The 144,179-nt window shown below is 45.0% G+C and overlaps 1 protein-coding gene across 6 annotated transcripts; it reads left to right on the top strand.

Annotated features, from left to right (window-relative positions):
- The first annotated feature begins 44,703 nt into the window (after positions 1-44,703).
- LOC116944115 (hepatocyte nuclear factor 4-gamma-like) lies at positions 44,704-135,805 on the top strand. 6 transcript variants are annotated; one of them, XM_076068312.1, is made up of 11 exons: positions 44,704-45,024; positions 61,784-61,885; positions 114,591-114,801; positions 121,079-121,173; positions 125,136-125,239; positions 126,010-126,165; positions 127,096-127,183; positions 128,385-128,537; positions 130,287-130,523; positions 130,821-130,949; positions 131,549-135,805. In XM_076068312.1, exons 1-11 carry the CDS (start codon positions 44,985-44,987, stop codon positions 131,722-131,724), a joined length of 1,491 nt encoding a protein of 496 aa, XP_075924427.1. In that variant the 5' UTR covers positions 44,704-44,984; the 3' UTR covers positions 131,725-135,805. The 6 variants fall into 6 exon arrangements, with proteins under 6 accessions (XP_075924427.1, XP_075924426.1, XP_032813437.1 ...); XM_076068311.1 differs by having other exon boundaries at positions 44,706-45,024; positions 125,133-125,239; XM_032957546.2 differs by lacking the exon at positions 61,784-61,885 and having other exon boundaries at positions 44,708-45,024; positions 125,133-125,239.
- The last annotated feature ends 8,374 nt before the right edge of the window (positions 135,806-144,179 follow it).

Genomic DNA, 144,179 nt, shown 5'->3' with positions numbered 1-144,179 from the left:
GGTTCACTAGATGCTGGGATGCCTTGAGGCTAGTTTTGGACTTAATGCGCATATTTGCAGGAATTAAACTCGGAGCTGGGACAAAAAGCATGGAAATTAATAGGTGGATCTGGGGTTTTTGTTGTTGTTAGTAATTTTTTGAGTTCTCAAGAATATGGCATTAGCACAATGAATTAGGAATGGCTTTAAATGCCATGTGCACATTCGTTTTTGTTTATAAGCAAGTGTCTGTGGAGACTAATTACGCTCATTCATTATAAAGAGGTCAAGAAATGGTGCTGTATTTTCCCACACGTGAAAATGGATAAATACAACTCTCCGTAAATTACATAATGGGTACTTTTAAATGCTTGTCAAATATCTCCAGACACTGGGGCAAAGGTTTTTATAGTTGTCACACAACTTTTAGTGGATTTACATATTTCAGTTTAAATATAAATTTGACAGTTTTCAACAAACCATTGTTCACAATTTACCTTTGCGAAATTTGCAACAGCACTGTTTGTGTGGAAAATTGCAAGCAAAGTTGGATTTTGTTTGCAAAGATAACCCAAAACGCGACCTAGCTTAAAAACTGAGTTAATAACACAATGACATCAGTGACCATAATACCGTATATTGTTTAACAGTTGTCGCAGCCAAATTCAATATCGTAATGCTCAAAAACATTTTAATCGTCGCTTAGTTTTTACATTACGTGTAGAGGTCTTCATGCAGTAGAGCAGGGATACAGCCACTGTGGGAGATGTGAGTATCCCGGATATCCAACAACATATTTAAATATGGCTCAGAGATACTTGCAACATTTTGGACAAGAATAATTTCTTATTTTGAGTCCTTGTTTGTCTCCTTTCGGGAACGGTGACAGTGATACCCGATGACGAAAATCTTTGTCTACACAATGCCGGTTTCCAGCGGTAACGAGTAAGTTGCCAATAGTTGTGGATATTTAATAATATTATCCCACCGGAATGTAATTCAGTTTAGTTAAACATGTGTAGTGATGTATATTGAGTCACTATGGCGTCTAGCACCAGCTACTGGAAGAAGAGTGGTCCTGTGCATGTTAGCGTCTCTCTCTGGCACTAGAGAGTGTATGGCATAGAAGCGGGCCTGAGGGGGAATGCTTCTGGTGACAGCCAGAGAGAGGGCACTGCAGGACATGACAGTCTGGGTGAACCCGAGAGGGCACATGACCAAGAGAGGGTAGCGAGGGGGGCCAAGGGGTGGCGAGAGGGACACGTGACATAAAGCCCAGAACCTTCTAGTAGGATCTAGAAGGGGGCGTGGCCTAGGGTGGAGCCAGGCCACGCCCAGGGGCATTAAAGGGAAGTCCCGAGCCCCGATCCGGGCTGTCTTCAGAAATCAACCCGCGGTGCTACGTCTCCTCGCTCTTCGGTCTTCGGTCATCACGTTTGGCATCGTGAGTCAGGCAGTACGTTACTGACCTGACTCAGATGAGTAGTTATCCCGTTGGGGTCTGAGTTAACCGTGGTAGTTACCACTTATATCGTTGTGTTATGTAGTACCGTGTTGGGGTGTAGTAGTAATAAACGTGTTGCCTCCAAGTTCAAGTGTGTGCCTCTGTAGAAATCTAAAACTGACAAGCTGATTCTCCTCGGCGAATTCAATGCTAGAGTTGGGAGAGACCATCAAATGTGGAACAGTGTAATTGGTAAAGAGGGAGTTGGAAAGTCCAACTTCAATGGTTACCTTCTTCTTACAACCAGTTCTGAGGACGACCTGACAATCACCAACACCCTATTCAGGCAGAAGAATAGCCTTAAGACCTCTGGTGCCACCCTCGATCACACCAATAACATTCACTGGACTACGTGATTGTTAGGAAGCTTGACAGCACAGACGTCCGCATCACTCGTACCATGATCACTGCAGACAATTCCTGGACTGACCACAGACTACTTCGATCAGTGATGACTAGCAAACTAAACCATAAACACATCAACCGACCAAAACTACAGAAGAAAAAAATCAATGTAACCAGACTAAAAGACCCAGCAGTACAGGCCCGACTGAAAGAACAACTAGCTCAAAGACTCGGCACCAACCAGGCTTCAGTAAATGTTAATAAGTACTGGACACAACTGCAGACGGCAGTTATAACCAGCTGTGAAAACACCATTGGCTACACAAGAAGGAAAAATTGTGACTGGTTTTATTAAAACGAAAAGGAAACCACAGGCTTCATTGACAAGAAGCGGAAAGCATTCATCGCCTAGCAACAACTTAAACAGTCTAGACAGAAAAAACAATCATATAAGGAGGCCAAATTGTAAGTACAATCTAAAATCCGGGAACTGAAGAACAATTGGTTCAGAAACAAAGCAGAAGAAATACAACATCTTGGAGATTCCAATAACCCACATAAATGTTTTAAAGCAACCAAAGTCTTATATGGACCATCAAAACAGGGGCTTGCACCACTTCAATCTAAGGATGGGACAGAAATCATCTCCCGCTGGCAGGAACACTTCAGCACTCTTTTCAACTGCAACGCTGTTGTAGATGCTTCTATATTCAGTGAGATCCCGCAACACTCTACCACTGAGGATTTAGCTGGAGAACCAACTATGCTTGAAGTGGCTAAAGCTGTCAAGCAGATGAAAGAGAACCAAGCTTAGTGGGCTAAACCAGATTCCTGCTGAGATTTAGAAACATGGAGGACAACGCCTACTGGAACACCTGCACTCCTTCGTGGCCAGGATCTGGAATGATGAAGACCTTCCCAACGAACTGAAAGATGCCATCATTGTCAGCGTCTTCAAAAAAGGTGACAAATCAGACTGTGACAACTACGGAGGAATCTCTCTTCTTGCCACTGCTGGAAGAATACTGGCAAGAATCCTACTAGACAGACTTCTACCCCTTGCTGAAAAACTCCTTCCTGAATCACAGAGTGGTTTTCGACCCGGCAGGGGAACCTCCGACATTGTCTTCTCAGCCCATCAACTCCAAGAGAAGTGCCAGGAGCACAGACAACCATTGTACATGGCCTTCTTTGATTTGACTAACAATTTTGATTCTGTTAATCGTGATGCCCTATGGAGAATCCTTCTGAGATATGGCTGCCCAACAAAATTTGTTAACGTCCTCCGTCTGTTGCATGACGGTATGAAGGTTGTCATCCTCTCTGATGGTGAAACCTCAGAGCCAATCGAAGTAAGGACCGGTCTGAAGCAAGGCTGCGTTATTGCACCAACTCTTTTCTCCATCTTCCCGGCCGGAATGCTTCATCTAACAGAGAACAGACTTCCCAGAAACATAAATATCACATATAGGACATACGGGAACATATTCAACATCAAACGTTTCAGAGCCAAGTCAAAAACATCAATCACATCCGTTATTGAATTACAATATGCTGATGATGCCCAAGTCAGTGCCTGCTCAGAAGCTGACCTTCAGGTCATCGTCAACATATTTACAGATGCTAACAGCAGGATGGGTCTAACATTGAATTTAGATTTAAAACTAAAGGCAACCGCCCACCATGGTTTGATCCTTTGATTACACAGCTCATGAAAACTAGGGACAAGGCTTGGGCATGTGCTCAGAAAAGTAATTTGGTCAGTGACTGGCTAGAATACAGGATTTTAAGGAATAGATGCGTCAAACAATACGGAATGCAAAAAATGCCTACTTTTCCTCCACTCTCCTGGAATCACATGGAAATGCCAGGATTTTCTGGAAAACAATGAAATGTATCGAAAAGGCATTCAAAACAGACAATCTTCCCGTTGAGCTTAACCGAAATGGGGAATATTTTTCAGATCCCCAAAAAATAGTTGACAATTTTAACCTTTATTTTTCTGAAGCTGGTAATATTTTTGATAATGTATTGGGAGTCACCCCTGCTCATGCAAATTCCTACACCCCTGTCCAAACATTAAACGAATTTAGTTTTCAGCCAATCCACGAAAGTAATGTTCTGAAACAACTGTCCTACCTCAAAGGGTCCTCCTCTACCGGAGCAGATAGTATTCCCATCTTTGCTCTACTAACTGTTGGTCACCTAATATCAAACATATAGCCCATATTTTCAACCTGTCCATCAAAGAAGCATCAGTTCCTCTAGAATGGAAACATTCCTATGTCCGTCCACTTCACAAAGGGAGCCCTAAAGATGATCCAAATAACTACCGACCTATCTCAATTTTGTCCCCGTTGATGAAAATTTTTGAAAAATTATTGACCTACCAAATTAGCAGTTTCCTGTCCACCAACAATCTACTACATCTAAAACAATCTGGGTTCCGAAAAAAATACAGCACCACATCTGCTGCATTAGACTCTCTGAATCACATTTACAGTAGCCTTGATAATAAGCAGTACTGTGCCTGTCTTTTTCTAGACCTGTCCAAAGCTTTTGATACAGTAGACCACAACACCCTGCTTAGTAAACTTAGTTGCCTCGGTTTTTCCGAAAACGCAGTAAAATGGTTACAAAATTAACTCTTTTCTCGCACCCAAACTGTATTCACAGATGGTTGGAGGTCAAACAGTGTTAAGATAACAAAAGGGGTTCCACAGGGTTCCATCCTCAGCCCCCTTTTGTTCTCTCTTCAGCTATTTGCTCTTAAACTAGTCCTGAATACCTCCAAAACCAAGGTGCTATGCTTCTCACCAGGACTAAAGCAGGAAGTTATTTTTCCCCAATTACATTCCTTAAATAATTATCATCCTGGATTCAAAACTGAATTTTGAAGATCACATTGATTATATTGGTAAAAAGACAAAAATAAAAATTGGTTTTCTGTATCGACACAAGCACTGCTTCCCCCCAATGTTCCGTTTGGAATTGATAAAAGCTACCATACTGCCTCTACTTGACTACTGTGACATCGTGTATAAATCAGCCCCAAGTACTGTACTGAAGAAGCTTGATTCCATCTATCACTCGGCCTTAAGATTTGCATTGAACTGCCCATATAGGACTCACCACTGTGATCTCTACATTGGGTCAAATTTAACATCTCTTAATGTTCGACGGCTTGTGCACCAGATCTTATTTATTCACGATGTACTTTCAAAAAAATCCGCAGACTACCTGCTGGATCTCCTCTCTGTTTCAAAGAACAAATTTGACCTCAGGTCTTCGCTCATTTACCAGCTTCACATTCCCTATTGCCGTACAAAAACTGGAGGAAGGGCCTTTGCTATTGATGCCCCCAGGGTCTGGAATGCTATTGCCAATAAACTGCAACTTGAATCGCTACCAATGAGATATTCTCTCAAAACTGCTCTAGAGGAGTTGTACACCCCTAGCTGCCACTGCTATTCATTGGAGTAAAATAAAATAAAATGTTTCGCTCCGGATGACGCTGCAAAGTATTATCTGTATTTTGATTTAGTGTGCTGATCTTAAAGGTGCATTGAAAAATATGCTACTCCAACTGATGCTTCTGTTGTTGTGGAGAAACTCATGCAGCCAGCTATGGCTCTAGGATTTGGTGTTACATGTTATTTATGTAGTTTATTGTAAAAAATTCGGTCACAGTCCTTGTGATCACAGTCACGTTGCAATTATGGCTTTATTTTTTGGTGATTTGGAAACGTTTTTTGGTTTGGACATGTTTGTTTTGTTGTAGTACGGAGTTAGACTAAGTTTTCTTGTGGTTGTTGTTGTTGTTTGACTTGCATCCCACTGGGATTTTTTGCACACAGCGTTGGTGGACGGTGCTTTTTTCAGGAATATTTTTGCTGTTTTTTTCCATGGATTTTTTGTTTGCACAGTCACATAGTCAATTTAAGATGTTTTTCTTGTTCGTGTTTTTTTTGTTTGTTGTGGTTGCACCCGATTCAAGAGCCGAATGGCTCACAGGGCTATACCAAAATAAACTGAACTGAAACTGAACTGAACTGAGCGGGGCCTTGGACTTATCTTGTCTTCACTCCGACAAATTCAATAGAGGCCGATCGGAATTCGGTTTCGGCGCCGAAAGTTGGCAAATAGCCTCTTTTGGCTGCGGCTGGTCCTTCAACTCAGACTCCAATGTCCAATGGCCGGCTGGTCAGCCCCCTTTGTCTTAGTCGGAGCAATCCTGTGGGCGAAAGGGAACCAGGCTCCCGAGGCGTGTCCGCTTGGGGCGGCGTGACAGGCTCATCGGACGCATCTGGTGCACCCTTGTCCAGCACTTACCCTTGCAGAAAGGCTTCGTTATGGACGCCGCCGATTGGTCAACCAATGGCCGTGCCATCGGCCACCGGGTGAGATTCCCGACCCCGACCAGCAAATATTTGTGCCCCCTCTGGGTAATGGGAAATGGGCCCAAAATGTCCAATGCCACCAATTCGTTGACCCAATAAAATTTTCTGGACTGCAGCGGCACCTTGTACATTTGCGCGGGCGCCTTCCGACGTGCACATTCAGGGCAAGCTTTAACGATCAAGTGCACATCATTGTCCATACCCGGCCAATAGAAATATCTCTTTAAAGTCAACGACGTTTTCTTTACTCCCAAATGCACCAATTTATCGTGCACCATGTGCACGTCTGCCTCGTAGGCTCGAAGGCACAACCATACATTTTTGAAGCTCGATGTCCAATCACAAGAGGAGTCCATCCGTGAGCCATAAAAAATGGGCGTTCAACTGACCTCGGCGTCCGGGCAGCCCAGCGCCGCAATCTCAACAGGGAGGAATCATCCACCTGTAGGCGTCCCCACTCACTGAGGTCGAGCCCCAAAATACGATCGTCCGGCGTGTGCATCTCACCCGTCGGCCCTTTCACGGCTGCGGCAACCATATCAGGGCCCGTCCGCAATGGCGGCTCACACCGCGACGAGCCCGCCACGCACCTGCATGAATCGGGCGGCGGCGGCGGCGGCAGGCACGACAGCATGTCCGCGTTAACGTGGCGGGTCCCCTTTCTATACAGCAACAGTAAAAGAGTACACTTGCACAATTTCCATCCAACGGGCCATTTGGCTGGAGGGTTGGTCTACACGCAGAGAGTACTGAACCGCAGCATGGTCAGATCGGACAACGAAGTCCCTGTCGTACAGATACGGACGATACAACCGCATAAAATGGATCATGGCAAGCAGCTCCCTGCGTGTAACATAATACCTCTGCTCAGCAGGGGACAAAACATGGCTGCCGTACGCCACCGCTCTCTCCACTCGATTGACCACCTGGGACAAGACGGCGCCTATGCCCGTATCACTAGCGTCAGTGTCGAGGATGAACGTCTTAGAGCAATGTGGGTAAACAAACAGCAGTGCATCGGTCAGCGCGTCACGAAGCGCTTCAAAGGAATCCTGATGCTCTTTGTTCCAATGGAATTTATGTCCTTTAGCTGTTAACGCATGGAGCGGTTTCACGATCGTTGCGAAATTCTTAACAAACCTGCAGTAGTACGAGGCAAAACCCACAAAGCTGCGGACCTCCGACACTGATTTTGGGGTCGGCCACGTGCGCACGCAGCTCGTCTTCTCCGGATCAGTAGCAACTCCCGACGTGCTAACCACATGACCCAAATATTTAACTGACGTCTGTAGCAAGTGACATTTTTGTGGTTTGAATTTAATTTTGGCGTCCCGCACCTGGGTAAAAACAGCGCAGCCGCTGCAAGTGTTCATCGAAATTTAGCCCGAAAACAATGTCATCCAAATAAATAAGGCACCATTCCCATTGTAGTCCCGATAAAACCAGTTCCATAAGATGCTGAAAGGTGGCCAGCGCGGAGTGGAGTCCCATCGGAAGGACATTGAAGTGCTACAACCCCTGCAGCGTACGAAAAGCCGTTTTTGATTTCGACTCCTCATTAAAAGGCAATTGCCAAAATCCCGACAAAAGATCAAGGGTCGAGAAGAACCGTGCACCGGACAAGGCGTCCAAAGAATCATCCATGCGCGGAAGCGGGTACGCATCCGTCGCAGAAACCTTATTAAGTTTTCTAAAATTCACACAAAATCGCAATGAGCCGTCACCCTTTTTGACTAACACAATGGGCACTCCCCAAGGGCTGGTGGAGGGAGAGTCAATATCTTGCGCCAACATCTCGTCCACCGTCTAACGAATGCAATATATTTTTCATGCGGGCTCATCCTGTGGGAGTTCAATCGAATCGGGGGTGCATCCCCTGCATCAATATGATGTTGTAATAGGGTTGTCCAACCTATATCGTACTTGCCGTCACTGAAAACATCCTTAAACTCATGCAAAAGGCAGCGAAGTTGCACCCGTTGCTCGGCTGTTAAATCCCGATTTTCCTCACACAACCGCCGCAGCCACTCGGGTTCAGCATCGCATACCGGCCGAGCCTGTGCCAACCCCCCTGACATGCATGCCCTGTGTTCCATACCCACGGCCGCCGTCGCGTGTGCCAATACGGTGCCTTCCTGAATAACAATCGGCGTATGCCCTGCATTAACAACTTGAAGAAAGGGGTCGCTATTCGCTGACACCACGGTCAATGCCCCTACCAAAGAGGGTGTCCGCGACACCACATTCGAGGGGGTCAACAAGGCTCCCTCCGCCGGGTTCACCAAGGGCAAGTGTTTACGCAGCCGTAATGGCACAAGCATCTGCGTGGCTGGTGGAACGCGTACCGGGCAGCTAACCATAGCCTGCACAACAGCATTGATTGCGGTATATTTTGTAGATGTTGTCAAGAATTTTAGACGCTGTCCCGATGGCATCTCAATACGGCCCTTATCCAGCCAAATGTTAACGGGCATCCTGCGCAAGAAATCCGCACCCAATGAGCACGGCACGGCCAAGGTCGTGGAAACCAACACAGGGCCATCCATGCGTACATCCCCTATTTGTATCGTAGCAATCATGCGACACACAATCCCAAGGCTACCACCATTTGCTGCAATACATGGCCCGTCCACCTGCTCTAGTGGCCGGGGTGAGGCCGGCAATGAACGAAAAGTCAGCAACGAGATGAGGGTAGCCGAAGAACCCGTGTCGATCACCACACGGACCTCTGCTCTCCGAATAAACGCCACAACACTTAGGATTCCGCTAGCGTCTCTACTGCTAGCCTTTCTACCCTCGCCTCTCCAACCTCGCCCTTGCCTCCAGTGGGGGTTCAGCCATCACCGCTGGAGAGGGCCAGGTGTGGAGAGCGGGGGCCTTGGACTTCTCTCGTCTTTCCTCTTGTCTTCACTCCGACCAACTCAACCCCTCTCTCTCACTCTACCGTATATATCCCCCTCCTCATTAACTCCTCATTAATTAAGATGGCGACCTCCCGTCGCCTCACGCCTGTGGCTTCCGCCGTTATCGGCCTCAATCTCCCGTCAACCTGGCGCCTGTTCCGCGCCTGCATTTGCAGCCAGCCAATCACTGCTATGCATCCTAATTAGCCGCCTGCATTTGCAGCCAGCCAATCAGTGCTATGCATCCTAATTAGCCGCCTGCATTTGCAGCCAGCCAATCACTGCTATGCATCCTAATTAGCCACCTGCATTTGCAGCCAGCCAATCAGTGCTATGCATCCTAATTAGCCGCCTGCATTTGCAGCCAGCCAATCACTGCTATGCATCCTAATTAGCCGCCTGCATTTGCAGCCAGCCAATCAGTGCTATGCATCCTAATTAGCCACCTGCATTTGCAGCCAGCCAATCAGTGCTATGCATCTTAATTAGCCGTCTCCCTTCCGTTGCTCCCTCTCGCCGCACCTGGTCATCCCGATGCGACCTCACTGTCCGTAACTCGCACATGCGTGCACACCGCTTGCAAACCCCCGCGCACGTTATTCCACTACACATCTACATAATAAAGATATAACGGAATACTACAGCACGTCGGTGTGTCTTCCGAGCTGCCTGACACGAGCTCGAAGCACGTGGCCTGTAATCCAGTTACTGTGGAGGCGAGGGTTGGTGGATCACACCACATCGTCAAATACCCTTCCCGTGGGCGTCAAGTTCATCATAACCTTTCCAGGAGATGGCAAGTATAAGTGGATTAATATCCATCTGTTTCCATCTGTACAGAGATAGAGTCCCTCCCCCCGACCCACCCCATCACATGCATAGTTTTTTTTTCCGGATTCTCCGGTTCCCTCCTACCTCTATAATCACTCATTAATGGAGTTGGCCAAACATCACAATTTAGGGCCACAGAGCGTGAGCAAATTGTTAGCCCCGGTTCTGACGTCCTTCCCGCTTGTCCAGTTTCCCGTGCCTCTGAAATCTGTGCGCGTCACAAATGTGGAACTTTATGTAGATCAGTGTTAACTGAAGGACATTTTCATATTCGGCGCTTTGTTTTTATTCAACTGTTGTTAGGACACTTTTTTAACGACCTTGCGCAAACCCTTGTATTATTTAGTACAATCATGTGTAATGGGACATTGTGTGTGTGTGTATGGGTTACGTGTCGGGTCCACTGATGAACATCACGTTGTGGACAAAGGAGCACAGTTAAATACGAGCTAAAGCTCTTTAAATTAAGTATTTGACAGTTGGACGCCCCAGCCTAAGATTCGGGTCAAAGTGTTCCCTTGCTTAAATCAGCAATGGAGTGGTGCAGCTCTCAGTTGGTGGTTTTAACCAGTGGTGGAGATTCTGCATTCCCGTGGCTGGAAGAGCACTGTTGACCTCCTACAAAGTGATATTTATTTTTGTATCAAGCTCTGAGTGATGATGAGTTGAGTTGATACCATACTTATGATACAAGCACACTTATTGCGATGTCACTTGGCCATGAATGATGTGCATGCACATCATGTCCATGCACATGGTTCATGGTACAATCACTACCAATAACGCCTTGGCCAACAGCTGTGCTATGCTCCAATGCAATAATTTATTTAGTTTTAAAATCCATAAAGCATTCGAACTTTATCATAAAAATGTATCTTAAAATTATGCATAGCCTACCAACATTACAAATCGAAAAATAAACATATAATTATTGTGTTCAAATAACTTCACTTGGCATTTATTTAAAACATTGCAACATAACTTATTTCTAATTGAACAGAAAAACATGTTTGTAATTTCAGTAAATTGTATTAATGTATTAATGTTAGCTATGGCTTTAACACGTAGGCTTTCGCGACCAATATCCATAATAAAGGTATTTGGGTTAGATCGCGTAAATATATAAATATGTCATTGGCATGTTCTGTTTGCGTGACAACCCTTACTAGTTGGCTGTGTTAGGTGGTGGCGGTTTTAACGACACATTCATATATTTACGCGATCTAACCCAAAAACCTTTATTCTGGATAGCTATGGCTTGTACAGAACACTGAGTTTTACATTAATTAAGAAAATTCTTGATTACTTCAATTGTAAAGACAGTTTCCCAAGTCGATTCAACACACACCTACATATGGTTCTATTTAACAAATGTCACAATAACCTCTTACTTTGTGTATTTTTCCCAAACGTGTTATTCAAACACGTTTACCGATTACGTAGGAGCAAAACTGGGTCACACAGTGACCATCGCTTAATGTCAAAATGCACACGTGAGATGCTTGTGAGATCTTCTTTGGTTCTTTCGGTAAAGTCACGTAGAATGAGAATAACATAATAAATTGATAAAATAAAATAACACAATAATATTCTCACGACGTTTCGGCCACAACACAAGCGGCCTTCATCAGGTGAAGGGAGCGAGACTGTCTGGTAGGACAGCGCTGGAGTGAGAGAGCCACGTTCAGATCACGGCTTTTAAGCTGTGTGAGAGGAACAAAGAGCCTTGACGAAGGAATTAGCATAAAATTTAGCATTGAAATGGCTGAATGATTAGCTTGTGACTGGTCACAGAAATAGCTATGTTAAAAGTTAAAGCATACACATCCGCAGAGGCACCCATTGTTAAAAGGAATTAGCATAGAATTTAGCATTGAAATAGCTAAATTAAGGCATACACATCCGCAGAGGCACCCCTTGATAATGGGATTAGCATAGAATTTAGCATTGAAATGGCTGAGTGATTCGCTTGTAACTGCTACAGAAATAGTTACGTTGAAGTCAGAGCATACACATTCACCGAGGCACTTAGTACAAATCAAACAGGAGAATTTAGCATTGAAATAACTAGGCGAATTTAGCATTGAAATAACTGGGTGATTTGCTAGTGACTGGTCACAGAAATGACTACACATCTGAGCTATTCACAGTACTATATAGTGAACCAATAAAAACTAAAATATAAATTACCTTCATGTTATCAATAAACTCTATATTCTCCAATCAGCTAAGCTACCAACCATAAGTCGTTATATATCACAATGCTATATGGCGAAAAAATGGGTGGATTCTTACCCTCAAATTTCCGTACCACGGATAGCTACGGGCCCCGTTCAGACGGACGAGTTCGTCCATGGTCGGAACAGAGGAGGGGGAGAGAGACAGCTGCGAAGCCCTAGTATACTCCATGTTGTAAACCATACCATTAACCGTGGTGTGAGAGGTATTAAGAGGCAATGCTGGCGAAAGAGCTGCGGTCTGAAGGTCATCGTAAAATTACAATTAATTAAGAACAGAAATGATTTAACACATCTTTCCAGTGGTTACTAAGCCTGAATCCATCTTCTCGGTTGAAATTGTCTCTGTGCTTGTATATGTGAATGGCCTCATGAACGAATCTCTCATGGTAGCCAGTTGGTTTGCAAAGAACCTCCGTCTTGGAGAAGTCAATGTCATGTGAGCCCACTGAATTGTAACAGTTATCTGCCACGGCAGAGGAGTTCGTCTTACCGTGTTTCAAGTCTGCTTTATGTTCGCGGATGCGGTCCGAGATATGTCTTTTGGTTTCTCCAATGTAGCTACTACCACAGAGGCACTTTAGTTTGTAAACGCCCGGGTACTGTATGTCTGGAAGAGCATCTTTTACAGATGGAACTAAATCACGGATTTTGTGTACTGTGTTGAATCGGACCTGGATCTTGTGTTTATTCAGGATTTTGGAGATCTTTTTAGTGACCCCTGCAATGTAGGGTAAGGTGATGGTTTTGAGTGGCTCCACAAGAGGATCCTTCTTCATGACTGGAGTGATGGCTTTGCGGATTGTGTAGTCGGAGTAGCCATTAGCCCTGAGAGCCTGGTGTACGTGCTTGAGTTCACTGGTAATGTGTTCCTGGTCGGAAATGCATTGGGCTCTATGGTATAGAGTCTTGATGAGGCAGTTCTTCTGGGATGGATGGTGGTGGGAATCCGGTTTCAAGTAAGCATCTGTATGGGTAGCTTTCCTGTAGACAGAGTGGCTCATTGAACCATCATGTCTCCTTTTAATTAAGACATCCAGAAAGGGTAGTTTGCCATATTTTTCGACCTCCATGGTAAATCTGATGGCTGGGTGTATGGAATTGATGTGGTCGCGGAATTGGTCTAGAGCAGGCTGGCCATGTGGCCAGATGACAAAGGTGTCATCAACGTACCTCTTCCATAAGATCGGGCGTAGAGTGGCAGTCTGGATGGCGTCAGTTTCAAATTTTTCCATGAATACGTTGGCTACAACCGGAGATAGGGGGGAGCCCATTGGGGTGCCCTCAGTTTGTTTGTAGAAAGTTCCATTCCAGGTGAAGTATGTGTTGGTTAAGCAATGTCTCACCAGGGGGGGTACATCAGTATGCAGTCCTTGATGAACCAGGTCTTCAATGATAGCGATGGTGTCAGGTACCGGGACTTTGGTGAACAAGGACACCACATCAAAACTGACAAGCAGGTCGTTTGGGGACAGAGAAATGTCTTTGATTGTCGATACCAGGTGAGTAGAATTTAGTACCGCAGAGGTGGTTTTTCCAGTGAAAGGTCGCAGTATATCAGCCAGAAAACGTGCCAGTTTGTAGGTGGGGGAGCTGATAGTAGAGACGATGGGACGAAGGGGTGTATCTTCTTTGTGTATCTTTGGAAGGCCATATAATCTTGGTGGTCTGGCAGCAGAGGGTTTCAACAAGAACTGTTTGTTCTCATCAATTAATGCTGTTGAATCAGAGATAATTTTGTTCGTTTTGGTGACCAGGCTGTTGGTGGGATCTCTTTTTATTTTTGTATAGCTGCCATCGTTGAGTAGTTCTTGAATTTTGTTGTTATATTCTGTTTTGTCCATGATGACAGTGGCATTGCCTTTGTCGGCTGAGAGAACGACAATATCATCCCTCTTTTTTAATTGAGATAATTCAAAACGTTCGTCTTTGCTGATGTTGCTAGGGTTGCAGCGATTTCAGATCTTGCTACGTCTGCAGAGATGTGACTCAAGCCCTTGAGTGCAACGTCGACATGGGCAATGATATCATTAACCGGTAAGTGTCTCGGTGTGACAGCAAAGTTTAGACCTTTAGCTAAAACGGATTTCAGACCATCAGAAATGGAACTGTTACTGCGATTAATTACGACTTTGTTGACGTCTATCTTTTCGGTGTGTGGATCCGATTTTTTGCTGGAGAGGTGATTGAATTTGGAAATCAAATTGTCCCTACATTTGTTCGACATAGTGGCAGCCGAAGAGGTAGTCATATTGTCTACATGTTCCCAATCCGATGTAGACATTGTTGCTGTCAATTTTAAGTGTGATTTGTAGAGTGTCTTGTCTAACTGATCGAGTTGGGGATTTGGGTTGACACAGGTAAAAATCATACGGTCCATAACTTTTGCTGTTAGAAATTCCGCATATAATTTTAAAGGCCATGAACACATCCCCAAACAAATATATCCCGGAGTATCGTATTGTATCGTCCAAGGTGCTAACTTACGATTAACAGATGCATTTAATGCCCATTCGAACGTGTTAATGTTAGGAACACATCCACGGTAGTTAATGCTACACACATTATTTTGAAGAATACAGTTATACGTCAACGATGTAAACAAAATACGTGAGCCAGGTCTCGTCTGCAGGGCAGTGGGCTTGTGACTGCAAGGTTCCCAGTTCAAATTCCAATCAAGGTTCAGTTTAGTCCATCGCCTGTCTGTTGTCGGTAGCGTTGTGCTATGGGAATACCTTGGTGGAAAGTCGATAGCTTGCTTGTGTTAAAGATAAACTGAACCCTGACATAGGAATGTGGCATTTCTGAGACCGGTCTGGTATCAACAACAGAGGTGAGCAGCATCGACGATAATCACCAAGAGCAAGGAGAAAATAGTTTATTGTCAAATAGGTCAAAGTGGTGTCCTGTTCAAATGAGCATGGGGCAGTGCTCGTCTCTTCCTGAGTCAGTTGTGGAGATCACCATTTCCCATGGCAGACAAGTTCTTGCAGAGGATCACTATTAAATTGTTAGTTTTTAATTGGAGTTGGAACAATTAGTTGATTTTGTCCAGACACTCTTGCAAATGAAATGTTCCATCTCAAAGTATTTTCCAGGAATATTACTTGAAATAAAAAGGTAGAAGACTAAAAGAATCGACAACAATATGTGGACAATTATTGGGCGCCTTTAAAAATTGGCAGCTGCTCCAACATCCTGCCTCTCGAAGGAGGGAAATCCCCCTACGAGCCACGCCTCGTGTGATACAGCTGATGATGACGACGTCAGCAAGCCCTGCTCTTCACCTCCCATTTGCACACAGAAATTACATATGTATTACATTCCAATCTCTAATGTTAATGTAAGTAACATTTTGTAAGTAATATACACTAAGGGGATTCAAAGTAAGCATAATGCTGTTCCGGATTGTTGTGAATATGCAGGAATGTGTTGATGCGTACATGAGAAGACATACAGTGAGGGAAAAAAGTATTTTATCCCCTGCTGATTTTGTACGTTTGCCCACTGACAAAGAAATGATCAGTCTATAATTTTAATGGTAGGTTTATTTGAACAGTGAGAGTCAGAATAACAACAAAATCCAGAAAAAAGCATGTCAAAAATATTATAAATTGATTTGCATTTTAATGGGGGAAATAAGTATTTGACCACTCTGCAAAACATGACTTAGTACTTTGTGGAAAAACCCTTGTTGGCAATCACAAAGGTCAGACGTTTCTTGTAGTTGGCCACCAGGATTGCACACATCTCAGAAGGGATTTCGTCCCACTCCTCTTTGCAGATATTCTCCAAGTAATTAAGGTTTCGAGGCTGACGTTTGGCAACTCGAACCTTCAGCTCCCTCCACAGATTTTCTATGGGATTAAGGTCTGGAGACTGGATAGGCCACTCCAGGACCTTTATGTGCTTCTTCTTGAGCCACTCCTTTGTTGCCTTGGCCGTGTGTTTTGGGTCTTTGTAATGCTGGAATACCCATCCACTACCCATTTTCAATGCCCTGGCTGAGGGAAGGAGGTTCTCACCCAAGATTTGACGGTACATGGCCCCGTCCATCATCCATTTGATGCGGTGAAGTTGTCCTGTCCCCTTAGCAGAAAAACACCCCCAAAGAATAATGTTTCCACCTTCATGTTTGACGGTGGGGATGGTGTTCTTGGGGTCATAGGCAGCATTCCTCCTCCTCCAAACACGGCGAGTTAAGTTGATCCCAAAGAGCTCCATTTTGGTCTCATCTGACCACAACACTTTCACCCAGTTGTCCTCTGAATCATTCAGATGTTCATTGGCAAACTTCAGACAAGCATGTATATGTGCTTTCTTGAGCAGGGGAACCTTGCAGGCACTGCAGGATTTCAGTCCTTCACGGCGTAGTGTGTTACCAATTATTTTCTTGGTGACTATGGTCCCAGCTGCCTTGAGATCATTGACAAGATCCTCCCGTGTAGTTCTGGGCTGATTCCTCACCGTTCTCATGATCATTGCAACTCCACGAGGTGAGATCTTGCATGGAGCCCCAGGCCGAGGGAGATTGACAGTTATTTTGTGTTTCTTCCATTTGTGAATAGTCGCACCAACTGTTGTCACCTTCTCACCAAGCTGCTTGGCAATGGTCTTGTAGCCTATTCCAGCCTTGTGTAGGTCTACAATCTTGTCCCTGACATCCTTGGAGAGCTCTTTGGTCTTGGCCATGGTGGAGAGTTTGGAATCTGATTAATTGATTGCTTCTGTGGACAGGTGTTTTTTATATAGGCAACAAGCTGAGATTAGGAGCACTCCCTTTAAGAGTGTGCTCCTAATCTCAGCTCGTTACCTATATAAAAGACACCTGGGAGCCAGAAATCTTTCTGATTGAGAGGGGGTCAAATACTTATTTCCCTCATTAAAATGCAAATCAATTTATAACATTTTTGACATGCGTTTTTCTGGATTGTTTTGTTGTTATTCTGTCTCTCACTGTTCAAATAAACCTACCATTAAAATTATAGACTGATCATTTCTTTGTCAGTGGGCAAACGTACAAAATCAGCAGGGGATCAAATACTTTTTCCCCTCACTGTACATAATGCATCTATTCATACAAAGGATATTTCCCTGATCCTGCACATCTGCAATTTATTTTTCCAGTGGAAAATGTGTACAAAATTCCCCGCATTATTTATTACCAAAGCGTAATGCAACTAGATTCAAGAACCACACTCCTTGTTATTTTATGTAAATTAATCCAAATAGTGAGGTCTCTTTAAAAACACACAGCACAGCCGACTGGCACTCAGGTGTTGTACCAAAGGTTGGATACTGCCGTGATGACATCACACGCCCAGAACTGCGGTCACAGCGGTCTGTGCATGGTGCATATTATTTCAGGTGATACAATTATATTGCTCGGAGCAAGAACGGCTGAAATATATATGGCAGAGCACACTACGGCTGATCGTGATGATAATGACGCTAAGGCTCTTGCCAAAAAACGTTCACAACAATCACTCTTTGAAATTCTCAACAGGGGTGCGCCTTTAAATGTGTGTCACTAGTGGCAAATGCAATAATACAATAATGCGTGCTGCGCACGTATAGGAAACATGTTCACATTACAAACGTTGTTCATTTGACAGGTGCGAGCCAATTGAGATGGATTGCCTCCCTTGCAATATTATAGTTCTGAGTAATAATTGGAACGTATTAATTTCTATTTAGCTGTACAGCAGTTGCCTCTCAAATGTGTGATTAGGAACGACGCTGGCACACAAGCACCTCCTTTCGTGAATGACGTCACGGAGTCTTTAACGTCCACTTTACAATAAACAGCACTCTTTGGCAACTGCCTGTAAGGATTACGGGACAGCGGAGCGCTGGCCTGCCCTGCGATCGCAAACAAAATCAAATGGAAGCATGCAATTCATCATTACCGAATCTACCGCACACTTTCACAGAAGCGCGCGCTAAGCGTGGATTGCATGGCCCACGGGAAGATTCGGGCAAATTCGTTTTGAAAACGTTTTGAGACCACCTGCAAAGCAAGCACAAGAACATTTCAAACATTACACCGTGCTGCGTGTGCGTGTTCTCTCGCTGTGCGGAGTGGCGACGTAGTGGTTCGCATGCTGTGCAATAATCCACGCAACCAGGGTTTGATTACTGACCATGCACAACATCATTGGCAGGTGGTATCTGAAACTGTCCTGGGCCTCCCCTAAGCTAACCAAGCCCTGCATGATTACCTGGTGTAGTGCGCATCAGGTCTGGGAAGACCAAGGTGGCCAAGCTTGGTGACAGCCTACACTACCTCCATGCGTGCCATACATACCTTAATAAGGATGAACGCTAACTTCACTTGCCCCGACGGTGAAATGAGATTCAATAAAAAAAAAACTCAAATATTGTTTGTTCCCTTCTTAATTGATCATCCATGAGATTACAATGTGGATTCCCTTCAATGCAGTCTCCACCGTTAAATCATTGCCAGCGATCGAGTGACTTCTGGAAGAATCTCGAGGGAGTCTTCAGCTTTGACGTCTCAAAGTGGCCTCTTGCGTCCCCACGTGCTTCAGATAGATTTCGTTTCGCTGAGGGTTTTTGCCCGTCCCGTTCTCTGTTGTAGTTTGGCAAAAGGTTTCAGGCGAACGTCTTCTGTTGTTTAGCACAACATTTGATGTTGCCTTCGTTGTTCTTTCTCCGTGACGACTCACCAAGGTGCCAAACTCATACGGCGAGGGCCCTGCTGAACCACGTGCGAATTTTAACACAAATCAAATCAAATGTTCCATCTTCTACTTCAATTGGTATGAAATCATTCGTATCAGGTTGAAAAGGGGCATCTTTATCTTTGTTTTCATCAAACCAGAAATAACATTTGGTAATGCGAATAATCTTCACTGCTGATCCTGAGCCAAAGGTGGAAATTCATATACGTACAGTACTTATTGGAGTACAGATCTTTCTCCCCATATCAACATGTTCAGGGCTCGACAGTACACGATTGCAATTTAAATACAAGACCAAGCCAGGCGCGGTGGTGCAGTTGCGTAGTGATTAGCACACTGCCCTGTGAACAGGGCAATCTGGGTTCGATTTTCGGCTATGGCTGACATCAACGGCGAGCGATATCAGAGCCGGTCCTGGGACCCAGCTGACCAGCGTGGTGTGAGAAGGCCTTCTGACAGGCAGCAAATGGATTGACAAAGAGCTGTACATTATCACACCAGGCAATTCATCCGAAGCACTACAGGACATTAGAGGGCGCCACAAAGCCACACAGCATAGCACAGTAATGCCATTCGTATTGTTTTGTTTTGTAACAAGCATGCGAATTAGATCAACACGGTACCATTATACAATGACCCTTTCCCATGTAAGGCCTGTAGCATGCAGTGGAGGCCCTGGGCATCAGCAAACTAAGAAAATGTGTAGGCCCCTAAGCAGCGCAAGGGTCCCCAGATTCGTAAAAAGTAAATGTGGGTGAACCAAATATTATCTCGAATTCATATTCTAATAACCATAAAAAGAAATATTTAACCTCTCATCCCTATCTCGCGTGTGTAGTTCGCTTCTCTCACCTTAGTTTTTTCTTTCAAAATAGGACCACCCAAACATAATGTATGCTTATTCTTGGTTCTTTCGGTAAAGTCACGTATAAGGGGAACAATAAAATAATAATATAAAACAATAAAATTCTCACGACGTTTCGACTGCAACACAAGCAATCATCATCAGGTGTGAACACCACAGCAATAAAAATAACCGCCACTTTTTTCAAATTTTCTTGCTGTGGTTTTCACACCTGATGATGATTGCTTGTGTTGCAGTCCAAACGTCGTGAGAATTGTATTGTTTTATATTTTTATTATTTTATTATTTCCCTTCTACGTGACTTTACCGAAAGAACCAAGAATATGAATCCCTGCAGTCACGAAAGCTTTAAATCAAAATATAATGTATGCTTATTTATCCCCAATGGGCCTGCAGCCCCACTGGTGAAATGTACGATGTCAATGCATTCACAGAACCCCTTATTCAGGATGAGTTCAATTAAAGTTCCAATGAGTTATACATATTGCACGTTAATAGACAAAGCTGTCTCATTCCCAGTGACGAAAGCCTGAGCCCCAAACCCCATTAGAACGCTCCAGAAAAATCGGACGTGTCGTGGGAGTTGGAGGCTGTATCATTGACAAGAACAATGTTACAACCTTACTTGACACTTCAAAGTAAACTCAGATGTAATAATACTCGCCAATGGCCCAAAAGGATTACAAGTGCTTTACACTTACTTCGCACATTGTCGGGCATGACATCTTGAAAATATATATATAAAAACCCCGACATATCCTGCCATAAATTATGCTGTTTTCTTTTTCACGGTATGTCACCAATTCGTGCGTAAGGTTTAAGTGAACTCATCCAGGACGGCTTTGCAACAGATAGCAAAAGAGACTCAACACATCTGTCAAGAACGCTTGTGTACTTAAAATAAAAACAATATACTGTGTATATAATTGTTGACTTTTAAGGCAATGGCCCATAAAATTGCTGTGAAGAAGTGTAATTGCCCAAAGCGTCCTGTGAAATATATATAAGGCCAATGTATAGACTATTTTCGTGTTACCCGATTAATAGAGTACTCTTACCGATACTCAGTAGAGTAATCGATTATTTAATTATTGGGTGACACAGTTCATGTATTCACCTGGGAAAACATGACTCTCAAGACCCTCTTTAGAAGGGTCCTGCATCGGAATGTTTGGCTTCTACCACTAATGGGTGTTTAGCACGGGTAAGGAAACAGGATTAACTGAAGTAAGCCCACAGCGTATGCAAGGGACAGCACTCAATGCTCCTAAAGCCAAAAATCCATTGCTCTCCTGTCGTTATTCCGACCGCCTCGCAGGCCCACGGCTACCACACCAGGCAAGCCCTGGTGGTGATTCACACAAAGTACTAACCAGGCTCAACTTTGCTTAACTTCTGAGATCCGACTGAATGTTGCTCGCGCGCGTGCCTTTCCAAACCGTGAAGGTCACTTTGATGCTGGTTGGCCGGCCGGGAACGCCCGAATGGGGCGCAAATGTCACGCTCGCGGAGTTTGATTCCAGTGTAAATTGCACACAACTCTCTGTTTGCATGCAGCCAACGTCGGCTGCTCTCGGGTCGGGTAACAGGAGGTGGAAAATGTGCAAAGCGATTCAACGGCGCCGCAAGTCTCCTGTTGAGCGGGTTGCCGCGTCCACCGATGGCGCATTCGCTTGGCAGGAAGCGCTTCACACACTCGTGGTGCCACACGAGCGAAAAAAGAGCATAATGAACATCCCCCGTTGCTGAACAGTTAATATAAAAATAGAACACGTAATCTATGCGTTTGTTTGCATGATGTCAACATAGCGTGAGGCTCGTCACCATAAACTACAACAAGGGAGTAGTGTAGTCGGGTGGCTAGGGACTTTTCTCCGATTACTCTCTTAAGATCTTGGAGCAGTAGCTTGAGTTTGGCTGTTGGGGCCTTTATTCGTGACTTAGGCAAATGAGAGCAACCGACTGTTCTAAAATAACACACATATCACGAGTATCATGGAGAATACTGTAAAAAAATAAACCTCTTTCCCGTATCTGTCTCTTCACATACAAAATTAAAAAGATGTGTTTTAAGACATTCCATCAGCCACACGCCCTTAAAAAAGTATGTATCTCATTTTATCAGCACTGGAGTAATATAAGCAAAGCTCTTGAGCCGTATTCAACTGTGTTGTATCAGCAGTCAGGCTTGCTTAAACCAATGCTCTGTGGTTGATGGGATGTGTAAAAACAACTACATTTCTTTGTGTGCAGACGCAGATATGAGGAGTCCTTAGATACACCGATTGTGTATTTACATATTTCTTTGCTTAATTTACATATTTATTTCCTTAATATAAAATGTACGAAAGAAAAAAATGTCTTTACTTTTTTGTTTATTTACTGTTTACTTTTCTTACGCTATCTGTTGCGCTAGATTATTTAGCGTGCGGTTCCATGCCCCCTGTACCTTTCCCATTCTCCCTATAATGTGCACTGCATGCATGTACGTAGAACTTCTTTCGCACCGTACGTAGCCAACCGTGCTAATCTGAGGTGCGGTGGTAGGACAACAAACTAAACGCTAAAAGCAGTTGTAAAGCAATGAGTTTTTAATCTGGATGATTTAAGAGTGCATAGCTTAAATGGCTTCCTAATATCGGAAGGAAGAGCATTCCAGACGGCCACAGAAGCGCATTCAATGTAAATAAAGCTCAGGTTGTTGGGTCAATGATATGCGGTGTATACGTTTATTTGGAATGAGACCAAGGCTTTATAATTAGTTCTACGAGTCCTGTAAAAAAGATATAATTCCTAAAATAATGTGCTTCGATGCCTACTTTATTAAGGGCGATATTGGCACGCAAAATAAAGATGTATTAGTTGATTGAGCGAGCTTTCTGCTCTTTGCTTCATACCCTCATCGCTGCTTCTGGTCAGGAGAGGTTTCTCACCATTGATGTTGTTGTGTAAATCAGTGGCGGCTCGTGACATTTCCACGAGGCGGGGCTGTTGTGAGTGACCTCTGAAAAGACGGCGTTCTGATTAAGAAAAACCTCGTCATGTTATTGGCCTTCCCGTGAAAGTGATATACTGCGTCTTATCTACCAACGGTAGGTATTTATAAACAATACGAAACAAAACAACGCAGAACTCAAATGCTGTCCCCATGACCCTCAAGTCCACACTGCACAACCCCGTTGACGCTCCCAAAAGCCTAAATAACAATGAAATATCAGCTGACACGACTCAACAAATGAGCCAAGGCAACCTAGACACTGCATATTGTACACTAACAGCCACGTACACCCACCTACTTGTCGGTTGTGACCTGCTATAGTTGCACAGAGCAACCTAGCGTTGTGAGATCGTCACTGCGGCCATGGGCGCCCTTTTCACCGCCCTGAATGGGTCTCAAACAGTGCGGCTTAAATGCGAAGGAAATCGCAATGACTGAAGGGGGACATCTCTCACTCGGACGCTTTCACAACCGCCCGAGACCTCCCCGTCACTATTCTTTGCCACTGTCCGTCATTTAGATTATTTAGAGTATTTGGCTGCCATCAATTTCCACGTGTTGAGCCGCTTCGTTGAGCTACCATTTGTGGCAAGGTGGCTTCTGAAAAAGAAGCTAATAGCTCAGCGGGCTTTACCTGGTAAAATAAAAAAAATAGTGTATTTGTGATTTACCTTTCCTATACTTTGCAATCCTATGTTTTTGTATTATTTGTTGTTGTAACTTTCTGACTGACCCCAACTGGACATCTGTGAAAAAGAGCTTGAAAGCTCACATGATTCTTCCAGTGTCAATAGGGGTTACGATTCTGATCATCCCTTTAAAGTGATGTGTTCTGCCCAAACCCACTTTTTCTAACAGGCAAAAGAGTGGAGGCAATGCACTCTTCTATATACCAAAGAGTGTAGGCAATGCGAGGTTTCTAACTCGCTTGTTCTCTCATCCGTGTGTGCGTCTTTCTGTCTGTGGGTGTCATTTCAAGTACTCACATCCACGTGCTTCTTTGCACATGTTGAGCGTTGTGTTCCATTTTCTGGCCAATGTCCATATTTCTGATGCATGGGTTAGCAGGTTGGGATAGCAAGTTGTATGCATTAAGACACTTCAAAAAACAACCTCCCAATTGTACAATCGCTGCATGTTATGAAATGGAGACTCCATTCCGAACCCTTCATGTTAGAGAACGGCCCAAGGTAGCGGATATCGGCTACCTCGCTCTGAGTCCCCCCTTAGATGACCTCTTGTCCACTCTCGAGGTTGGTCATGTGACAGCAAAAGCGATATTTTAATTTCGAGCTGGAATTTAGTCAAATTGAGAACAGAACCAAATTTAATGTCATGGTTGTTTTCAGTGCTGTATTATCCTAGTAGCAAAAGTAGCTGCATATGTAGTAGCTACAGGCCTCGCACTTTCAAGGGCCCCGCGCTAAATGCTTTCAAGCTATCAATTCCGGTTCAGTGATTCTGCACTTGCTCAATTACTATAGTACTATACTGCCTTCGACTTATATGGACGACTGGGTGTTTAAGATTAGCGAATTAAAAATACAATTACTTTACTATGCATGTGTCGTGACATCGAATTGGTCACTAAGTAGCATAGCACTGGCTGCTGGCAGGGAATCTGCAGCCTGACTGACAGCAGGCCACGTGATAGACCCGAGAGAGATCTAGGGGAAAGGTTATGGAAGGGACACGTCGGGAATCCGCTAGTAGGTTCTAGAAAGAGGGCGTGGCCAGGGCGGAGCGAGGCCACGCTGGGAGGATAAAAAGGGACTCCGAGCGGGAGCTCGGGGCTGTCGTTTGGAGTGGGATCTCCGTTGTTGTCGTTGCTGCTGAAGATCGTCGCCATCGCCGCTGTCGTCTCGTGCCTTCGTCGCTCTCATCTCCACTTGATAATTGCGCTGCTAGACGTAGTTGGCTGTCTCGCGTATAAGCGAGAGACAGAGAGTATGTAACAGTGTAGGGTGTGTCTTGTATAAAGTGTACAAAGTGTGCTCGGTGTTTAATTAAATAATTGCCTCCAAGAAGTTACGTCTCCAAGTCAGTCACTACACAAGTAAAAAATGAGTGTTTTAATATTTGAGTTTTTTTATTTAGTGCCCCTCTATAACATATGCTACAAAAAATATGCTACAGGCTCCGCACTAGCTTCATCCGGCACTGATTGTTTTGTGGAGTCATTGGTTTAATCACAGGCAGCTGCATGGATTTTGTAAGAGGGGTTGGCAACCTGCGCCTACTTAAAGCAGTCTGCCTCAGCAGCAGACCATGCTTTCCCACCTGATGACGGACGCTTGTGTTGCGCCCGAAACGTCGTGATTTATTTTATACCTACGTGACTTTACCGAAAGAACCAAAGAGTATGGATTCCTGCAGTCACAAAAGCTTCAAATCAAAGCTTCAAATCCTGCAGTGACGAAAGTTTCAAATCAAGATTGAGTCCTTCAAGAGCCGCACGCGGCTCTTTGAGGACTGCTTCGTGACGTTATACACGTGCATTCCGGCTCTGGAAATAATGCGGGGGGTTTTTACCGAATTAAAACAAAATTGCACTTAAAATAATAGGGGTTTTCCCCTTTTTTTCCGGCAACAAAACTAAAACCTTTTTACAAGGATTCATGTCTGCATTAACCACAATTCCTGCAGTCAAAATGCAAACAAAAAACATACTATGATAATATATGCATTGTCCTTGAAACTGATTGGTCCACACCAAGGGACGGCTTTCTTTTGAGCCTCGACCCAATTGGTGCTCGACCAGATGACACCTTTTGGTGTGGACCAATCAGTTTCAAGGACAATGCATATATTATCATAGTGTGTTTTTTGTTTGCATTTTGACTGCAGGTATTGTGGTTAATGCAGACATGAATCCTTGTAAAAAGGTTTCAGTTTTGTTGCCGGAAAAAAAGGGGAAAAACCCTATTATTACATTTTGGTACTGGCAAAGGAGGTTTAATGATGAAAATTGCACTTCTTGTTATTTTGGTTTCCAACCCCTGGATTTGAGCCCAATCTCTCAGTGGTAGGAGCTCGGCACTCTACGGTTGCCACCTCTCTTGGTTTTCCCAGAATCGTTCTCCTGTCGAGGTAGCCGCGTGTTGTACAACCTTTAAGCCTTCCTGTGACATTAAAGATCCCGGTATTTTATCAGTTGTGTAAAAACAAAAAATACACCACTCAAGACAGTGCATTCACATATAGTTTTCCCTTCTTCGGGTGCTGTGAGATATTCTACTTCACTTGAAATGTCCCAGTTTTTGTTTGTAACTCAGGTAGCAACCCTCCTCTGAATTCCTAGCCACCCGGTCACGTAAGTACCACTCACTTTTTAACGGATAAACTCAGCAGATGACACGTTTAACCTAATCATCTCTAAATTGGTGGCGTGACTAATGATATATAGTTGGTAGTTCAGAGCTGGGTCTTTATAATGATGAAATGATCATTGCTGTTTGACCTAAAAACTCCACTATTAAATACAGTGCAGCCAGTGTATTAAGACGTGACATTAAAGCGGCATCATTACACGACAGTAGTATTATTTCGATTTAAAGCTTTCGTGACTGCAAGGATTCATCTTCTTTGGTTCTTTATTTTATTATTTTATTCTCATTCTACGTGACTTTACTGAAAGAACCAAAGAAGAAGAGTAGTATTATTCTTTGGGTCTTTTTGGTAAAGCCCACGTAGATAGAAAAAAAATAAAAAATATATCACGACGTTTCGATCGCAACACAAGCAATCGTCATCAGGTGAAAAATAGCTATAATTTTTTCAGCTGATGACGATTGCTTGTGATGATATTTTTATTATTTTTTTCTATCTACGTGGCTTTACCAAAAGACCCCAAAAATATGAATTCCTGCAGTCACGAAAGCTGTTTTGTTTTACCGTAGCATTGTTGAAGTTTTCGTGACTGCAGGGATCCATACTCTTTGGTTCTTTCGGTAAAGTCACGTAGGTATAAAATTAAATAAATTAAATCACGACGTTTCGATTGCAACACAAGCAATCATCATCAGGTGGGAAAACCACAGCAAGAATATTTTTTTGCTGAAGTGGGAGAGAGAAGAACCAGAATAGTAGTATTGTTATTATGCAATTGCAGTAAATTGGCCACACGTGTCCGTGTTGAGATGAACAATGGGACGACTCTTCTTGGTTCTTTCGGTAAAGTCACGTAGATCTACGTGGTGACTTTACCGAAAGAACCAAGAAGATGAACCCCTCCAGTCACGAAAGCTTTAAATCGAAATGGGACGACTGTTAATGCGCGTTCCGGGGCCCCTGCTGCCCCGCCACGTGCTCGCAATCACAACTACTACCGCACGTGTTGCAACACGAGGTATCGTAATCTCATCGTTACAACGCGATCGCAATATAAATACTTTTTACAGCTCTCTTGTGACCCCCACATTAATTGTCCCGGACATTTTTTTTCTCCCCTTTGGTTATTCATCTCTCCTTTCACAGCCATTGGAATACAAAAATATATTTATTTTTTTAGAGACTTAAATGGAGATCACAAGACATCTGGGGAACCCTGCACTTTATACAATGTAAATAAAAATGTATATACATTGTTATACGTTGTCATGTATTGTGCGTGGAATAAGCTGATGAATACGTAGAGAATGTAAAACACAACAGCCGCGATGTCATTAATGTACAGTTCTAAGTACACAGGGAAACTTATGCCCCAGTAAACACTTAATGAACCTATATTCTTTGGGTCTTTCGGTAAAGCCACGTAGATAGAAAAAAAATAATCAAACTAATAATAATATCACGACGTTTCGATCGCAACACAAGTAATCGTCTTGTGGCGGGACCCCGGGGTCCCGAATAAACGGAAGTCAAAATCGTAATGAATGTATTTATTTTTTGGCGACTCCGTCTCACCACTGGATCATTCTGTTGTCATATCGTGTCCAAGCAGCAGCTGCAGCAGCGAGGATGAATTCGCACAAGAGCTAAACGAGCGAATGCTCGGGTATGGGCAGGATCATAACAAGTCTTATCCAAAGCTGCTCAAACTGCCTACACGACGACTTAAGTCCTGTATTTGTCATAACGGTATGCATAATAATACAGTGAAACTGCTCTCTTATCTTCAGTATTATTTGTGACCTTCCAATGTCTGCAGCCAGGATCGATCGATGACAATCCTGTTACCTGCAGATATTTAACAGATGAGATGCGTTGCCCCGTTAATTCCTCCTGTTTGATAATAATACTTCTCTTGTCCGTATGCATCTGTGCAGATAGGTTTTTCTTTTGCAGTTAAGCCATAGTCCCCACATACCGCTCGAATCAATGCGGATAAGAGGAGCGGCGACTCACTACTCTGTAGAGTAACATTGGTCTAAACGCTTGTTACAACATGAACAGCGCGTACTATTTAATGTACTGTTTACAAAGTGTGTTCACAAATCCACAAATGAGAAACACGATGATTGACAGGGGTGTAAATTATTTTTTTCGATAGCGTATTTAAATAGAGGAACTGCCGGTAAGTAGTTTTCAGTTTTAAAGGCATAGTTTCACAAGACAACACTTGCCACCATCCTTCAAACACATTGGTGAAAAAGAGCTAAGTATTTGTTTACATTATAATATGTTAATGCTAGAGCCGAGGGCCCGCCATTAGGGTCATATGCCAACGTTAATTGTATTATTGTAGGCATGTGGTTGGAACCATTGCCCGAACGTTCCATGTTTACTGGTACATGAGCACAATAAGCATATTTCTGTATCACCTCCATATAGTTTTATTTAGATGGGATTGTATTTTCACGGCAAGATGTGTAAAGTATTACACAATAACACTGCTTGCTCGGTACTGTACAGACTGCAGTGTGCTAACAGAACATTTTTTTAAAATATCTCACGGGGTTTGTTTTGTGATGTCTATCAGAAATAGATGACTAAATAAATTAATGAAACAAACGCTTCCACATGCACGTAAAGTTAAATGTAGCACTACAGAATTTGGCTTTTTATTTTGTTTTTACTAGGGCCTTCTGCATGGGTCTTTCACCGGGAGCTGTTGTATTGGCCATCATACATATGGGCAATTTGATCTCGTGGCACTGTCCACATTTATTCGCTTAAAACAAAAGGTTCTGTAATTCACAATCGGAGGGTGATCTTCTGTGGCTTGCATGACAAACGGGTATCATCTGGAGTTGAAACAGTGGCTTCGATAGACTCCAGATAGCCACGTCGGCAGCAGCCGTCGTGTTTTGCATTGTGTTTTTGTTGTTGAACAGGGCCAGCCTTAATCGCACAAGAACCACGGCCAACACGCGGGTCGCCGATGCCCCCTGTGAGATTGCTCAGCTTGAACGCAACGCCGAGGTAAAAAAAAAAGATTAAGGGCTTCCCTTCACTGCCTTTTGCTGGCAGCAACTGGTCACAATTTAGTCCGGTGGTTCTTAACTTTTACTGCTGCCTTGCACCCCTTTGGATCTCAATAGTTAGAAATGTATAATGTTAATCAATACATCGAGGGTTTGATGGGACAGAGTAGTTGTACTTACGTGCCCGTGCTGAATTTGTGTTTCAATGATTTACCTTCTAAAAATAGCTGGCCATGTCTCGCACGACGAGAAAGGGCACCTCGCACTCCCAAGTCTCCAAGTGGGTGCGTGCACCCCCAGGTCAAGAACCACTGCTTCAGTCTAAAATCTAAATAGACGGTTCATCCCCGTGTCTTGCAGTGGAGGCGGGGTTGTGGTGGGGGGGGAGAGAGGCAGGGTGCGTCATGGATACCGTGCAGGAGAAATGTTGAATGTGCGCAAGGAACGTCAGCGCCACGTTGCGGCGACAAAAGCACACTAATGCACAATAACACGCCGGTATAAACATGCATGTGCCATGAGTTTGTATGTTGGAATGGATGCGGGACCGGTGGTCTTTGTTGGGTGGGTGCGTGCCAGTCCAAATAGGTTGAGAACCACCGACCAACAATCCTGGTGGTGGAATACATTATTTTCTGCATGTGCATAGTGTTTGCGTGATATCGGTGATGATTCATTAGTTAGATCTTGATTTAAAGCTTTCGTGACTGCAGTAATTCATATTCTTAGTTTTTTCGGTAAAGTCACGTTGAAGAGAAACAACAAAATAACAAAATATATATAAAACAATAAAAAATTCTCACGACGTTTCGACCATAACTCAAACGGTCATCATCAGGTGTGATGACACACCTGATGATGACCGTTTGAGTTATGGTCGAAACGTCGTGAGAATTTTTTATTGTTTTATATATATTTTGTTATTTTGTTGTTTCTCTTCAACGTGACTTTACCGAAAAAACTAAGAATATATAGTTAGATCTTGTTTGCAGGTAGTGCTTTGTTGGCTTTGGGGAAATATTACCATTTTATTACAGGCGGTTAATTTGTCTGCGACAATTACACACTGGTCTTTGCAGGATATTTATTGCCCACAAGCGAGTAGATGATCTGCTTTATTAAAGTGGGACAGTGACAGCTTCGCCAACGCAGCTTTGAACCCACGAGAGAGACTCGTACTAAGCAAGGTACAATGTTGACACAAGTTCCTTGCGAGCCCAGTTCACAATTCCCATAAAAAATTCCCTGCAGTGTAATTTCACATTGCACTGCCTTTATAAGAACGTGAAGATTACACCTAGGCACAGACATGCAGCGAGTGTAGGACATTAATTTATAATCAATCTATGTAAAATGCTTTGATCTATGCTCCAGCTATACCGATCATCGAAGCCTTTGCTGTTAAAAAAGCAGTTTCCCAGGATCACTCTTTGACTCAATTTAACCGAAATTCAGCCTTTCCGGAGGTGATCAGAGGGCTGATCTGATACCGTTAAGCTCCTGGGTTTGAATCCAGGCAGTTCCCCGTGTTTAACCAGGGTTTTCGAGTGGAGTGAGTTTTGATGGTTTCAGCCGAGTCACCGAATGGCTGCACAAAAATGACTGCACGTGAAATTTGGTTCTGTGCTTAACTTGCCGAAATCCCAGCTCTGAGATGATATATAATGTCGGTTTGATATTTAGAGCGAGGTGGAAAGTGCTGCCCTCTACTGAGTGTGGGCCCGAGGTTCCTGGTAGGGATCTCGGAGGGAGGTGGCTCTAATACCCAACTTCGATGGCCGTTCTCGACTAACACGAATGGTTGAACTGCTGTGCGAGATATCTGAAAGGATTCCTCTTCTTGTGACACGATGCCGATAGCACAATTAGGATAAAATTGCCTGCAAATTAAGAACAAAATCATCATAGCCGAGCCTTTGCATGGGTTAGAGAGGAGTGATCTGAAAGTAATGGTAAATGTATGTTGTCATAATTAAATATATTTCGTTTTCACCCCATATGCTTGACAATCTTTATGCCACCATCTTAATACCATAATTACATTGGTAATTGTTATTATTTGCACATTTCTACCATCATTTTTTCCCTTAAAATTCAAAAGCTGTTAAACTAATGACCATTTTCCTGTATATCTTGTCATTACTCATAGAGTGGTGGACATGGAGAAGTGGGTTACATTATTTAATTTGACAAGGGGACTCAGGAACCAAGAATAAAGCTGTATAGTAAAAGTATTTAGAAATTTTGAAGTGTTTTTTTCTGTATCAGTTTTTGGCAATGTTGCTTGATAAGTGATACGTTCGTAACAATGTGCAAGCGAAAACCATTTCACTGAGAACACAAAAGCAACAGCAATCACTTGCAATAATAACCACATCCACTCTTGTGCTTTCTTGCCAGTCGTGTAAATATACTCATTATATAACACGATTCATAAGTCAGGTTTGCACTTTTGAATCACAAGGAGAAAAAAAATTGACATCTTAAAAGTACAGCCGTGTAAATGGAAAGTTGGACCCCTTTTATGTCTGGCACCCTAGAGAGCTTAGGCCACGGGCCACTAACGAGTATATAACCACAGAAAACCATTTGCCGAGGGATACATTATCGGCCTTCGGAATGAATTCAGCCCTTGTGGGCGTGCGTTGTGTGGAAATGTGGCCATAATTTTACTTTGATTTGTAACTGAAATGGAAAACGACTTTCTGCATCAAAAATCAATTCTAAAGCAGATGGCAATGTTTGACAACTGCCTTATATTATTTCGTGCATCCACGTTGCCATCGAGTGACACGGGTTTTTACTTCGTCCAGCTCCATGAATTAGAGGGCAGCTCGGGGGAGGTCTCTTTTCATAGATCAGTGGTGGTGGCAGCCCATTTGGGGGCACCGAGCTAAAAAACACATTTTTGGGGCCCCTCAATTTTTTAATTTGTTGCACTTTCCATAACAATTCTGGTTTTTTTTTGTTCCGAGGTGGGATTGTAATCCCCACGGGCAACCACATACCTGGAGGACCAGGGCTTGTCCATTTCGTCTGTCTTCTACCCTATTACCAGTACATGGTTGGACCTGCTGGGAGCCTAAGGCTCCCGCCGACTTTGCTCTCTGGGTCATGGGGGCACATGAGCTTCTCTACGACGACAAGGCGACAACCCACGAGAGAAGCTTGCTGAAGACCGTCCGGCATGGCATGGGCTTGTTGCGGCCTTATGCTCCACAGCAAACGAAGAGGAGTAAGTAAGTCACTTTAAACGTATCAACTCCTAGTGATACAACAGACGAGACATAGCCAAGAGGTTAAGGTGTAGTCGGATGATATATATGTAGACAAATCGTAATATAGTGAGATGAAAGGCGTTGAACAAAGGATAGAAACGTAATAAGATGGGAGAACAGAGATGTAGCAGAAACCAACCTGCATCTAAATGAGAGATGTAGAAATACAGCTTGGCGCCTTTACCAAGGCGCGCTGACGAGCGTGGTGAAGTATGGTTTAATAAGCCCTTGCATGAGGAGGCTCCCATCTTGCAGTAGATTGACAAAATGGCTGTAAATGCACAGTTCTTGGTTGCTATTCGAGACGGCCCTTTCTGAGATGGACTTCCTGCTGCAGCGCATCTTCCTTCCACAACCCCATTACACATGGCACTTAGTATCTGCAGGAGCATATAGGTTCCGCAAAAAAACTCCGTTGACCCGCACCCCTATTATCTGAATTGTGTCCATCGAATTGTCTGTCATTTTCAAATATATTGTTTCCAAAATAATTTTTCGCCGCTGAGAAAACCCATCAGCAGATGTAGTTGTGGCGCGACCAGTGTTTAATTGTATGTTTATTAGCATTTGAATTATATTCTTGGTTCTTTCAGCAAAGTCTACGTGACTTTACCGAAAGAACCAAGAATATGAATCCTTGCAGTCACGAAAGCTTTAAATCAAAATTTGAATTGGTATTTAAACTCCCCTTCACGGAGTCGTGGCCATTGGGTTGTGCTTATTCTAACGTGCACCTCAAGGATGGCGGATGAAGGGTGGATGAAGGGAGGATGAAGGGAGAATGAAACGTCCATTCTTAAGAATTCTGATGAATGGACGTTTGTACGATTCTATTAAAAATGAAGTCTACAGAACTCCTCTTTCCTGTGATAATGCATGGGGTGCATCTGAGATCCAATTATCCGTGATATCTGCAATTTTACTCATTACTTATCTGCATGGTGATTAAATGCCCATTCCTTCTATGAATGGACATCAATGAGCCCACCACATCAAGGAGCCCACCACTGCTCCGCATGGCTTTGATCTGCCAAAAAAACTGTAGCACTCCATTAACCGCTTCGGAACAGCGATTGGGCGCTGCGTGCATCTCTTCCACACGTGGGACGTTAAAGATGACCCCGTACAGTGCAGTGACTGAGGCCACCCGAACCAAACAAATGACCGTATCGCCAACAACTGCATACGACACCCGCTGTCCAGCGGACGGGACAGCGCACGCTACTCCCGAAGCTGTCGCATGGCTCACAAACGTAAATCTGGATGTGTGTTTTAGAGGTCTTCCACGCCTCTTGTTGTCTCTTTTTGCCGGCATGCACATCAGAAAACTATTAAATGACTCCTATTATATGGAAATTGTGGATGAGTGAATACATTTGTGGATAGCATAGTGAATAATTGGATCTGCGATGTTTGCCCCATGCATCACCATGGATGGATTGTTGTAGTTTTAAGTTTTTGATTGAATTTGACACCATGTATTCAGTTGTTTTCCTTGATTTGCTGGGTTCTTTGTGCCTTGCTGTGGGATGCATTAGCACACTGCCCCATAATTTATTTTTTTCGTGAGGTCTCATTTTCTTGCGTTGTTTTGTAGTGACACTGTGAACATGAAATATAAGTAAATAAAAATTCATTTTGGCTCGCTTTTGCGAAGCATTCTAAACAATGTAAGCTTACGCAAATCACAATGTTTTCTCGCACTTGTATACTTTATCGTAACTAAGCTGCCATTCTGGATGAATGGGCAATCAACACAATCCCCGTAATTGCAAGCCTTGTATGTTTGTATGTTGAACTTCTTTCACACCGTATGTAGCCAACCGTGCTAATCGGAGGTACTGTATAAGGTTACCAATAATGCCTTGCTCGTAACTTGAGGCTGATACTTATGTAAGGGTCGCCGAGAGGAAAACTCTACGGAGTTTGTGTGTCGCGCTCCCCATGGCCGCGTGGATTTTTCTCCGGGTCCTTCGATTTTTCCCCTTCACATTTAGAATGAACATCACGCGTTTAGACTATTTGGCTGCTGTAAATTCCACATGATAAGACACTTTTTTGAGCGATCATTTTTGGTCAGGTCGCTTGTAAAAAAAGAGCTATCTAGCTCAGTGGGCCTTACCTGTTAAAATAAAAAATAGTTTGGAATAAAGGGAGAGAAGAATCGGATGGGACACATTCAACGAGGGGACAGTTTGATGAAGGATATTATATAAGGAACAACGGAAGGAGCAAAAGCACGAGAGGAAGACCAAGCATTGGGCTATTGAGCATATGCAGGGTCATTTGTGGAAATGAAGAGGTCAGAGAACAGAGGAACATGAGGAACATGAGGAAGATGACAGCCAAGGAGGTACCATTAATGTAACGTGCCAGAGAAGGAAACAGTTACCACTCCTTGTTGTCATTCTGCTCGTGGGGGTTATTTGACCGTAATTAGTCAACACAGGTAAGAGAGTATTGTTTAAAATAGGGAACATATTTACGGGAACATAGAGTCACAGTAGAACAGATGCTTTTTTGTGCATTGCCGTTTGCTACCTACAATATAGCATAGCCCTAGGCCTTATATGTATGTATGTTAAACTTCTTTCGCACCGTACGTAGCCAACCATGCTAATTAGAGGTGTGGGGGAAGGACAACAAACTAAACACAAAAAGCAGTTAGCAACATGAGATTTCAATCCATATTTAAAATTGCGTAACTCCAGCGGCTTCCTAATATCGGAAGGAAGAGCGTTCCAGACGGCCGCAGAAGCGGATCTGAAAGCGCGCGATGAAGCGTTCGATGGCTGAGCCAAAAGCCGCTGCGAGGATGACCGGAGTTTGATGGTTGATGCTCCTTGACGAGATCAGCGAGGTGTTGTGGTTAATTTGTGGCAAGCACTTTGTGTGTAATGAGTGCGACCTAATAATGTATCCGTTCGGCAACCGGAAGCCAATGCAGCTTGGCGAGCACTGGACAGACATCGTCAGGTATTGCAGTACCCGTAATGACACGTGTCGAAGAATTGTGTACACACCGTAGCTTGGTAATGTTTTTGCTCGACATACCGTAGAATGAGTGAGTTATAGCTGCCCATGACAACCTGGTGGTCCCCGATCTAAGAACTATTTAGGCTGAATCCGAGATCTGATCAGATTGAGTGTATTCCAGGTGATTTGGTCATACCTCTTTTTTATCTCATAATGCCTTCATATTTTTAATTACACTGTACACAGGCTTTTGTTTTCCAGTGTACGGGGATTCATAATTACAAGGAAGAATAATTGCTTCCTGGAAGTAGGCTGAAGACAGCAAGTGGCTGGCTGTCTGAACTATTGAACCTTAAGTTCGAGTCTAACCGGATGCAATGTGAAAAATACCCCACGCAAAAAAAAAGCCCTAGGGAAATGGCCAATGGGTTGGCAATTCCACCTTTGATGTATATTTTTTTGTCCCTAGTAGGACAGGTATAAACTAAAATAAACAGGGCCAACCCACAAACCAAACACGTGTCGCATGGTGGTGGCGGAGCAGGAGCACGCCTCTGCACGATGGCCTATGCTGTGGGCTATGTGTCGTACTTCAGGTGCTTGTTGCCATTGGCCCAGAAGCACCTAATTGGTACCACCCAAGGTGACAAATGCTAACAATTATTTTTTGGAATGTCCTATACCTAGATCACAAATACGTACGATAGCAAGATCTTTGTGGTAGCTTTTAATGACAAATTTCATGAAGGAAGGATACTCTAGCGTGCTAACGGAATTTACAACAACAAAAAATCTCAGTGATATGACACACGCATGGGATATAAAATAAATAGGAAGAGTGTATATGAAACAGATTATGTATCCCCGAAGCCTTTTTGCTTGTGGTGAGTACTGCACGTGGTGGACACTACCACCCCAAGTTGACCGACCAATCCTGTGTGGCTTGTGGGCTCCCCCGCGTCTCCTCGCAGGCCTGTTTGTCAAAGATAATGCCCTCGTGGTGGCACGGGTTGCACAAGCGTTAGTAGCTTGTTTTTCAGGAGCACTGAGGTCAAATAACAACAGTACTCTAGTGCGAGAAATGCCACCTTCATAAGAAATGTGTTACATCACTTTGTACGTGTGTGTTGAACTTCTTTGGCGCTGTACGTTGCGCCATTGAAAATAAATGTTGTATTCTACACGACAATAATACTATTATGGTGAGTAAATTGTGACTGCTTCAGTGGTCTTATGCCGTAACTAAGGGGTGAAATAAAACAAAACTGCTTATGAGTGCAGTGCAGTATATGTTATTGTGTCGCTAATAGAAAAAAGATATCGAAGGTTCGCTCGACCGACTTCTATCGTCTTGGGGAAGACTCATTGTTGAGAGTAAAATAACAAGCACAGAAATACACTGCAGTCGAATTACATTTCCTTCTATCAGCCTAAAGGCCTTCTGAACTCGTTTCTTATTTGTTGAGTAATTGGTTCCCTCTAAGAGAGAAAAACAATCCAATGTTGATTTGTACTTTTTACCAAAACATAAATCGCGCATTAATGTTCGACTAAGAAGCGATATGAATAATAGTGCTTGGCTCAGAAAACAGGAGACTGGCCTCCGACTGGAGGAATGTGGAGTTTCCACCACCGGCTCAGGGAAACTAACAGAAATAAGTTCCACACATGAGCTCATGTGAACAGGGAGACACTAAATATTTGAACAGTATAATGGAAAAGTGATGTCAGTACTGCCAATAATCATTCAATACCTATCGTACTTCCTACAGTCAACTTTAATATGAACCATGCCCTCTAATTTCTGCCAAGCCTCATTGTTAGTTTTGGGACACAAAAAAAAACATCTCTGCCTCAAATCTCCCCACACCTTTGACACAAGCGGTGTGATTGGTGGGTGGAGCAATGGCCAAGTGCTTGGTATAGAGGAGGGGGTGTGTGCGTGTAAGCATTCATGCCTTTTGGTGTCGCTTTAAAATGCCATAAAAACACTGCTGCCGGTGCATGGATGAGAAAGAATGATACTCCTTTAGTGTTTTATAAAGTACACCGTGTTTAGAGTGCTCGAGTCACCGTTGTGGGTTCAAATCCCGGTCATCACGGGTCCATTCAGAACATTATCCCTTCAAGGTCGATACATTAGTTACAGGATCACTTTATTTGGCAAGTAAACTTCATCAATTGTACATTTCTGGTTCATACTCAATAAAGTACTCGGACACAACACTAATTCCATGCTGACCATTATAATAAACTGTAGGGAAATGTTTTGATTTAAAGCTTTCGTGACTGCAGGGATTCACATTCTTGGTTCTTTCGGTAAAGTCACGTAGAAGGGAAACAATAAAATAATAAAAATATTCTACGTGACTTTACCGAAAGAACCAAGAATATGTAGGGAAATGTGTTCACTATTTCCCAAAAGTTCGAGGCAAATGAGCATCGAATGGTGGCAGCAGTAAATGTGATACAGCGAGCACCATTATCTTAATGACTAGCAGTTGCGTCTGGCATCCCGTGATGTGAACCATCTGCTAGAAAAGTGGGCAAACACGAGAGCCCTGGGTTCTAGTAGAGACGGCATGGAGATGTCCTCGCTGGGCTAGCTGTTTGTTGGTCGCCAGTGTTGAATCAGCAATGTTTAACTTATCACGCAAACACAAGCAGAGTAAATTTTAACCAGCATGATTAAAGCGGCATTACCTGGAAACGTACAATATACCGGTGGCTTGATTGCTTTCAATGTAGAGCATTTTATTACCGAGTCTACTGCCGCAAAGTTTCTCATATTATGTAAGGTTTTTTTATATTATCAAATAAAGCCGCCCTTCCCTTGGGATTGCGAGGTTTTATTTTTACACTGCTGTGGTTTATCCAGCCGTGCCGTTTATCAGATGACACGTGTGGAAAGATACCAAGTAGACGACATTAGTGGGATGAAGCATTCCGGTCTTGGTAACGTTTTGGCCTTGTATTGAGTTTCCCAATACATCAAACCAAATGGAAGAATTGCTGCTCCGAAGTTATAAATGTGGCCCTGTGCAGATTGTGGCCAATGGGGTGGGAGGGGGGGAACCCGGAAAGATAAATAGCCAGGCAGATTTAGAGCTGTGGTCAGAAAACAGGGCCCCTTGATACGCAATGGCAACTCAAACCACATTGGCTGTGGCGGGATATTGACCCGTCATCGATGGTAAATGGATAGAAGCTGTTTTTCTTGTGAGATTTGTGTACACAATGCGTCTGCTACCCCCCACCCTCCTCCCCCCCCCCCCCCAAAAAAACAGGTGGACGATAATGACGTCTATTATGATGATAATGTTTTTTACGCACAAAAAGACTCAAATGTTCCTGTTTATTCGGCACGTAAACAGTCCCTCTTGCAAAATGTTATTCCTCTTAAGTTCCCGCACAGAGAATGCAATGGCAGCCAACAGCGAGCTTCACAATGTGGAATTTTGTACGCGCCAATTCGAACAATGCGTGTGTGTGAAATGTCAGGGTGTTTTATCACATGCTCTCGTTTGATTTTTTATTTCATTTAAATGTCAATAAACTTGAGATATGAGAGGGAAATATTTTTTTCACTCACTTTATAAAAAAATGTGTGTAATCCAATACCATTTTTTTTGTGGTTTAAAAAATATATATTTACTAAAGATCTCATAGAATGGATTATTCATTATACATGACCCATTACTGTAGTTGTGAAATACTGTTCTGTAGAGGAGAAATTCCACATCGATGATTCACACGCAGGAGGAATAGTCAGAACTATCACTATGGGGTCACCATGATAAAGCGATATTAGAATACGTCTATCATAGCTGATATAATATATACGATAAACGTAATATCCATTTTTACTAAATATGGTTATTTCGTAATTATCACTGTTCGTGTTATTTTTCTTTCATGGTTTATTTCCTTACATAAAATTGAAACAACTAACTCAATTATAGGTGTAAATATGTAGCTATTATTAGCCATGAAATGAGCACTTCGATTTTCTTTCCCCACAATATTTGAAGGCACGACAATTGCTATTATGATGGCATAATTTTATTAATTTGTCGAATTATCCATTTATTTTTGCGTAACTTATCGCGTGAGCATTATCAGCACATTGTAAGAATTATAATTTCAACTTGTAACGCGCTGTACAGTATTCGCTCACTGTTGAAGAGAAAGGATGGAACTGGGGTAGGCGGAATGTTATTTTGACATATTCACGATATTGGTCCGTATGGGCTGCTGAAGTTGGGAGAGATGGGTACTTGCACCAGGAGTAGTTCAGATATCACTCACCGCTGTTACCCATGGCTGAGAAATGGATCTCAGCTTGCCAGGTTCACGTGATAAGTCACTTCGTTGAGCTATTATTTGTGGCCAGGTCGCTTCCGAAAAAAGAAGCTAATAGCTCACCTGGTGACATTAAACAAATTGTTTAGTTTTATTTGTATATTTTTAATGTTATTACCATTCCTATACTTTTCACTCCTTTCGTACTTTTGTATTGTTTTGACCTGCCCCGACTGGACAACTGTGGAAAAGAGCTTTATAGCTCATTAGATTCGTCCAGCATAAATATTCTGATTCTAAGGTTCATAATGCAGTGCACTAACCATTGTACCACCACTCCCCCCAATGCATGGCGAGGTCAGCGGCCTCTTTACTTTGCTGTCGTCGAGAATTTTATTGGCCCCGCAGGTGAATGTCTGTGTGTGGTTTACTAGCTCTGTGTACACCATGCCTTGCTTGAGATCACACATGGATACAATTATGTGGTTGACAGTGGTGTTCAGAGGTTTTTTATTGTGTGAATAAACGAGGGACAGTTATAGGGACAGTCTAATCCAGCCAGACCTGGGAGATATAAATAACATAATTTTTCAGTCCATAAGATGGCCAAATAGTGTTCTGGATAAAAAAACGCATAAACTTTCAGTGAGGTGACAGCCAGTTGATAAAGGACCTCTTTCATTGGGGAGGATAGTTATACTCCTGAGTGCCACCTCTCAGCAAGCACACTGGCCTGTGAGACACCTTAAAAATTGGATCTCAAATTAACATAATCTGACTTTTTGGACTCACAATATTAGGTGCAAAACTTGAGTTCAAATATGTAAAGGGAGTCGACAGATCGCATCATCTATTCAACATTAATTAAATAAGTACTGCTATAGTCGATGGGTTGATGGCATCAAGGAGAACCCAAAAGAGAAAGTCTTAGGCCTAAATTAAGAGATTGCCATGGCCAGAGATAAAGTAAGAGTGGAAAAAAAGTATTCAGTTTTATCAACTGCCACGTGACAACTGACAGAAGAGAAGAGACATAGAGACTTGTGAGTAAGTCTAACAGTGGTTATCCTTTGGATTCTTGCCTCTGTTACGGGAAACTTTGAATTTCCACCACTGAATCAGAGCTGCAGTCACACACGAACACCGTCGCATTGCTCATTCGAGCACGACAACGCCGACTTTTGACTTTACCAAGATGAGCCACACGACCTTAGCCGGCCAGTTGGACATCGGCTGCCTTCGTTGTTCCTTGTTGAGTAATTTTCCAGCAGGACGGTTCGGTTCGTCCTATTGCTCGGTAGGTTAGGGTAGATGCCATGAGTGTGCGCTTTTTAGATGTCAGGACATCATCTATTCAACGTAAATGACTGGGCCAAGCGCCCAGTCATTGCACAAGAGAGAGAAAATGCAGTTGTCGTGACTTAAAGCTTTCGTGACTGCAGGAATCCATATTCTTTGGGTCTTTCCGTAAAGCCACGTGGATAGAAAAAATAATCAAGATAATAACAATATCACGACGTTTCGATCGCAACACAAGCAATCGTCTTCAGGTGAAAAAAGAGGGGTAAATCTGCCGAGGCAGGCTGCTTATAAAGGTTTAGAGGTCTCCGTAACCTGCAGTAGGTCTACACCAATCAACGAGCTGTTTACAAATGGTTTAGAGATGGGCGGGGCATCTATGGGGGGTGGCCATTGTATTGTGAGAGATTAGCATGTCAATGTAAGATATTTGAAGCTCGGACAACGCAGTGGCCACATGGAGGTGGAAAAGAATGGCAAGCCGCCATTTACTAACACAGCTAATGGTGGCTGTGTTAGTGAATGTTACTCAGAGAGTCGAAAATAACTGCTAACATAGGTAGGTAGAATAGGAACATCACAGCCAGTTATGACCTAAACTAGTTAATAATGTCCTTCAAATGATTTCTCAGTTTGTACCCATCTTCTCGGTAGAAATTGTGTGTGTTTATATATCTGGATGGCTTCATGAACGAATCTTTTGTTGATAGCCAGTGGGTTTGCAGAGTACCTTCGTCTTGGCAAAATCAATTTCGTGTGTGCCCACAGCATTAAAATAATGATCAGCCACGGCTAAGGTATTGGTCCTACCGTGTTTCAGATCTGCCTTATGTTCACGGACCCGGTTATTATTTTGATTATTTTTTCTATCTACGTGGCTTTACTGAAAGACCCAAAGAATATGCAGTTGTCATGTTGCCCGAGCCTCGCATGCCAAACTGGCGTCAATACTTTCCAGTGCCACGACCATATCACGGATTTTTTTTCCAATTGTGCAACTAGGTTTAATTATGAGGCCCGTTCCATCAGTGGAGACATACCACGGTTAATTCAGTGTTTGCATGACACGTAAGCAATCTAAGCACATGTTTAGTGCCTCAAAAAACGAAAAGGTGCCCCAGATTCATGAAACACAATATGGACGCATTAATATTGGCTCAGTCAAATCCTCATAAATAACAAGCAGCTGTAGTAAAAAAATAAGCCAAATTCATCTCCCATTTCTATCTTGTCTGCAGCTCTCATGTCACGACATCTCTGGCTCTTGTCAACATCTCGTTTCCCTGATCTCATACACCTCTGTCTTTTGCCCACATTTTTTGTAATTGTACAACATCTTTATTTATTTGTCTATATCTAAATCATCTCGCGAGGAGTTTACACCTTAAAAGGGGGAAGCTCCAAAGATAATGTCTGTTTAGGGCCCCCAATGGGACAGCACTCCTGCCAACTACTGCTCATGCAAAGAGTATGCTGACTGCTAATGACCCGTAGCGAAAACCATGTATTGCATGGTACAATTCATAATAAAGGTTTTTGGGTTAGATCGCGTTTATTTATGAAGTTGTCGTAACCCTCCACCACCCGACATGGCCAATCAGCAAAAAAAAAGTGTCACGTTGACAAAAGACAAATAATTCACTACTTTAGCCCACCGGTGTGTTGAAGAGTGAATCCAGCATCATCGGGCAATTCGCCAGAATGCCCGATGATGCTGGATGTATTTACCAGCGAAACGTCGTACTCAAACTGTAAATGTTGTGGATTCACTCTTCAACACACCGGTGGGCTAAAGTAGTGAATTATTTGTCTTTTGTCAACGTGACACTTTTTTTTGCTGATTGGCCGTGTCGGGTGGTGGAGGGTTACGACACATTTATAAATAAACGCGATCTAACCCAAAAACCTTTATTATGAATAATATTGGTCGCGAAAGCCTACGTGTTAAACTGCATGGTACAAGTCCATATAAAATAAATAACTCTGCATATGAATATGAAATAACATTTTTGTCCATCGTTATCCTCAGGGCCGTCAGACAAATGCTTTCCAGGAGTGCCGCAGTGACGAGATGTGAATTACCTCGCCTGGTAATCAGGAAGTCGTGGGTTAAATCCTGACCCTGAAGCCTCTATATTTTGAGTTTGCATGTTCTCCCCGTGGTTGCGTGGATTTTTCTCCAGGTCCTCTGGTTTTTCCCTCCACATTTAAAAACATGCTGCATTCAGAGTATTTGGCTGCTGTAAATTTCCACGTGATAAGCCACTTTGTTGAGCTTCAATTTGTGGCCAGGTCGCATCTGAAAAAAGCTATATATAGATATTCCGGATCTGGGTCAGATTCTTGGATAGTAAAAGTGTGATCCCAGAAGGGGCAATTGAGTGCTGTATGCGTGACTGTAATTCTTTAATAACCAAGAGGTGCAGTGGTGGCACATTGGTTCGACACACACCGCATAGGAACCTGGCGATATTCTCGGCCATGAGATACATCGGTGGCGATTCAAATCTTGACGGGTCATTGCCCCACTCCCAACCCACACTGACCAGCGTGGTAAAATATGAAGTCGTGGTGTATGCTATATTTAGAGCCAGATGCGGCGTGGGGAGGTGCTTATCATGTGAGCGATGTGGCGATGTCGGTCCTCTCAGTCAGACTGGATGGGATCGCCGGGATTGCAGCTTACGCAAAGCACCTGCGCGTCCTCTGGACGACCGGGTGCCCTGCATCCAGCAGCGGAGTGAGAAAGGTTTAGGGAATCGCCTCGTCCGTGAATGGATGAAACCTCTCTACGCACGCCGTGTGTCGCGATACTCGGCATAGGCTGCACACGACGCTTGATGCAGTGGTGTACACAACACTCGGCATGCGCGTTTGCATCGCATTGCCAATGCCACTTTCTGCGCGCGGCGTATTTCGCGGTCATATTCATATTTGCTTTGTTGGGAACAAATGGTTTCCAACAGCAGTTCGTTATTCGTGGGCTTGTTACATTTTAAACATCAAGGTCTCCCTGGGGGAATAAAAGCTGTTTGCATTCCACCGTGCGTACGTTGGTTCGGCTTGGAGGTGGGTGTGTGGGGGGTGCAAACTTTGTCGTTTGAACCTTAAAGAAGGGGGGGGGGGCGGCGGTTGTCGATGGCAGGGGCTGCCACAGAGCTATGTAGGGGGGTGTGGGTGTGTGGCTTGCGGAGCAGGGTGTGGTGGTGAAGTGTTTGTCGTTTGCCCAATTGACAGCCCAAAGAATAGAGACGCGGGCCCCCGTGACGTCGCCACCGCCGCCTTGCCCGGGCGGCTGAGCGGGGTGGTGTCGCAGGCAGGAGGTGCGAACAGGGGCCGTGGGTATTCTGTGTGTGCTCACCGCAGTCCCACAAGGTGTGTGGGGAGAGCGAAAAAAAACCCACCACTGTTTAACCGGCGAACTGGGGTAGGGGGGGGGTGGAGCGGCAGGGGTGTTCAGGCGGAGTGGGTCGGCCCGTTCTCGTGGTGGTGGTGGTGGGGGGCATGCCGGCAGAACTAAAACAAAGGTGTGCCCCGCTCACGCACGCGGAGCTCAGAAGAAAAAAAAAATCTTGAGCGTTCAACGGCAATGTTTGTTTAATGTTATTGCCCCCACAGCGAATGCACACACACACACGCACACAAATTATTGATCCCTGAGCGTTCTCTCGCTCTCTCGCCCCCCCCACCACCACCACCCCTCTTTCTCTCTCCTCCGACTCTTGTCTGACACGACCCGCCGATTTGACGTTTTCGGCGGTGAAAATCGGCAGCGTAGGTGGCACGGTGCGAGCGAGCACCGTGACGAAAACGGAAACTCCGTGGAAGGTTTCGTTAAGAGAGGGGAAAGAAAGTGAAGTAGTAGGCCTAGCGGACGGGAGTTACTTTTTTCGTTTAGTGTATGTTTGCTGTGCGTGGAGGGGGGTGGTGGGGGGGTGGCTTCTTTTATCTTCAGCAAAAAAAGCAAAAAAATTTGTTTTGCGGAATGGTGAGACGCAATGGAACTCCACAACGATAAAATGAAAGATGTCCACTTTGGTGAGTCCAATTTCGGTGGCGGTGTTGGGAAACGCGTGCTGTGGTTGTTGATGCCATCCCTGGCCTTCTGCCATCCAACTCAGGTTAATGGAATCTATTTTAATTGGTGACTTAACAGATTAAAAAAAAGGTTAATAGATGCTGTGGAAGCTATTGAGGGGGCGGGAGAACTTTTGAAGTCCAGGTTGTCTGTGTTGTATCTTTATTAAACGAAGGGCATCAATTGGTGACGAATTGGCAGAGACTACTTGTGAAACTTGAGCTCTTTACATCGCGATCGGTGAAGTAACATATACCTTTCACGCCACCTTAGACGGTGAGGTTTTACCTTGGTCATTCGCTCTGTGAATTTACAGCAGCGGTCTTAAATTGTTGAAATTAAGATTCGGACTTTCGCAAAATTAAGACCGAGAAGGGAATCATCGTTGATCAGCCGGCTCCATAAGGACATTACTTAGCTATGCCAGTGACACTTTGGTCGTGGTGTATGCTGCATCAGAACCATTCTCATCCAGGAATTCTATCCGTCTTTGAACTTTGTAAAATATTGTGCTTAATTTGTGGCTTAACGAGATGAGCGTTGGTGAAGCATCTACTGTGCTGAAGCAAACACCCAAGGCACTTGTCGTCTGCATTGTGTCGTCGAAGGCAGCGGTTGTTCATTGGTTGCTTAGTTGGGGATGCCACTTGGGAGTTGGCTTACACGTGGAGGCTGTTTTGAGATTCTTGGGATTCTTAGCATTCGTCAGAATAAGCCCGAGACTCGGGGGAGAGCCAAGCGAAGGCGCCTCGGCAGGATTCCCAGTTCATGTTCAGCTCACACCCCCGTGAATGTGGGGGGGGGGAGGGGGGGGCATAGGGGCACCAGCAGTAGACTGTGAATTTAACAGGCTTTCACGACCAGTATTATTCATAATAGAGGTTTTTTTTTATGTGTTAGATCGCATCAATATAAATGTGTCGTTAAACCCCCCCCACCACCCGGCACAGCCAATTAGTAATGTTGTTCACGTAAAACGTGCCAGTGATTTACTAGTTAAGAACACCGTTGTGTTGGAGAGAGTAAACCCACAAAATGTACAATTCGAGTACGACGTTTCGCGGGTAATAACAACCAGCCTCATCAGTTGTGGAGAAACCCTCCTGTGAATAGCGCACGTGAGAACTCAGAATCATAATCTGCATTTTCACTGGAGGAATCCGATGAGCCATGAAGCTCTTTTTTTTTACAGATGTCCGGTAGGACGGGTCAGCAAGTTACATCAACATGAAAGGATACAACTATGCACAAGAGAGTTATCAAATTAAATTATCAAATTAAGTCAAAGTGTTTGCTTGCTCTAACAAGTTGAGTTGCTGTGATTGTCTCTATTGGTGGCAAAGATTCTACATTCCTATGCTGGGTCTAGGCATGTGATAATTAAATAATTGCCATGACTTGAGTTTGTGATATGTTTCGATAATTTATCATTTTTGTATTTTTTACAACCGTATCTCGTTTTTGTTGTTTTTGAGTGTTTTCTGTCTCGTTTAGCCCAAGTGTGATGTTAGGAAATCATTGTCATGTCGTATGCATGTGATGCCAACAGTCAGTTCTCACAAGTGTAATTCGCCCAGTTGGGACCAATTTCTCCTTAGGATTGACTCCGATTTGACTTTACTTCCCACAAAGTGGAACTCGATTTTATAAATATATTTCATGATGGGCCGAGTCAGCGTCTGGGAAATGAAGTCACAACCTTTAGAAGTGGCATCCTACTAGTTATGAGTCAGGCGATATGTTGCATCTATGTTGAGCTTCTTTCGCACCGTACGTAGCCAGCCGTGCTAATAATTGGAGGTGCGGATTGGAGGCGACCCGGTGCCATTCTATTTCCGCTAAATTATGCAACTCTAAACACCCGATTTCATTCTAGATTTGAAGCTTTCGTGACTGCAAGGATCCATACTCTTTGGTTCTATTCGGTAAAGTCACGTAGGTAAAAAATAAAACAACAAAAATCACGACGTTTCGGCCACAACACAAGTGGCCTTCATCAGGTGAAGGGACCAGACTGTCTCGAGGACAGCGCTGGAGTGAACACAGCCAAGCTCAGCTTGTGTGAGAGGAATTAAGGTGCCTTGACAAAGGAATTAGCATAAAAATTTGCATTCAATTGGCGGACTTAGCATGATGAACGGTGTAGGGGAGGTGAACATGTGCAGACCGGCGAGGGGGGGAGGGGGAGTTTACATATCGATGGTGTGAAAAGGGAATTTAAGCAGCTGTGAAAGTTTGGGATACCACTACTTGAAAAAATATACTGTACCATTGAAAATTAGTTTAATGTTTGGTTCGATTTAGAACATTTCCAATGGTTGCTTAATTTGAAACCATCTTCTCGGTTGAAATTGTGTCTGTGTTTGTAAATCTGAATTGCCTCGTGAACAAATCTCTGATCAAAACCCGTGGGTTTGCAAAGAACCTTGGTATCGGAGAAAATTATATCGTGATCACCCACAGCGTTGTAACAGTGATCAGCTACGGCAGAATAATTCGTTCTGCCGTGTTTCAAATCTGATTTGTGCTCGCGAATTCTGTCAGAGACATGTCGTTTCGTCTCCCCGATATAGCAGTCACCACAGGTGCAGATCAATCTGTAAACTCCGGGGTACTGTAAGTCAGGAATAACATCCTTCACGGAAGGGATCAGGTCACGGATTTTGTGTACTGTATGGAACTGGACCAGGATCTTGTGTTTGTTTAGAATTTTGGAGATCTTTTTAGTAACGCCTGCTGTATATGGCAGTGTGATGGTTTTGATCGGAGTATCAAGTGGTTGTTTCTGTATGGAGGGAGAAACAGCTTGGCGGATGGTACGGTCAGAGTATCCATTCCTTAAGAGGGCCAGATGCACATGTTTTAATTCACTGGTCAAGTGGTGTTGGCCCGAAATGCAATGAGCCCTGTGGTATAACATTTTGATCAGATAATTATTTTGCGTTGGGTGGTGGTGGGAATCAGGTTTCAAGTAGGAATCTGTGTGGGTGGGTTTCCTGTAGACAGAATGTCCCAATGAGCCATCAGGTCTCCTCTCAAACAGAACAGCCAAGAATGGCAGCTTGCCATCTTTCTCCACTTCCATGGTGAATTTGATGGCGGGGTGTCTGGAATTAATGTGGTCTAGGAAAAGGTTCAAAGCCGGGAGGCCATGTGGCCAAATGACGAAAGTGTCGTCTACATATCTCTTCCACAGGGAAAGTCTGAAGGTGGAAGTCTGGATGGCGTCTGATTCAAATTTCTCCATGAAAATATTGGCTATCACTGGTGACAAGGGGGATCCCATGGGGGTACCCTCATTTTGTTTGTAGAAGGAGCCATTCCAAGTAAAGTAGGTATTGTTGAGGCAGTGCCTAACCAGTGCAGGTGTATCGGGGTCTAGTCCATGTTGGACAAAATTTTCAATTATTTTAATGGTATCAGGTACTGGGACCTTGGTGAACAAAGAGACCACATCGACGCTGACAAGGATATCGTCAGGGGACAGTACAACGTCTTTGACCATAGAGACCAATTGGGCTGAGTTAAGTACTGTTGCTAAGCAACCATTGTTCACTCCAGCGCTGTCCTCGAGACAAGTCTGGTCCCTTCACCTGATGAAGGCCACTTGTGTTGTGGCCGAAACGTCGTGATTTTTGTTGTTTTATTTTTTACCCGATTTCATTCCTGCGTATGCCAATGTGTTCAGGAGCCAAATATCAATGTGGAGGTCGACTTGCCACACGAGGGCTTCAGAAGAGACTTGGTGTAGTTTTGCTATTCCTCCACTGCAGCTTTACTGTATACTCCATAGTTTGGGTTGCTTGGCCACAGTCCGCACTGTGGCGCGTGTCTTTAATTATCTGTTGATGAAGGTGATGTGCGCATCGGCCTGTTGATGCGGTTCTGATGCGGTTGATGGTTCTGAGCTGTGCCTCTGAGGAATGTCAATGTCAGGCGGTGCAATGTTTGGGTCTCGAATTACGTGTTTTGTTCTCGACATCCACATTGTTGCACTCTGTTCACCGGTGTTTTTGCACATCTGGGTGAGATTCTAGGATGGTGACAGCGCGATCCCAGAAGGGGGATCGGGACAGGAGTCGGGGACGAGGCATAGTGTTGAGGGTTTGTGAGTAAGGTTGTCGTTGGCAAGACAACGTGTAAACTATCTCTTGGGGTTTATATATCTCCGTGAATATTTGGTGGCAGGATGATCCCCATGAAATAGGATACCAGGGGGATTGACGTCGTTTTCAGCATTCCGGTTATAATGCACGTCGTGTTAATCAAGTGCGCATCCAGGAGTGTTGTGTACGAGCTCCCAGACCAGGCTGGAGCGCAGTGACTCTGCGACTGAGGAGATCGGTGACACGGCAGCAGTTCGCAGCGCATCACCTGAGGTGCCCCTGGGTCGTTCCTGTAAATTTATGGAGGAGGACAATTCTCGACTTGATCTTTCCACAGATATGCTTTTTTTAATGTGGGGCTTGAAGTTTAGGCTTCTATCCATGATATATCTCGGAGTTGGTTCATATTGCACGGTGCTACCACAGACAGACACATCAAGGGTGAAAAATGCTGTATGATTGTATACACTTAATGATGTGGCGTGGTGACAATGGCTAGAACCCAGCGACCTGGATTCTTCAAGCACTGCCCTGCTCTGCTATAAGAGCCCAGCGACCTGAGTTTAATTCCTATCCATTGCTAACATCTGCAGCGAGGGATATCTGCACCAGTCCCAACTCCCCGCAATCACCAACTCTCATTAATCAGCATGGTGGGGAAGTATGGTCAAACAATCCACGTGACTACGAGGTGTGGAGAGGCTTTAATCCAGCAGTGGATTGACAAGCATGTGTCCCACTTGGTGGGGTCTGCTTTCCAAGTCCTCCCTCTCCACAGTCTTCGACCCAAGTCCATCTGTGCGGGAACACCGCGTAAACGCTCGTGACTTAGGGCCCTAAACAATAAAATATAGATATATACTAATCAGCAATCCCTACCCATCTATCTGTGTATACATGAGGAATACTGCTGTGCTTAATTCGGGGAAGAGGACTTTTGCAGGAAATGGTCACTGCGGTCTTGTCACTGGCATTCGACAGAGGCGTAGAAGCGTTAACGATGGGAGGTTCAATGGCCACACGTGGTTGGGGACAGCCTGCTTGACTGCCTGCGAGTCGTGTGACTGGCAGGCTCCTGCCAGGGGGCTCTCTGCCTTTTAAGATGCCGGTGGGAACATCGCCCGCTGTGCTCGTGCCAAGGGTGCGCTGAGACGACACCGGGGCCTCGTGGATTTCAAACCAACCCGAAACGTTTTGCTTTGGGAAGCTCTGCGCCCTGTTGGCAAGGGTGTGCGCGGGAAAGAGGTTCAATTAAAATAGACGGAGGAAACTATGGACCTGGGACGTTTCGGAATGTGAAAGGTGCCATGAAAAGAATAACGGCGATGATGGTGACTGCGCTGAGGGATGAAGTACATGTTTTGCCATCGCGAGGGGCGTGTAGGGCGTAGCAGCTGCCTCATCCCACCCACCCTGCGCTCTCCCGACACGTCTGAGCGCTGCCGGTTTCCATTACAGGTCATTACACCCCATTACACATACGGTGCAGTAATCTGTGTATACAAATGACTGTACCGACTTGTGTTTACAAATGACGCCCATGTAAACCACAGCAACGGTGGACGACTTTTAAGAAAAATAAAAAAGTTTGTGCCGTATTCCAAAAGGCAGCAGTACATGTGACGAATTCTCTCACGTTTGCTCCTCTGGTCCCGAGGTGGATGATGATTAGCTGCACGTGTCAGGGAATCAGGGCCTTGATATGTTTCATTATTCTTCGTTTTAATATTGCGGTGAATTTAGCGGCCTCTAGTGGCTGGGGGCGGAGGGGTTACGTATGTACATGCATGCATGTATGTTGAACTTTCTTTTGCACCGTACGTAGCCAACCGTGCTAAACGGATGTGCGGGGGAAGGACGACAAACTAAACACAAAAATCAGTTCTAAAGAAATGAGTTTTCAATCGAGATCTTAAAGACCATAGTCCCAGTGGCTTCCTAATATCGGAAGGAAGAGCGTTCCAGACGGCCGCAGAAGCTCATCTGCAAGCACGCGATGCGGTGACTGTTTTTGTTCGATAGCTAGCCAAAAGCTGCTACGAGGACGAGCGAAGTTCGCGTGTTGGTTTGTGCTCCTTGATGAGATCAGCAAGGAATTGTGGTTCATTTGTGGCAAGGACTTTGTGTGTAATGAGTGCTACCTTATAACGTAGTCGTTCAACAACCTTGAAGTCAATGGCAGGTTGGCGAGCAGTGGACGGACATGGTCAGGTCTTGCAGTACCCGTCATGGCACGTGCCAAAAAAACCGTTACGTCACACCGTTTCATCCATCGTGCTGGTTCAGTCAACATCCATCAAGTCTTACGTGTGCAATTTGATGGTGTTGTGAGCTTGAGAATCAATACGGTATTGACGAATCATCGAATTGTTACGCCCGCATTCATTTTCTCACACGTGGAACATACTGCATCAGCGTCTTGCATCTGTGGTGTACCGTTCAGGAACTTTGTTTCTATATTAAGGCAGTTGCTGTTGACGAATGTGTCGAGATTTATTGTGTTACCAGTACATTTTAAAACACCTGTTAGATTTCTTCCTTCGGCATTGTTCACGTGTATTTGAAATATGTTTTGAATACTTTACCTCGATTTTTGGATGCCTAAACCCGGTAAATTTGCAATATTGGGCCAACGTTGGCACTTGGTTGGGACCGTGGGTCTAATGTCGGCCTAACGTTCCATGTTTATCGGGTACTAATGTAGGTTTTCGTTACCTTATAATCATGTGCTATATTTAGTTTCAAATATTATAGTTGTAATTTTTCATTTGGACGATGTTTGCACTGTTCTGCGCCGTTTTGTACTCAAGTAGACCGTATTGTACTTGTTGTGCTCTGCGTGTCAGAATCAGAATCTTTATTTAGACTGCAGGAGGAGGAATCCGATGAGCTATGAAGCTCTTTTTCACAAATATCCAGTATGGGGCGGGTCAGCAAGCTACAACGACAAACAATACAAACAAAAACAACGATCGGAGTGCAAAATAGAGAAACTTGTAAGCAAGTCACTAAATACAAGGACGTACATTCTATGAGTCTGATTTTACAACACTGAATGCAAGCTTGGGCAAGGCGGCAAAAGCAACAACAGTCCCAGACACCAAAACAATACACAGTCCCTCAATATTATGGCACATAACATTTTAACTATCGATACACAGGCATGTCTCTCATGGGACTCGGGTATTCCTTGAAGAAGAAACGCTTCGTCTCATTGGGCTCTTAGTTCATTTTAAATTCGGGGTAACAAACAGGATACTGTACGTGGATGTACATTAGTGCTGGGCAATTCTTCCAATTCCAAGCCTCGATTAGTGATTCGATTTATTAACAGGCTTCTAGGATCGGTGGAATTTTGGAAGGACTGGAACTGCATGGAGCCTGGTGTGGCATTTATGCTTAAAGGGAAGGCCCATGGGACTTGGCTGGCCCAGTGGAATTTCAACATGGAAATGAATGGGCATTCTTAGTGGCTGAATGATTCATAGGGTCTCAAAGAATCAACATTATTTCAAAGGGTGATTCCTGTTTCTCCATTCAATGGAATGGACTTTTATCCGTATGTATGTACCTACGTGTATGTTGAACTTTTTTTGCACCGTACCCAACCGTGCTAATCGGAGGTGCTCTGGAAACATCCCATTCAAATCTATGGGGATTGAAACATGGTAAATCAAATTCTTGGTTCTTTCGGTAAAGTATATGAATATGAATCCCTGCAGTCACGAAGCTTTAAATCAAAATGGTAAATAATGCGTAGCGGAATCGCGTGTATGTGAACGCTGTTGAGAGATGAAGATAGCTGAGGCCTGCGTGATGCCACTGACCAAATCACCCCCTCGTATACCACGCTGTCTTTAATATGCATTCGCCAGTAGCAGTTGCCGCAGAACAGTCGTCTATAAACTTAAATCGACAAACTTTGTTGTCGTGTGTGTGTGTGGAGTGCATAAAAAAATGTGTAGCTCCTTTGTCAATCCGCTGCTGGATGAAGGCCTTCCCACGCCATGTCAGGAGATTGTTTGACCATATTCATTGTTGATCGGTGAAGGAATGGGGGGGGGTGGGGCGCCCAGAAGCAGTTAGATACCACTCACCACTGATGTTCACCGTGGCTGGAAATCAAGCTCGGTTCGCCGGGGGTTGTCGTGCGGTGCGCCAACCAATGTGCCGCCTGTCTGCACCGGCATCTGTATGCTGAACATACAGAATAATGGTAACACATTCGAGGAGATGTATACAATGTGTGACAGTAGTGCTTGGGACGATGGTCGCCTCTCTAATCCATTAGGGGAGTCGCATATAACATGGGCTAAATTGCCACCTCACCCAAAAGTATGCAGTTCAAAGCAGTTTGGTGAATGAAAGCCTCACGCGACCGATGCAGAAAGCCACGCACAGTCTCAGAGCTCTTTAGCGAGTGCAGTGGCGGTTATATTGCCTTGTTTTTCTCCCGATGCCTGACTTTACAGTTATTTGAGTGACCTTCGCTGACTGGGTTGCCATGGGCTTTATGGCCACGTTAGCTATCGCATCCCTCAGCGCTGCTTTTGTGTTGGAATAAAAAAAAACATGCTCAGATCATACCGAAGTGTAATTTGTGATACGTATATCGTTGTGAACAAAATAATTCTATACAATAGCAATATATTTTTGAAGAGCAGTATTGTTGCAAACGTGATTGTGTGTGAAGCTTTGCAATTTGTTTTACAGGGATTCGTTTTAGAAGTGTTCACACGTATCCAAAGAAGCTGATCATTTGTCATTATTCCTTTTTAGATGTCGTTTATTATTTTTTTGTAAACCCAATATAAGTTAAATGTATTCGCCTAGAAAAATAAATAAGAGCTCTGTCAAATGAAAGCCCTTCATGTTCAAGTCTTCCATGTCATTGTGAAATTTCAATAGTCTTGAATACGTTTTGTAATATCGGCAATTATCAGCAAGCAGAAGCCAGTTAATTTCATCAATGCACTTGCCTGTGAGAATGAATATGGTGATGCAGGTGAATGAAACAGTGTGCATGCGAGTTTAATGGTCCAACATCGAAATAATCGTGCCTGAATGGGTAGCAGGCTCATGCTTGTGTTCGGGTTCTGTGTGGGTACCACTCCTTTCTGCACTGTTTGGCTAGTGAGGAATCCAAGGGGAAAACCTATTCTCAGGAATCCAATGTTACGTTTGGTTGCGAAAACCCTCCGTCGATAATAAATAATCTGATTCGGCATGTACAGGGCACATACTCTTTGGTTCTTTCGGTAAAGTGACGTGTTTATCCATAGACACCAGTGTCTCTGTCAATCCTTTTGTGTATTGGGATCGGTAGTGCAGTGGTTAGCGTGCTGTGCTACGAACCCAGCGACTCGAGTAGGATTCCTGCTCATGGCCAACGCCACAGTGACGATTATTTGAACCAGTCCTGGGCCTCCCCGAGGTCGACTCCGCCTCAAATGAGTACCTTGTGCAGTGCGTAAACGTCACCATTATGGAGGAGATAAAGGCGGCTGAGCGTGGTGCTGGCCACCCACCCCGTCGTGTGCCATGCCGGCCTTCATAGGTGTTCGCAAGCCCCAATAGTCTATTTAAAACTATACGTGGGATCTTTCTCTTTGTATCCTTGTGTGTCAGTTTACTGCATTTGCACAGTGATGAGTAATCTCAGCAATTTTGAAAAACCCCTATCTTTAGAATCAGTTCAATAAATGTGGCTCCGCTGTGGATAGTTAACTTGACCATGACACAATCATACGGAGCAGTGAGAAAATTAACATCTGCGGCAATATAAAACAAACTATAGGCGTCACATCCTTCAGCAAACCTTACCATGTTTGACTTTACCCAACGCTCATTACGGTTGCAATGTTTGGATCGAGTTAGGGCCCTGAACTATAATGCCAAGACCGTGAGACAAACATATGATGACTTTGTTGAAGAAGGGTTTCGCTCTTCTAAACAGTTGCTTCTGACTTTACCGAAAGAACCAAGAATATGAATCCCTGCAGTCACGAAAGCTTTAAATCAAAAGATGCTTCTGAGTTACATCGATAATTTTGTTGCATACTCTGCACCGGTGGTTCCTACCATGTGGTCAGAAGGGTCATGGGAAGTGTTCCACGGAACTGTCCGAGACACGGGGTTTTATCATTGAATGCCACCGTATTTTTTTTCCTGTTTCGTGGTCTTTGAAACGTTTTTGAGGGTTGGCAGTGGATCCGCGATCTGGAAAGGTTGGGATCCGCCACTCCAGACACCGTGTGTTAGTGTTGCAAGCAACCAATGTCGACGACTGATGGGTAAGCCAGCTGATCATTCAGGGCCCCTGCCATCAGCTGCTAAGGCTCAGCAGCTTGAAGTGAGCCACTGGACTCGGCCACCCTGTGCCGACCACATTATATGTACTGTATGTTGAACTTCTTTCGCATTGTACATAACTAACCACGCTAATTGGAGGAGCGGGGGAAGAACAACAAACTCAACACAAAAAATCAGTTCCAAAGAAATTAGTTTTCAATCTAGATGATTTAAAAGTGCATAGCTCCAGTGGCTTCCTAATATCGGAAGGAAGAGCGTTCCTTACGGCCGAAAGCACGCGATGCGGTGACCATCTTTGTTCGATGGCTAGACAAAAGCCGCCGTTGCAAGGTGATCGCTTATGCTCCTTAACGAGAGCAGGGTAACCCGGCTGCAGTTGGGGATTGTCCCCCCTATGAATTTTCCCGAGCCACAAGGAACTGCTTCATACTGCCCTGAGCTGAGCACCCAAGCCCTGCTCTCTCCCATCAGAGTGATGCCTTTACGACCGCGTGGAAACGCGAGGCTTTGATTCTTGAATGGGTTAAAGTGATTTGTTTTTGACAGTGGGTGGCGGTTTTTTCCCAGCTGGAATGTGTGACCTGAGCTGCAAAATGTTTTAATATTTTTACGAGCCGTCAAAGCGGACCTCCCCCACCCCCGCCCAAGCGTCTGTGAAATGGTGAAAATTCTGCGCTCCAGAATTCTAGGCTTGGAGTGCAATAAGGTCTAGATTTGGTAATTACTGCGATGAAGGTAAAGCCACGTTCATAGCTGTCCTCCAGGTCACTTATTGTGCCAGAGATCGACGCAAATGTTTTATGCAGTTGCAGTGACTTAATAATGATAATAATGAAAGTGGAAAGGGAACTGAAAGTCAGACGTATTCTAAATGTGGTGCACAAGCGACGCATTGTAATCGTGAACGGATTAATCATTCTGACGTCAGGTATAAGATGAGGGTGCTGCCCTACATTTGCTTGTTTTCGCAGAAGGGCCTCCACGAGCTGGAGCTGTCGAGATCCCCTCCCCTCTAGAGGGTAATTTGGTCTACTCTTCCACGCTGGGCAGATGTTATGGAAGAGTTAGGAGTACCCGCACACTCTACCCCACCGCACACGACCTGGCAATAGGTTAAATGAGGTGCGTCCATCATTTATACTGCCGGGTGGCTCAAGGCAGTGGGATTAAAGAAACAAGTCCATTATATCGACTGCTGTGTCTGGAGAATGAACCACAACGATGACCTCTTTGGATTTGCAAGTCCATTGTGCCAACCATTACCCTATAGCAGCATCCCCATTCTGATGTAAGGACCGTACGTTGAACTTATTTCGCACCATACGTAGCCAACCGTGCTCATCGGAGGTTTGGGGGAAGGACAACAAACTAAACACAAAAACCTATAGCTTGCCTTAACCAGCAATTGTTTTAACGATGAATTATGTTGGCATTCAGTTGCATCAATTTTGTTCAAGGGTCATGGATATCTCACAGTGAGGCATCACTACTGCAAATGCTGCTTTAATTGTGTGCACTGCGGTGATAAATACTAATTTAGAGCAATCATGGTCAGTATTTATCCACACCCCAGAACTATGGGGCCGTCCATAAATGACGTCACGCGATTTTGGACGATATTTGACCCCCCCCCTTCCTCATCGTCACACGGCGTCACAAAAAGTCAGACCCCCCCTCAAATATGACGTCACAAAGCTCTGCCCCCCCCCAAAAAATATATATAAAAGATGCTTAAAATCGCTTAAAACTATTGTCATTGTAGTGCGTATTTAATGTGGCTCTGCACTCTGATGTTGTAGGAGAAAACATTTATCAAAAAGTCTATTTAATTAAGTAGAACGTGTTGTCTATATTTATTTAAAGTTGCGCATTTTGATGTGACGTCACATTTCTCACCCCCCCCCCCCTCGTCACACATCGTCACAAATGTCTGACCCCCCCCCCCAGGTGCGTGACGTCATTTATGGACGGCCCCTATGGGGAAATTAAATGCAGCTAAGATTTGGAAGCTGCTTGGCTACTGTGGGGGGTGAGGAGGGTTGTACAAACAGCTAAGTTTCCTCTGTCGTGCCAAGCTTTTTCGTCCACAGAAGTAATCTGAAAATCTGTACACAGTTACCCCATAGGGCCCTCGTACCTGCTCCGCGAGAGTGTAAACAATGTACCTACAAACACTGTGTGCTCACAACAAACTCTTGCTGGTGGGGGCTTCAGTGTGAGCAATACGCATGTTATGAATCGTTCTCAGTCATAGCATCCGAGCAGTGACTTTACGACGTAACTTCGCTGGTTATGCTGAGGTTAACAGCGTGTTAACAGTGATACAATACCGCTTAAAATGAAGTATTTATGAGTTGCTATGTGTTATTGGAACTGCCTGCTAGCTATACTGGGGTAGCACTGTGGTTGGAGTGCTTGATTTACAATTGGATGGTTGGGTTCGGGTCCTGGCTCATGGTCAACTCAGGCCATCGTTCCGTGAAGAAACAATACAACAGGTCTTCTTGGTTCTTTCGGTAAAGTCACGTAGAAGCGAAATAATAAAATAAAAATACAAAATAAAAATTCTCACGACGTTTCGGCCACAGCACAAGTAGCCTTCCTCAGGTGAAGAAACAGAACTGTCGGAAAGACAGCGCTCCAATGGCCATCGACAGCGCTCCAATAGCCATTGGAGCGCTGTCTTTGTTCTGTTTCTTCACCTGAGGAAGGCTACTTGTGTTGTGGCCGAAACGTCGTGAGAATTTTATTTTATTGTTTTATTTTTATTATTTCCCTTCTACGTGGTGACTTTACCTAAAGAACCAAGAAGATGAATCCCTGCAGTCACGAAAGCTTTAAATCGAAATATAATAAGTGTTCCTGGTACGAAGTCAACAAGTGGTGGTCGTATAAAAAGAGACTGGTGACCGTCATAGCAATGTGGAATTTCCATCGCTGGCTTAAGATCGTCAAAGGAGATGAGTGTCTGCCCATGCTTGATTAAGCCGGGAGACAAGTTGACATGACTCTTTCTCTTGTGTGAAGACTGTTATCAATACTTCATGCAGTTGTCCTTCCGAGTTAAGAGGTTTATCGTTGTGGTGTAACTGTAACAAACACGATTTTTATTGTGATTTTTTAAAGGAAGAAAATAAGTAATTTTCGTAGTACATAGTCAACGAGCTATCTTTGTTATAGCCTGTTTGCGCGTTTTATCGCATCGAACTTTACGAGCAGTATGTTGTCAATGTTGATTGAGAGGCGTTGCTCCATCGTAACGCGCTTGCAACGCCTCTTCCACCGATTTGACTCATTTCACAAAATGAAAATCCAAATACAAAAATAAAGTAAATGTTTGTTGTTTAAATTCCATCCCCTCTCTAGATATGTTAATTCTCATCGACTATACGTAATTACAATGATCACATCAAGAAGCTGTCTCCCAACTTTCATGGTGGTGGCTTTGAGACCATCCACTCACAAGGTCTGAGAGCCGGGCTTCGTTATTTGCAACTCGCCTGGATTTGAACCCAGGATCTCAGCTGTGCCAGCTCAGTGCTCAGACCTCTGAGCTACTGCTTGTTGTGTTTAGTTTGTTGTCCTGCTCCCCACCCCCAAACCTCTGATTGGCACGGTTGGCTACGTACGGTGCGAAATAAATTCAACATACATAGTTCCAGCTCCATCAATGCATAGTTTTAACAGTAATTGTATTCAGCGTGCCATATGGAGTTTATTTACTACTACACTGCTTCCAAATGCATTTATTCGACAATTATAAAGGACTCGCCTTTAGCCCGTCCAAGGACGGGTGTATTGCAATAAATCTGAAACTTGCAAGCGAAAATCAGACCGCGATGTGAGCGTCATTACATTAATTTGTAAGGGCGCGGTGACACAGACCTATTTCATTTTAAGGTTATATAATCCCTTGTTCATTATGACGTTGTTTTAACGTTGATGTCTCAATAGCGTGACGGAGATCACGTGACGTGAAGGTTCTGCCTTTGTAGTGAGGGTTGTCAGTTGACGCCGAGGAGGGGGGAGGAGGCGCCTCGCCCCCCCATGTGGAGTGACGTCACCCGCTAATTATTATTAATGAGGGGTGTTCAATATGGAGTGACGTCACCTGTTCATGATTATTAATGAGGGGGAGGGTGCTCCATGTGGAATGACGTCACTTGCTCATGATTATTAATGAGCGGGGGTCCATGTGGAGGACATAACCTGTTCATGATTATTAATTAGGGGGGATAGTCGACGTGGAGTGACGTCACTTGCTCATGATTATTAGTGAGGGGGGGGAGTCATCCATATTGAGTGATGTCACCTGCTCATAATGAATGAGGGGTGGGGGGGGTGTCCATTTGGAGGACGTCATCTGCTCATGAATATTAATGAGGGGGGCTGGTCGATGTGGAGTGACGTCACGAGTGTTAAGGACAGACATTCCTGGGTGATTATAGTAGGTGTTTATACATTTTTACCCTGTTCACAAACACAATACGTTCAGAAGGAATGTATACATTTTTTTATTCTAGTAAATGTGCAACTAACTTTCTTTCTCATAAATGGCATTTAAATGAAAAAAAAACATGAATTAGAATGCTGCTGTATTTTAAGGATACATTTTTTATAGGAAAGTAAGATTGAATATTACAGTTATAAGGACATTTGGTATGTGGTATAGTAATTTGAGTATGCTGTCAAATTAATTAAAACACTTGTTATTTTTTTGCTTTGTCAATCGTTATCCCATCGTCGTCGTGCATTGAGAGACAAAGAATCCATTGAGATGATCTCTTAGAGCGAGCAGTGATTGTCAGTCACGTTCCACAGCAGCCCCCAGAATGGATATTACAGAGCTACCTCTGGAATCCATTAAGTGGACCTCTGGCCAACACAGCAGGGGCGGGGAAGCACCTTCCCACATTGCCCTGCTGATTGTCACATGACAATCAGCAGAAGTGTTTGAGGATTAAAAACATTAGAATTACAAAATACGAGTCACGTAACTAGCAGACTATATTTTTCATTCTCAGAGTTCGAACTTAGCCCAAAATCACGTGATTGGATGTATTTTGTGTGTATTCACAAAGTGACCGGGTTTTCGGACAATAAATTCACTACATTTGAAAATGCGGTTTAACCACAAGCAGCTGGCTGGATGCAAACCCAGGAGTTCAACTGTGCCGGCTCAGTGTTGCGACCTCTGAGCCACCTTCCCACCCATTTTTTTTTATCACATACACACACAGCGTATTGTACTTTTTCGCACAATGTATTTAAAGTGTGCTCATATAGCTGTGTCTTGAAGCAAATATACGTTCTTCCGGAACACTTCCTGTTAGCAGAGCGTCACGATATCTTAAGAAGCAGGTCCCAGAATGTGACATCGTAGAAGTGCTTTTGGAATCACTTTGGGAGGCTTATCTTACCGTATATGACGCCGTTCTCCTTTGTGCTCGGTACAGAGTGACCTGTTTCTGGTAAAAAATAATTATTTCAACCCTCAAAGATTAGCTTAATAAATCATGTGAAAGTAACATTTTATATACCGGCTTTTTAGGCAGCCATGAATTACAAGCTTTGAGACCAAGACGCTTGAAACTCTTTAGAATCTATTTTAGTCCGATTGTTCTATTGGCATCAAAACACTGTTATTCAGAGCTCGCCGTTAGCACTGAAAGCATCCCCTCGCAAGCGTTTTCGGATTGTACCCCACGTCTTTCAGCACGGTGTCTGACGTTTCGTTCCACGTGTGGGAGGAGCTTCTTCGAACTCAACTGGCAGCAAATGGAGCGAAACGTTGGACAAAGTCGAAACAATGCACGGTACAACCGGAAAAAACGTATAGGAGAGCCGTACAGCGCAACTGCAAAAACAGTACGGGTCTGTGTTCACTGATGTCACAGAAACATCTTTGAAATTAATGTAATACACCTCTTAATCCACATTCGGTGCACGTAAATGTGAATGTGTCTTTAAACCCGCCACCACCCGACACAGCCAATGAGTAAAGTTTGTCACGTAAACAAAGCATGTCAATTCGTTATTAGTTCTGGTGGAGAGTAAACCCACAACATTTACAGTAAAAAAATGTTTTGTTTATGTGACAAATCTTACTACTTGACTGTGTCGGATAGTGGCGAGTTCAACGACACATTGACACGATCTAACCCACAAAAAAAACCTAAAATTGAAAAGGGTATTTATTGAACGTCAATAAAACTAAGGTGTTTTATTCTCAGGGACAAAAGAAGCCAAATTAGGTTTCAAAACCAATTGAATGTGTTTGGTTTTTGTTGTTGTTGCACAGTTATAGGTGACCGGGCTGAGGCTATCGACACACTGCATTTAAGAACGCGCGTTAATCACGGGTGGCTAACTGGACTCAAACCCAGGATCTCACCAGTGGCAGGTCAGTGGTTATGATCCCCTGAGAAAGCTATCCACCTCGACGCTTGAAACCTCATAATCAGATGTCGTCATCTGCATACGATACTAACAGCTCAACAGAACCTCAAGTGCCTGCAACTCAGGAATTGCGAAGCCCCCGTTGAGCTCCACCGTGACCACCCTTGCATGCTCATCGCTGTGATGAACTTCTCATAAACGATGGCATTGTAGTTGTAGAGGGAAATGCAAAAAAATCCATCATTGTACTTTACCGCTTATTCTCCGAAATCTAGACTCTTGACCTTTGCCAAACCACAATGCCTAGCATGGTGAAAAAAATGGTGCACTAACAACTCGCACGGAGAGGGGAGTCCTCTATCCAGCAGTGGTTTGGCAAAGGGCTGTGCATGCACATCAGCGCTGATGATTCCTTAAGGATTTTCGGACATTTGGATATTATTCCTTAAGGAATTTGGACAAATTCCTGGACACTTCTTGCAGTAATAATGATTCCTCTGTAGGGAACTTGTGAAATCTCGAGTCACATTCATAGGATTCTTTGTAATCGAGCTTCTGTCATAGAAAGGGTCATGGTGTGTATTTGAATGTATGATTAACTTTTTTCGCACCGTACGTAGCCAACAGTGCTAATCAGAGATGTGGGGGAAGGACAACAAACTAAACACAAAAAGCAGTTCTAAAGAAATGAGTTTTCGATCTAGATGATTTAAAAGTGCATAACTCCAGTGGCTTCCTAATATCGGAAGGAAGAGCGTTCCAGACGGCCGCAGAAGCGCATCTGAAAGCGCCGCGCGATATTCGATGGCCAGCCAACTGCCGCTGCTGTGAGGATGACCGGAGCCCGCGTGATGGTTTATGCTCCTTGATGATATCGGCAAGGCTTTGTGGTTCATTTGTGGTAGGCACTGTGTGTGTAATGAGTGCGACCTCGTAATGTGTTCTTCGTTTGGCAACCGGAAGCCAATGCAGCTCGGCGAGCCCTCGACGGACATGGTCAGGTTTTTCAATACCCGTCACGACACGTGCCAAAAAAACGTTACGTGATACCATTACGTGACACCGTGCTGTATAAGAGTCAACATTCATCAAGTGCTGATCTTGTCGAGATCTTGTTGAGATCGGCACTCACAAGCAGCAGCAATGGCCGCCGGCGCTACCGATGGTGGCGCCGCCATTGCGCGTTCCTTCCCATCCCCACCCCCCTGCTCGCCCTCCGTGGGCCTCGTCAGTTGGGCGGCCGCCTCTGTTTGCCGTATCGATCGGTCAAATATGTGCAGAGAGAAGAGCCGTGTGTGCAACCTCCGCGTGGCCCCCACGACTTCAAACACTCCAGCATGGGGCAAACATGAATGACCTCTTCCACGAAAACAAAACATGCGTGTGTGTAAATGCATCACAAGCATGCTGCTTGGCCATCATGTGCGGCATACAGTGCAACAAGTAGCATGCATATTTTTCCGAGTTTAAAAAGCCTGAGTGCCTCCGCGTTCAAATATCTCTGTTGGTGGTAGTGCCGAATTGGTGGTGGCACTGAATTAGTGGTAGAAATGCCACGTTTCTATGACAGGAGTTTTATTCATGACAACCACTTTGACAAACAGCAAAGTGGCCTTCGTATTTAAGAATAATCTAACTCAAATAAAAAATGGCTGGGATTTTAATTCATACCGCTTCTGATTATGAATTAAAGACAAGCATTGTGGTGTCCATTATGGTAATTGTTATAATTAAGATTGTATTATTTTTTTTATTTTGCTCTGTACTTCTCTAGAAAGTTATTGCTCCATATGCCATCTTCGGTGTTTTGTTTCCACCAATTTTGCACCTCCAGTCACTTACGCCTTATCTTGTATGTATGTTGAACATCTTTGCCACGGTTTATAGCACACTTCTAGGCACGATGAGCTCCGGTCTTAATATCAATCTGTGAAATTTGTGTACATACAAATAATAGCGACAGTTTTGCCAAAGGAGCCTCATCTGTCAACCACAGTATATTTTAAGTGGAAAATCCCCACTTGCAACTAAAGTAACCGTGTGTGTTTATGACTGTGCCGTTGTAGACTTAATCTGGGACATTTGTTTTTGGTTTTTTACCAGTGCGGGATTTTAACCAAATTAATCTAATTTCAAGTAATTTAGTTTCACTCTCACTTATGGCCAACAATAGAACCAAAGATGCACACATGAGAGCAAACATATGCTGTATAATCTTCAATTACAATTGCACATCACCACTTGGATTCAATTAGTATCATTTTGAATGAATTTATCATTCATAGTCAGGGAAATGGCAGCGTTGGTTGTACGCATTCTTAACAGTAGGGCCACGTAGCCTCTCAATTCTCTAAAACTGTTCTGTCAAAACCCATCAAAATCACTCGTCTTCCAAGTGAACCTTGACTACACGTGTTCCTCAACTACAAGTTATACCGTGTGTCTTGAGCCACAACAAGAGTTGTTTGCATCACCGGCGAAGGGGGTAGATGCCATGGAGGTCATGTATCACCGAGCCTAGGCCTGACATGGAAGTGTGCCAAGCACAAAGGCACTTAAGCCCTCCTGCAGCGAGGATTTTTGAAAAACCTGTGGGAACATTTTACTCTGCGAGACAAATACTCACGCGCATTTTCGTCACGCGTGTTTACATGGCAACGATCGCACTACTGTCCCCGGTAGATTGTGTGACTGCGATGTATCGTATGCCACGCAATCCGACAAACCCAACTGTTGGTGTGGCAGGATGCCGCCTTTAAACGCTGAGCTTGGTTTAGAAAACGCTGTAATTGAAACCTCGCACCCTGCTCTGCCCAAAATGAAAAATGTTTAAAACTTTATCCACACGACCCTTCCCTCCCCCCTCATCGTGTGTGTAACCTCTTAATCTGCTGCAGCAGCGTATTTGTTCATTAAGGCTAAGCCAGAGCGCTCCGATATGGCCCTTTCTCGCACACACAAAGGCACGCCTGTTGTGAGTAACATCGCTGCGGCGGTAGCGGCGCACTGAGAACAACCGCTCGAACAAACGGCGAGACATCATCCAGCGCCGGGCAATGAGCGTGATGAACGACGGCCCACGCGGGGAGTTGGGACGCGCGTGAAAACGTGGCCACTTGTCGCCCGCAAGGACCCAACGACGGCAAGAGGCGTGAGCGGTGAGCGCGCGAGGTCATTTATTTGTATTATTGCACCGCTCTTTATTATAAACCCACTCCGTCTGTTGTTGTATCCTCAAATCTTGTAACTCAATTTTTACCCACTTCCCAATGTGGTATCGACTGCAAACTTGGTATACTTATGTCATACTGATGACAATACTATATTCAATCATTAAAAATGAAGAATATATTTTTTAACATGATTTTTTATATGTTATGTTTCTGTTTGGGTCTAATTGTCCACGCTCAACTGACGTTGGCTGTAAACCACCACGGTCCCCTTACGTTGTGGCAAGCATCGGGGCCACTTCCTGGAGTCGTGGAGTTCTTCCATTACTAGTACGGAACAAGATCATAAAAGCGTGTTTAAAAAAAAGTGTTTTTTTTATATATAACTTTTTTTGGCAGCATACCTGGCAAAGGTGGGCAAGCCACTCGGCTTTGCAAGCGTGATGGGCGCGCTCGGCTTGCAAAGCCGTGGGTGCCACCAGGATCACTGTGTGTTCTGGGGCGTCTTGTAAAGTTAGCTTGTGTTGTGTTGTGCGACTTGCGTGAACATTGCTTTGGTTTGATGAAAAGTTATTAAGTGTAGGATTGTTTTTTTGTCTCGTGTGCGAGGTTACTTGTCTGAATTTGGTTGGCACTGCCATTGCCGTTGGAGGTTACCTGTGTTTTGTTAGGAAAAATGTATGAGCCAGAGGTTAAACATATAATCTGTTGTACAGTATAGTGTTTGGATTAGAGTATTTTGCATGGAAAGAATATACTGTTCATATTGTGTGTGTACGGGCTGTGTATTCAAGACAAGTCAAAAGTGTCAGCCAACTCAAACAATGAGGTGGTGCGCATCTCTTTAAGCTGCCCTGAAAATGCGGAATTTCCACATTGCCATGGCAGGGCCCAGTCTGAGGCACAACAGATGTGGATGTTCAAACAAAGTGGTGCTCATTCTGTTAACTCCAGAGCATGGATGATAAGTAGAGTTTGACCCGTGGTTTTTTTATTTCTACCTGGAGAATATTGTGTAGTTACCCAGTCAATACCAGCGTAGCACTCGTACAAGATTGTGACATTCCGTGATTTTTCTAGTTTCATCTAAGCGGCTGTAGCCGTGTGCACAACGTTCCCTGTGTATTGGAGCCTAACTCAAGTGAATTATGTTTCTAAACCTTGGCATGCCGCTCAGTTCATTGGTAAGGCAATGGTGTGGCATGGCAGTGTTGTCCACAGTGATTGGTTATTGCGTCATGCGTAGAGAGACCGGCTTATAAGCATGCAATGATTAACATGCATTGTTGGGGTGAGATAGTGGTTGGGTTGTTACCATGAAGGGTGTTGAAACTGGCAGATCGCATTGACATTGTGATGAAGATGATGATTATGATGATGTAATGATATTGGTGGTGTGCTTGTGATAATAATGAAGAAGGGAGCGGTGATGGGGCTGAGTTATAAAGTACAGTACTCTGATCATAATAATTCTGATTATTTACCAGGCATAACCACAGTGAGTATTCAGGCATATTTTCAAAAAAGGTCCTGTATTGGGGCTCTTCGACCAATACAATTAATGAGCGCCACACAGCATTGATATCCTCTGACCATCTCACAGTCCCATGGCTACAACATCTGGCAAGCTCTGGCAGCCACTCATACAATTACTAACAATGCTCAATCCAGCTTAGCTTCGAAGATCCGATGACTAAGCAAACATAGAAGCGTTTGACCAACGTTGGTCGGACGCTTCCAACCACATGCCAATGTTAGCCAAACGTTGGCATGTTTACTGGGGAAATCAGGTGCATTCAGGGTAAATTGATGGTTGGCAAGAGACTCGGCCCACAGTGATTCCACTGCCTTCGCAGTTTAATGAATGATCGGGATTTCACTCAAGAATCAGTTCTTGTTTTAACATTGCCATGAATGCAGTAGCTCCTTTCGTGGCTGCAGAGGTAATGTGAATCTATCACAACACAGCATATACAAATACAATAGAAATTCCTCTTCTTTGGTTCTTTCGGTAAAGTCACGTAGAATGAGAATAAAATAATAAATTGATAAAATAAAATAACACAATAATATTCTCACGACGTTTCGGCCACACGTCGTGAGAATATTATTGTGTTATTTTATTTTATCAATTTATTATTTTATTCTCATTCTACGTGACTTTACCGAAAGAACCAAAGAAGATGAATCATTGCAGTCACGAAAGCTTTAAATCGAAATACAATAGAAATTATTCTATACTCTTTGGTTCTATTCGGTAAAGTCACGTAGGTAAAAAATAAAACAACAAAAATCACGACGTTTCGGCCACAACACAAGCAGCCTTCATAAGGTGAAGGGAGCAGACTGTCTCGAGGACAGCGCTGGAGTGAAACACAGCCACGCTTAGACCGCGACCTTTAAGCTGTGTGCGAGGAAACAAGGTGCCGTGACAAAGGAATTATCATAAAAATTAGCATTTGATTGGCCGACTTAGCATGATGAACGATGTAGAGGTGGTGTACATGCGGGTGAACATGCCGGTTGGCGAGGGGGGGAGGGGGAGTTTACCTATTGATGGTGTGAAAAGGGAATTTTTAAGAGCTGCGAAAGTTTGGGGTACCACTACTTGAAAAATATACTGGTAGCTTGCCATCTTTCTCCACCATTCTTAGATGTTCTGTTTGAGAGGAGACCTGATGGCTCATTGGGGCATTCTGTCTACAGGAAACCCACCCACACAGATTCCTACTTGAAACCTGATTCCCACCACCACCCAGCCCAAAAGAATTCTCTCATCAAAACTTTATACCATAGGGCTCTTTGCATTTCGGACCAACACCACCTGACCAGTGAATTAAAACATGTACACCTGGCCCTCAAAAGGAATGGATACTCTGACCGTACCATCCGCCAAGCTGTTTCTCCCTCCATACAGAAACAACCACTTGATACTCCGCGCAAAACCATCACACTACCATATATAGCAGGCCTTACTAAAAAGATTTCCAAAATTCAAAACAAACACAAGATCCAGGTCCGGTTCAATACAGTACACAAAATTCGTGATCTGATCCCATCCGTGAAGGATGTCATTCCTGACTTACAGTACCCCGGGGTTTACAAATTGAGTTGTACCTGCGGTGATTGCTATATCGGGGAGACAAAGCGACATGTATCTGACCGAATTCGCGAGCACAAATCAGATTTGAAACACGGCAGATCAAATTATTCTGCCGTAGCTGATCACTGTTACAATGCTGTGGGTGATCACGATATAATTTTCTCAGATACCAAGGTTCTTTGCAAACCTACGGGTTTTTATCAGAGATTTGTTCACGAGGCAATTCAGATCTACAAACACAGACACAATTTCAACCGAGAAGATGGTTTCAAATTAAGCACCATTGGAAATATGTTCTAAATCGAACCAAACATTAAACTAATTTTTAATGGTACAGTATATTTTTCAAGTAGTGGTACCCCAAACTTTCGCAGCTCTTAAAAATTCCCTTTTCACACCATCAATAGGTAAACTCCCCCTCCCCCCCTCGCCAACCGGCATGTTCACCCGCATGTACACCACCTCTACATCGTTCATCATGCTAAGTCGGCCAATCAAATGCTAATTTTTATGATAATTCCTTTGTCAAGGCACCTTGTTTCCTCGCACACAGCTTAAAGGTCGCGGTCTAAGCGTGGCTGTGTTGCACTCCAGCGCTGTCCTCGAGACAGTCTGCTCCCTTCACCTGATGAAGGCTGCTTGTGTTGTGGCCGAAACGTCGTGATTTTTGTTGTTTTATTTTTTACCTACGTGACTTTACCGAATAGAACCAAAGAGTATGGATCCTTGCAGTCACGAAAGCTTTAAATCTAGAAAAGAAATTATTTTCTTGCTCGCAGTGTGACGCATATCGTGAGCATGGACAGCTATTTCAATTCATGACGTCTATTTTATCAAATCAGCTACAGTATGTGCGTATATCTAATGAGTCAAAATTGAGACAGTAAGTTCAGAAATCGGTTATGACTATTGGGGTCTCATTGGTGATTAGGTATTGCTTTTACCAGTCGTTTGTAATTTTCCTAAATTCATTACTTATCGCAATATCCATTTTCATGGCTTTCAATGCTGTTTTCCCACATCCATCCGTTTACTCGAACGGTGATGGATCTTGTGCAACTCGTGATTCCATAAATTAACGTTTTTTTTGTACTGCCAATACTAATGACATTTTTACTGTTATAAAATGTAATGTATTAAAATAATAAAATGTAACCCAGTCTCATGACCTTTTCAGGAGGATCCTGTATTCGTCTGCTTGGCCATTTTATGTCCCAGGAGTCTTTCATTTGAACATGTTATGGACATTGCTGAGAGTAATTTGTACGAACGTTAAGTCCTGATTGCTGTAAACAATTGGTTCTTAACCTTTCCTGCAGCCATGTACTCCTTTGATTCTCAATCGTTCAAAAATGTATAATCTTAATAAATACATATGTTTGATGAAACAAAGTAGTTGTACTTACGTGCCTGTGCCTTATTGGCATTTCGATGATTTACCCCTACAAAGGGCATCTCGCACCTCCAGGGGTGCGTGTTGCACCCCAGGTTAAGAACCACTGCTGTAAACGCTTTGCTCTTCAGATATGTATGCGGCCATTCGCTACTCGCCTCCACGCAAACCAACCATCTATTATTATTAAGCAGCTTTGGCCTAATGCAGACTAAATGGACCAAAGCCGCGCGGTGGTGCGAAGTTAATTGTGGAGCGTTAACCCAATCTCCCTCCAATTGCTCAAGAAAGCGCTCGATGGGGGGGGGGTGGTCTTTGTCTTCCAAACAATAAATTCCTCGCGTGAAACTAAATTAAATATCCCCCCCCCCCTCCCACGGCTGCAATTCATATTACTGTACATATCCATTCCTCTGCCGAGCGTGTCTGAACAACAGCGCAGCGCGATTGGTGAGTGCACGAATGACATAAAGAGGACCCTTCTTCTCCAAACGTAAAAAAGAAACAGTCTTTACAAACATGCCGGCAGTGGCGAGCGAGCGGGCGGGGGGGGGCCCTCGAACGTCATCCGTTTTTGTGAGTTTGCATTGCGCATTTTTATCCGCGTGATTAATGAACGCGTCGGGCGCGTTGACACGGCTAAAGGAAATGCGACGACACGCACGTTTAAGAGGGAGAGAATCTTATCGCGGCCACACGCCGAAAATGTTGGGTCCTACGAGTGTGAATGCTCGCTTCACGGCCACTCTCGGCAAAGGAGGAATGTCAACATCGCGGTCCTTAAACCGACGGAGAGCCATTCTTCACTGGCTCGAGTAGTGTGGTGGGCCTGTGACAGGCACAGAAATGAATCGCATAGTGACTCAGTCACTCTGCTTTCTTTGCCACAAACCAGTTCCTTCAAAGCCACCGGACTTGCTTGAGCGTGCGTTTGAACGGTGCCGGAAACAATTTGGTACCGACTCCTGCTCCTATGACTGACGATGATGGAGGCAAGGATGAAGGAGGTGTACAAGTTGAAAATGGTAACTCGTATTTTTATGGACACAATTCACCCGTTTGGGTGGGGCTATTCTTAGAGCCCTGGACTCAAGAGGATGGGATCGCTGGGTCAATCGATATTGGGGATGAACTCGACAAATCATCGTCCCTCTTTGGGTTCATGAAATAAGTACTATTTTGTGGAACGTCAACAGTGGTTGTTTTTCGGATAGACTGGCTCTTGTCATGGGAATGTGGAATTTCCGTCCCTGGCTCAAACCTACCAACATATATAAGCATCACCAAATCAACGTCTGAGGTTTATAGACTGGACAAAAATACACTGTTACCTTGTTGTTTATTAATAATCATCGGACGTTGGCAATCCGCTGCCGGCCTCCCCACGCCGTTGCCATTCTCATGGACCTGCGGATGCCAAAATCCATCTCTCCTGCACACAAACCGATTTCATCGCTCTCTGTCTCTGCTGCGGGCATTCTCTCGTGCTCAAATTCTCATTTGGCTGCAATTACGTCACCAGTCTCGTCCATCAGCGTCAATTAGCAGTGTTGGCTACGTACAATGTGTAAGAGAAGTTCGACATACACATCATCTTCCAGGATGTGTCCTGCCACAGGCTCACTTACTTACATTATCAGTCAGTATAATGTTTTTCTTTGTGTTTGTCCTCTAATCCATGTGCACCTGTTGCTGGCTCTCAGTATAATTATGGATTTTCATCTCTTCATGCTACTTTTCAGCTTTTCTCGCATTTCCTTCATCACTTTCCACGCCGCCTATCTGTATTTCCTAGCTGGCATGGTTCGCTGATCTTCAGACACATCGTGCTGTTTTTCACGATCCAGTTCAGGTTTATGAAAGCTCACCTTCCTGATGGCATCCGCCTCTTTTACGCAATTTATCTAATGGACTGTTTTCATGTGATCTTACATTTGTGTAAACTACACCAATAATGTAATGTCTTTTTCTGCTTCGTTGTTCTCTCACATTCTTAAAATGATAATACTGCACTCTGGTGAAAGCCTGACACGAACAATTTTCGAGGCGATTCTTCAGAAATCCTTGTCTTAGGTCAGAGCTTGTCTCATGCCCCGATGTCCACCATCTGATAAGTTAACAATGTCGAGACCTGGCACAATGCGTCAGAGGTCAGAGTGCTGAGCTGGCACCGTTGAGATTCTTGGCTCAAATTCAGGCGGCTGCCTGTGATTAAAACTGGCTTCCAACGTGTAGGCATTTGATGGTCTCAGCCTGGTCACGAATGACTGCACAAACAAACCATCACGTTAAATCTGATTGGACACTTATGTGTTGCTGATACACTACATAGAGGCCACATCAGTGGATCCCAAGAGGTAGCTCAGGAACGTCCACTTCATTGGACCATTCTCTCACGTTAGTGCACTCTTCTGCAAGAGATCATGACGCAAATAGCACAGCCGGAGATAAAATATACCAAAAAGGTTGACTGGAATTGAATTGGCTGCAGCCCTTTAGAACACTGAGATCGAACACTGCGAGCCATTTGGGGATGGCGTGAAATCTACCCACAACGTGGGGCAACCTGCTTAGAGGACACCTGGGAGCACTTTGATCCGCTCCAATAAATCTCATTTTATACCTCGTTAAAATCATACATTTATCACCTAAAACCTTGCTACCGGGACAGAAAGTACCGTGCCGCTTCCCCCATTTGATTGTGAAGCCTGAGCATTAGACGGCTGCGTGAACACTGTGAAGCATCGCGTCTCCCGGTGCATAGTTGTCTGTTACTGGTAGGAACGAAGTTGTAACCTGAGTGTACCAGCCTGCAATAGATTAATGTGTCCGTCCGTCCGTCCCCTTTCAATACTTTAACGAAGTGAAATCTCGTGCTGTTGGGTGTAAAATCAGCAATAGACAGCGCAGAGACTTGTCCTACCAGCCCACCCTGCAGGGACCTGTTAAACTTAAGACCGTACGCCTTCCGATTTGGTCGCTTAAAATGCACGTGACGCGGTGGTGGCGGTAGTGTCATTGTACATTCTCTCTGTACATACAGCACTGTGATTATATTCAAAAAAAATACTTGACGATGCTGGGGTTGTTACCTTAAGCGTGACATGACCTCACACTGTAAAATAGTATCACGTCTGTATTTAAGTGATTTGCTGATTGGTTGAGTATTTATTTAGTGCATGTGTTTTGAGACCGGAATTCGTAGGAGAATTTTTGAGCTCGCGATTTCGGTACTGACGGGGGGGGGGGGGGCAGCGAGGGACAGGGGGGGAGCTCGATATGAATGCTGAATTAATTTCCCTCCTATTTGTTAAGTAAATAATCAAATTTGATTTACGTGATGATATCTTTTTTTATCAATTCATGAGTATAATTTAAACCTGTTTGCTCGATAAATGCCTCTCAGTCATAGGAGTTGTTTTACTGTACCTGCCCAATGTGGTTAGTGTGGGTTGGTGAATGGGAGGCCCGGGGTTGGCTTAGATATTACTTACCACCGATGTTGGCCATAGCCGGGAATGGAGCTCATGTTGCCGGGTTCATAGTGCAACGTGCTAACCACTGCACCACACTGCCGTCCCCCCTTCAATCAATCAAGTCGCAAATTTTAAGTGACAGATGAGGGCCCAATGAGATTCATTCTTCCCTTTTTACGTGGAAGACTTGAGTGATGTAGTCGCAATATGGAGCCAAGAGTGAAGTGTCTCTCCGTTTAAGTGAGCAACAGGCCAAGTGGCCCCAAGCCAGTGGTGAAGATTGCACAATGCCACGCTGTACACAATCATCTCCGTATAGCATCGTGCGGTTTTGGTGTTTCATAATACGGTCACGTGGCCCAGATCATGTAAAAAATATGATTCTGAACAATGTCCTATTTGATCTAGAAATTCCACACAATTGGTCATAATTGGGAAGTTGATGTAGTTCAGATCAGATTCCTATAGTTGGATATATATTTTACCGATCGACATTCTTATTGTACTCCATTAAAAAAAAACGTCTCCATTTAAAACTCTGAACGTAATTTCCAAATGTACATCATATTTAAATCTTACAGTATAACAAGGTTGTAAAAAAAGTAAAACCTGTGACTTCCTCAAGGAGAAATTTGGTACTTTCATAGTTTGATTCCCTGATCAAGGAGGTTGACGTTTATTTTAAGGTTGCTCTTGCTGAGGCTCTTTGGCTATCTAACTCTCTAATAATGGTTCACACGAAACATGAATTTGTTTATTTTAAACTAAAATAACCTATTAAACAAAACTATGTTTTATTTGATCAGGTATGGCCCACTGAGCTATATAGCTCTTTTTCAGAAGCGACCAGGCCACAAATGATAGCTCAACGAAATGGCTTGTCATGTGGAATTGTATATTAGGCAAATACTCGAAACGCATGTTTCAAAATGTGGAGGGAAACATCGGAGGACCTGGAGAGAAATCCGCGTGACCACGGGGAGAACATGCAAACTCCAAATATACAGGCGTCAGGGTCGGGATCGAACCCACGACCTCCTGTGTTAACATCTCGCTACCGGTGGGTGGGGGGGGTGTCGTTAACATCAAAATGCAAGAAAGCAAAGTGCAAAGCTACCACCTAGCGTCCGCTGTTAGTACTACGACCAAGCCACTGAAAATTACATTCACACTCGGGTTCAGAAATGGATGGGTGAGGGTTGAAACACGACCATACTGGCGTTGCTGGGCAATAAAACTCCCAGGTTGGGAAAGTAATTAATGTGATTTGAAGCAGGCAGATAAAGCGGTATTACCGGCAATGCCGGATTTTTGTCGTTTTTTGTGTTGACACACGTGGGCTTGGCTTTGTGTGGAAGAGTGGTTGAGCCACGATAGGAAATGGGTGGAACCTGTTTGATTGCAGGGAGGGAAAGTCAATATTGCAATTGTAGAAACTTGCACGCCCAGGGAAAGGTGTTTAATGCACAGGTCACACAGTGTGCCCTTGTTCCCAGGTGCTGGGTAGCGCAGTGGTTGTGGGCCCGGCACTAAGCAAGTTTGCACGAAGTTGGTGTTTTGGTTCACGGAAAGTCAAGTCAAAGTGTCTTAGTGTCTAAAATGGGAAATGGGGCGACACTCATTTCTGCTGGAAGCTCTGAAACGGTGGCGCAAACTCCACCTCATTGGGAAAGGTTGTTTACTCCATAGGCTGACTGCTCTTTTGGCTTTCCCTTTAAGTATCCAATTTCATCAATTGCAGAGAGGTGATAGACTGACTGAACTCCTATCTGGGGTTTGAACTTGGAACCGTCCAATTTTGAGTCGGGCACTCTAGATCCACCCGTGCAGCTAATGCACACTTACTGACAACCTCCATCTGGAATTTGAATGTGGAACCTTTCGATTGTGATCCGAGCATTCTATTCACAGTGCCGCATCCTCCAGTTTTAAATCTCTGTAAATAATTGCTGGCGTGTACTTTGTGTTGTAGAGCTGACATTTAAGATCATGTGACACAATTCGCAACAGCGAGCTGTTGTGTTATTGCCATAGGGCAAAGGTCACGTTTGAAAAATGTTCATAAAAAAATACATGTGAAAATCATGTGTACTGAGGTTGTAAGAGTTAATACTTACCAATGGCCTCTCAGTTGTTCAAATAATGGGTGTTATAAATAAGTGGAATTCATAATCTCATAAACTACTGGGCATTCACTGCTACTTTATGATATTTTACAAGTATGTGTCAGGGAAGTTCTGCTGCTTTATGAAAAGGTACACCAGGTACTTTGCAAACTCATGTAAGCAATATTCTTTTGATATTATTTCTACATATTTTTTGTATTGGCTATGATAGGTCAGTTGGTAGGACTGTATATACCGAGCCAGCAGGAAACTGCAATGTCTAGGAAATAACGATTATTTGTTTATGCATTCAAGTATGTCTCTGTTTAGAAAAATAATATTTGGCTATTACAGCAGTGTACATTGAGCCATGTAAAAAAATGTTCACTTACAAAATTATGACAATCGATACCTAATTTCTGATAAATCCTTATGTAACTACAATTATGTAATTTCTGTTTCTGCATAACAAGTTTCACTGCACTCAATTACTGCCATGCTGTAAAAGAGGCAACATGAAATAAAAATGGAGATAAAATCCATCAACTGTTTCTTTTTTAATCAATCTCTTTTAAGCTTTCCTGTTCGTCCGATTGCAACAGATTTCTCGACAGGTGCATATAATGTACGGAGTTCCCTCGGTATTCGCGAACTTGCTATCCGCGGTTTTTGTTTATCCTCGAACCGCATCTGGAACTCTCCACGGCTGCATCGAGAGAAAGACAGTGATGAGATCAAGCGATGAGAGAGAATGTTATGCGAGAAAGTGATTAAATAAAGTGATGAGAGATGTAGTGGTAGGTAAGATAAAGAAATGTGTTATTATGATAATTTCAATGTATTTAATAGCTTATTATATTTATGTATTTATTTAAGGTAGTTTTTGTAGGAAAATATTATCCGGGAAATTTGCTATACATGAGCATCTCCGTAACGTACTTCTCGTGAAAACCGAGGGAATAGTGTAAGTGAATAGAATCATTGGTAAATACAACTTGGGGTTGAGAGAGGTTATATGATACAGAAAGTTCAAATTGCTCCTTAATGCATGCACTTGTTTACAATGCAGTCTCACACTGATAGGGAGTGTACCGTGTTCTCTTTCGGGGGCAATTGTTGAAGTGCATGTAATTTAAAACGGTTGTGGAGGCACCGGGCTGTATAATTACAAACTACATTTCTCTCTATAATAGGACATGCGTTTTAAAGCTCACTGTATGCACATGGAAGGTTATAATTGTCATTATTTACGAGTGAAATACAAATGGCATCACGACTTAAGAATTATTACATGAGAAACGTGCATCAGGAACACATGTCTCTTAAACTTGTGTAATTGTGGTCGTTACAGAGTGAGGGCAGGTTGCTGAATGGGCTGGAGCCTGTTGTAACTAGGACTCACCTTACCTGAACAAATAATAATTTAAATTTATAAAGTGCCCTTAAACAATTGTTTTCAGCATAAATACACACTATACACTGTGCTGCTGGATAGTGTAAAACACAGTACATTAAAAAATATATAAAAACATTCTGCTGGCTCATCGCGGAAACTTGTTTATGCCAACAAATTCTGAATTGTTTTTTACTCATTGAGACTCATCAGCAGTCAGACAGACCTTGGCTCGTTTATTAATGTATGAACGCCTTTTGAACGAAGATGGTCACTGCATCGCGCGCTTTCAGATGCGCTTCTGCGTCCGTCTGAAACGCTCTTCCTTCCGATGTTAGGAAGCCATTGGAGCTATGCACTTTTAAATAATCTCCGCTGAAAACTCATTTCTTTGGAACTGCCTTTTGCGTTTACTTTTGTTATCATTGTCCCCATTTCCAATTCCCACCAGAGACAGCTTTCTTTTGAGCCTAGTCTCAAAACGGTGTTCGACCAGAGGACGCCAATCAGTTTCAAAGACAATGCATATATATTCATATTCTTAGCTCTTTCGGTAAAGTCACGTTGAAGGGAAACAATAAAATTATAAAACATATATAACAAATGTTTCTTGCCGTTGGTTTTTCACACCTGATGATGACCGTTTGCGTTATGGTCGAAACGTCGTGAGAATTTTTATTGTTTTATATATTTTTTTTATTTTATTGTTTCCCTTCAACGTGACTTTACCGAAAGAGCTAAGAATATGAATTACTGCAGTCATGAAAGCTTTAAATCAAAATTTAATGCATATATTATCAGAGTACGTTTTTTGTGTGCATTCTGACCACAAGTATTGTGGTTAATGAAGACATGATTCCTTGTAAAAGGTTTCAGTTTGGTGTTTTAACATCTTAACACAGCTGTTTTGTTGCCAGAAAATTAGGGGAAAACTTATTCTCGTATTTTGGTACTGGCAAATGAGGTCCCATGGTATAGTTACAGGATACTTCAAGTCGGGTGGCCATCTTGCCTTGGAGGGGATTGCCACCATATGTTTAATGTGAGAGGGCGTCAGTTAATGCAATATTTAATTCACGTGACCAAGCGTAAAAATAGACTGAAATGACCTTCAAAATATAAACCGTCTACGAGGATTACATCACCAAATGGCATCTCACCCAGTTGTAATGTTTGGATTCAGGGTGTGTGCGTGCGGTCACGTTAGAGTCGCCACCTGGCCTGGCTTTCCCAACGATTGTCCTCTTTTTGTGGGAGCCGTTCTGGAAAATCTGCAAGTCTTCCCCAAAAAATATTAAACAATACAATTCCAGCTTTTTTTGTCAGTCATGCATTGTTCTCCCTTCTCAATAATTTTTTTTTAAATCTCAGATGTGGCAGTCCTAGGTAATCCTGGTGTAAACCAGATCAGGCTGGTAGAGCACTTCCCTATACTTTTGTGAGGCTTTGTATAGCACTGTGGGTTTCCCAAGATGCCTTGCGGCTGTTTTCCTCTGCGTGAACTCTCTGAATACTGGCAGTGCAGGCAAATGGGCCTTGTGTTACGTGGCAGTTGTACACAGAGATAATGTTTTATGGCGCAAATGTTATTTGCGTCCCTTTATGTAGAGCAGCCACCGTCAACTCACATTAACAACTTGTTTACCGACAATGCCCTTCCCCACCCCTCTAGTGGGAATCCTAGGTACTGTACCGGTCATATATTAGGTCCATTAAATACGCACACAATTACTGTACTGTATTCGTGCTTTGTGGCGATCAGGCAATGATTCCGGAGAGTATTTCGCTTTCATTGTGACATTGTGTTTAGGCACTGCACTTTACCCATGCACACAGCCTCTCCGTTTGTTCGAAGTCACTTTATGGTAACATTTTGACCAAATTTAACCACGGTCTAAATGTTCAGTGATAGACCTTGACGGAAAACAAATACAGCAATTGACTAATTGCAAATAATGTCGCAGTACAGTCTTATCGTTTACTTTCCGTCTATAATCGGCCAAGCTTTGCTTGCTTTACCGGGTTAAGATTCAATTTCGTTTCATGTCTAAATTTTGTTTCATGTGGTCAAAAGACGAAGCTGCGAGGTTGAGTCAATTCAAGAAGTATCGCTCTTCTCAAGTCAGCATGGGTGCAAGAGCACACCAATTCATCAATATTGATTCTAAAGCTCACTGTGTGTTTAAGGATCAGTGGGGTTTTTTTCAATTCCTATATGTCGGCGTGTTTAAAATGTGTTGACGGCACCCCTGCTGCAGCTATTGAGGCACTACCATTCATTCACTTACAATGTTAAACATAGATCGACATTTGACTTTATATATATCGGATTGCGAGGTGAATCTCTACACCCCCCCCCCCCCCCCGTCGAGATTCAGCCGGTGGTGGGGATTCCTATGGTTGTGCCCGAACTACTGCGTGAGACGTTTGTAAAAAAAATTGGCACCAATCTTGTGAAGTGAATGTACACCAAATTGTATTCGCATTTATTGCGTGCGCTATATGTGTGCACATTCATAGCACGCGTGTAATAAGAATACGTGCTTTGTGTAGAGAGGTTCTGGGAGGTTCGTATTAACCATCCTGCACTACTGTTTAAATAGCCATGGTTAAGACAAGACTATGCACATGTTATAGCTGCGGATAATTATTTCCTCGTAGGATTGCGAGACATGGTGGCTAGGGGATGGCTTCATCCAGCAGTGGATTGACCATGGCTGATGATGATGATGACGATGCGCAATAGGTAGAATAGGGTAAGATTTGACGTGGTGCTCTTTTACGGAAGACTTATTCCAGTAATGTATGCCTCCCCTTGGGGGGAAACTATTATAATTGTGGGGTGATTTAAAGTGTTGCATGTGATTCATATCCTCGTGGATTTTTTTTTCACAGAAATGCCCCAGTGTACATTTTAAAAAACCCTCACTGCCACCCACGCACGTACAGAGAGAGACGCGTGTTTTTTGGCCTCATTATCTGCTTTGCCTCGTGATTGCAATCAATCTTTTAGGGAGCCTTTAGTGGCGCTGTAAGGCTCCGAGCCCGATAAGCCATTGCTCGCTCGTGGTGCCTGTAAAAAAAAAGGCACGTCACCCGTTAGCAAGAGGCACCGCCAAGCTGCCAGCGTCAAATCGCTGGCCTTCACGAGTGCGGTGTCGGCCCTCGAGTGCAGCGGAACGTGTCTCTCTCCCTGAGCCCACTAACAGCCTGCTATATGACCGTGGCGTGGGTGGTGTGAGTGTGTGTTGCTCGTAAGTCTCGCAACGCCGCCACGACAGCAAGTTGTCCCCGCTGTGGCCACCCAATGCACTCTACATTTTAACAACAAATGTAGAGTGCTCCTCGCCAGCAGACAGACGGATGAATGCAGATGCTGCAGATCGTGCAGGTCTAATGATTAACCTCATAAGTATCCTCGTTAAAAAAACACCAGCGCAAGTTTCTCGCAGGAAGTTTAAGATTATTTTTATTTATAAATAGCTGCACTCTTTGACACTCCAACAGAGCGTAAGGTTTGTCGCCCGATTGATTGATGATTGACTTCAATTTAAAATTGTGTTAAAAGGGTTGCGTGGAAGAAAAAAAAAACACACGCTTTGTTTTTGGCTTATCGCATTCCCTGGGTGGTTTTGCCAATGCAAAACCTACAGCAATCTCACGGCAAATTATGGCCCCCCGCTGTAACTTGCACCATAAACCTCCCTTTTTTATCGGCCTTGGTGCTATTTTTTTACAAAACATGGCCAGGAGATATTGGTGCAATTGCATTCCAATGGGCTTCGACTGCAGAATGAAGGACAAATGCGTTGATAAGGGCCGCGAGCAGGCTGCTTGATCGGTTACAAAACATCGCTGCCGCGGTGGAAAAAATACAACGTCCTTGGCAGATTGGATAGCCAAAATAAAAAAAGCCTCCAGATCACAGATTGCCAAGATCATTGTTAGTGTTGCGTCCTATCTGGTGTCATGTCGTGTCTGACTTTGGCAGATGGATTGTGCAGAGATTGAACCACGATGTTGCCGGGAGTTTGACACCTATTTGTAAGACAAAAGGGTGGCTATTGATGGAGAGTTTGAGTATTCTCACAAATCCACAGGCATTCCCTTTAAAAAGAGCTGGGAAATGCAGTGACATTCCCTATATCCTTAAACATTCCAAATAAAAAAAAATTCTAAATAATTTTTGTAGAACTGCTTTTTGTGTTTAACTTTTTGTCCTTTCCGTGCACCTCCGATTAGCGCAGTTGGCTATTTACGGTGCGAAAGAAGTTCAACATGCATACGTACGTATTATGCCCTATTCGTATTATACGTGCCCCAAAAAGGATCAGCGCAAAAGCCTATCGTCCATGTGACAAATCACCTTCCTGTCTGAGCCTCTGCTTAGGTAAGACGAGTGACCCCAGAATTGACAGAACATTTTATACGATTACGAGCGTCTATGCACGCCGGATAAACACGTGCACTGGGATTCCGGCTGGATTGCATGAGTTATTTTTTATATTTATCATTCTCTCTTTGCTTTTTGGAAATGTTTTATTAACTACTGGTGGGGGCGGGGGCGGGGGCACACACGTTAACAAATTAAACCGCTTATTTTCTCTCAAACGCGACTTTTCCGTGCTGGGAAAATGTGCCAAAAGAAGTGTTTGTTTGACCTCGAGTGACCCTTTTAAACACAGGGCACTCAAGTGGGCTTGGTCTTAAATGACGAGTATTTTTAAGGGCAGGGCCACACGATGGTGTGGCAATAGCCAATGCTCTTACCCCGTGCCCCACACTTCTTACAGACGCCCTAAACAACAAATGTTTCCGATGGAACTGCCTTTCAACTGCATGGCACCGCCAGCCATCGAAATACACCTTGCCGGGGGTCGGCGGATCACTGGTGGATCGCGTGCCGATTGAGTCGTGGTGTATTTAGCATGGTTGGCTGCGGTTAGCGTGGTTGGCTACATACGGTGCGAAAGAAGTTCAACATACAAATTATTTAATAGTTTAACACGTAGGCTTTCGCGACCAATATTATTCATAATAAAGGTTTTTGGGTTAGATCGCGTTATTTATAAATGTGTCGAAACCCTCCACCACCCGACATGGCGAATCAGTAAGGGATTTGTCACGTCAACAAAACGAAAAATAGTTGCTCCTTCAGCCCACTGGTGTGTTGAAGAGGTGAATCCACAACATTTATAATCTGAGTACGACGTTTCGCTGGTAATTACATCCAGCATCATCGAGCGATTTTCCAGAATCACCAGATTATTATGATTATTATTATTAAACATTTAATATTCCACTTAGGGGGCAACTGGGTGGTACACGCAGAATAAACTCAGTACAGCAAGTAGGTTTCTGATGTCTTTGAGAGAGCTGTTGCGCCCGCGGATGCCTTGTTGATACCTGGGCATTTCCTGTTTCCTATTATATCTGAACAAAGAAAAAAGTAATTCAAATATGGCAAAATATAACCCTCCAGAATATCTTTTAAATACTCGGCGAAGTCAAATAAATACAATGCTGAATTTTATGTAGCCCAACGGTAAGCGAAAGTTGGGATTTCATTTGGGGCCACCAAAGTTTACGTGCTCCACTTAGGCATATTTGTCGATACTTTGTCTTTTTGTGTGGAAATGAGGGTCATGTTGTCAAAGTCAAAGTTTTTGTGTGCTCATAAACCCCAAAGCCCTCTGGGCAGTTAGATTCATGCCCATAATTTGTGGTTAGAATTAGCACCGTTCGTTCAGTCACTCTTTCGGTCATTCACCTATAACATGTGACGCATGCATTTCAAATGCGTGCGATTAGAAAATAACGTGACGTTTAATCAGTTCCTTTTTAACGGCACGTTTACCATTGGCAATGCTTGCGAATCGTCGAGTTGCAAAACCGCATGCCACGGTGCCTAATGCAGTGGCACAACTCTCAAGCACCTCCGATTAACACGATTGGCTACGTACGGTGCGAAAGAAGTTCAACATACAAGCATTAAGTTGCATTTCCCTATAATGTAATGAATGAGGTATTTCACCCCAAACAGAGAGCCGCTGCTTCAGTTGGGACTACAGTGAGGGAAAAAAGTATTTGATCCCCTGCTGATTTTGTACGTTTGCCCACTGAAAAAGAAATGATCAGTCTATAATTTTAATGGTAGGTTTATTTGAACAGTGAGAGACAGAATAACAACAACAAAATCCAGTAAAACGCATGTCAAAAATGCTATCAATTGATTTGATTTTAATGACGGAAATAAGTATTTGACCCCTCTGCAAAACATGACTTAGTACTTTGTGGCAAAACCCTTGTTGGCAATCACAGAGGTCAGACGTTTCTTGTAGTTGGCCACCAGGTTTGCACAAATCTCAGGAGGGATTTTGTCCCACTCCTCTTTGCAGATCTTCTCCAAGTCATTAAGGTTTCGAGGCTGATGTTTGGCAACTCGAACCTTCAGCTCCCTCCACAGATTTTCTATGGGATTGAGGTCTGGAGACTGGCTAGGCCACTCTAGGACCTTAATGTGCTTCTTCTTGAGCCACTCCTTTGTTGCCTTGGCCATGTGTTTTGGGTCATTGTCATGCTGGAATACCCATCCACAATCCATTTTCAATGCCCTGGCTGAGGGAAGGAGGTTCTCACCCAAGATTTGATGGTATATGGCCCCGTCCATCGTCCCTTTGATGAGGTGAATTTGTCCTGTCCCCTTAGCAGAAAAACACCCCCAAAGCATAATGTTTCCACCTCCATGTTTGACAGTGGGGATGGTGTTCTTAGGGTCATAGGCAGCATTCCTCCTCCTCCAAACACGGCGAGTTGAGTTGATGCCAAAGAGCTCCATTTTGGTCTCATCTGACCACAACACTTTCACCCAGTTGTCCTCTGAATCATTCAGATGTTCATTGGCAAACTTCATACGGGCATGTATATGTGATTTCTTGAGCAGGGGGACCTTGCGGGCGCTGCAGGATTTCAGTCCTTCACGGCGTAGTGTGCTACCAATTGTTTTCTTGGTGACTATGGTCCCAGCTGCCTTGAGATCATTGACAAGATCCTCCCGTGTAGTTCTGGGCTGATTCATCACCGTCCTCATGATCATTGCAACTCCACGAGGTGAGATATTGCATGGAGCCCCAGACAGAGGGAGATTGACAGTTCTTTTGTGTTTCTTCCATTTGCGAATAATCGCACCAACTGTTGTCACCTTCTCACCAAGCTACTTGGCAATGGTCTTGTAGCCCATTCCACCCTTGTGTAGGTCTACAATCTTGACATCCTTGGAGAGCTCTTTGGTCTTGGTCATGGTGGAGAGTTTGGAATCTGATTGATTGATTGCTTCTGTGGACAGGTGTCTTTATACAGGTAACAAGCTGAGATTAAGAGCACTCCCTTTAAGAGTATGCTCCTAATCTCAGCTCGTTACCTGTATAAAAGACACCTGGGAGCCAGAAATCTTTCTGATTGAGAGGGGGTCAAATACTTATTTCCCTCATTAAAATGCAAATGAATTTATAACATTTTTGACATGCGTTTTTCTGGATTTTTGTTGTTGTTATTCTGTCTTTCACTGTTCAAATAAACCTACCATTAAAATTATAGACTGATCATTTCTTCGTCAGTAGGTAAACGTACAAAATCAGCAGGGGATCAAATACTTTTTTCCCTCACTGTAACTGGAAAGTCATCGCTGCCTACCCGTTTAATAATGCTGTTAGTGCGTGACGAGGAAGGACGAGAGAGTTTTCAGATGAGGATGCCGGGCAACTTGGGTTAGGAACTGCATTGCGATAGGGCACTCGCGCTGAGTTTTCCACAAAACTTGGGTGCAGCATCCACTGGGTAATAAATGCGTTACATATTTAGGTCCTCCTGTTCTTGGGTCAGTCGGGGTACGTTTGTTTTGAGAGGAAGGCACCTTTAAGTGCAAAAGAAAGGTTTGATACGTTAAACTCAGCATAAACTGAAACATTACATTTATATTGTACTGTAAACAATTTATGTTGTCTAATCTGTTTTATTGAGAATATGAAATAAAGATATACATTTTAACTGCGAGTGAAACATTTTGTGAGGTGTAACTAAATAACCCCCAGCCGTGGTTTGGCAAACAGCTATAATAGATACACTGTACAGTACTTGCCAACTAAGGCACTTTCTGTGCCAGGCAGTGCTAAAAGAGCTTAGTTCAGTGCGTTTGAGAATTGGGCGCACGAAATGAACGTATCATTCCCCAGCAATGCCCCATTAAGTCGCAGCTCTTTCAGGAGGGTTCTGATTGTGGATGGTTTGTGCGTTTGAGGATTTTTGTGATTATTTTTTGTGTGCCTGGACGAAACTGCCACGTACGAGTGAGGGGACAGCATGCAATTATTCGCATCTCCGCCAATGAGTGGGTGGATGGGTGACACAAGATTAAAAAAAAATCCTGGCCACTTAGCTCATTTTGCAGCTCCTCCGCGATGTCCAACCTCTAGAAAAAGCAGCTAATGTGTATGTATCTACTTGATAATAGGTTTTTCACATTTTTTTCTGGCAACAAAACAGATTTTAAGATGTTAAAACACCAAACTGAAACCTTTTACAAGGAATCATGTCTGTATTAACCACAATGCTTGTAGTGAGAATGCAAACAAAAAACGCATTTTGGTGTCCTCTGGTCTAGCACCGTCTGAGACCAGGCTCAAAAGAAAGCTGTCTCTGGTGTGGACCAATCAGTTTCAAGGACAATGCATATATTATCAGAGTACGTTTCTTGTTTGCATTCTGACCACAAGCATTGTGGTTAATGCAGACATGATTCCTTGTAAAAGGTTTCAGTTTGGTGTTTTAACATCTTAACACAGCTGTTTTGTTGCCTGAAAAAAGGGGAAAAACCTATTATCATATTTTGGTACTGGCAAAGGAGGTCCAATGATATGTATCTATTTCTTGGTTCTTTCGGTAAAGTCACGTAAAAGGGAAACAATAAAATAATAAAAATATAAAACAATATTGTTTTATATTTGTATTATTTTAATTTAAAAAAATAGTTATTTTAATAAAAATATGTTTATTATTTTAATACATTTTTTAAATAATTTTAATAAAAATAATATAAAACAATATTGTTTTATATTTTTATTATTTTATTGTTTCCCTTCTACGTGGTGGTGACTTTACCGAAAGAACGAAGCATATGAATCCCTGCAGCCACGAAAGCTTTAAGTCAAAATATCTCTTTGTTTGTCCAAAAACATGGCTGCACCGCACCACTAGTTTAAATGAATGAGCGGTCATTTGAAAGCGTACGATATGCATTGCAGTACACAAAAACTAGATCTCAAAAAATAAATAAATGCGTATTTCACCTTTAGCACGATCATTTGTCTTAGCTCTGAATGGAGGTGCTTGTCCACTATACCATTTACAGGAGTCCTGCTCATGTCGTCGCTCTGTTTCATAATCATACACTAGATAGGTGTGTGACATTGAGGAGGGGTAGCCATTGATTATAATCGATGTAAGACGATTTTTACTCCTGGGTAGTAAGTGTTGTTTTCTAATTGTTTATGCCTCAAAAGTATAGAACATGGCTATTATTATTCCACACATACTTTGCTTTTGTGACAGGGACTTTACGTGAAGGAATGACACAAATGCACGCCACGTTTTCTCATTGAAAACAGGAACATTTAAAAAATATCACTTGTCCTGGTCACAAAAGCAAAGTTTGTGGGGAATAATAATAATAATAGCCATTTTCTATACTTGAGGCATAAGCAATTATGAAATAACACTTACTACCCAGGAACAAAACAAAATAAATACATTTGTTACACAGTGTTATTAATGGAGTGGATTATTAACTTTGCTTTTGTGTCCTGGTCAGAAAAGCAAAGTTTGTGGGGAATAATAGGCGTTTTCTGTACTAATGAGGCATAAGCAATTGGAAAGTAACACTAACCAGGAACAAAAAAACATGTTTTTGTTACACAGTGGATCATTGGGTCTTCCACTCTTTTTGTGTAAACTGTTGAGTGGTGAGGGTCAGGTGAGTTGGTGACTGGTGAAAGGTGAGTGTCAGGTGAATGCCTGACAAGGGTCAGGTGAAGATCGTATGAGTGTCGCATCATTTCGGCCATAGGCTAGGACGCCCTCTGTATGCCTGATAATGATGACAATCTAAAGCTCTTTGTAAGCCCACTGCTGGTTGAAGGCCTCACCACTCTTTGTCAATTGTGGAGGATGCTCGTCCATACGTCACCGTAACGGTCAGTGCGGGTTGGTGAGAGGCGAAGCCCAGTACCAGTTCAGATGTCACTCTCCACCGATGTTAGCCCTGGCCAGGAATCTAAACTAAACTAAAACTGTTTTTATTTTACCGGGTAAGGCCCACTGAGCTACATAGCTCTTTTTAAGTAGCGACGTGGCCACAAATGATAGCTCAACCAGCTGGCTTACGTGGAAATTTACAGCAGCCAAGTACTCCAAACGCTTAATTTATTCTAAATGTGAAGGGGGGGGGGGGACCGGATGACCCAGAGACAAATCCACGTGACCACGGGAAGCGATATATGCAAACTCCAAATATACAGCAGCGGGCGTTCGGGTTGGGTTCGCAACCCACGACCTCCTTTATACCAGGCGAAGTAGTTAACATCTCACCACTGTGGCACCCCGAACTTGAATCGAACTTGGGCTACCGGCTGCCAAAGTCTAATTGGCAGACACCACCACTGCTCACGCTCATCGCCTGCTGCCTCGCATTGCTCATCAATGGGTTTATGGTTTATGGTCACGTCCGCAATTTGTTTACCCTGAGCCAGCACCGTCGTAACCAACCGTGTCGCCGAATCGACACTCATCCGTTGTGGCGTGACCCCGGTTTAAAAAAAAATAACAAAAAATATATGTGCATCAGCAAGCAGCCTGTGGATGATTTAATAACTCTGCGTCTCCGCACAAAAATCCCCCCTTATGAGTGTGGCATCATGTACAGTCTCGTTGCAGCAAGCCCTCTCGTTTATGGCCGCGATTGCGCACGATGATGTGGGCATCGATGATTGCCTCAAGTCAAAGGCCTGGAGCACGCTCGCTATCTCTACGATAAGAACAAAAAATAGCCGCAAAAAAATAAGGCCTCAGTCGTTCTGTACAGATCTCAAGCAGTAAAAACGTAATCACCAGCAGCCCGTTGATTTAGTTGGAATCCGTTGATTATTTGGTGCTTAAGGTGTTACAGCCTTCGCATTAAACTGAGCATATCACGGCATTTGCTATTGGATGTGAGACGAGGAACTTGATATTAGAGCGGTGCCTCCGATGAGCGCAGTTGGCTACGTGGGGTGCGAAAAAAGTTCAATATTGAACGTACAGACCCGGTGTTGTGCCCGCCAGTCCATGATTGAGTATATTCCACATGAAACCAGCAGGGGGCGTTGTCTTAAAGCTGAAACAAAAGAGGACAATGAATGGCAGAAGAGGCAGTTTTTTATGTTGAGTGTGAAAGGGCCCAAGCCACCTACCCATATTTTCACCGATGTGGCCGTTTCTCTGCTGAAAATTAGTTTCCGGAGATTACCAAAATGCCGTCTGTGCTTTGTGAACCTGTTAAAAGTTTATTTGACGTTGTACAAACCCAACAACGTCTCTGTTGGCGGCCTTGAGCCAGCGGTAAAAATTCCACTTTTCGCCTGGTGGCGGTAACCTTTTCCGCAAAAATAATTGCATGTATTTCGCAATCAATTATCACCAGGTGAAATGTACATCGTGGATTTCACAGTGAATGAGCCCAGTTGGTTATGCGACCCAAAGAGAGTGAGTTGAGTGGCTCCTATAGCAAAGACTGCTCCTTCCAGCAGTAGATTTAGTACAAAAAATGTTATTCATTTAACTGGGAGTGATATAATTCCCACTACCAATTGCATATCAACTGTCTTCCTAATCACGCTCAGCAGAGAAAAGCCATAGAATGAGACCTCACTCATACAGTTTGTCGTTAAATTGAATTATGTCCCCTTTTCATCAGACTTCGACTCGTAATTGAGTCAACTTTTCTCTCTGTATCCGACACCGTTATTCCGATGTCACCTAATGCATATAACCTTTGATTTATTCGAAATTCATTGGAACGACTGTGTAGTCATCGGTTACCAATAGATTTAGCATGAAAGAGATAGGTTTTGTTTAATTTTCCCAATGTTTATTTCAACTCTGCTATTGGCTAAATGTGATGAGACGAAGCGTCCGTTTAAAATTCTGGCACAGCGTTGCATTACCGGTGCTAGAGAATGGCTTGTGGAATGTGATATGGCATAACTACGTCTGAGAGCTATTCAAGTGACCTCTCATCGACCCTTGGGCTACTGCACTTTCCTATGTAACCTGTTGCAGAGATGGTCGTCACATGTCTGTCAAACCAGTTGTTTGGCCTTTCATAAATGGAATCATGTCAGGTAATATTAAAGATGGTCAAACAACTCTCATGACTGACACGGTGTGGGGAGGCCTACAACTAGAAGTGGATTAACAAAGGGCCATAAAATTGTCTTATTAAGTAAACAAATATTAAAAAATGTAAAGTTGTTGTGCAGATCTGGAATTCAAGGCTGGCTGATCAAACACAGGTGGCTGCCTTGATTTAAACCAAGAATCTCAACAGTGCTGTCTGAGCCCTAAGCCACCATATTGTTTTATTCTATGTGGTAACCCAGGCCTTGAACCCAGGATTATGGCATTGTGCACGTAATGTCCTCACACAAACACGACGAAACCTCTGGGCCATCCAGCTACCCCTCTAGACACGAGGTTTTCAAATATCATACCCTGTTTATATTCACACAGATTTTGCTTTGAAACAAATGGCAATAGTGCTTTTATTTTCCTAAAATATAACTAATTTTAATTTAACCTGGGAAGAAGGCCCGCTGAGTGATATAACTCTTTTTCAGGTGTGACCTGGCCACACATGATAGCCCAAATAAGTTATTTATCATGTGGAAATTTATAGCAGCCAAATACTCTAAAAAGCATGTTGATTCTAAATGCGGAGGGAAAAACCGGAAGATCCCAAGAATTATTCATATGACCACGGGGAGAACATGCAAACTTCAAATATACAGGAGGCGTCAGGGTCGGGATCGAATCCATGCCCTCCTGTATACCAGGCGAGGTAGTTAACATCTTGCCACCATGGCACCCCTATGATGCATATGATATCACAATTGGGGGCTCCTGCCCCACTGGTCTAATAAGCAGTGGTTGTTTACTGTGAGATTATCTGAAGGCACAGTGTTTAAACCTGACCAAGGCCTCCTGTCTTGCATTTAGATCTTGGCTATCGATGACCATATTGAGACAATCCATTACTTTACCGATTACCAGTTCGATTACTCAAATGATCAGAAAAATAGTTGGAAAAAAAAGTCTCAACTTTGTGCCACTAGACAGGCGGTGATGGGTAGGGCTTGGTGAAGTTATCGACATCATCGTCCGTGTTAGCTGGGCGTGGCTTTTAGGGGGTTTCCTGCCTTCGGGAGCCTGGATGTCCAGGCCCCTGCAATTTTTCAATTTAATCCAGCTCTCTGATTTGGTCACCTGGCCGGATGGCACTGTGATTAGAGTGTTCAACTCGTAACTTCCCGGTAAGGGAGCAACTCATCCCATCATTCCCGCTGGTACCCGTAGAAGTAGCGACCGCCTTGTGGAAAGTCAATAGCTGTTGTTCTATTGCAGATACTGACCTCTGCCATAGGAATGTGGAATTTCTGCTACCGGGTATTTTGGGTCACCAATGGAGTTGAGGATGTCCACATGCTTGATTGAGCAGGGAAACACCTTGACTTGACTCTGACAACCTCCGATCTGGCGCTAAGGATTATGGCCCGAGAACAGAGAGTGTTGTAGATGTGGACCTGATGCTGCTGGTGCTGCTATGTCAGACAGCAGACATTCAGTGTGCGTGACAAAGCTCGCGCGAACAGCCCGTTAATAATACTCTACCGTGGGTCATTATTACCGCTGCCAAGATGAGCATGCACTATAAACGGAATGCTTTTCTGAAAGCAAATACGGGGTGGGACATGCGTGTAAATAAATTGGACGTTTACGAGCAAGGAATGGCGAGAGAGAGAGAGAGAGACAGCTTAACTTATTTTGTTTTTAACGAAAACAGCAAGGTGAATTGAATCACAAAGGACTGCGTTAATGAGTCGAAAATGCAGCAAAGCAGGGCCCCACTTATAGAATAGGCTGTGTGGAGCTCAGTGGTGAGAGCTTGTGCAAAGATATTCAATGGAGCACGTGTATGTATGTTGGACTTCATTCGCACCGTACATAGCCTACCGTGCTAATCAGAGGTACGGGGGAAGGACAAGAAATAAACACAAAAAGCAGTTATAAAGAAATGAATTTTCAATTGATATTTAAAAGTGCATTGCTGCAGTGGGTTCCTGATATCAGAAGGAAGAGCGTTTCGGATGGCCGCAGAAGCGCATCTGAAAGCGGTCGATACGGTGACCGTCTTTGTTTGATGGTTAGCCAAAAGCCGCTGCTGCGAGGATGACCGGAGTGTGCATGATCGCGATTATGCTCCTTAACGAGATCAACACGCGGTACCTACTTGTCAAGCCGTGTGTATGCAGCTCACGAAAGCCAGATGCACTCAGCGTAAACTCAACACATCACTCGCACAGGATCTCACGCACAAATTAGCCCGGAAGCTGCATCGCCTGAAGAATTTGTTGCTTTCAATAAAAGCAATACAGTGTGTGTATACTGGACATATGGAGACAATATGAAAGCACAGTTCTCATATAAGCAACACATGCTTACATTAACCAGGTGGGGATGGGGGAGATGAAGGGACATTTCTGATACAAACACAACTTCAGATATAATCATTGCTGGCCTTGCTCATAATGGGTGTGCTTATATCCAGAGTCTGCTGTAGTACTTTATTGTAACTTAGAATAATGGTATTTGGGGATTCGGGCTGAATGCACTTTAAATAGTCAAGTTGAGATGTTTAACGGTTCACACAATCCCAAATAAAACACCTACAGTATAGTGGCGATCACCTTGGTTCATGTCCTGGGATGTCCGAAATAAATTTCAAGCGTTGTTAATGATAAAAAAAAATTCAGAAATACCCTAATAATTATTTAACTGTGGTTTGAATGCCGTACTTATAATTACATTACTTCTAGTGATGTTACTGTAATACTAGGGTAGCGTGCCTACAAATCACTTTAAAGCAGTGTTTCTTAACCTGGGGTGCATGCGCTCCCTGGGGGTGCGAGATGCCCTTTCTGGGGGTGCGAGAGACATGGCCAGATTTTTTTCGAAGGTAAATCATTGAAACACAAATTAAACATGGGCACGTACGTACAACTACTTGGTTTCATGAAGCCTATGTATTTATTAACATGATAAAAATGTATGATTGAGAATCAAAGGGGGTGGAAGGCTGCAGTAAATGTTAAGAACCACTGCTTTAAAGTATGTTGTGGGCCTCAGGTAGCTTGGTAGCCCAAGGGGCGAGCGACACCGAGTCGGCATCTTTGAGATTCTGTCGAATTCCAGATTTCATCTGCACGTGTTTAGGCCACGTAGGCGTTCAAGTGGAGCGAATCGCTGGTCTCAGACGAGTCACCAATTGCTGCGTGAAAAAAAAAAACACACGAACATAATATTTAATTTAATTGATCTCATTGCAGCCTTAAGAATTAAGCATTTTGCTTTCGTTGACGTGCAATGGAAACCCACTGTGTAACAATTGGAGGCCACACAAAACAAATCTATGGGAAAAGGAGAGGTGGTGGGGAGGGAGGAGAAGTTGCTCAGCCACGTTTAAAATCCACAGAGCGGGTCCCACACAAGTTAAATATGAATTCAGAGTGGCCGTGGAAACAATTAATTCTTAACCCTTAATAAGCTGCACACATTTGCTTAAAAAAAACCGCCGCAGCAAGGTGGGGTAGCGGGAGTGAGGCGGGGTGGCGAGATGAGACCCTTGGTTGGATAAGTTATTTTTTTTCACGTTTTTTTTTAATTATTACTCAGCGGGGAGCAGTAATCGTCGGTGGAGGAGCGGGGCACACACACGCGCACACTCACACACTCACGCTTGGCACAGCGCCTCCGTGAACGATGGGTGGCACTGACCTCGCATCTGAGCGCCTGCTCACCCACGGCGACACGCGCGACCCTCAGCTGGGCTTTCATGTTTGTGCCTCAGGAAAGCCAACATTCAAAGAGTTTCCGTGCTAAAGTATAATTTCCTGATCATCATCATCATCATCGTCGGCCACGATCGAACCACTGCTTGACGAAGGCCTCGTCCAAGCGTCCGCCTTCTCTCTCGGTTCCACGTTGTAGCAATTCATCTAGCGCCTGGACAGGAGCCGAATTCATCGCTGCATCTCCATGGTGGAAGTCCTCTCAGCCGTGTTCTCTATTTTGGTTGCCACTCGGCCGTTAGTCTTCACTGCCAGACATCGTCCCTTGTGACCATCAGCCATCGTCCCTTCTCGAGATGCATTGTCCTCCTCGAGCCCACTGACTCTGTTCGTAACAGTTAATATGGTGTCTGTAACTTGCGTCTATTCTCTAAGACAGCGGATCCAAACATATTCGGTTCATGGACCACTGGTCAGCAAGACCCTGGGACGTTTGCCACAGAAGTGTGGTCGACACGATTATTTTCACGAAACACCATATTTTAATTGCATGGAGGGTCCCACCAGTTCAGAAGAACTCTGCTGTGGTCATTTATTTTAGAACTACTTTTATCTATAACTGCTTTTTGTGTCTAGTTTTTCGTCCTTCCCCCGCACCTCCGATTAATTAGCACGGTTTGCGATGTGTGGCGCGAAAGAAGTTCAAAATACAACCATACATTTTGTCTTGGCCCACCGTCAATAAATGTAGAAAATGTGGGCCACCGATAGGCAGGAATGAAACAGAGACCGGTTTCGTTCTTCCTAGCATTTGTTCTTATTAGGACTCTAGTTGTGTCTTTATTGACGGTGTGCCAAGACAAAATAAGCCCTTTGCAGTTCATCTGAACTGGTGGTTTCGGATATTGTGTAAAACTCAGGGAGTTTCTTAACTCTTGTTTGTTTCCCAGCCTGCACTCATATTTATCTGTCGTGATGGGTTTTGCTCTTCGTGTACAGATTCAAATGAATGCTCGGTGGTCCGCGGACACCTATTGGGGGTTGTCGGTGGTCCGTGTATCCATTAAGATTGCGATCCACTGCACTAATGCGTGTCATGGCTTAAATCATTCTAATAATTTCACGAAAAGTTTAATATGAATATCGAATATCGTAGCAGTGTGTGTGTGTATATAATGTTATATAATACAGCATATAAATAAAAAAAAGAGTGGCCGTCTTGACAAACATTGGACGGTGCTTTTCTGTATTGGTAGCCTTGAGAAAGTGGTGTTGATTTCATATCCCTATGTCAGGAGCCAGTTTATCCACTGGACGTCTGACAAATGGGTACAACGTTAATCGGCCCCAGAAGGATGAACATTTACCAAGTTCACCCCCAATCTATATTAACCTGTAGAGCTGAGTTCAGATCTCTAAAAACAATTCCGCCACCATGGCTGATGGTTATGAGACAGGCACATGACAAATGTAGAGTGGTTGTAGGGATATACTAACCAGGAAATAATGTTGCTTAAATTTAGTGATTATATTTGTGGTAGTACATTTATTGCATTGTGCATGTAAGAACACATCCTTTTGATTCGGTGGTGTAATGATGGGGTGCCACGGTGGCGAGATGTTAACTACCTCGCCTGATATACAGGAAGTGATGGGCTCGATCCCGACCCTGACGCCTGTATGTTTGACGTTTGCGTGTTCTTCCCGTGGTCGCGTGTTTTTACACGAGTCCTCCGGTTTTTCCCTCCACGTGCAGATTCAACGTCACGCGTTTAAAGAATGTGGCTGCTAGAAATGTCCACGTGATAAGCCACTTTGCTGCGCTGTCATTTCTGGCCAGGTCGCTTCTGCAAAAGAACTGCATTGATCAGTGGGCCCTACCTGGTTAAAATAAAAATAGTTGAAAGAGTTCATGGATGATTCGCATGTCTTGTGAATCTGAGAACATATTCACATAAGAGACTTTGTAGTGATGACGGCCGACGGTCAAGACTAATGATGGAGTGGCATCCAAAGCAGGGGCTATACCTGAAAGTATATCCACTGCTGCGGAGGTGAAGAGATGAAATCGATTCGTGTGCAGGGGCTCGATGGATTGTTGAATCACATAACTGTGGGAGATGGTGATGGGTTGGTAAGCCCTTCAATCAGCGGCGGATAGAATCAGAATCTATATTTTGAATGCAGGAGGAGGAATCCAATGAGCTTATGAAGCTCTTTTTCACAGATATCCGGTATGGGCAGGTGAGGAAAGCATTCGGTTGCAGATATGTTTTGCATGATGGAATTGCGTGATCCCTGCAACCGCTGAATATTCCACATGCATTGCAAAAGCAAAAAAATATATCAATTATGACATGCTTAGAATCTGGCTACCGGTTATTGTTTAGATACCCGGCCAGGTAGTGGAAGGCCATGAGTTTAAACCCCCTGGTCAGCTCAGGCCATCATCAACCCTTCAGAGGGAATCATCTTGAGTACCACCGTGGAAAGTTGCCAGTGCTTGTCCGATTAGCACGGTTGGTTACGTATGGTACAAAGAAGTTCAACATACAATTGAAAAGATTGTCCCATCATATTACATGTACAGTCTTTTGCCAATCCACTGCTGGATGAGGGCCTCTCCACGCCACCGTGGGTCATGGGTGTTATTTGACCGTACTTCACCACGTTGGTCAGTATAGATTGGGTGAAGGTGGGGCGTATAGCACACCAGTGCAGCACAGTACTTCGGTGACCCTACATTGGGATGTTTGGCCAACTCCATTTACGTGAAAGAAAACCCAGAGCACCGGGAGAAACGCCACACGTAAGAGGAGGCGACGATCTTATCCCATACAGATGGGAGTCCTTTTTTTTGCCGTTCCGCATTCTCCCGGCGAGCCAGGGTTACGCGGCTCCTCCACGTCCACGAGAAGGGAGCTTTCGCGACATTCCCGTGATCCACCAACCCCTCGCCTCCACAGGGCTGGATTTCAGGTGTGCGCAGCTGCCGCTGCCGGCTTACGAGATCTGATGAGATGGGGCACAGTACGTCTGATTTGGTCGCAGGCAGAACCCCTTGCTATCGGGACGTGGAATCCCTCTCGCTCGGCACAGCCGACAAATATGAATAGTGCGTCATTGCTGGTTTGAGCAGGGGATCACATCTTTGACTTTGACTGTTTAAACATCTCGGCTTAACGGAAACATTTTAAATCAATAAATCCCAACGCTTAAACGTCCATCAATTGTCCTGAGCAATCGGTGGACAGCCTGCATATCTATGACGGGTGCCAGTCCCTCCAACTGGGCAGCCGCTGTACTTGACCTGCCGTGTAAGTCTATTCTGACCACTACGGTGGGACGATAGGCTGAATTGACCCCACATTAGGATTTGAACTCGTGACCTTCTGATTGTCAGTTGAGCCACTCCGCCGCCGCTGCTGCTGCTGTCGCAATTGTCCCCCGGAGTTATTCCTGGAAAAGAGAGAACCCGCTCCTTGTTAAACCGGTCGCGCACTCTTTCTCTCCCCGTGTCCCCTGCGCTGGACGCAAGTCCCACGTGTCACTGATAAGATAGCAGCGGTGGCGTCGTCGGAGTGATCTATTGTCAGCACAATTTCTGCGTTTATTGTATTATACAAGCCGTAGGGGTGTGGGCGGGTGGGGTGAAGGAAGGCGAATGAGGGAGATATCAACGTTTATCGCAGGTGTGGTGAAATTTATGCATGGCAAATGTCACAGTTGGCAGTGCTGTTTTTTAAACTGTTTCACAGCAAGAGACTGCAGGTAGTTTCTTTTAGAGCTGTTGACTGCCTCTGCACGGCAATTTTTTTTCTTCCTTTAAAGGAATTTATCAGCAAGGTCAAAAGTAAGTAGAGTTCTTGGGTAGTGTTAATCTCAAAACAATAAACCTGGTATCTTGAGTTGGGCTGCATATGACACAACAGTTACACGTATATCTTACATGTAGTTTGCGTTCCGTGTTACATCATGAAAATTTTAGGTACATAAGTTAATCAATAAATGAGGTCTGTGTCACCAATAAAAATTAAAACGCTTTTCAGCCAATCAGCCTCTGGGACTTTGAAAAAGAAGCCCCAAAATAATGTATTACTCAAATAAACATTGAGGCTTCTGCCAATGACTCAAGGCTGTTTACAGACAGAAAATCCACATTCCTATGGCAAGGGGAAAGTCTATCCATACGACAACCACTCTTAAATCCCCACAAGGTGATACTGATTTCATCAACACTGGAGGGATGATAGGTGGAGTTAATCCCAACCAGGAGTTGAACTGCAGCATAGGAATGCCACTTGTTCTATCGCTGAGCCAACTGGCCGGATAACAGGTCTTTCTTAGTCTCATCATCATAGCCGGCCCTGTTAAACGCACGCCTGATGTTATGTATGTATACGTTGGACTTCTTTCGCACCGTACGTAGGCAACCGTGCTAATCGGAGGTGCGGGGGGAAGGACAACGTCACAGACGAGGAAGGCACCCCAGAAAGATCCATCATTGTCAATGTCATCGTTAGTCATGGATCTCTGAGCAGCGGCGTACACTCCATTTTGATTAACAAATATGAGCAGATTGACATCTATTCAAGCACACCCTGGGCATCATTGTACTTACAGAGGATGACGATAGCTGCATCAAAGCAGCCCAAAGTGTATCTTTACCTAGTGATCAATGAGGTGGATCTCACCTCAGTTGGTGGCCCTGACGCAAGAGGTGGGAATTTCATATTCCCATGACATTCTTCACAGCAGACAATGGCAGTTTAAATTTTGATTTAAAGCTTTCGTGACTGCAGTAATTCATATTCTTAGCTCTTTCGGTAAAGTCACGTTTCATATATATTTTATTATTTTATTGTTTCCCTTCAACGTGACTTTACCGAAAGAGCTAAGAAAAATGGCAGTTTACTCCAAAATAGAGTTTGTACTTGTTTTATCTTCCGTGAAGGGACAGTGGTCTGAGTTAAGCAGTGACCAGAATTCAAAGTCATGGCTTTCCAATTGGGAGTTACACCATGGTGCCACCAAGTCAGATACGCGTGAGTTAAAGTCGGCCATAAACAGCGGGTGGTGCAAAAGAGCAAATTCTGTTGCACCTACTCAGCGGCGTTGTGGGTCAGGGGGGGAGCGGAGAGGTGAAGTTCTCGTCAATTAATGTCTTTCACCTATGAACTTCACTTGTGCGAGTCTGACTCGAATAAGGTGATACTGATAAATGTGTGTTTGTGGAATATACCATGCTATCGCAGGGGTATCCTTTGCCCTGCATGTACACATGTACATTGTTCATTTGCATTAGTCTTTGAGAGCCGTGAAATAATTGGTGCGTTTAACCTGAAGCATACTATTCTGTGCGGGGACTTACACTGTATGCATGGAGGTACACGGATTTTGTTTACAATGACAGGCACCTAGAAGGTTTAACCAGGGGAAATTGTGGAAACGATCATTCAGAAAACTCAATACTGTATAAGTCATCCTCGTTGCAACTCGTTTTTATTGAATTTACACAATGAAAATAGTTTCTGGACCGACAATAGTTGCATTTCTCGGCTGATAATGTTTTTAGCATTGCAATTCAGTTTTAAAATGTACAAAGATCCATAACTATTGAACGTTTTTTGATGCGTGAATTACCCATCACTTTGCATCCTGTGGGCTCACCTGCTCGATCAAAATCATGATGCAACCGCTAGGGGCACTCGTTTTTTTTATTTTAATCACCTCACTGAGTCTCGAGAATAATAAAAACATTCAAGGGGATCGCTTGCCGTTTTCTTTTTCGCTTGTTTTTTTTTTCTGGGTGGGATTCAGACTGTGGAGTGCCCTGAAAAAACACATACAACACTCAAGCCCGACTGCACAAACAGCCCGCCATAATTCTAGATTTGAAGCTTTCGTGACTGCAAGGATCCATACTCTTTGGTTCGATTCGGTAAAGTCACGTAGGTAAAAAAAATAAAACAACAAAAATCACGACGTTCCGGCCACAACACAAGTGGCCTTCATCAGGTGAAGGGGACCGTACTGTCTCGTGACAGGACAGCGCTGTCCTCGTGACAGTACGGTCCCCTTCACCTGATGAAGGCCACTTGTGTTGTGGCCGCCATGAACCTACCACGCTGCACCGCCTTATACGGCAACCGCAATGCACCGCAGATAGGTGTCTCGTACACTTTATGACTCCCACCTCTGCGCAATTCACCAACCCCACCTCCAAACCACTGGATTCCAGCGACGTGTGAGCGTCCCCCTCACCAGCGAAAGTGGCCATTTAGTTTGCGTGTCACGTAACACGTGATATTATTCTCCACGCATGGGAAATGTACCTTGCGCCAAAAAGCCCAATTATTTCCATTTCATTTTTGAAAGTGACATTGATCAGACCGATTGGCTCCCTCTCAAGTCCAACTATGACGGAGGAGATTCACAATTGGCGAGGTGAATCTGGTAGCTAATACCTTTCTCTAAGAGCCCCCCCCTGCCCCATTGCCTGCGGAGTAATTGAAGGCCGTGGCTGGGCGTGTGGAGGGGGGGGGGTGAATGATGTCTGGGCATTGGAGCCAAGCAGGGTGTGCCTCTGCGTGTCAGCCTGCAATAACTGCATCTCTTGCCGCGATAGCGCTCGCGATAGCGTCCCCCCCACCCCTTCCCCTGCGCCCGATAACACCGCTGGGCCTGCCCCTTATCACCGAAGGCTGCCAGCTTTATGGCACCTGCGGGTTTCTTTTGGGTGAAGCGGCAATTTTTGGGTGTCGCGGCAATGAATCGCGTTGCTGTAGCCGCCGCTCCTTAACGAGGAAGCGGAGGAACGGCGGCCACCTTGACGAGAGGCGGCCGAGTCCTCGCGCGACGAGGTTTGACTCGACAATCGTGGGGGGCGGGGGGGGGCGCTCCTCAAGCAGACTTGGCGGTGGTAGCGTCGCCTATGACTCGTCCGCGGCGAAGCGACTGTGAAGAACAGACTTACTGCTGCGTGTGTGATGCCAAAGGCTGATTGTCATTCCGTTGTATTTCGATGCCTTGTTGCGCTGTGTCGTTTCAGTTCATGTGCACAGGGTATGTCCTGTTATTGTAGAAGAGATTTTGGTATTGGTGGCCCTCGCGCGTATCTAACTACGCCGTCGTTAGATGAGTGAGAGGGCTTAGTCGATCGATGTGGGTATGGGGGTTGGAGTGGTTTGCGTGCACTGGCAGAGCCAGTGGGGGGGGGGGGGGGGGTGGCACGTGCGCCCCCAGTAATCCGATCGAAATCCCTAATTTCGATCGGATCATTGGGGTTTATTAGTAATAAATCGGCATTTTGCGACCCCCACTGCCACTGTGTAGCATATTATTACGTGCCAGTGACTCTATGAGGTGATAGGACAATAGTCTGAGTCCATAATTGGCAATAAGTAACGGCAAAGCGGTTACAAGTGACTCACAGAATTGTGCGCAGTTGCGTCTACAGCACACGACTTCCCTGAAGGCATCAACACCTTCAGCGAGCGTGATGCCGATCACACAACGCGGTTCGAATTCGACTCTCGATCGATGGCTGTGCCATCGCCGCACACGCGTCGAATAAAAGCAAGGGACAAGTACTTACTTACTAACAACTCCTATATCATTTTTCATTACTGCAACTCCCCCCTACCTGAAAATCCTGGCTCCGTCATTGTTTGCGTGTGATTTTGCATGCCTCGTGCCAACTTTCCATCGCTTTATTAGGAGTGCCTGGGGCATGATAAATCAATAAGTAAAAAATATATGAATAAAATGAGTGACATCAATGAGGTGACTGATTGGCCCAGGAGACCAAACTGACTAAACTCTTTCGAAGCACTGAGCCATTTTGGCTGAATCCTGGGTTTGAGTTTGAGTTCCTGACTCTGTTGGTTAAACCAGGTTAACAAGTATGGTAAGTTAATAAAGAACAGTGAAGAAAATATAGTCAGTTAATGATTCAGCCTGGCTGCAAATGACTCCATGAAAAGTGATGAGGTTGAATTTGATTATTGACTTAATTCAAGGTAAGCCCTGTTGTCAGTGCTGCATATGTATCAATATCAGATCGTAGCCACACAGATGGCATGGGGATGGCATCAATAAAGTTCATACCAGACATCTCACCTGTACCTGTGAAAGAGACCCCGTAATAAAATTTGCTCCACTTTCTGCCAATGCAATCATAGGTAAACGATAAGGGCACCCTCACTCTCTTAAATACCCTCTGTGGACTTGCCCCTCGCCCACCTCTCCACTCTGGCCTCACTCTATGGCCCTTCACGGCGATCTCTACTCCAGCAATCCAGAGGCCCTCTCTCAAAACCCACAGTCAACCTGATTTCAGTGTCAATGTGAGGGGGGGCATTTCTACTCTGCAGCTGCATCCTAGTCTGGAACTCTCTCCCGCTAACGGGTTGCGCTCTTGCCACCGTTCCACGTTCAATTTCCATAATGAAAGCCTTCACGTTCTTCAAAGCCTGTGACTGACTGCCTCCATGCAATGTCTTCCATCGCAACCTATTGTACCGTTGCTGTGCTTCTCTGACCTGTCTGCTGCCCCCTGCCCCCGAAAGGATCTGCAATTGCTCCTGGAGATCTGTGAAAAAGAGCTTTGTAGCTTATCAGAATCCTCCAGTATAAATGCATATTCTGATTCTGATCTCCTGGTTAAAAACGAACATAAAGATTTCCGAATTGATGTGCAAGGTCCCCCCTTGATTTACAAGGTCATGAGATGCGGTCATATTTAGATGCTCTGTCTAAATTGATATGGGGGGGGGGGGGGGTTCTCCTTATCACCATTGCTGAGCACAGGCCCAAAATGCCAAGCAGCCAGCAATAAACAGCACCATTAAACTTGATTCGAGTGCATACATTTCTTGAATTGATCAATTCCATAAGAACTGGGGAAAAGGGACCGATGGGAGGAAATTCCAAAGTGGAGCATTGCGTGGGAAGAAGAGGAAAGAGAAGCGTTTAGTATGCATGGCATGAAACAGTCAGTCTTGGTCGTGGCTGTGAGATCTGGGAGACAGAAGGAAGGAAGCCATGTTGCATTTGAACTCACAGCCTCCTGATTGTGAGTCAATTGTTCTAACTGCAGCGCAACCATCATGGAGGAATTGTCCAAAATAAGCCAATGTAGAACTCTCCCGAAATAGTCCTTCCCGCATTACTACTCTGGACACCCTTTCAAATGAGATTTCAAGTAATTATCTGGGTGAAACATTTTCAGAAATACATTCAAAAGAACAAATAAATTACTCTGATCATCATTGCTTGGGGGAGTGGTGTTAACAGTGGTTAGTGCAATGTGACCTGAACTCGATGAACTGTGTTTTGTTCCCATCCATGGCTAGCATCAGTGGTGAATAATATCTGAACCGGTCCTGGTGTTCTTCCTCCACCAGTCGCTATTGACCAGTGTGGTGAAGTACGGTCAAACAATCCCAAAGACCAAAATGGTATGGGGTGGCCTTCATCCAGCAGTGGATTGACAAATGGATGTAAATATATATTATCAGGATCTCTGATGCTTTGGACATTTTAAAAATGCATCTTAAAACCTATTTATATGCTTCGTTTATTAAACTTTTGGTTAATTTCGTAAATTTATTCTTAAAATGTATTAAAATTTTATGTACATTTTATGTTGACTGTCTGTTTCTGCTGCTGTGTCCATACAGCGCTTTGAGATCCTTGATGAAAAGCGCTGTATACATGGATTTATTATTCTTGTAATGGGAGACATTTCCCTGATCTGGAATGGTGAGATTGAACAATATTTGGTGAGGTGTGATTTTTAGTTTTTCACGACAAAACAGATTGCGCTATTTACGATCATCTTTCTCACTTATCAGCACTCTGTGTAATCCATTACACTAGTAAAATAGAGATGTTTATTGTTTCACTATTGCCCTGTGGAAAAAAAAGTTTAAGAGCAGAGTGCCTAACAGCCAGGTTATTGTTGGGTGGGCTTTTTGAAGCTTCTCTAAATGCCTGATCTTACTCAGTCTTAAGACTTCCTCTTGTTGGATTTTGTGCAAATTACTACACCAAAAAAACCACTAATTCAAAGTCAAGCGATATGAAACCAGCTTGTAGGGGATGCATTACAACGAAAATTATAAAGATAAAAAACGTAACGCCATTTCACCTGCGCTACTAAGGTGTGCAAAAACAGCAACAGCAATTCCAAAGATGGGGTGCGTACCAAGGAGGTCGAGTGGCTCAATGGGCCTACCGCTGTGCCCGCCGCTGCTGTCAGTGGGATCGCCCAGAGGGGTTGGGTTGGCAGGGAAGGGTACGGGAAGAAAGCAAAAGGGGAAAACGTTTTCCTGGGCCTCATACAAATGAGGCCGCCGCCCCCCTCAATGGGTTTGTTTTTATTTTTGTGACACGAATTAAATTTGTGGAGGCACTCTACCGCAGGCCTCCACAAACCTGAGGGCGGCATTTGGAATACGCCGGTGCGTTCCCACGCTTCCGGTCTTCTACTTCGTGTCTCCTGTCCAACCCAATATTCTGCACAGGCCACCGCTTTCTGGTGTTGGCATCTCCTAGCAACGCGAAGCGTCATGTCTCCTCGTGACGTGGAGCATCTCGTAGCAAAGAGGAGCGTGTTGTCTCCTAGTGACGTGGAGTGTCTCCTAGCAACGTGGAGTGTCTCCTCGTGACGTGGAGCATCTCGTAGCAAAGAGGAGCGTCTCGTCTCCTCGTGACGTGGAGTGTCTCCTAGCAACGTGGAGTGTCTCCTCCTGACGTGGAGCATCTCGTAGCAAAGAGGAGTGTCTCGTCTCCTAGCAACGTGGAGCATCTCGTCTCCTAGCAACGTGGAGCATCTCGCCTCCTAGCGACGCAAAGCATCCCTAGCAACGTGGAGCGTCTCGTATCATGGCAACGTGCGCCATCTCCTAGCGATGCAGAGCATCTCGCCTCCTAGCGACGCGGACAATCTCGTTTTCTAGTGACATGGAGCATCCTGTCTCCTAGCAACGCAGAGCATCTCCACCAGATCAAGCACCGCTCGGCCGCTGCGAGGTCTTGCGCAGATCGTGCCGAGCCGCAATAAACTCGGCGCCACGATCTCTTTGAACACGGTAGCCAAGATTACCTGCGAAGTGACAAATAAGCATTCTACTAGAGTGCCATAAAAAAATTGGTCGGGGTAGAGAGGTGAGTCTGTGGAGGGTGGTGGGCAATGGTTGAGGAGTGGTGGTGGGGGGGGTGCAGTTAGAATGTCTGCGCTCTGTAGAGTTGTGAAGGTGTCCGCCTCCCGTAGGTGTTGGTGGAGACTGGTAGCGCAGGGAGGGACCGGGACAGGAGTCTGGTTAAGCATTAACGAGGAGTGCATCGCCCGTTCGGAGTTCCTCCTCCTCCCCGTGTCTGCTCACCTTGGGGGACCGCCTTCAAACCCTGCCCCTCGGCCCACGCGTGTGGAGTAGCCAAGGGGGCGTTGAGCATCAATATAGAGCTTTACCTGCACTGCCAATTTGCCACCTGCCAAAGGGAGAGAGAGAGAGAAGCATTCGTAAGCAGTCACACCTGCAACAGGCACTAATCCATGAGTCTCCGTAAAGCCTGGTCCTTCCGAGTAATACGTGCTTAGGTATCTCTGTATATATATTTTGAATACAAGCGGAATCGGTATAAGTACATCGATCCTCCCACCATTCGCCCACACCGTCTGTGTGTACACGGGCACGCACGTGTAGGGCCCCTTGTATAATGCGTCTGTCGGGGAGCGTTCTGGGCATGGAGATGGCCGACTACTGCGAGTCCCTGGACCCGGCGTACACCGCGCTGGAGTTTGACAGCGTGCACATGCTGCCCCCCGCCACTAGCCATGGTAAGAGCCCCCCCCCCCCCCGGGGGCACCCCGCGACTCTCATCGGCGACCACCACCGCCGGCCTGCCCCCCCCCCCCCCCCGTCCGTCGTCCGTCCGGAACCTGCAGCCGGTGCTGTGAGCATTCCTCGCGGAACCTAGCCGCCCCCCGCGGTTACCAATTGCTACGGTGTTTAGATTTAATGGAACGTGAATTCGTATTTTTCTCTTAACAAAGTAATGCAAAACGAATCTCTTTGGAATCGCTTGTACTATTGAGGGGCCGGTGAGTTGTGTTTGCATTGCGCGTAAATGCCGTAGCAACTTAAGAGTGCATTTAAGTTCCTTTGGTCAATTGTGCAATAAAACAGAAAGTGAAAATATCCCTTAATTGACACTGATTTATGTCGAAGTTAAGGGAACTAAAGTGGTTTTACGCATTTGACCCCTGGACTTCAGACGTTACAGGAAAGTGCTCTACGACTTAAAATATTTGTACTGTGGTCTTTACACATAAGCTACTGGTTTTTATACATTAACCTGGGCCGCGATCACTTTGAGCTTTTTCAGTTTTTGAAATCGTTTTGGAATTTTAATAACTAATAGTAATCATGATAAGTATTCAGTCTGGTACATCCTAAGTAAGAGTGATCTGATTTCAAACTGAGATTTTCTGTGCTAAATACATAATTACTGGAACCTGCCTTTGGTAAACGGATCACAGTAATGTTGCTTTCGGTGTGCGTTCATCCCGGACTCGTTCCTCCCTGTCCCTCCCCGAGCCTTAGGGAGCTCCTTCTTCTGCTTCTCTCAGCACCTGAGTCCACCTTCATCTCCCAGTGTCATCTGCTTCACCTCCCAGTGTCCGTCCTCCACTCCTCTACAGCCCTCGCAGTCATTCGGAGACATTCGAATTTTTGATGACATTATTTTTCCCAGACTTGTGCGACAGTTTCCCAATGTTGCAGACTGAGGATATCCAAATGGTCGATGCTGTGCTTAGAACGCTCGAGTCGCGATCGGTAGGCTGCGAGTTCAAATCCTCTGGTGCTGACTCAGCTTACCGTCTGTTCTGGGGGTCAGTGAATTGAGAATTTTTTTTTGTGTGGATTGGTCAGCATTTGGCTGTCGTTTGGAGAGTCTGTCCCCCCCCCCCTTGCCGTGGGATTACGGAATTCCGCACCACCAGCTCAGGGGCGCCGAAGAGTTACTAGCATCGCTGCGACGAATACTCGTGTGTGATGCTCATAACAGATGAGACCAAACTCTGGATTGCGCCCGTAGACTGGCGACACTCGCGTTATTTAATTAAAAGTGAAAAAACAAAACAAACAGATGCAGGGCCGTTCGTTATTGCCCGATGTTTTCCCGGTCGTGTTTGCGGGGCCCTATCAATGTTTGCCATGCTCACTGTTGTCACACATGCAGTGGTTTTACTATCAGCGGCGGGGATGTGTGCGTGCTCTGTAAAATTGAGTTTTTTTCTCACAGCGGGGCCTTGGCTAGAACGGAGACCGGAATTTCGCCATTAGCATTATACTAATTATTATCATGCGAGAGAAAATAAGATGTCGTAGATCGTGAGTCGTGTTCTGTCGAAAACACCGCGACACAGTGTCCAGTATTGGTGTTTAGTGATCGACTGCATCAGAGAGGTAATGCTTGCAGTGGATTCGTATTTATATACTGTGTGGTCCACACTTTGTATTTTACTTTTTTATCATTGCAACAAAAACAAATGTAAGTAAATATATGCTTACAAACACTCATCATTTATTATTCGGCTCAAAACATGTAAATATATAGAGGGCCACAGAGCTTGGGCAATTTCGGGCACTGCTTCACGACCTGGCCGCCTCCCAGCTTGTCTGTAGTTCCTCAGCGATTGTTAAATGCGATTTGAATGAACGGTGCTGTATTCAACTGAACATTATTATAGAATATTAATTGTGTTCACGCACTGTATGTAGACATTTTTCCTGAAGGAGGCCAGTTGGCTGAAACGTCTCGGTTTTTAAACGCTCTCAGTTGCAGTCAAAATAATCCTATTATTTTTCAATAGCTGTATTTTTTGTACATGTACACGTTCATGTTATATACACGTGGTGTGTATTTGTATTCATTACAGAGTAAATTATTAAAAGTTGTAACATTTAATTGCAGTGTTTAAGGTATTACGCTATACATATTATTGATATAACATTTGATGCATATTATAAACAAAGAATGCATGTTTCAGAATCAGACTACAAATGCATATTCACGCTTAAAAAATGGGAATGCCTTAACAAGCGCAGTGAATTTCAGTCGTGAAAAATTGCTTTGTTGAAGCAAAATCATAATGGAGGCAAAGTCTAATCTCGTGGCTTGGCTTCGTAGTCGCAGCTTTTGTAAACTCCGCTGCGAATTATGAATACGTTGAGACTGTGGAAAGAGCGCGATCAAATCTGTGAATTAGGAGAAATCCCTCATCGCCACAAGGTAACAGTGCAGGCCTAGAAAACCATCTTTTAACGTTTCAAGCAAGACACGCCGACGTGTTAAACGTACACAGCCATTGTGCATTGTGCAAAAGACCGGCAGCCCAAAGTTGTCTATCGCTGCCCCCAATGTTGCGGTCATACGCTCACATTTGCTCAAGTGTATTTTGACGGTGCTCACTCACAAGAGGACTACATTTCAGTTCTTGAGGAATTGCTGATGTTTTTTTTGCATTTTGCAGAGAGGCTGTGTGCTTTGTTGAAACAAAGAGAATGGTAAAATGCAGGACAGTGGAAATGTTTTTTTACATAAATTACACTCTAAAGATGGAAACCTTTAATGATTCGTGTGTCTTTAAAAGGTATCTGATCTCATCGGTCACCATTTCAGATATAAGTGTCCGAAAGGTCTCGGAGATGTGAACTTGCTGGCCTACTATTCATTCCGCTGTGAGATGACCAAAACTACCTTCCTCACAATATCAAATCCTACTTGATCACAGTAGGAAAATTCTCCCTATTCAAATTATACCTCTCTGAGCTAACTGTAGAGACATCACAATGAACTCCACCTTCAAAAGTATTCTGGCCGAAAGTTGCAACAGCCTTGAGTTGTTCTTCATTAAAATTATCTATTTAAAATAACGTTTTTAATACATTATTTACCCGCGTATGTGCCAATGTTAAACTGTTGAGAAAGCAAAGGGCCTAGCTGAAACGTTGGCAGAATGATAGCTTCCGCCATTGTTTGGTGGAGAAATGGGTGCATTGCTGTTGTGGCAAAATCGCCATGAAATCAGTTTCTGCCGATGTAAGAACGAGGCCTCAAGTTCTGTTTTTACATTCGGATTTCACCAAACTGCATCTTTAAGGCACGACGTTGAACAACGTTTGGCGACGATTACCGCTGCATATCCCTCCCTCTCTTGTCTCCGCTCTGAGCTGTTCCGTTGCGTGACCTCTCACACCACAATATTCATGTTTAGGTTGACGCAGTGGATGGGTCGAGGTGTGTTGTTTGATGTGTCCCAATGCCCCCCCCCGTCTCACACCACCGTCGCAGCCGATTAACCACACTCAACGGCTTTTCCACAATGCGCTGCTCACTCGCTGGGCTCGCGAGTGCTGGAATTGAATGCGAGGTGAACCTGTAGATGTAAGGGTTATCACGTCGCTCTACCCTTATCTGCCTTTGGGCCAACATTTCTTCTCCACCATTGGTCACAGATAGGGCCAGATGTAAAGGTATATTTGTTTAAACCTGACCACATATTTGACTGAAGGAAAATACATACACCCAAGTAAAATCATTCATATAGGTACGCTCACAAAACGATGTATACATGCGGAAAGATACATGTATTTATATTATACATATATAGTGGGGGGCGGTAGTGTAGTAGTTAAGGAATCGCACTTCAAAAATGGCGACCCGTTTTAACACGTAGGCTTTCGGGACCAATATCCATAACAGAGGTTTTTGGCTAAGGTCGCAATCATTGGAAGGATTTGATAAACCATTTCGGGTCTTAATTGATTGTGCACGCTTATGGTGGCTTTCAGACCGCATCCATTATTTTCGTCTCCCCCTCCTCTTTTCCGAACATAGATGGACTCGTCCATCTGAACAAACTGTCAAATCGCTCTCCGTGGTGCTAACGTTAAAAATAACCGCCACTTTTTAAAAATTTTCTTGCTGTGGTTTTCACACCTGATGATGATTGCTTGTGTTGCAGTCAAAATGTGATAATTTTATTGTTTTATATTTTTATTATTTTTATTGTTTCCCTTCTACGTGACTTTACCGAAAGAACCAAGAAAATAGTAATGAATTGTCATGTTTTGTTACATGACAAACCTTACTAATTGGCTGTGTCGGATGGTGGCGGGTTTAACGACACAATAATATATTTACGCGATCTAACCCAAAAACCTATATTATGAATTGGCTCACCGGGTTCGATTCCCGCTCATGGCCAACACATATCTGTAGCCGTCCTGGGCGTCCCCTAGGTCAACTCGGCCTTAAATGAGTGCTTGGTGCGATGTGTAAACATCAGGATTGGGGAGACGGAGGCAGCGGGGCGCGGCGTTGGCCACCCACCCTCTCGTGCGCCGTGGCAGCCTTCGTAGGTGCTCACTAACAGCACTTGGACCAAGTCTGTTCAAGTCTATATGGGGCAGTTTTGTTTACGTTGTAAATATTTGCTGAAAAGGCATTCATATCAAGCCGGACAGCGCGATACAATTGTTGCTCCTAGATGTTCTTACTATTAACAGTGTGTGCATACAAGTATGCATCTATGTGTGCTTGTTTACATATGTACGGTACAACACGTGCATCGTGCCAATGTCACTGGAGGCAGTTTTCCTCCATGAATTTAGGACTATAGCAAATACTGGTTATGGTTTCATGGCGTACACTGTTTTTTCTTATTCTGGTCTGAATCCCTGCCTAATACAAACACACGAATTTAAAGTATCCTATAAATCATCTTTTGCTGATTTTGTAGTGTTCATTAAGCCAATGACCGAATCGTCAAGAATAGATTCAAGTTTATTTCGTGTACCTGGGTGAGAATTCAAGAAAGCAGGATTGTCTCGTTTACAAGCGTGACCTGGGGCATGAGTCTGCCAGTAGGGGGCGATTCCTATTAATTATCTCAATTTGAATGCTTTTAATCTCATCATATCTAAGAAGCTAAGCAGGGTGGGCCTGTATAGTCCTTGGATGAGTGAACACCATGGCTAATAGACAGTTTTAAGAGGCATTGTGGGCAGTAGAGGCTTCGTGCTGCAAAGTCAATTGCTTATCTGCACTTCTTGCAACTTCAACCCACACTGACCAACATGGTCAAATATCCTTCAACAGCCTGCAAGGCATAGGGAGGCCCTCATCCAGCAGTGAACTCGTGACAAAGAGGGCTGTCCATGTGCACTATTACTTACACCATGTTACAATCTTGCAATTGATGAGAAAAAGCAAGGAAAACCCATCAGCCATCGATAGAATAGCAAAGGGCTGTAAATTATTATGATTACTACAGCTTGTATGTAATAGGTTCCCATCACCCCCTACAGCCATCTAAGGCGCTATCGTTCACCGTATCTCCTGGGTGTTGTTTTATTTTTCGACGTGCGTATGCAGTCACTTGCGATTGGGCCTGGGTGGGGACCATCGTGTTGCTGCACGTCACAGTCTCGTTTGTAACGCCAGATGGTTTCGAACCTAGGAACTCAGCCGCACCGGTTCCAAGCCGGCGTGGCGCGCGGGGGGTCGCTGCGTCTCCCCGGCCGCCGCGCATCTCACGGAGCAGTGGGTCTCCGCACGCGGTCTCGCGTCCGGAGCGTGTTCGCGCGCGTGCCTGGCGCGGCTCCGTCCCTTGCTCGGCTTTGCCAGAAAAGTTGTTTTTCTCTCTACGGAGCATTTTTCATGCAACCTCCCAAGTGAACCAGAACCGAGTGTGCATTTCGCGAAGTTTGCTGAGTAACTGGAACAAATGGCTTACGGAGCAGATTTCTCCTTTTTTTTTACTTTTTACTCAGTGCTGAGGGTTTTTTATTTTTCGTGTTAAATCAGTTGCGCTATGTGGCTCGGTTACGGGATGGGCTAATGATTGGCGATGCGAAGTTCCTCTTGCTTGACGCTTTAACCGTCCCCTGCCTCTCGATGTTAGCGCTCGCGCTGCACGGGACAACAACAACAAAAAAACGCGCAAAAGGAGAATCTGAGAAGAGGGGGAGTGAGATAGCTCCACGTCGGCTGCTGGCGCTGGGGTAACAGCTTGCGGGTAATGAATGTGTCGTTAGGAGGGCACTAAGAGAGGACACCTTGTGATCAGCGAGGTCGCCGCATGGCTTGTTAGAGGATGTTACCCCCATAAATGTGTTTGCTCTTCTATTTATTGCCGCCCCCAAGAAAAAATTACTAGTGCTGCACGGCTGAATTTTTTGTGGAAGTGTCTGGGCGTCGATGCAATTTCGTGGAATTCTGGCAAGGTGCGGTTGCAGTTTAGGAGGTTTTGGCCGATGCCCTGGTGAATGAGCAAACGGTAATGCATCACCAGCTGTGAATCTTTATCCACTGTCTTGGTGAATGCTGCAACCGCCACACGAATAAGTGGATGTAGATTTGCTACAGAAGGTCAATGAACATGGGGAGCTTGTGAGTGCTGACTTAAAAACAACCACACATTTTACTATTTATATATTATTTTAAATACCTTTGGGGACCATGCATGTTGAACTTCTTTCTTAATTCTGTACGTTGTTTAAATAATCGGCACTCTATTGATTTATCCACAACCCCCCCCCCCCAGTGATTCCATGGAATGTCACGATTTGGGGTCGTGAAGCTTTCAAAATAAATTATTGTGTTGCATAATTTTTAACTACCTCTAAGTGTTTTGCCAAATCGACTTCACAATCTATTGCTGTATTTACGGCAATAGGATGGCATTTGCATACATCATAAATAATTGTTCTTTACACATACGATTCGATACTTGTATCAAGAGCATAGGATCGATTAATGGTGTTATGTTGACTTTGAAAATGCGCATATCCTTAAGACATACTTTTGTTTATTTTATTACGAGTACCATTATACAACTCTGCAGACAGTCAACACTGAGTGTCATTGAGAAACTGGACCCCCATCATAAAAATGTGAAAATTCCCAACAGAAACCGGCCCCGGCATGTGATCATTTAAGCAGCGTTACTCAAGACTTGTTCGCAAGCGTGAAGGATTCACGTTACAGCATTATCTGTATTTAAAACTATGAAAAAAATATTTTTCATTTTGCCATGCAAGGCCCACTGAGCTATGTAGCTCTTTTCAGAAGCGACCTGGCCACAAATGACAGCTCAACGAAGTGGCTTATCACGTGGATTTTTCTAGCAGCCAAACACTTTAAACGGATGTTTCTTAATGTGGAGAGTAAAAACGGAGGACTTGGAGTAAAATCCGAGCGACCACGGGAATAACATACAAACTCCAAATATATAGGCGTCAGTCAGGGTTGTGATCGAACCCACAACCTTCTGTATGCCAGGCAACGTAATCAACATCTCTCCACCATGGCCCAGCACCAAGGTGCACCAAGGTGCTGGGCCATGGTGTGGCGATCGTGGAAGAGTAGGCCAAAAAAAATCCATATTTCGGGGCTCTATACAGCTCTCTCTAATGGAGGCCCTTCCGCCAGCAGTGGATGGAGCAAAAGCACGCAGGGCTGCACCATAAGGTTTTATACCAAGGCACAGCCGCTAGTATCCGCAGGCTGTCGACCTGGAGGCACTGGGTTTGATGAGCGATGGGTTCTTCCAGCTGCCCGTCGCCTTTGTCCACCCGGCAACAGTGTGAATCTTCTCATCCACGCACGCTGCACGGAGACGATGGTCTGGCTGCTGTGGTGGGTCAGGTATATGTTCAGATCTTCCATTTTCAACCTTGAGCAGCAAAGGCAAAGCCTTCACAGATGTTTGGCGGCAAGTGCTGTTGGCGAGCGCCTATGAAGGCCGGCATGGCACACGAAGGGGTCGGTGGCCAGCCTTTGTAGCAGCAGCAGCAGCAACACCACCACCACCGGTACCCCGGACAGTGTGCACTGATCTATAAGAATGAGTTTGTGTTTGCCGGAGTAAAGTGTAACTGGGCAAGGAGTTTCTATGTCCAGGCTGGGCAGCATGTGGTTGTCTTTCCTTGCATTGGTTGTTTTCTTGGGTTGATCTGAGAAAACAAAGTTCTATATTTGAAGTTTTTGTGACTGCAGGGATGCATAATCTTTGGTTCTTTCGGTAAAGTCATGTGACTTTACCAAAAGAACCAAAGAATGTAAAAATCCAACTACCCTTACCACTTTCGGTGGGTCCTCGCCTGGTCTGGGGCAGCGGGTCCATTCCCCATCTTTCTATCCCCTGCTTTTTATAGCCGGTTTAGTTTACGTTGACGGTGTGTAAACGTGCATCACAACGCAATGTAACGTGCATTGCAACGCAATGTAAACGTGCAACACAACGCAATGTAACGTGCATCACAACGCAATGTAAACGTGCATCACAACGCAATGTAACGTGCATTGCAACGCAATGTAACGTGCATCCCAACGCAATGTAAACGTGCATCACAACGCAATGTAAACGTGCATCACAACGCAATGTAACGTGCATCACAACGCAATGTAAACGTGCATCACAACGCAATGTAACGTGCATCACAAATCAATGTAATGTGCATCACAACACAATGTAAACGTGCATCACAACGCAATGTAAACGTGCATCACAACGCAATGTAAACGTGCATCACAACGCAATGTAAACGTGCATCACAACGCAATGTAAACGTGCATCACAACGCAATGTAAACGTGCATCACAACGCAATGTAAACGTGCATCACAACGCAATGTAAACGTGCATCACAACGCAATGTAAACGTGCATCACAACGCAATGTAAACGTGCATCACAACGCAATGTAACGTGCATCACAACGCAATGTAAACGTGCATCACAACGCAATGTAACGTGCATCACAAATCAATGTAATGTGCATCACAACGCAATGTAAACGTGCATCACAACGCAATGTAAACGTGCATCACAACGCAATGTAAACGTGCATCACAACGCAATGTAAACGTGCATCACAACGCAATGTAAACTGCCCGCGCATTGCCTCAATAGAAAAAGGCACAAATCCAAAGTGGATTTCTCGCCTCGTCAAACACGCGCCACGCTCTGTCAGTGCTAACGATGCTTCTTTCATCGGAGAAACGCCCCATTGGCTCCACCTCACACACTGCCTCGTCCCGTCTCCCCCGTGCCTTCACCGTTGTATGTCAGTGCATTATAATTTATCGTTGTCTTTTGCTGCCCAATTTGATTCCAACTGGAATACTGGTGTCACACCATCGCATCGAGCATCAATTGGGAACTCTCCCAGAGAAGTGTGAAACCACGCGTTTGTCACGTGACGGTCAAATCGATAGGTTTGATTCTCAGAGCCGGAATTTTGTCGAATCCGGCGTCAAGCCCGAGTCGTTACGGTTGTTGCTTGGCGCCATCACCTCGCCACACCCGAGGATCCAACATCGTGTGCGCCAGCCACCCAGCGTTGGGTCTGGGGCCTGTCGACTCGGCGTCACTGACCCGGCTGTCAACCTAGAGGCACTGGGTTTTATGAGTGAAGGGTGACCACGGTGGTGAGATGTTAACTACCTCACCTGGTATTACAGGAGGTCGTGGGTCCGATCCCGACCCTGACGCCTGTATACTTGGAATTTGCACGTTCCCGTGATGGCGTGGATTTTTTTTTTCCGGGTACTCCGGTTTTTCCCTCTACATTGAGAATCAATGTGCGTTTAGAGTATTTGGCTGCCATAAATTTGCGGATGATGATAACCCACTTCGTGAAGCTATCATTTGTGATGGCCAGGTCGCATATGAAAAAGAGCTACACGGCTCAGTGGGCCTTACCTGATAGAAACAAAAACATTTAAATATTTTTTAGTTTAATAGATCCACCCCACCCCCTCCCCCCGTGCCGGCCTGCCACCTCTCCTCTGCCCCCCCGCGGTTGTGTCTTACGCTTCGTCTTCGCTCCCCGCAGGAGACATGACCCCCGTGGACCCCGGCAGCATAGCTGGCGCGGCAAACGGGGGCGACGCGCCGGGCGGCTTGGCTAGCGGCGGCGGCACCATGTCGTTCTGCGCCATCTGCGGGGACCGCGCCACGGGCAAGCACTACGGCGCCTCGAGCTGCGACGGCTGCAAGGGGTTCTTCCGCCGCAGCATCCGCAAGAACCACATGTACTCCTGCAGGTGCGCAGTGGGCGAGACGTGGGGCCGCGCGAGGCTCCGGTGTTTTTTGGGGCTCGGAGGGCTCGCGGAGGTCCAAGGTGGTCACGGGAAATCGTAGGGCCGAATGAAATCCACGAACTCTTGGAGATGTTTTTTTTTCTTTCTTCCCTATGTCCCGTGGCCTTTTGCTTGCGTGGATTTTTTGGGTGGGGGTTTTTATTTTCTCCCACGCACCTCGGCAGTGAATTTTACTAAAAATTACCGCGCCAATATTAGCACCGTACTTGTGGCCCACGCTGTGACTCACACCGCGGACCACATAGTAACACCGCTGCTCGCTTCGATCATTCACTGGCAGCGTTTAATGAACGTAAAAAACGTTGTTTTATCAACTCCCCGCTATGAGCAAGAAGACATTCTTGGTCATTGCCGTCACTGTCGTCATCGGTGTCATTGACAACTATGCACGGATTTGTGGTTTTAAATAATTTCTGGTTACAACACACGCAACGAGTTGTGGGTTTAAGTTTCCGATCTTGTAGATTGTATATGTTGTAAGTACTAATTGGTTCGCATGAATCCCACAGTCACTATTGATGCAAGCCTTCTCCAAGATGGCAAAGGAGCGATTCTTGAGTTGAATTGCAACTACATATTTGTTTCAGTTCATTGAAATTCCAAAGGAGATGGATTCCGAGTTGCCAACTAATAATTATTATTGCTATTATTGCCACATTATCGTTACCATAATTGTGAAAAATTATCTTTTTATCATTGTTCACGATCATCATCATGTGGTGAGCACATCAACAATCTAGTGATTGGAGGTAGGGATGGTGGATCATGCAGAGATGGATCCAGCATGAGTGTGAGACTCCTACCTTGAGAGACACGGTATTGCTGCGTTTTAAGAGGCAATACATGAATTTGCTGCAAGTGTTCCAGGTCTAAGTAGGGCCTTACAAAATTAGACTTACAACTGAGTGAGGCTTTCCGTCACAAAGGATAAGTCAATGCCAACGTGGTACACTCTGAAACGCATCGAGCTAAGCGTTTTCAGTGTCAATGCCTGCCGCAACTGATTACCGTATACAGTGCCCTTAACCTTGGCACGTCCCTTAAACATGGCGCGTCAACGCGGTAACTCTGAATGCTGCTATAAAAGTGTAAATGAGGAAATTGTAAATGAACGGATTTGGTCAGTAGCACAGATGCAATTGAGGGAGAGCGAGTAGACACAGCGAGAGCGTTGATGACAGTTTCGGTAAATATCATCATCGCTTTTGTCACTCACGTCACCTTCGGCATAATCATCACCCACGTGATCATCATAACCACAATCACCATCATCTTCCTCATCACGCACATCATCATTGTTATTAGGAAACTCCTGGAGCTATTTCTTTAGAACCTCCGATTAACACGGTCGGCTATGTACGGTGTGAAAGAAGTGCAACATACGTACATCATCGTCATAATGTTTGATGTCTTCGCATTATTAGCCGATTAGAAATGCGTAGACAACTTAATGTACCGCCCCTTGCGGTTGACCACGTCCTTCACTGCCGTCACCGTCTTTCCCATGCACCCTCTCGCTCGGGAGGAGTTGTTTCGTTCCCACCTGTCCAAGTTCCGTATTCTCAGCGGGCCATGACAGTGTATCAGGAATGATGATGTCAGAGTTCAAAAAGGAATGCCTTCTCACTATAGTTTAACCCCTACAATTAAGGTCATTGTGTACAAGTTTAACGACCATACATAACTACCTGCAATAAGTAATACCTCCCCAACTACTGGTAAGGGCACAGCTGTATATTCACCCTTTATTGCCCGCCATGAACATTCCTGTACCAGATAGTGCTGGCGTGTTAATAAATAAATGGGCGCGTTAAAATACAGCACTAAAGAAAAAATATAGCGCGGGGCTTGGATTTAGCAGCGGGAGTGTCCGCTATTTAAGCGGCTGGCGGACACCATCACGGGAACGTGGAATTTCCACCGCCGGCTCGGGGCCCAGCCAGGTCCTTTGTTAGGAGCGGGAAGAATGGCTTGGCTATGCGAGGCGGGATTACGTGCGGGGCCGTGCGCCTCATAACAGAAAACGAAGGGGGAAAAAGGCAAGACCGCTTTATTGTGTGCCATATACGCAACGGACACCTCACCTCCCAAGCCACTGACAGCGATGCACATGACACCCTTAAAGATATGCCTGCACTTCTCAAACGCAAACACCATAAAATATAATATACACGCACTGTATGCGTCATATAGCCCTATAAATCATAAACCTGTTTTGTGCCCAAAGAAGTCGGCGTTCCCATGATAATAATGAGCATTAGGGCAGTGCTCATCCTCGTTGGTGGCGTTGAACCCCGTCGTTGGACATTCCAAGTAATAGGGCAGGAATCAATCCACTCCGTGTCACTTCGATACTGGTGCTCATCTCACCAACCGCAGACAACGTTGATGTCAACGGTGGCAATGATGATGATGATGATGTTGGCAATGATGCAAAAATAACGTTGATGATGATAGGTTGAGTTGACCAAGCCTGGGATTTGAACTTGTGGCCTCACAGGGTGGTAGGGTGGCTGAGCGATAACACTTCTGCCTTACAGAATGAAGGTACCTGAGTTTTATTCCCAACTCGGTTGCCTTTCTCTATGGAGTTTGTATGTTCTCACCCTGTTCTGCATGGGTTTCCTCCAGATTCTGTGGTTTCCTCCCATAGCCATAACACCATACAGGATAACTGTACATCCCAATGCTGAAAAGTAAGCTTTCATCGTTGGAATGTACAGTTATACTGTATTAGAATGTAAACAGACACAGTGCGTCGCGGTGACGAGATAATTAACTACCTGGCCTGGTACAGTGAGGGAAAAAAGTATTTGATCCCCTGCTGATTTTGTACGTTTGCCCACTGACAAAGAAATGATCAGTCTATAATTTTAATGGTAGGTTTATTTGAACAGTGAAAGACAGAATAACAACAAAAATCCAGAAAAACGCATGTCAAAAATGTTATAAATTGATTTGCATTTTAATGAGGGAAATAAGTATTTGACCCCCTCTCAATCAGAAAGATTTCTGGCTCCCAGGTTTCTTTTATACCTGTATCGAACTGAGATTAGGAGCACACTCTTAAAGGGAGTGCTCCTAATCTCAGCTTGTTACCTGTATAAAAGACACCTGTCCACAGAAGCAATCAATCAGATTCCAAACTCTCCACCATGGCCAAGACCAAAGAGCTCTCCAAGGATGTCAGGGACAAGATTGTAGACCTACACAAGGATGGAATGGGCTACAAGACCATTGCCAAGCAGCTTGGTGAGAAGGTGACAACAGTTGGTACGATTATTCGCAAATGGAAGAAACACAAAAGAACTGTCAATCTCCCTCGGCTTGGGGCTCCATGCAAGATCTCACCTCGTGGAGTTGCAATGATCATGAGAACGGTGAGGAATCAGCCCAGAACTACACCGGAGGATTTTGTCAATGATCTCAAGGCAGCTGGGAACATAGTCACCAAGAAAACAATTGGTAACACACTACGCGTGAAGGACTGAAATCCGCAGCACCCGCAAGGTCCCCCTGCTCAAGAAAGCACATTTACATGCCCGTCTGAAGTTTGCCAATGAACATCTGAATGATTCAGAGGACAACTGGGTGAAAGTGTTATGGTCAGATGAGACCAAAATGGAGCTCTTTGGCATCAACTCAACTCGCCGTGTTTGGAGGAGGAGGAATGCTGCCTATGACCCCAAGAACACCATCCCCACCGTCAAACATGGAGGTGGAAACATTATGCTTTGGGGGTGTTTTTATGCTAAGGGGACAGGACAACTTCACCGCATCAAAGGGACGATGGACGGGGGCATGTACCGTCAAATCTTGGGTGAGAACCTCCTTCCCTCAGCCAGGGCATTGAAAATGGGTCGTGGATGGGTATTCCAGCATGACAATGACCAAAAACACACGGCCAAGGCAACAAAGGAGTGGCTCAAGAAGAAGCACATTAAGGTCCTGGAGTGGCCTAGCCAGTCTCCAGACCTTAATCCCATAGAAAATCTGTGGAGGGAGCTGAACGTTCGAGTTGCCAAACGTCAGCCTCGGAACCTTAATGACTTGGAGAAGATCTGCAAAGAGGAGTGGGACAAAATCCCTCCTGAGATGTGTGCAAACCTGGTGACCAACTACAAGAAACGTCTGACCTCTGTGATTGCCTACAAGGGTTTTGCCATCATGTACTAAGTCATGATTTGCAGAGGGGTCAAATACTTATTTCCCTCATTAAAATGCAAATCAATTTATAACATTTTTGACATGCGTTTTGCTGGATTTTTTTGTTGTTATTCTGTCTCTCACTGTTCAAATAAACGTACAATTAAAATTATAGACTGATCATTTCTTCGTCAGTGGGCAAACGTACAAAATCAGCAGGGGATCAAATACTTTTCCCTCACTGTATACAGGGGGTTGTGGGTTCAATCCCAACTCTGACGCCTGTATATTTGGAGTTTGCATGTCTATTTCTCCCCATGGTCACGTTAATTTTTCTCCGGGTCCTCTGTTTTTCCCGCCACATTTAGAATGAACATGAATTTCGAGTATTTTGGTGCTATAATTTTCCACGTGATGAGCCACTTTTTGAGCTATCATTTGTGGCCAGGTCGCTTCTGATAGCTATACAGCTCAGGGGGGCCTTACCTGGTGGTAATACGCTTGTTGTTGCAATCGAAACGTCGTGATCGATTATTTTTATTTTATTTATTTTTATTTTCCATCTACGTGACTTTACCGCAAGAACCAAAGAGTATGAATTCCTGCAGTCACGAAAGCCTCAAATCAAGATTAGTAGTAATGATAAATAACAACAGTTGGGAGCCCGGCTGCTAGCCACCACTCGGGCCTGTAGCGCATTGTGGCCGCACTGGGATGACGTCACTTGGCTCTAGAGGTGTGTGTGGTGTGGCTCTAGAGGTGTGTGTGGTGTGGCTCTAGAGGTGTGTGTGGCTCTAGAGGTGTGTGTGGTGTGGCTCTAGAGGTGTGTGTGGCTCTAGAGGTGTGTGTGGTGTGGCTCTAGAGGTGTGTGTGGCTCTAGAGGTGTGTGTGGTGTGGCTCTAGATGTGTGGTGTGGCTCTAGAGGTGTGTGTGGTGTGGCTCTAGAGGTGTGTGTGGTGTGGCTCTAGAGGTGTGTGTGGTGTGGCTCTAGAGGTGTGGTTCTAGAGGTGTGTGTGGCTCTAGAGGTGTGTGTGGTGTGGCTCTAGAAGTGTGTGTGGCTCTAGAGGTGTGTGTGGTGTGGCTCTAGAGGTGTGTGTGGTGTGGCTCTAGAGGTGTGTGTGGTGTGGCTCTAGAGGTGTGTGTGGTGTGGCTCTAGAGGTGTGTGTGGTGTGGCTCTAGAGGTGTGTGTGGTGTGGCTCTAGAGGTGTGTGTGGTGTGGCTCTAGAGGTGTGTGTGGTGTGGCTCTAGAGGTGTGTGTGGCTCTAGAGGTGTGTGTGGTGTGGCTCTAGAGGTGTGTGTGGTGTGGCTCTAGAGGTGTGTGTGGTGTGGCTCTAGAGGTGTGTGTGGTGTGGCTCTAGAGGTGTGGTTCTAGAGGTGTGTGTGGCTCTAGAGGTGTGTGTGGTGTGGCTCTAGAAGTGTGTGTGGCTCTAGAGGTGTGTGTGGTGTGGCTCTAGAGGTGTGTGTGGTGTGGCTCTAGAGGTGTGTGTGGTGTGGCTCTAGAGGTGTGTGTGGTGTGGCTCTAGAGGTGTGTGTTGCGTGGCTCTAGAGGTGTGTGTGGTGTGGCTCTAGAGGTGTGTGTGGTGTGGCTCTAGAGGTGTGTGTGGTGTGGCTCTAGAGGTGTGTGTGGTGTGGCTCTAGAGGTGTGTGTGGCTCTAGAGGTGTGTGTGGTGTGGCTCTAGAGGTGTGTGTGGTGTGGCTCTAGAGGTGTGTGTGGTGTGGCTCTAGAGGTGTGTGTGGTGTGGCTCTAGAGGTGTGGTGTGGCTCTAGAGGTGTGGTGTGGCTCTAGAGGTGTGTGTGGTGTGGCTCTAGAGGTGTGTGTTGCGTGGCTCTAGAGGTGTGTGTGGTGTGGCTCTAGAGGTGTGTGTGGTGTGGCTCTAGAGGTGTGGTGTGGCTCTAGAGGTGTGGTGTGGCTCTAGAGGTGTGTGTGGTGTGGCTCTAGAAGTGTGTGTGGCTCTAGAGGTGTGTGTGGTGTGGCTCTAGAGGTGTGTGTGGTGTGGCTCTAGAGGTGTGTGTGGTGTGGCTCTAGAGGTGTGTGTTGCGTGGCTCTAGAGGTGTTGTTGCGTGGCACGTGCAGGTACAGCCGGCAGTGCGTGGTGGACAAGGACAAGCGGAACCAGTGCCGGTACTGCCGCCTGAAAAAGTGCTTCCGTGCTGGCATGAAAAAAGAAGGTAAGGAACTGCCCATTCACTTCCACCGCTTGCCAGCAAGATTGGCTGAGGCACACACACACTCGCGGCGTATACAATCCCATCGTATAGGCGCAACATCAGGCTGGGGTCGCTTAATGGCAGAGCGCTACGACTTGCAATCGGAGAGTTGCGGAGATTTTAAATCCCGGTCGGAGGTCAGCGAGTGGATTTCACTGCTGCTTGTCCTAAGTCTACGCTAGCCCCTGCCATGTGAATGTGGAATTTGCAGCACTGGCTCAAGGGCCGTCATTGGAGATGATCACCGGTCCATGCTCGTTTGAGCAGGGAGACACTGACAGATTGAATGTGAGTGGCAGTGCGATGTGCTGGGTTCAACTCTGGGCGTCGACCATCCGTTATTGAATTGGGCTGTCACGTGTCATGAACGTGACCATGCCTGTGATATTGAAGTCACAAGGGGGACGTGCAGACACATAACCTCTTCCACCTATGTGTGCACGTTTTATGCTGTGCACTAAACTTCTTTGAAAGGTTATTCAGGTTCTATTAAAGACAAACCCATTATTGTGCTTATTAGATGCTTGTGCTCCATGCTACAATCACATTTGTGTGGGAATTGACAGTATGCAGCAATGTTAAAGGAATTGCATTTATATTGAATCGTAAGTACATCGCTTTCGACCTCTTTTGCATGATCTGTTGCTGCACCAGTAGCACCGTGCAAGTCAAACATTCGTAAAGACAGTATTGTCAGAGGATGTTTTGTGTGCATGTTCACCACAAGTACGTGTGGTTAATGCAGACTCGAATCCTTGGAAAAGGTTTCTATTTGGCGTTTGAATATCTGGACACCTCCTGTTTTATTGCCATAAAGGATAAAACATTAAGACCTATTCTTATTTTTCATTTTTCGTAACGGAACTGACGCGGTGCTCAATACAATCTCGGCCTCGCTAAAGCACCCCCCCCCCATCCCCCCCCCCATCCATGGCGCGTGGTGGGCCAGCACCGACCTTGCTCACCTTGCTCACCTTGCATCTCCGCTCTGCAGCCGCCATGCTCTTGGCCACGGGGTGATAAGGGAGGCCCTTAACAGACGGCGAGATAGTGCCGTGGGTTCCCGCTTATCGTCCCCGTGCTTGGTGGAATGGGAGAGTTGAGGTGCGGTTTTTTTTGTATTGCTTATCGGATACAGCTTATTGGCTCAGATAAAGCGTACAGATGCATGATGTGGGATTAAAAACACCGCCCCCCCCCCCCACGCGACACCTTGCGCACTCCCTGCTGATAACAAATGTCATGATCCCAATGTTCCTGACACAGCAGCAGCGATCAGAGAAGGGAGCCCTCATACGGGACTCGGGTTCCATCCAGCAGGATAATGTAAGGCTTGCCTAGTGGGAGGCAGTGCAGGGCAGACACGATTACGCAGGCGGAGATGCGCGCCGCGATTGGAACAATGCGCGCTGCGATCGGCTCTGCCTTGTGCTTGCCCTGCAATTTGAAAAGTGGTTATTGCCTTATTGAAATGTAGACGGTGAGTTAAATAAAATAAAAATAAAAACCTATCTTGAACATTTTCATTGTAAATTTGATGGGCAATGATGTAAACATGAAAACACTCATTTGAAAAGACTTCCAAAAGAGATATTTACTCTTTAACTTTCGCAAACAATCATAAAATACGAATATTAATACGATGCAGTATATGGAAATGGAATTTGACACTCAAAAAGGTACTTGTAATGCAATTGAGCTATAAAGCGGAGGTCAAGGGCCTGTGCAATATGGGAGAACAGGGGCGGTCATATTACGTTACTCGTGCCACGAAACATATCATTGAGAGTACAAACATTTAGTTCAGGCCCTGTCACCAGTTGAACTTGATTTTATGACTCAGAAACCGTGATCAATACCAGTGTCCTGCTGGATGCTCGGCAAGCTCAGATTAAAATCGACAAGACCCCAATAAGGCCGTCAACTTATCCGATTGTCCCTGTGGGGTTGCTAAAGCGGGTGGGGGGGGGGGGTACTCCTTTGTGGGAAGTCAACATTGGTTGTCCTATGGAGGGATAGTCCCCCCCGGTACAGGAATGTGGAATTCCCACCACCACCACCACCACCGCAGACTTATTGTAGGGAAGAAGCGGAGTTGTCAAAGGTTTGTGTCATGGTTCTTTAGCCAGCCCAAGGGCCTCTGGGGTGAGGTTGTGGGTGGCTTATCTACCTCCTCCGAATGAGCGGGAGGAGGAACCAATTGACGAGGTTGTCCATCGTTTGCGACGCTTCCCAGAGTCATTGAATGGGGGGGGGGGGTTGCTTTTAATCTGCCACTTTTGGAGGAGATGAGCACAGCGACCTTCTGTTCGGATTCACAGCCACTGGCTCAGGACCATCAGCGCGTAGATGATCGCCAGCGCACGCTCTCTTGCGCAGGGAGGCACTTGGGTTTTGATATAAATGCGACGCGTGCGTGATCTTTTAACAAAACAATTATTTTCCGGCCGTCAGTAGATGCTTCATATTGAAGGCACCACTTTAGACTGGAGTTCTCGAAACGTTGCCACCCTCTTCAGCTGCCACGTAGTACAGTGCTCCTTCCTCAAAACAAAAAATACCTAATGCGACCATTTTATCTGTGTCGGCACCCAAGCCCCGGAGGGGAGTGCAGGGGGAACGAGGAGAGAAGAGAAGTACACGGGGAGTAGGGAGATGAGAGAGGGGCAGGGAGAGAGGGGACTGGGGAGAAGGGCAGGGAGAGTGGGGAGAGGAGAAATGAGGCCTGCCGAAAAAACCGGAGAGCCGTTCAAGTCCTCGGCGCCATAACAAGAGGCAATTAAATGCACGGCGCGTTAATGTTTTGTGGCACCCGATGACTGCATGGGTCGATACTGCGTGACACTGGCTGTGATAACGGCCGAGCAGCCTTGAATCACCACCTCTTTATTGCTCTAGCGGTGACGTAAACGCGACTCGAAAAACAAGTCGCTCATCGTCGTTTTGCTGGCTTGGTTTTTTTTTTAAGTTCCGCTCTAGTTTCTACCCCGTGCTGTTCGATTGCCACTTTAAATTGGCCCGCTTGTCAGTTTTGGGCATGCGTCAATTCGACTCTTTAAATAATGTGTTGTGATTGTGACGCACCCATTGAATTGTGTGTATAAAGAATAGATTACCTACGATTCATGCACAATTATTACATGTTAACGCAGTATATGAGATGGTTACATTCACACTAAATAAATGAACCAATCTACAAATGAGACAAAAAAAAACACAATGTAAATAAGACGGTGTAATTTAGACCAAATTACCAATTAAATCAAACTGCGTCACGTGACAATTCATTGAATCGCTTCGCGGTTGGTGGCTGATTTGTTACACACGTAATAATTATATAGCCCAAGCCAGAGTCCCTTCCTTCCTACTCAAGGTGGCATGATTGGCAAGGCCTATCAGGCACCGACTGTGCATAGTCAGCAAGGGCCTGAGGTCAGGTGTTTCCTGCGTGTGTGAAGCGGCCGCAAGTTTGCCTAGGTATAGTGCTGCTGGCCTAGAAGCCAGTGGCTTGATGGTGGGGTTTGGGGGATAATGTAGGGATGGAGGCCCAGTGAGGCACACACCAGCAGGGGCCCACTCATGAGCATTTCTTGCTAAGTGTCCCTCGGTCGGGTTTCTGGGAAGGACCTGTCCCAGGTTACGTGATAACTCCACTATCTCGGGAAATCGTGATAACCACACTGTTTCCATTGCCTCAAGCTGTCCATCGTTCGAGTTCAGGCCTACTCGAGTACGCTCGAGTCAATTCGAGTCGGAAACACGGTAATAGTGGCACTCATCAACTTCAAGAGGGATGCTGGGCTGACGATAGCACCACCCGGCCAGAGTGTTGTAAACATTACCATGATTCCCAATGTATAAATAACTTACCCATCCATGCACCCGAACCCCTTATTGCTCTCACTCCCCACACCCTGCAGCAGTACAAAACGAGCGTGACAGGATCAGCACTCGGCGGAACAGCCAGGACGACGCCACGTCGCCCTCCATCAACACGTTCGTGCAGGCCGAGTCGCTCTCTCGACAGGTGAGGGGGGCGGGGACACCGCGCCACCCAGAGCGACGATTTGCCGGGAGCCCAGGGCCACCGTTGAAATTCAGTCGGTCAGTCAAGTCGGCCAACAGATCGGCCCGTCGGATCCATCACAGCCGCTCGAAGCAAACGCCGCTGGTTCGCCTAAGCCTGGAAACCGGAAGGTCGATAGACTGGAATGTGTTGAATTGCGTGTGTTGCAATCGAAACGTCGTGATAATTTTATTGTTTTATATTTTTATTATTTTATTATTTCCCTTCTACGTGACTTTACCGAAAGAACCAAGAATATGGAATATATTGATTATTGTTAAATATGTGTAGGTGTAAATTGGAGGTCCATTAATTTAATTTCCCAGGATGCCACACAGGGGTGTATATTATCAATCCATCAATTTGTGAAGAGATCCTGATGCGGTTCAACTGCTTGACTCACAACAGGAAGGGGGTGTGGGTTTGAGCTGCGAAGGGACAGTCATGGAATCTTGAGTCTATCTGTGTGGTGTTTGAGAATTACTACCCCTTGTGTGCATACAGTTTCTCCTCCCACGAGGCAAACACCCGTTAATATCGTTGGCCCAACACGCCAATGCAGGACCCTCGTGGTATAGAGCCTCGAGACTCAGTTAATCCTCGATACACAAGGAGACGCACTACGATCGTCGCAATCCTTGGATCAGAGGGTCCATCCTCTCAGCCGCCCCCCCCCCCGCATCCGGCGGCCGAGCACTAACGCTGCCGCCGCGTGCGACCGCCGTGCGCAGTTCATGCCCCCGATGGTCGGGGGTTCCGGCGACCTGAGCCTGAAGCAGGTGGCCAGCATCCAGGACATCTGCGAGTCCATCAAGCAGCAGCTGCTGGTGCTCGTCGAGTGGGCCAAGTACCTGCCCGTGTTCTGCGAGCTCCTGCTGGACGACCAGGTGAGCGATGCTTGTGGGATTCACCCCGTCCTCCCAGCTCGGTGCATTCGCTCATTCGATCAGATGTGCCGCACTCTCCCTCCAATATACGCAGCCTGTGGGCCCTACCTGTGTCTGTCTGTCTGCTGTCTATAGGTATTTCAGGCTGTCTGCCTGTGTGTTGATGTCCCTCTCTTATGTGTCCGTGCCCGTCTTTCTGCATGTGTCTGTCTGCTGTTTAGCTGTCCTTCTGCGTTATCATTGTTTCTCAGATTATGTCATCGCTCGCACAGTATATCAAACCGACACACCTCACGAGCTCTGTGTTCTCCCAATAGAGCAAATTTGTACCGTGACCGCACGCATGGCCTACTTTCTTTAAAATAACCTCGCGGCATTCTCCGGCGTCCGTCGTGAAGCAGATGCCGTGGCATTTTGGTGAACGCACCCGTAGTATTAACCTTTTCCCATTCCGAGACGGCTGCAAGTTGCAGGGTGGTGTCCCGTTCACCGCTGAATCTCGGAAGGCGCAAGCAGCTCGGCATTAATTTTATTTAGAGAGGCGTAGCGCCGCTGTCTTTAAAAACATTGTGCTCACCGCAGAGAACTGTAGCGACACGACCGCACTCTATGATAGCTGGCGCCAAACTGTGCCACACGCCCTCCCGCAATGATGACCTTGTGGGAGCCTCGGTTCGAAAAAGTTATTTTACTTCAGTTTTTCTTCCGGTTCCATTCCGGTGACGTACACGTATGTTTGGAATCAGATGAAAAATGTATGACGTACACGCACGTCATTAGAAACCTGGAGAGGGTTAACCGGGGGATAGCCCCGGAACCCGATAACGTGTGGACCTCTGCGGCAAGCGGCAGCGAATCCCCCACTCGCGACCGCCGGGCCGCATAGCGCGCGTGACGCGTCGCACGCTCCCCTCTCTCGGCGTCGTGCAGGTGGCACTGCTGAGGGCCCACGCGGGAGAGCATCTCCTGCTGGGCGTGGCCAAGCGCTCCATGACCTACAAGGACGTCCTGCTGCTGGGTACGTTCCGGCGCGTCGCGCCCAGCCGGCACACGGACAGGCTCCAGTCAAAGAGAGGTTCACGGCATTGAGGAGAGCCACTGCCATTTGTTCGTTTCCGCGCCTCTGCTGCTGAGCATTGCCCGGCATCAACTTTCTTAAGACGTGTTTGGGGCATGTTTGTTTGCCGTTAGGCAGTCGCTATTGTCGCTCTGTCTCTCTGCCTGCCAGTTTGTCTGTGTTTCTGTCTGTGTGTTGGCCTGCCTATTTGCCTGCTTGCCTGCATATCTGGTTTGCTTCTCTGTCTGTTCGTCTGTCTCTCTCTCCATCTGTTTGTCCATTGTTCTGTGTTTCTGTTTTCAGTAGGCCTGTCGTCTGTCTCTGTGTCCGGTGGTCTATCTATCCCTATTTAAAATTGAGCACTATAATCCACAAAATTCCGCGGGCAGCGGGACAAAGTGATGACAACACTCTCAACTTAACTAAAACTATACCAGGCAAGGCCCACTGAGCTACATAGATCTTTTTCAGAAGCGACCTGGCCACAAATGATAGCTCAACCATGTGGCTTATGTGGAAATGTATAGCAGCCCAATACTCTAAATGCACGTTTCTAATATGGAGGAAAAAACTGGAGGACTCTCAGAAAAATCCACGCGACCACGGGCAAAAGATGCAAACTCCAAATATACAGGCGTTAGGGTCGGGATCGAACTGACGACCTCCTGTATACCAGGTGAGGCAGTTAACATCTCGCCACCGTGGCTCACGAGCCAGTAGAATATGAGAGGATAAAAGCAGCGCAACAAACAAACAAATCAATGAACAATTTACTAAACCAGTGAACCATCGAATGCGGCAACACGAACGGACAATTAAATGGCGTCGGTGTGTGTGTGAGCGTGTGGGGAGCGGTAGTGCAGCGGTTAGCGCACTGCACTGCTACGAACCTGCCGACCTGGGTTAAATTTCCGCTCACGGCAAACACCAGTGACGATTATCTGAAGCGGTCCTGGGCCTCCCCTGGGTCGACTCAGCCTCAAATGAGTACCTGATAAGATGTGTAAACATCGCCACTGGGGAGACAAAGGCGGTCGGGCGTGGTGCTGGCCACCCACCCCCAACATGCGCCGTGCCGGCCTTCATAGGTGCTCGCTAACAGCGCTTGACCCGACAGTCTGTTGAGGCTACACGGGGGATCTTTGTCTTGTTGGTGCGGCAGGCGATGGGCACATCCTGGCTCGCTCGTGCCCGGAGGCAGACGTGGGCCGCGTGGCGTGCCGTGTCCTGGACGAGCTCGTGGTGCCCTTCCAGGAACTGCAGATCGACGACAACGAGTTCGCTTGCCTCAAGGCTGTGGTGTTCTTCGACCCTGGTGAGCGGTCGACGCCTCAGCTTTACCGACGATCATCTGGCACTTGTTCACCGATCGTATCGCTCTGCTATCTCTACTACTATGGTTACTCTAACCGTGAGCTTCACTCGTTGTTTCCTGCACCCATGTTGAGGCGTCGGCTTAGCAGATTGACTGTTTTGTATCATCCACACCATGTCCAACCACGATGCTGCAGGGAAAAGAACAGCTCTCTGTCTACTTCGCATATTCACAATGGTCAACTCCCATTGTCTCTTTTCCCAAGTTCTTGTAAACTTTCTCAATGTGTCTCCTTGGTTAGGTGAGAATGGGGGTTAGTGCCCTTACCAATTGGTGGTGAAAATTCCACATTCCTCTGGCCTATTGCAGGGAGCGGTCTGGATATCAAAAGATATCCAGTGTTGACCTGGCCACGTGGTGGAACTCATGTTAATAACCTCTGAAAGACATCTGGACATCTGTTAAAAAAGGGCTTCATAGTGCGTCGGTTTCCTCCAGTCTAAATAAAGATTCTGATTCTGAAAATGGCTTAGAGTTGGTCTCCAACTTGGATGTTTAAACTCACACACTCACGTTTGTGAGCTCAGCGATTCTAGCTCCATGTCAACCCGGCTGGTTGTGGATTTTGTGCCGGTTCAGTGAGCTGGCAGTGAGCTCGCTCAGAAAAATAATAACAGCAACAACAACAAGAGCAGGAAATTAAGGTGTCTTCCTTGTGTCTGTGTGTTATGTTAGGGGCAGCGCTCTATCAGCGGTGGAATGCTAATCAATCTCATTTTGCCTTTCCTCTTGTTGTTTTAATTTCACGGAGCTGCCGACTAATTCGACTTCAGAAGCAGTGATTAATAATGATGGCGTGCACATGCTCCGGGAAATAAATCGCTACGTGATTGAGGTCAAAGACACAATTCAAACTTTTCAGAAAACTCAGCGGGCTTGGGCAGGACGCGTCACGGCTCGAAGGGAAGACGGACCGATGATTGAGAATAATAACGGAGTGGCAGCCAAGGAGCTGAACCCGCCCTTTAGGATTTCTACCGAGGAGATGGAACGATGAAATCGGTTCATGTGCAGGGGCTGGGTGGAATAAAACATTGATTGTGGACAACTTGGGGGAGGCATTCATCCAGCAGTGGATTTATCGTGGCTGATGATGATTGTGATGGTGAAGTGGTTGCTGGAACATTTTGAGAACAGCTGCTTATTCCTAGGCCCAATTATTAAAACTATAACAGTAGCAGCATGAACTCCCTCGGCCACCCGTGGTCAGATCAACATTCTAACTGCAGTCAAAGTGTATCGCTGAATTAAACAAGTGTTGAGTGAGCCTTCTTTCCTGAGACAGCCAGAAGCCAGCGGTATACAATTTCCAATGTCCATGAGACGAGGGGCCAGTCTGTCCGTGCAATGACTGCTGTTGACTCCCCCACAAAGCAGTACTCTTTTTAGCAGCCACACAGAGATGGATGGTGATGATGGGCCGAGTCCAGCTCTCCTGGCTGGGTATTAACCTTATGATTGCGAGTCGATCGCCACATCAGGCAGCAATACGTTCACCACAGTTGTGTGAGAGCTGACGGCAGAGTGAGTCCACGCCGGATCAGGATTTGAAGTCACGACCTTCTAGTGGCGAGCCGCGTGCTTCATTCACCGCGCCGCCCGGCAAGGAGGGTTAAGCCATCGTCCTCTTCCCCTTGCGACCTCCCACCCCGCCTCCCCCACCCCCCTCCTCCGCTGTCCGCCCGGCAGACGCCAAGGGCCTCCGCGACCCCGAGCGGATCCGCAACGTGCGCTTCCAGGCGCAGCTGAGCCTGGAAGACTATGTGACGGACCGGCAGTACGAGTCGCGCGGGCGCTTTGGCCAGCTGCTGCTGCTGCTACCCACGCTGCAGAGCCTCGCGTGGCAGATGATCGAGCAGATCCAGCTGGCGCGGCTCCTCAGCGTCGTGCGCGTGGACAGCCTGCTGCAGGAGATGCTGCTCGGAGGTGAGGAGCGAGCGGACGAGCGTGAACGTACGCGCGTGCTCGCCCACGCACGCGAGCAAATACCCTGTGCTCGCACGCACGCGCGCATCCGTACACGCGCGCACGCACGTGATCCCTCAAACGCACGCGCGCAAATACCCTGTGCTCGCACGCACGCGCGTCTGTGCGTGCGCGCGCACACGCGCTCACGCGCACTCAAATACCATGTGCGACACGCACGCGTGCACCACGTTGCTTCCACGTGCCGGCTCTGCTCGGGTCTAACCGGAGGGGCGCCGACTGTGACCGCGTGCGCAGGGGCGGCGAACGAGCTGCAGCACCCGCACGTGCAGCACCCCTCCTCCCACCTGAACCCCGAGCACATGGGCGGCCAGGTCATCATGAGCACCGCCCTGCCGCACGGCCTCATGCCCAACGGCCAAGTCTGTGAGTGGAGCGAGCTGCTCACACCGCACCACGCACACACGCTCGGCGCAAACGGTCCTCGCCCGCGCTCCCCGCCTGTCGCTTTTGCATCGATGTTAAGTGCCTCGCCTGGTTTACAGGAGGTCATGAGTTCGATCCCAACCCTGACACCTGTAAGTTTGGAGTTTGCGTGCTTTCTCTCCCTGTGGTCGCGTGGATTTTTCTCCGGGTCCTCCTGTTTTTCCCTCCGCATTGAGAATGAACGTCACGTGTTTCGAGTAATTTGGCTGCTATACATTTCCACGCGATAATCCACTTTGTTGAGCTATCATTTGTGGTCAGGTCGCTTCTAAATAAAGAGCTACATAGCTCAGTGGGCCTTACCTGGTAAAAATAAAAAAATAGTTTAGTTTTTAGCATCTTTCAGCAATATATGTATGTTGAAATTCTTTACCACATTACGTAGCCAACCGTGCTAATCGGAGGTGCGTGTGAGGGTACATCTACTAAATTATATTAAACGGCCTGGATATCGTTTCCACGAGTGACCGCTCTGCAAACAATGTCAACAAACGGTGCGGCGCTCTGCGTCACGAGCTGGCCCTGATGTTCCCCGGCAGCGTCGTCGCCGGAGACGCCGCACCCCTCGCCGCCGTCGTCGGTGCCCCCGCCGGGCACGAGGGCCGGCGCGGAGCCCTTCCGCCACCTGCACACGATGGGGGGCAGCCCCGTGACCTCCAGCGCAGCTCACGTCTTCAGCCACGGCAGTGGCCTCAAGCGAGAAGCCCTCAGCTAAGAGAAAGCCCCTCTCTGGGCCGGGCGGGCAGGGTGCACGCTCTCGCCCGCACGCTCTCGCCCGCACGCCCGTTCGTGGGGGTGTCTGCGGGCGAGGCGAGGGAAGTTTACGAGCACGGTCGAGCGCAGTTGCCACTGTGATGACGAGACGTTACCCAACGCCCGCCTGCAACTTTGGTACCGTTTTCGTCAAACTTTGTTTTATTTTTGTATTCCTGTATTGAAATATAAAATGGGTAATGTGCATCATCGTGCTGTAATGAGCGTTTTGGCAATCAGGATGCCGACTCCGACGGTGGTTTTGGGCCATTGGTGTAAGTTCCACAGGACAGACAACATCTTCACAAGTGGTTCGTTCTCACCCGGGTGGTGCTCATTTTACTGACCTTGGAGTAATGATGATGATTGGTTGAGTTAGCCCTGGTTGGGCTTTTAAACTCATCTTCGCATGATTGTGAATCCAGCTGCTTCAAACCGACCCGCATCCATGGTCGTACTCTCATAGCCTTAAATAAATTCAGTAATATGGTACGAATGATCAAACCTAATCTTAATGTTTTGTATCAATATTTTTAATGCCTGAAACTGTGATACTCAGGTACAGTAAAATCAACACATTTAAAAGTTTTTTTTTAAGTTATTCTTTTGGCTGGCATTACAACGCAGACGCTGAAGAGTAGAATAGAATGTTTTTTGTCTTTGTCTCTACAGCAGACGGAACAGCAGCTAAGTGGAGATATACGTTTTCTGCGGTTTGGGAGACGAGACACCCATGATTAATATCTCGCGCAAGGATACTGCCAGCTTGGAGCGCTCGCTATAGCCATTGTACCTTTACTTGAACCGAGGTGGCAAGGGCCCAGTAAGCACGCGACCTTGGGGGGTCAATGTTGGCGCGTGGTTAGAACCCATTGGCCCAAGGGGATGGGTTCCAATTTGGCCCAACGTTCCACATTTGACGGGGAGGTGTGAGAGCTGCAGTGGCTGTATTGGCGTCCTTGCCTCTCTTTGAGGCGCCACCTTTAATCGAGCATGTGAATCGTAGTTCAGAGAATTACAAATTTTATTCGAAAATTTTAGTTTTTATTTCGCGCTATTACAATCGTCTGCCATTTCATTTTCCATTATTGCCGTCGCGTATTTGATGTAATTTTTTTTTATATACATACCGTGTGTGCATAAATGTCGAGTAGCGTGGATTTATTGAATGCCACTACGTTTTCTGTCTTGGTTTGTGTTTTAATTTTATTTTTTAAAGCTTTGTTTTACAAAGTTGGGATTCAACATCAAGAGGATCATTTCATAACTTGTGTGCGTTGCAAGCTTGAAGAGAGGAATGTGAAGCGGCGATGGACAAGTCCCTGAAGTGACGTAGAATGAGCGGTGCTATAACAAGGACTAAATGTTCAGTTAAAAGTACAATATTTTTTAACAAGGATTACCAAACCTAACAAAAATAGAATAACTCTGGGTTGCTTTTTTATATTTTTGCAACACTGTTTTTTTTTTGGGTCGCTAAATGTGTACGTTGAACTTCTTTCGCACCGTACGCAGCCAAACGCGCCGTGATCGGAGGTGCGGGAGATGGACAACAAAACTAAACACAAAAATTCGTTCTAAACAAATTAGTTTTCAATCTAGATGATTTAAAAGTGCATAGCTCCAGTGGCTTCCTAATATCGGAAGGAAGAGCGTTCCAGACGGCCGCAGAAGCACATTCGAAATGGTAGAAGTCATAAAGAGCCAGAGAAGTCTGTAAAAATCCATACTCGCCAGGCCTGGCCTCCAGTGACTTCGACACGTGCCCACAGTGAAGAAATAACTTGCAGAGAAATTCATTTTTCCCAGTGGCAAGGAAGTGGTTTGAGGAGCAATGCTTAAAAGTTCTCACAAATGTGGATTCAATCCTTCGAACGTGCACGGACCAAGCAAGCGCAATGTAGAAAAATAACATCGTTATATCAAGGTCAGCCTTTGTTTTTGTCAGACCACGGACTTATCGAAGAACCTCCAAGCAGCGGCATTGCTCAGCGTCGCCCCTGCAACCATAATCCAGGTGTGGCCCCATCTCGAGTGGCCCGTTGCCACAGCGGGCACTGCTCACCTCTACGCCTGGGTGCTCCCATAAGGGGGCAGGCCGTCACCGCTGAGGGTTGAACGGAAAATCCCATGCAAATGTTATTATGTGTAGCGATGTACATTGAACCAAATGATACATAGGGGTTTAGACGTAATAATTTCGGGACACACAGATTTTTAGATGGGAATATAGGATAGGAAATGTTTGTGTGTAACAGAAGGAAAAGATTTAAAAGGCATTAAACTGTTTTAATATATATACATAAATTGTCTTGTGTTTTCAATCAGAACATTGCAAGTAGTTTATTTAAACCGAACCACTTGTTCGCTGAAATATAACCGGCCGGTTAATTGCAAAATCCTGCGTTAAAAAAAAATGAGATTCACGCAGAACGTTTGGAATTATCGGGCTTATTTATAATGTGGAGTTGTTATAAAAGGGGCGGTTGAAAAATGTTTTGGGAATGTCACATCAAAGAAATGTCATCTCACAATCAGCATGGTACGTGTGGATTATTTTACCCTCTCACGAACCGCGTCTGTCATGGCAGGCTGCTGTGATATTTGCAAGTGCTAGGAAATAAGAATGACACTTAAAAAAAACCACACACGTTTCCTTAAATCGCATTAAATCAAAAGCAATTGTTTTAGGTTTTGTTGCTAATAATTTAGACTCGAGAGGGCTAAAGCCTAGATCTACATTCCTGCAACTCGTGGAACCACACGTGCAATGGTGTGGAGCCTTGCTCAATTAAAGAAATCCATTGACAAATGTGGCCCTTTTACCGATCCCATTCCTAAAACATTGGTCTCACGCCCTTAACCATAAGACCATGTACTGTGTTATACTGGGCGTGGGGTGTTAATCTGTACACACTTTGCATGGCTAGTCTCCAGCGAAACCAAGCCTGAGTCAATGTGAGAAAAAAATGTTGTGCTTTCCTTACCTCTGTGTCTTACATGCTGGGTTGTATGTGTGTGCATATATACGTACACACAGGAGGGGGAGCGGTGCACTTTGCAACGAACCTGGCCATCCAAGTTCGATTCCCGCTCGTGGCCAATATCCGTGGCAAATATCTGAACCGGTCCGGTGCCTCCCCTAGGTCGACTCAGCCTTAAATGACTACCTGGTGAGGGTGTGTAAATGTCAGCATTGGGGACAGAAAGGCGGGCGGGCATGGTGCTGGCCACCCACCGTCTTCGTGTGCCGTGTCGGTCTTAATAGGTGCTCACTTACGGCACATGCCCCAACAGTCTCAGGCTATACGGGGGATCTTTGCCTTTGCTCCTGTGTACATGTCATGTGCGTGCCCTATGTGTACATGCTGTGTGTTATTCGTGCATCATCTGTCGCAACAATGTCATCCATAAGTATACACGCCACGACGTGTGTGCCATTTGTGTACATGCTCTTTGTATACTAAATGTAAAAAAAACACGTATGTCTCCTCTGTGCCTTAAGTGTACATGCTAATAATGTGTGCACTCCGTACTCCGTGCATGCATGGCCTACGTGTACAGCGTGCACGCGTAGCACGCTGCAGTCCGCACGCCACGTGGACGTGTGTCGCATATACACACGTCACCTTCCACATGCATCGAGACCACAATGGGTCATGTGATATCTAGCCTGCAACACGTTACGTGTGCACAATGGATTATATGTTAACATCTTTTTACGTTTGTTATTTTTTTCTAAACTGCTTCAGTTTGTTAAATAACCAATAAACCTTAGACTAGTTAGCGCAAGCCAGTTTGTGTGATGCATTGGCTAATTTCATAGCCAGTGTATCCATGTGATTCCTAATTTTAATGCAACGCGGGTGATTATTGACGTCCTAATGTGAAGAGCTAAATCAGGGATATATATCTGAACGTACTTTCCTGTACATATTAGTGCAAAAAATGTTACTATTATTGATGCCAAAGGAGAATGAATTTGATGTTCTCATTCTGTACGTCTACGTAATAAAAGAAAATAAAAAATAATAACTTTCGTATTTTTGAGATTTTTGTGTTTCTTGATTTAATAAGTCAAGTGAAGTTGCATTTTCAAGTATTTTTGGAATGGTATTCAGATTTTTTGGGGGATGTTAGGATTTGGGATTAAAGATTTCATTTTTAGATTTAGTGTATCCTAACTTTCATTGGGATATTAACCATTGGACTTTTATTTGTAATATGAAGTGCCATCAAATGGTTATAATTAGTGCCGATTACATTTAGATGCAGATTGAATCCGAAAATATACAACTGAACCGAGATACAAAATCTTGTACCATCAATAAAATGTTTCGGTTTTATTCCGAAAATGTGATGTCACTTTTCGTACGTTTCTCTACCAAATATATATTTTAAATTAACGTATTTTTTTACATTCTGGAATCTGGTATAGCCGCAATGGAAGCTCCCAAGATTGGACGAGCTGCTGCTGCATCCACAGGGCATCAATGTGTCCAGAGTTTTAATTCCACTGTATCATGGATATTGCAAGGCTTAGGTTCTCTCACTGGGGAGTCTCCATTGAAGTACAACAGTCCATACGGCCTTCCACAGTCAGGGCCTACACCTCTGACTAGGCAGGCCAAGACCTTCACTCTGGTGCCTGCAAGCCAGGACCTTTTCTGCGTAGTGTCAGGGCCAGTGATTGATCCTCTGTCCTGCAATCTTCCAGCACTGCAAATGCAATTCATCTCGAACAGGAGTTCCAGCTGGGTTACATTTAACATAGTCCATCGAGGTGTGATTTGTCAGCAATCTCAGCGTTCCTGGACCACGATCACACCAAGGCACTAAGATTGATGTTGGACGTCTTCAGGACAGCTGTTAGAGCTGATGGTCACAAGGAATCTTATGGCTTTAAATATCCTCTTCCTCCTGGCTGGCAATAACATCAGCAAAAATGATCGGCGACAATCAGGCTTTGCTCGTGCATTTGTTGTTCATGAACTTCCAGGCAAACAAGGTGGTCCTCAACATTTCCCCACGGTGTTTTTACAACGGTGGAATCCACGTTTCACCTCCAGCAGGAGTTATACCTGCCAACCCTGTATCTGCCACTTTGTTATGGACATGCAGGGCCTGAGCCAAACTCATTCTGGCTCAAGTCCTGCATCTTGCTATTATGCGTTGACCGGGAGGCTGCCTCTCGAGAGTCTGAGGCCCCATTTTACCAGGACCGTGGCATTCTACTGGGCCAGGGCCCCCAACATTCCGTCATAGGTCGTCTGCAAGGCAGCAACTTCGATATTGTCTCATACGTTCGACAGGCATTACGGGTTGTTTGTCAGCAGACAGTTAGGGAGTGGCCCGTCCCTCCTCCACAGTACCAGCTGTGGTATTGTTGCTAATGTTCTAATACCAATTTTGTCCAGTGGGCACCAACCAATTTTAATTATCAACACATGAGGTATTTGTACCTACCTAAACCAGGTGTTTGATAGTTGGTGTCGCCGGCCAGTGGACTCCAACCCATCCGTTCCCGCGGCAGGATTTTCTCCAGATCATTACAGAATTTATTGGGCCGCTTCACCAGTCGATCATATTTCGTCACCCACACCGCTTCTATTTCCCATCTCGAGAGTCGACACGATTGTCGTTTAAGGTGTTTTGACTTTCTCCACCTCTTCCCTTTCCCCTCTCGAATTCGTTTCTGTGTTTTTGAAGCGAGAATCTACCGTGCCTCTATTGACTATTCGCTACGCCTTGTTGTGCTTTGGCAGTAGGTTTGCGAGGTATCCTGGCCACTTATCATGGAACGAGTGAACACTTAATTCGACGAGTTCACGTGTCTGGTGTGGCCCACGGGCCATCCAGCTGGATGGCCCCTGCTCTGTCCGTGCGCAGGCCAAGACCTTCACTCTGGTGCCTGCAAGCCAGGTGCATTGGCAGCACCGACTCGTCTAGATGAACGTCAATGGAAGAGAAGAGCCAAATATCCCAAAGGTGAAACGTGAAAAGGGAGTTTTGAGACTGAGAGAAGCTTTCCTGAGTCAATTAGCAATCATTTACATATTGCTGCTGCCAAAATGTTGCTGACTTTGCAGTAGGATTTTTGGCCAGAGCGGCAACCACGTGTGCTGAACGTGCAATTGTGTGCTTGAGGAAAAATAAAATTACCCGAAAGACAAACACATGTGCGTGACCTTCCTGCAAATTCTGTTTCACCCCCGAGTCTTACACCGGCAATAACTCATTCCAGCACTGTAGAGGAAATTATTTAAGTGATTGTGCTATAGCTGTTGACAAAGTAACTCTACGACCGCACGTTCTAAAAGCACATGAGGCATTATGAAGCGATAAGCAAAATTCCGGGTCGATAATACAGTGGCAAAGTTCCGCTAATGTGAGACTCGATGGGTTTCCTATTTCAGCCACATTATAGATTAAAGAATGAATAAACAAGTGAACTTGAAAAGCACTTTGGAAGTTTTTCCATGCCGCTTAATTGTGGCCTCAACACCTATTGAAATTATATCTCGACCCACATATAGCCCAAAATCCATAAACACCATCACATATACGACACTCTTGTTAATCCACTGCTGGATGAGGGCCTCGCCACGCCTGTGGATTGTGGGTTGATCTATCACCACGCTGGGTGGTGTGCATTGGTGAAGGCAGAGAGCATGCAGATTGTGGGAGCATAGGAGTACTACACTGCCCTCTGCTGCCCACCGCTTGTAATAATATGTGCACACAGGACACAGGACGGACATTAAATGCCAAAAGTCATGGTTTATCCACTGCTTGATGAAGCCCTCTCCACGTTGTTGCCATCCCCCATTGTCCCGCGATGCCGCAAATCCATCTCGCTCCTGCACACGAGCTGCCATTTCACCACTCATCTCGTCCAATCGGTCATCTTCCCACCAAGCAATGTGGTCCTGAACAATGCGTGTTGCTGACATTCCTTAGCCATTATTTGCATTTGTTCTCCGATCCGTTTCCTTTTTGTCTCTCAGTGTAATGCCAAGCACGAACCTCTTTACGCTTCTGTGAGCATTTTTTTACAAATCATCCCTGTTAGTGTCTCCAGATTATTGACCCACGTCATAGCCAGTGATATGCATTGTGCTAATTTTCATTACAAAGTTAATTTTTACGAAAGGCACCGTAACCTGCGCTTCCACGATTCTTTATTCCATCATTATTACCACGATATGCCTTCAATAACTGCCGTCGGTATATACATATTCTGAAGTGTTTTCCAGTTAGGCTCCACCTACAGATGTGGACAATTGTTTAGCATACTTGTCGGTAAACAATTTATCTCGTGATGCTGCTGCATTGGCAGTGGTGTGGAAGCATAATTAATAACAGCAAATTATTTGGTTCTTTCGGTAAAGTCACGTAGACAGAAAAATAATAAAAAAGTGAATAAAAATAATACAAAAATAAACATAAAAAACCACGACGTTTCGATCGCAACGCAAGCGGTCGTTCTTCACTTTATTTTTATTTTCTATCTACGTGACTTTACCAAAAGAACCAAAGAATATGAATTCCTGCAGTCGCGAAAGTTTTAAGTCAAAATTGAACAACAGCAACTGAATACATTCGTCAAAAAAAACGTGGTCCTTAAACATAAAATGAGGCGACATTTGGGCAAATTAACCTTATGGCAGGACCCCGTTGTCCCATAAGCCCCTGGCTCTCGCATAAACATTATATTACTATCTTGTTTGCCCGTCCAAGGACTATTGCAGTAAATCTGAAATATTCAATCAAAAAATTGTTCAGCTCACCCTACCCCACACCCCCCTCTCTCTCTCCTCCCTGGCTCCTCCCCCACCCTCTCTCACCTATATAGCCTCTTGTCACAGCAGCCCTCTTGCCCACTTCAGCAATTGTTTCTTGCTGTGGTTGTCCCACCTGATGACGGACGCTTGTGTTGCGCCCGAAACGTCACGTGATTTCATTTAATTTATTTTATTTAATACCTACTACGTGACTTTACCGAAAGAACCAACGAGTATGGATCCCTGCAGTCACGAAAACTTCAAATCTAGATTTAAAACTTAGCTCTTTTTCACCAATGTGTTTGAAGGATGGTGGCAAGTGTTGTCTTGTGAAACAATGCCTTTAAAACTGAAAACTACTTACCTGCAGTACCTCTATTTAAATACACTATCGAAAAAATAATTTACACCCCTCTGTCAATCATCTTGTTTCTCAGTTGTGGATTTGTGAACACACTTTGTAAACAGTACATAAAATAGTACGCGTTTTCAATGCACTATTCATATTGTAACAAGCTTTTAGACCAATGTTACTCTACATAGTAATGGGTCGCCGCTCCTCTTATCCGCATTGATACGAGCATTATGTGGGGACTATGGCTTAACCGCAAAAAAAACCCTATCTGCACAGATGCATATGTACAAGAGAAGTATTATAATCAAACAGGAGGAATTAACGGTGCAACGCATCTCATCTGATAAATATCTGCAGGTAATAGGTTTGTCATCGATCGATCCTGGCTGCAGACATCGGAAGGTCACAAATATTAATGAAGATAAGAGAGTTGTTTCACTGTATCATGCATACCGTTATGACAAATAAAGGACTCAAGTTTGTGTAGGCAGTTTGAGCAACTTTGGATAAGACTTGTTATGATCCTGCCCATACCCGAGCATGGAGAGCATTCGCCTGTTCACACGACGTGACACAACAGAATGATCCACGCCAGGCGTTTATGTTGTGCTTGGTGGGACGGAGTCGCCAAAAATAAATACATTAATTACGATTTTGACTTCCGTTTATTCGGGACCCCGGGGTCTCGCCATGAGGTTCAAATGGTACCACGAAGAACGGCAATTTCCCAAATCGTCATCTATCGTACATAAATATCACCTATATATTTATTAACTGTCTATGGCACATTGCTCTTGGTACGTTAATTCATTCAGTCCACAAAGCAAAAACAAGTTTCGACCTTTTTTTTATTAAACCGGGGGTGTAGTTTTGAGTGTTATCCCCACGCTCTGCATTAATCTTCGCCATATACTTTCAAACGGACACGTCCGAACCAAACACTCTGGATCAAGAGTCTTGATACCCAGTTGAGATGTTTGTTATTCTGCTAATGAAGGTATACCCCTGTGAGCCATGCCGCTCTTGACACGGGTGTAACCGCGACAAAAACATGAACAATAAACATCTTAACGTGTGTAGCATTTGAAAAAATCAGCACAGATACGGCATATGTTATAAGGGGCCCGTAAATTAAAATAAACACATTCGTATGAAAACACAATTTTTTTACTTGCACAATTAATTGTATTTTTTTATTTCCCATACAGCCAGATAATACGACAAATCTCTAAGCTTAAACACACGGTCGTTCATGAAAGTCGAAGGCGGTATAGTACTATAGTAATAGAGCAAGTTCAGAATCACTGAACCGGAATTGATGGCTTGAAAGCATTTAGAGCGGTGCCCTTAAAATTTTCTACTTTGGCTACAAGGATAATCAGGCTCAGTGAACGTGTGGCTCGTTATCGTTTTTGTCTTCGTTTACGTTTATTGAAGTTGGAAAGGTAGAAAAGTAATGTTTCTGCAATCTCTTTTATACTTTACAGTTTGCTGATGAGGCCATAAACTGTAGGCTGTGGCACGGCTATGCCCGATAAGAGAATGACTCCTCACTGTGACAAACAAGGTGAGCCGATGCCAGTCACAGTGTGACTCATCAACGTTACAGTGACTCACCAACGTTACAGTGTGACTCACCAACGTTACAGTGTGACTCACCAACGTTACAGTGTGACTCACCAACATTACAGTGACTCACGAACATTACAGTGTGACTCACCAACGTTACAGTGACTCACCAACGTTACAGTGTGACTCACCAACGTTACAGTGTGACTCACCAACGTTACAGTGTGACTCACCAACATTACAGTGTGACTCACCAACGTTACAGTGTGACTCACCAACGTTACAGTGACTCACCAACGTTACAGTGTGACTCACCAACGTTACAGTGTGACTCACCAACGTTACAGTGTGACTCACCAACATTACAGTGACTCACGAACATTACAGTGTGACTCACCAACATTACAGTGTGACTCACTAACGTTACAGTGTGACTCACCAACGTTACAGTGTGACTCACCAACGTGACAGTGACTCACCAACGTTACAGTGACTCACCAACATTACAGTGACTCACCAACGTTACAGTGTGACTCACCAACGTTACAGTGACTCACCAACGTTACAGTGTGACTCACCAACGTGACAGTGACTCACCAACGTTACAGTGACTCACCAACATTACAGTGACTCACCAACGTTACAGTGTGACTCACCAACGTTACAGTGACTCACCAACGTTACAGTGACTCACCAACATTACAGTGACTCACCAACATTACAGTGACTCACCAACATTACAGTGTGACTCACCAACATGACAGTGACCCACCAACATTACAGTGTGACTCACCAACATTACAGTGTGACTCACCAACATTACAGTGACTCACCAACATTACAGTGACTCACCAACGTTACAGTGACTCACCAACGTTACAGTGACTCACCAACATTACAGTGACTCACCAACGTTACAGTGACTCACCAACATTACAGTGACTCACCAACATTACAGTGACTCACCAACATTACAGTGTGACTCACCAACATGACAGTGACCCACCAACATTACAGTGTGACTCACCAACATTACAGTGTGACTCACCAACATTACAGTGACTCACCAACATTACAGTGACTCACCAACATTACAGTATGACTCACCAACGTGACAGTGACTCACCAACGTGACAGTGACTCACCAACATTACAGTGACTCACCAACATTACAGTGACTCACCAACATTACAGTGTGACTCACCAACGTTACAGTGTGACTCACCAACGTGACAGTGACTCACCAACGTTACAGTGACTCACCAACATTACAGTGACTCACCAACATTACAGTGTGACTCACCAACGTTACAGTGACTCACCAACGTTACAGTGACTCACCAACATTACAGTGTGACTCACCAACGTGACAGTGACTCACCAACGTGACAGTGACTCACCAATATTACAGTGTGACTCACCAACGTGACAGTGACTCACCAACATTACAGTGTGACTCACCAACATTACAGTGTGACTCAGCAACGTTACAGTGACTCATCAACGTGACAGTGACTCACCAACATTACAGTGACTCACCAATGTGACAGTGTGACTCACCAACGTGACAGTGACTCACCAACATTACAGTGTGACTCACCAACGTGACAGTGACTCACCAACATTAGTGTGACTCACCAACATTACAGTGTGACTCATCAACATTACAGTGACTCACCAACATTACAGTGTGACTCACCAACATTACAGTGACCCACCAACATTACAGTGACCCACCAACATTACAGTGTGACTCACCAACATTACAGTGTGACTCACCAACATTACAGTGACTCACTAATATTACAGTGTGACTCACCAACATTACAGTGTGACTCACCAACATTACAGTGACCCACCAAATTTACAGTGACTCACCAACGTGACAGTGACTCACCAACATTACAGTGTGACTCACCAACGTGACCGTGTGACTCACCAACATTACAGTGACTCACCAACATTACAGTGACTCACCAACATTACAGTGACTCACCAACATTACAGTATGACTCACCAACGTGACAGTGACTCACCAACGTGACAGTGACTCACCAACATTACAGTGACTCACCAACATTACAGTGACTCACCAACATTACAGTGACTCACCAACGTTACAGTGACTCACCAACATTACAGTGTGACTCACCAACGTTACAGTGTGACTCACCAACGTGACAGTGACTCACCAACGTTACAGTGACTCACCAACATTACAGTGACTCACCAACATTACAGTGTGACTCACCAACGTTACAGTGACTCACCAACGTTACAGTGACTCACCAACATTACAGTGTGACTCACCAACGTGACAGTGACTCACCAACGTGACAGTGACTCACCAATATTACAGTGTGACTCACCAACGTGACAGTGACTCACCAACATTACAGTGTGACTCACCAACATTACAGTGTGACTCAGCAACGTTACAGTGACTCATCAACGTGACAGTGACTCACCAACATTACAGTGACTCACCAATGTGACAGTGTGACTCACCAACGTGACAGTGACTCAACAACATTACAGTGTGACTCACCAACGTGACAGTGACTCACCAACATTAGTGTGACTCACCAACATTACAGTGTGACTCATCAACATTACAGTGACTCACCAACATTACAGTGTGACTCACCAACATTACAGTGACCCACCAACATTACAGTGACCCACCAACATTACAGTGTGACTCACCAA

Source organism: Petromyzon marinus, chromosome 20 (assembly GCF_048934315.1).
Source record: "Petromyzon marinus isolate PM22_M1 ecotype Great Lakes invasive population chromosome 20, UKy_Petmar_22M1.pri1.0, whole genome shotgun sequence".
Lineage (NCBI taxonomy): Eukaryota > Metazoa > Chordata > Hyperoartia > Petromyzontiformes > Petromyzontidae > Petromyzon > Petromyzon marinus.
This window is presented reverse-complemented; position numbering and strand designations above follow the sequence as displayed.

Bases quoted from the DNA above. Each gene is read 5' to 3' on its own strand.
- LOC116944115 (XM_076068311.1), top strand. From the start codon at position 44,985: ATGGAACTCCACAACGATAAAATGAAAGATGTCCACTTTG. The intron at 125,240-126,009 runs GTGAGGGGGGCG...CGCCGTGCGCAG, and splicing joins CCGAGTCGCTCTCTCGACAG to TTCATGCCCCCGATGGTCGG. The intron at 127,184-128,384 runs GTACGTTCCGGC...TTGGTGCGGCAG, and splicing joins CAAGGACGTCCTGCTGCTGG to GCGATGGGCACATCCTGGCT.